The 144,179-nt window shown below is 41.1% G+C and overlaps 5 protein-coding genes across 8 annotated transcripts; 2 read left to right on the top strand and 3 right to left on the bottom strand.

Moving 5' to 3' along the window:
• Positions 1-101,519: 101,519 nt before the first annotated feature.
• On the bottom strand, positions 101,520-110,139 carry ccne1 (cyclin E1). The gene is made up of 12 exons (XM_041036652.1): positions 109,885-110,139; positions 109,261-109,311; positions 108,946-109,033; positions 108,490-108,552; positions 108,060-108,226; positions 107,362-107,497; positions 105,568-105,714; positions 105,273-105,368; positions 104,795-104,929; positions 103,584-103,695; positions 103,287-103,444; positions 101,520-102,634 (listed from the first exon to the last, which is right to left on the bottom strand). Exons 2-12 carry the CDS (start codon positions 109,272-109,274, stop codon positions 102,449-102,451), a joined length of 1,302 nt encoding a protein of 433 aa, XP_040892586.1. The 5' UTR covers positions 109,275-109,311; positions 109,885-110,139; the 3' UTR covers positions 101,520-102,448.
• A 592-nt stretch (positions 110,140-110,731) lies between these two features.
• On the top strand, positions 110,732-115,423 carry zgc:162297 (uncharacterized protein LOC555865 homolog). The gene is made up of 6 exons (XM_041044563.1): positions 110,732-110,841; positions 111,040-111,122; positions 111,212-111,392; positions 111,749-111,899; positions 112,931-113,058; positions 115,119-115,423. Exons 1-6 carry the CDS (start codon positions 110,769-110,771, stop codon positions 115,307-115,309), a joined length of 807 nt encoding a protein of 268 aa, XP_040900497.1. The 5' UTR covers positions 110,732-110,768; the 3' UTR covers positions 115,310-115,423.
• A 121-nt stretch (positions 115,424-115,544) lies between these two features.
• On the bottom strand, positions 115,545-119,364 carry si:ch211-260e23.9. Its single transcript, XM_041044574.1, has 4 exons — positions 119,213-119,364; positions 117,734-117,877; positions 117,493-117,649; positions 115,545-116,499 (listed from the first exon to the last, which is right to left on the bottom strand). The coding sequence occupies exons 2-4, from the start codon at positions 117,855-117,857 to the stop codon at positions 116,271-116,273; spliced, it is 510 nt and encodes a 169-aa protein (XP_040900508.1). The 5' UTR covers positions 117,858-117,877; positions 119,213-119,364; the 3' UTR covers positions 115,545-116,270.
• Positions 119,365-119,449: 85 nt separating this feature from the next.
• LOC121186007 (protein C19orf12 homolog) lies at positions 119,450-124,201 on the top strand. Its single transcript, XM_041044586.1, has 4 exons — positions 119,450-119,585; positions 120,824-120,975; positions 122,381-122,555; positions 123,155-124,201. The coding sequence occupies exons 3-4, from the start codon at positions 122,396-122,398 to the stop codon at positions 123,418-123,420; spliced, it is 426 nt and encodes a 141-aa protein (XP_040900520.1). The 5' UTR covers positions 119,450-119,585; positions 120,824-120,975; positions 122,381-122,395; the 3' UTR covers positions 123,421-124,201.
• A 604-nt stretch (positions 124,202-124,805) lies between these two features.
• LOC121185965 (AP-2 complex subunit alpha-2) lies at positions 124,806-143,035 on the bottom strand. Of its 4 annotated transcripts, XM_041044541.1 has the most exons (24): positions 142,828-143,028; positions 142,127-142,173; positions 140,463-140,531; positions 139,190-139,332; positions 138,794-138,987; positions 137,616-137,745; positions 137,385-137,486; positions 137,169-137,277; positions 135,781-135,931; positions 135,429-135,597; positions 134,775-134,912; positions 134,509-134,691; positions 134,308-134,405; positions 133,725-133,956; positions 132,911-133,075; positions 132,597-132,686; positions 131,879-132,012; positions 131,480-131,562; positions 131,159-131,248; positions 130,743-130,866; positions 130,549-130,665; positions 129,513-129,582; positions 128,356-128,490; positions 124,806-128,265 (listed from the first exon to the last, which is right to left on the bottom strand). In XM_041044541.1, exons 4-24 carry the CDS (start codon positions 139,238-139,240, stop codon positions 128,188-128,190), a joined length of 2,643 nt encoding a protein of 880 aa, XP_040900475.1. In that variant the 5' UTR covers positions 139,241-139,332; positions 140,463-140,531; positions 142,127-142,173; positions 142,828-143,028; the 3' UTR covers positions 124,806-128,187. The 4 variants fall into 4 exon arrangements, with proteins under 4 accessions (XP_040900475.1, XP_040900458.1, XP_040900466.1 ...); XM_041044524.1 differs by lacking the exon at positions 142,127-142,173 and having other exon boundaries at positions 142,828-143,035; XM_041044532.1 differs by lacking the exons at positions 132,597-132,686; positions 142,127-142,173 and having other exon boundaries at positions 142,828-143,035.
• Positions 143,036-144,179: the final 1,144 nt, after the last annotated feature.

Genomic DNA, 144,179 nt, shown 5'->3' with positions numbered 1-144,179 from the left:
AAGTAGAGGCCACGAGACAGACATTACCACATACATTTGAGAAATCTGCACATGATTTTTGATTTCTTTTTTTAACACCATACTTTTGTACAGAAATGTTAAAGTGTGCTGCAATACACAATAAGTCATCCTTACGGCAAGAATCAACCTTATCAAAACTAGGATTGTCAATAAACTCACTGATAGTCCCTTACAAACATGGCTTTGTTTGCCTCAGTGCCAAAATTTCAGTAGATAGGTGTTGACTCCTACTTCAATGCATTTGAAATAATTGCTAATTTACTAGACTGGCCTAAGGACATGTGGCCTATCCCACTTCAGTGCAACCTAGTAGGTAAAGCAAAGGAGGTTGTGTGGTCTCTCTCCTTAGAAGAAAGCTTGCAATATGTTGTGCTTAAAGAGTCAATTGTGCATATGGATGATGTTGTAACAGAGCTCTAAAAAGTCCAATGGTAAAATCTTTGTTGAGTTTGCACAAGAAAAAGGAGTTCTGTTTGACAAATGGCACGTCACCAATGAGGCCAGGGATAGTTTTGAATCACTGTCAGTTAAGTTGAAGATTTTAAGAGTGTTTTACCAGAGAAAATGGTGATAATCTTAAATGAAGAAAAGGTGACTTCACTATTGGAAGCACCTGTCTTGGCTGATGAATTTGCTGTTTATGTTTTCCTTCCTCCCAGACAGGGTTTCAGTATCACACCCCATGAGGGTTCTTTTTGAAAAGGCTAAGGGACCACTGTCACCTCTGCTTGGGGATAATGAATGCTTTTGTTGTCATAAGAAGGGTCACATTATTGCTGATCATCCTTCTCTGGTGTAAACAACAGTCGCCACCTAGCTTACCAAAAAGTATGGGTCTGATTGTAAGCGTCACATTGACAATGACAATGAACCTGACCCCTGTTTCTTTTAAAAGGGCTTTGTTTCACTAACTGGGCATCTAAAAGATCAGCAGCTAGTAAAGGTACTGAGAGATACAGTAGGCTCTCATTCAGTTATTCAAGAAGGCTTTTTACCTTTATCATCAAACTCATCATGTCACTCATGTCCAGTTGTTCAGGGTGTTGGGATGGGTTTTGTACCTGCCCCTGTACAAAATTCATGTTCAGTCAGTGGATTCTTTAAAGTTGCTGTTCGTCCTGCCTTGGCATTAAAGGTCTTGATTTAATTGTGAGTAATGACCTAGCTGGGGGCAAGGTTATACCAGTCCCTGAGGTACTAGACAGCTCTGATTCTAACTCTGAGTCTGACAACACAGCACAAATACTTCTTGACATCCTTCCTGCTTGTGTGGTTACAAGGCATCATTTAAAGAAATACAGTCTTGTCCAAATTTTTTCTGGTAACAGAGCAGTTTCCTGATGCTGTTATGAATAGGACCAAAAGTCAGCCTGAGGTCCAACCTGCTGGAGCTGTGTCATCTCTCTCCAGTCCAGGGGTTGTAAAACTGCCAGACACCTGGAAAGAATTCATCACAGCATAACAAGGTGATATCACCCTTTCAAGATGTCACTCCTCTGTTCTCAGCCAGGGAGAAACTAAGACTAAGGAAGGGGGCCTATGTTTTTCATAATGATCTGTTGATGTGTCACTGGACTAGTGATGTCTCAGATGAGGACTGGAGGGCAACTTAACAGGTTGTGGTGCCTACAGCTTAACATTCTCAGGTGCTGTCCTTAGCTCATGACCACCCATGGACAGGGCACATGGGGGTCACAAAAACCTATGACAGAGTCCTCAAACACTTCTTTTGGTCAGGACTCACATCTGATGCTCAGCATTGTTGTACCTGTCATGTGTGTTAAGTTGCTGCCAAACCAAATGAAGTGAAGTGATTCCCCATGCTCTTCTCTGCCCCATTCAAGTAATGGGCAAGCTGAGTGATTGCTGATTATGTGGGACCAATGCCAAAGACTAAAGCTGGGAACCACTTCCTACTAACAGTTATGTGTGCTTCCACAAGGTTCCCAGAAGCCATCCTGCTATGGAAAATCACAGCTGCAATCATTACCAAGACTCTGGTTCTTTTCAATGTTTGGCCTGCCAAACGTGGTTCAAACTGATCAAGGCACCACCTTCAAGTCTAAGGTGTTTGCCCAGGCACTTAAAACATTAGGCAAAAAGCATGTAACATCTGGTCCCTAAAATCCTGATAGCCATCAGACCATGAAATCCATGTTACGCAACCACTGCCTTAATTCACAGAAGGACTGCTTTGACGGAGTTCCATTTTTTTGTTTGCCACCCACAAAGCTGTACAGGAGTTGTTCGGTTCAGTCGCAGTGACATGGTGTTTGGGCATGATGTTAGGGATCCTTTGAAGGCGCTTAAAGAGCATGTGGTTATACCAAGGAAAAGGTTCGAAAGTATTCTGGTGTATGTTGCTAAGCTCAAAGATCGCCTCAAGATAGCCTGCTCTTTAGCTAGGGATACCCTGACATCTTCCCAGGTGATGATGAAGAAATGCTATTACTAGAAAACAGTTGCCCACATTTCAGCCAGGTGAGGTTTTGATTCTTTGCCTGTACCTAGTTCTACCTTCTCTGATAAATTTTCTAGCCATTACGTGGTAAAGAAGAAACTCAGTGAAGTACATCATCCAAACTCCTGACCAATGGGGAATAAACAAGAATTCAGTCATGAATCCTGGTATGTGTGGTGCTCCTGCTATTTTTCAGAGGCTAATAAATAAAGACTTGGGAGATGTTCCAAACTGCAGAGCATATCTAGATGACATGTATTCAGATGACTGGACCAGTCACATGACTACACTGAGAAAGGTTTACAAACGCCTGCATCCCTAACACTCAATCTTGCCAAATGTCAGTTTGGAAAAGGTACTGTCTTGCTCAGCAGGTTTGTCAAGAACAGGTGTGTCCTGCAGACGCAAAGGTCAAAGCCTTTGCTGCATTTTCCATACCAACTACCAGGACAGAGCTGCACCGTTTCTCTTGAATGACTGGGTACCATTGCCGGTTCTGCAAAAACTTTTCCTCTGTGGCAACCCCACTGACTGCAAAACCCTTTGTTTGGTCCAGCAAGTGCAAACAGTCTTTAAAGAGCTTTAAAGGTATATTGTGTTGCACTCTTGTCCTATCTGCCCCAGATTTGTCCTTGCCTTTTAAGCTCAAAGTTGATGTGTTGTTGGGGCTGTGAATGTTCTTCTGAAAGTGGACAATCAGGGCATCAAACATCCTGTGACTTACTTTTCATGCAAGTTTAACATACATCAGCTTAAGTATTCCACCACTGAGAAGGAAGCTCTGGTGCTGTTATTGGCCCTTCAACATTTTGGTTTGTCTTGGTTCAAGTGTTAAGTCTGCTATGGTCTTCACAGATCATAATCCTTTGTGTTCCTCTCTAGAACGTATAACCACAACCATATTATGCGTTGGTTCCTGACAGTTCTTTGACACTTTCAAATCATCAATAAAAGAGAGTCTGAAAATGTTCTTGCTGATTTTTCGTCATGTTATGTAATTATCGTGAGTTAGTTGTGAGAGGTTGTTTCAAACATTATGTCTGAACTGATATGGCTGGGGTTGTTACATGCCAGGCAGGGGTAAAATGCATGTGTATATTTTCTTCCATCCTGCTTTTCTTTCTCACCCCCTTTTCTGTCTTCTTTCCAGGTTCTAGCAACAGGACTCGTTTCCACCTGTGCAGTCCAATGATGCCAGTGTTCGAGCTGGCCTATCATCGTTCTAGGCCTTAAATAAAAGAAGCACACCTGAGGAGTTCACTCCCTCATTCTCTCTTCTCTTAGCCTGCCTGAGCTGTTGTTCCACTGTTTGAGAGAACTTAAGAATGACTGAAAAAGGTATGTGGTGGGAGGTTGAGGACGATAGGTAAGTTGGGTTAGCCTTAGCATTTTTGCACATACATAGTATTTGTCCAGAGACACTAGGATTATTGTTAGGTGCCACCTTTGTATTTTGGTGAAGTTCTTTTAGATAGGATAAGATAGGTCTTTTGTAAGTAGGGATTAGTCAGGCCTAATTCTATTGATTTCTGTTTGTTTGGCAAAACCACTTTGTCCCGCCCCCCACATTTAGAGAACCTTGTTAGATTTGTAAGTGTTGAAATGAGCTGAAAATAAATCTCCTTCATATTCTTTGGTTGATGTGTTATTGTCTCTGTTTTCCCCTATTTCCTCAAAGGCAACATGACACTGTAAAATCTGCAACTGGTGTTTTTTTGCCTTTTCTCAATAATGCTTCCTTAAATTGGAGATGAGGAGTGAAATGAAGTGTTTTGATAAATCATCTTCAATCTAAAAATTAGAACAGGTGATAATGAAAGTTAAAAACATATTTTCAACTGTAAGATTATTGCTTGAATTTGAAGAAGTAAGTGGCTGAAGTGTACTTTTCCTGGGGAAAGTAATAAAACATTCTCACCTACACATACCACCACACACTCACGAAACTAGTGCTGCTATATCTGTTGGCAGCTTGAGATCTCAGTTAAAGCCCTGGAGGAGGCAGACAGAAAAAATGCTGGAAATACCCAGAGTTTAAAGTGCTAAAGTGAAGACTAAAACACAGATTTATTCAGCAGAAGCCAAAGACCAAGGGAGAGTTTTAACACATTTACACCAGAGAGCCCTCTGAGGAGAGACACACCAGTGGGTGGTTGAGTGAGAGCTTATTTGAGTATGTAGTGTATGTCTTCCTGTGTGTATGCTTGTGTGTGTGCTGTGTATGTGCATGCATACTCCCATCGGTGCGTTCATTTCTCTTATCCGTACACCCACCTTTTTCTTGGTTTCAAGACAATCTCCCAGGATGCCTATTCTACATTAAACAGTGCTTTGAAGACAATTGAGCTGAGACCCAGGCTGATCAAGGCTCCCTTATCCCTCCCAGCACATCTATTATCAAAGCCTTCGTACCATTACCGTCATTATACACTATGTATTATTATTATTATTTTGAAAATGCAGCGCTGAGAGCGGGCGAGAGATGGGGCCCCCGTAAACAAATCTATTATTGGTGATGAATTGCATAATAACACAGGCATAATGCCGTTCTCTCACGAAACTGGTGAAGGTGCTGAACTGGAAAAAGTACCCCGTCTGTAAAATTTGAATAAACAATGGGTGAGAAAGGGGGAGAGACAAAGATGGAGTGGTTATTAGTTAGTGTGTTTTTACTTGAAAGATAAAAACTGTAGTTTGCTCAGCACATACTGGTCCTGTGCTGTCATCTCCCTGTTTAGTGTCAACCATCACTTACATGTTAATGTAGATTTAAAAGGAAGCAGTAGGAATAATACACTTTCAACTCTGGCTTCTTTGATAACATTTGTATATATAAGAGTTTATCTGTTTCCGCTTTGGGGGAAATTGTGGAAGGTAACTACAGTGGCAATAAAAAGTCTGGAAAACTTTGGTGTTACACGGTCATTAAATATGATTTGATCTTCATTTAAGTCACAAGTATTGACAAACACAATGTGCTTCAGGTAATAATACACAAGCAATTATTTTCTTTTGTGTCTGTATTGAACACACCCATTAAACATTCACAGTGCTGGTGGAAAAAGTAAGTGAACCCTTTCATTTGACTGGTCAAACCTCCTTTGGCAGCAACAACCTCAAACGGGAGCTTCCAATAGCTGTAGATCAGATCTGCAACATTCAGGAGGAACTTCGGACCATTCTTCCTCACAGAACTGCTTCAGCTCAGTCAAAGTCTGAGGATGTCAAACAAGACAAATCTGTGAGTCTCTCTTAGTATGTGAGCCTCTAGGCTAATGACATGGCTCTGACTGGGCTTCAGGCATGCATTGATTTCGAAGGGCAGTGGCTTCCTTTGTGGTGTCCTGCCATGCACACCATGCTCCATGCAACCATGATTCATGATTTATTACTCATGAAAAGAAATGTTAACCAGCTCCAATGGTTTCTTTAAGCCTTTAGTTAGTCTGGGCTTCTTTTTAACCTCACTGAGCATTCATCTTATCTGGGTGCCCACTTCTGCAGAGAGTCGCCACAGAACTAAATTGCCACCATTTATAGACAATTTGTTCAAGAGATTACATACAAGATTACTCTCTAATCCTTTTCAGCTTCATGCAGATCTACATTACTTGATCGTCAGGTTTCTGAGATCTTTTCTTTGCAAGGCATGATTCGTATCAGCAGATCCTTCTTATGAATACAAAATTGCTCTGACCTACACTTTCAATCTGGTTTAACTGACTGGACTCCAGGTTTGCTGACTCCCAGCTCCAGTTAGCTTTTGTTGATGTCATTAGCCTAGAGGATCACATACTTTTTCCAATTGACACTGTTTGAATACATAAACGCCAAATGCCTTACTTTTTCTTGCCACTGTAAGTACATTTACTCAAGTACTGTACTTGATTGCACCCATACATATGTAATACATTGTTTAAAATCAAGCCAGTGATTGCTTTTTAGGCTTGTGACCCCTTATATGTAAGCAATATTTGTCTGGGAGTCTCTCCAAAGAGACTTCTTCCTTCAAACTTCTTAGATGGCTTGAATTAAATAATGAGGCCCAAAGAAGACAAATAATCCAATGTTCCACAAAAAGCAAAGATGAGAGAAAAGTTTGGGAAAAAAATCAATTTTTACATTGTTGTTACTTAAGTATATGATTTGAATAATTCCTCCACCACTGCTGGAGGGAATTTGGGTAATTTAGCCATTGCAGTCGGCAAATCCAAACTGTAGTTTTAATGCTGATTTGAATGCTGAATTCTCTTTATTTCCTTCATCTGGTAATGAAGTTTGTTCTTTCTGAAGGTAAGGCTCTTTGTGTGTATTCAGCCGGTGGCTATTGCTGCTCATGCTAAATAACCACAGTCCAAAAGCTTTAATGAACAGAATCATTGTGTTAAAGAAACTGTTGATTCAAAGTAGCAAAGCTAATTTACATGACAATGTTGTAGATATTACAGTGCCAGGCAATATCTGATCCAAAATGTCATACTTAAATATTAATTCCAGTTTATTACAACACTACCACTTTTGTCTTAGTTTCAGAACTTTGGCTTTAGTATATTATAGTGACATTATACTGTACTGTGACAGGGCAAGAAACACAAGCATGAAGACAGTTATACAGGTTTTAAAAAAACAAACGCATTAACGTAACGCAAATTTCTTTTTTCTTTTTTTTCTTTTAACACTCTGGTGACCAGTTTGGGTTCAGGGTAGTGTTTCCAACTGTGTGTGTTTCTTGCCCCCTGTAGACTTCAGTGACACCCCCCCCCCCCCCCCCCACTGATTTCTTGTAGTGCCACCATCACCATTGATGTTCACCTCAGGACGAGGAGTAATAACTTTGCTGATTCCCTGATTTTTTTTTCTTTCTTTTTTCTCATTTCCAGCATGGCTGCAGACTCTTTGCCTTGCTACTGTTCTTGTGTAAGTCCATTACAACTAGTGGTTTGGATTTCAGGCGAATTAAGATTGCAGCAAAAATATACAGCATATTGCGATATATTACAGCTGATATGATGGCACACAGAATAAACCAAATATATTGCACGTCTTTCTCTTTTTTTGTTACCTTCTTCTTATTATCTCTCCTTTCTCTCTTGTGGGTCAAAGAAGAACAAGAAAGTGAACGAATGTGTCCATGTTCCTTTGCATACACTCACACACACACACACACACACACACACACACACACAAACTTGCTAACACTCCCCCTGTGTAGACACTGTTTAACTATGCTAATTTGAATATATTTTTGGGTCAATTGTGCGCTCACCAGAGACGGCTTCCACAGCTACCCTTTGCCGAACAATTTAAATTTTTAATATTCCATTTAATTTATATGGGCCACCACTGAGGCAATCTGACAATGCCAAAAAGCCGTCTTGATTTTTTTCCTTTTTTTTTGTTGTTTGTTTTTTTTTTAAGAAAAAAAAAGACATGCCTTTCATAGAAATTCCATCACCTGGCTTCTGCTCTTCTCTCACCTGACTCCCTGTTCTTATCTATCTTAAAACCATTTCACCATTTCAAGAAATAATCAATAAAAACAATTATGAGATCCAACCCTAGCACCAATGCTCTCTCCTCTTCCTCATCTTTTGTTTTTTTCTCTCTCTTCCCCTCTCTATCTTTTTCTTTCTCCCTGCTTTTATCCTCTTGTCTCTTCTCCCACCACCCTCTCTCCTTGGTGATTCACTGGGTATAATATTTAATTATACTCTATAATTTATGCAGGTTATCAAACTCTGAGCGCATCATTTTATGTACATTGTGTAAATTGCTTTTTTCTCTCTCCCTCCCTGGCTCTCTGTCTCTTTCTGTCTTTTCTTTTCCAGTCTTTTTTTTTTCTCTAGGATGGGAGGAGGGTAAATTCTTTGCAGGCATAGACAGAGATATTGAAGCCTGGGTGCAAATGTGAAATGAATAAACAGGCTGGATCTCTTCTTCAAGGGCCTAAATGAGATCTGCACAAAATAATTTAAACTAGGCCCATTCATCAAGCCCAGCCAGGGAATGTGTGTGGCAGCGGCCTGTGTATGTTGTCCATACTGTATGTGTGCTTGTGTGCATCTGTGTGTGTGTGCATGTGTTCTATGCCCCTGGCAGCGGTGTTGAAGTATCCTTCTGTAGAGAGGCAGAATGACAGAGATTAAGAGTGAAAGACAACTATATAAATACTGAAAATGGAGATTTTATAGGAAAGGTTAGAAACATCTCGGAAGTGATACATTTAATATGTATATTTATATCTTGCGCATAATGATATACCTGCACACAGAGTATTTTTTAATAGAAATATTATCCTACCCTATCCATACTATAATTTGTGCAAGCAAAATACTGTACATATAACTGAGGTTTTCAATGTCACTGTCTAACTTACTGGCCAGTCTGGCGGGTGACCTTTATTGATTTATCCACCTATGACAAATTTTACAGGCATTCAGTGCTAGTGTGGTTATAATTCTGGACCCTGGCAGCATGCCTGCATGCACTGCAGCTGTTACTCTACAGAAGGAGCCTCCTTGATAAGATATGTAGTCTGATTTTCAGTCTTAAAATCCTTTCTTAAATCATTTGCAATCGGTTGCCATAGCACCAATTTATCTTCATTTGTTCACAATGGCACTCCACTACTGTCAGATTTTTCCTTAAACAAGTGTCAGTATCAAACTTGGCAGAATTAGTCAGATCTCTGTATTAATTATGAAGAAAATAATACTTGAGCCAACAAAACTCTTAAATCATGTTATTTACATTGGAAACGATTGCAGTGATCTCATTAGGACTAATACCACAATAAATGTCTTGATAAGATGTTCGTGCAGTGAATGGAACAGAGGTAATCCAAAGTCCTTGGCAAATGTAGCTATTCAAACTACCAGAATAATCAGATGACTGATAAACAGTCAAATATTAATTGAAAACTTTTAAACATTGATGCACAAGTGCTTAAAACAGTATAATTTACTATGGAAACACCAAGAAATGTCTGTAATCAGTGCTTCTGATCTCTGAAAATCACAGTATCATGTGAACTGATGTCACCAAAACATCAGATTTTAGAATTATGACTTTGGAGGGAAGACTCACCATTACACTAAACTAAAGGCCAATTCATGGTTTCCACATTTGGCCATGAAATTCATCCACATGGATGTCTGTGTGGACAGTCTGTGAGCAGTGCAAAATCTGGGACTACAAAGACTTTTTCCACTACAAGGTAAAAATAGAACTGGATGGACACTGAGTGGATGGACTGAATTCTCTGTCCTCGGTCCTTGGAGTTAAGCAGTCACACACGGTTTTATTTTTTGAAAGCGTTCATTATTTCTGTACTAATGTCCTATAATTGTGTCTCTGTTTAAAAAAATGGCAGTGCATAGTGACTCGTAGAGGACGCAAAAATTTCAAAATCTAATAAAATTTAAGACTTGGACTGGGCAGGTGTAAGTCTTGACCTGAAACTTACTTGTGACTTGCAAAACAATGACTTTGTCCCATCTTTTGTGCTCCTCTGCTCCTGTATATGTCCAGGTAATTGAAAGAACTTCAAAACCTGTGTCTGACTGAGAGTCAGGTGTGGTTGGTCTATTTTACACAACTTAAATCAGCTATTTCTCAATATTTCAAGGATATGTTCATTCAGCTTATCAGCTGTTTCAATGTAGCTTTTGAGCTGCTGTTATAGCAGAAGTGGAGACGTTCTACTATATTTAAAGTTTTGAACATTAGGTTTTCCTATCTGACATGCTGTGTGCAAGTATGTGTAAATAAGACAAAGAAGATCCATAATTTTGGTATTGGGTAAACTGGTATCAAAAGAAAATGTACACATTTTAGAAACATGTTAATTGACTGCATATCCTGTGAAAACAACATGGACTGCCTTAATGGTATAGTTCACAACAGATGGATGTTGTGCTAGTGTTGGGGTTGTGTTTAGAGTTTTGAAAGTGTGACTACAGATTGGACAAATTGATGTTAGTGATTCTAAAAAAACTGTAACAGAGCTGTGTGTTGGTAAAGAGAACTTAAGCCAAGGAACACAGCAGCCTTGACATATGAGAAAAGGACTGCTTTCCTTTGCACCCAGTGACAAGGATAGAGAGGGAAATAAATGTTGGTTGCAGACAATTTTAAATTAATATCTTAAGCATGTTAGAGTAGGTCCTGTCCTGTTCAGCTTCAGTGAGACAGGAAAAATGTACAACCTCCTCAGGGAAGTCTGTATTCAGATCAGCAGGACAGGAAAACAGCAGGCCTGCACTTTGTTAGAGACATAGGACAAGTTTGTCACTTATAACATTAAAGATACAGACTTTGAAGTGCTGTGGTTCTGTCAAGGTCTTATCTGATTCATATGTGAAAAGTTTTCGCTTTCTGGACTTTCAGTTTTAAATGTTGATAAAATCCCTGGAAAAGTTTTTGCAGATGTCAGAAACTCATGATAATTATTCCTTAAGGATCCAAAATACTGTGACTCAAGAACACTGACAGTGTTATAAATGTCAGCATCGCTTTTTTTTTGTAGTGCAACACTGGTAGACTGAAATCGAGAAAGGACTGCATCCCAAAAAGTCACCATAAAGCCAATTTAATATAAGTTCAGTTTTGTGGCCAGTGCTTCAGCTTCGCTATGAGTTTTCCTTTTTTCTCTGTCATCTGTGGCAATAGTATTGAGAACAGATCTCATCTCTGAATAGCTTTTTTTCAGTGCTCTCGCTGATACAGCGACTCAGCAACTCCGTCTGGTGCTGGAAAGCGAACCAGAGTTGTGTTTACAAAGATATGAGTGTGGGGCACAATGCATAGCAGGGATTTCCCTTAACTGATGGGCTTGAAGGCCATTATACCGTCTTGACATATTCCCTGCATGGTCACACACCTGGCCATGACAATGGCCTCTAAATAAAATGTATGCTGAACGGTTGCTACAAATCATGAGTGGAGTCAAGAATAATCAGAAGATATCTGGCCTCTTTAATTTCCTCAGGAATAGTATCCTTTACTGTCTGGCCCCTGACTTCAATGTGTTTGTGTCAAACTGATGATGACAGATATGATGTACTCCCTCTGCCTTTTTGTCCACATGCCTGGATGTGCTCTGCCAAGAACAGGTCTTATTCAGCAAACAACTCAACTATTTCAAGGAGCAGTTTTTGCAAACCCAAGGAGCTCATTGTCACTCCTGAAAGCTAAGACCTTCTTTGATAAAATCAAAAAAAAAAAAAAAACTTGATCACAGAAATGACACGTACCAGGGCCTCTCTACTGTGTTGTCTTTCACAATGCATCTGGCGAGTTAGTTCAGTATCTTTTACACCTTTACTCTTCACTCGTTTCACTCGTGATTGACATTACATAAGCAACATTCTACCTCTTATGCTCACTGGTTCTTGCTTCCAGTTGCAATATCCATCAACTAAAGAATTTCTGGAGTTGCCAAATAATTTAATGCAACAATAAATGCCTGTTGAGGGCGAGTACAATATCCATTCCCGCTGAACAGTCTCTCCAATTGGCAGTGTGCAACTTAGGTGTTAGCTAGAGTCTGAGTATGGCCCCCTGATGACTGCATCCCTTTACAAACTAACTGAACAGTTTTGAAAAACAGCTGCCACTCTGCTTAAAAGTAGATCCTGCTCATGCAGAGCATTTTGACTGTCATGCTCTATCAAACCTGAGGCCTAGTGCCAACATAGTAAGTGTAATACAGTGACACCATTTCTAACTGAAATGGAAATGGTCTCATGACCATCTGTCATTCAATCTGTAAAATAATCATGCAGTGTAAACAAAGTGGCAATTCAGACAGATTATCAGGTGACTTTGAGGGTCCCTCTGCTAGTTAGAGCTTCAAGGTAGAATATTAATAGAGTTCACTTACATAAGAGACTTTCCAGAGTCAAGGCCTGAAGACACAACTTAAAAGGGCCCCAAAGCCACAAACTGCATATACAGAGGCCGTACTAGTATTGATGCTCTGTTAAGGAAAGCCCCTAGTTTTAATGCAGATATTCTAAAAGCTCTTCTCAATAGAACATCACAAAATATCAACACAAGGCTCCTGACTGGACCTGATCAGTACCCCATAATAATGCATATTAAAAAAAAACAAAACCGAGTTAAACATTTGAGGCACTGGGGCCTACAGGGGCCCCTTAGCGCCAGAAAAACAGACATAATAGCCTTAGTAAATCTGGACCTTAGTCTTGTTATCAATCATGCTAAACAGCATTAGTAATGTGACTCTTTAGAAATTTGCTTCAATACGAATGACAATTTGTCCAAAAAAATATAGAATAAATCACTGCCAGCAGGGACTGTAGACTATGGAACAGTATAGGTGTGACCAGATCACGCACATGCAGTTTGGTCGTCCATTATGGTTACAGAGACATGACTCTAATTACCATACACAACCTTATCATACTGTAACAGAATAGTGGCAGGGTGAGCCTCCAGCCTAAATAGGTCTATGGGAATACACACACACACACACACAACCATACCCTGCTTCTCTCTTTTTTTTCTCCAGTGTTTTAAATGTCATTGACCTGAGGGCAAAGCACATACCATCTCAAGTACTCATCAGTCTTCTAGTAGGACACACACACACACCAACACAATCAAGTCTCAGTGGGCTTCTTCACTCCCTTGTCTCTTCCCTTCCTCCCTTCCTGCCTTCCCTGTCTTTCTGTAGAAGCGGATTGGTGGACACCTCGTGCAGAGGAGAAGCCATTCAGTTGGTGCTTCCTCTAGATAAAAGGTTAAAGGGATGGCTGACATCAATCAGTCATGACATTCACACATCACACTTTTCTACTTACATCAGTCACCCTTCTTCAATGTCATGATTGGCAGGCTTGGCAGTTTGATGTCAAGTGGACAGTTGGGGTGTTCAGGCCATGCTCAGGACTTTTGGATGTCTTTCTGGATGATGTAGTTATCTGAAAGGAGACAGATGTCACATTATTGGACACATATTTTGACTGACCAGTGATTTCTGGGAAGCTTCCTGCTGAAACACCACTACAATGAGTACTCAGACAGTGTTCCATGATTTACACCAACATCTGCTTTATGTAACACTGGGACTAACCCTAACCTGTACCCTTCAACGTATACTCTAAAGAAAGATAATGCCACTAATGCTAGGTGCTGATGCTAGACTAATTTAACAGTAAAACTACTGAGAAAATATGACCTAACTGTAGCTACAGAACAGATATTGTTATATATGATAAAAGTAGTAAACTATGTATTTCTATGTTTCAGCACTGTTTGAAAGGGTTTCCCTCCCACATGGCTTTAATTTTTTATGCAGTCCTGCTGAGTAATAGACTATAACACATCTGATGCTCCATTAATGACACAGACACATATTAGGCATAATCAATAACAAACTTCATGTTTAGCCTTGTCATTTTATGCACACAGACTTGGAATTGAATTAAAGCAGCTCCTTTAATGGATTCTAAGGCAGCGTGATGGGCATATTTCCTGATCATAAATGATGTTACTATCTGTAATGATGGAGTGAGAGTTTCTCCTCAGATTTCTACCAACAGCTCTAAATATTTCAGTGGTGAACTAAGAGTTTACTAAGAGACAGAGAGTCCCTGTGCCCCCCCACCACCACCATTGACAGTATGCCCAGTCTGAGGCCAGTAACAAGAGGAGAGAGCTCACAGTGTTCACAGGTGACACCAGACAGTTTTCTACAGATACACTGGTCACAGTGCATGTTGTTATACTGACAGTCTTTGGGAGGCCAACAACCTCCTGATCTGAGTATTCAGTCATATGTATGTGTGTAAAGGTGTGTTATATTCAAAGGAATCATGAGCATGTGCATGTGTACTAGAAGTACATGTATTAATGCACATGCATGTGGTATTTTGAGCCATGTCGAGTTGTGGTTAGTATATCTAGTACAATCCACTCACACATAGACACAGGCATAAACACAGTCAGTTTTATCTGTAATAGTGTTTTTATGCTGATTCTGTTTCATCCTCTTTTTGTTTGGATGTTTTAACCTCTTTCTAAAAACCCAACTAGGGAGGGGAGCTGCAAATTAGCTTCAGCCAGAATCCCTATAAACATCACATCTGTTGTACTACTTATCTCTTTGTAACAAGGTTTATCTGTATGAAATAAAATAAAAATAAATACAGCAAGGTGGTTTCACAGCACAAACTAAAATTTCAGCCACGCCAAGTAGATGAAGTAAATAGTTGTAAACACACAAACAAACTAACAAACTCACATGTTCCAAATTGACATATTGTTGTTTGGAAATGTAAGTACACAAGTTATGCTTATACATTTTATGGCATATGTATTCTCTTCAAGTGTCTTTAAACCACTAACCATGGTTTTGTAATGTTTACATGAGAAATCATTAAGCATTAAGCACAGAAATGTAAAATCAGGTGGAAACAGGCCCAAAGCAGCTACAGAAAGGGGTTGAAAGCCATGTCAAGTGCAGAGAGAGAGAGTGGTAGAGAGCAGTGTGTGTGCCCATTTGCAGCTACACAAAGGTGACATGAATAGTAGCAAGTGAAATGTACAGTAGGGCTTTGCAAAGAGGAGGGGAGAGGAGAGGAGAGGAAGCCAGCATGTCGCTGCTCTGTTGGAAATGGTATCATAGCAGGGGTTAAACAGCCACCGTTTACCTTGATTTATAATCCCCTCCCCCCCTCCCCTCTTTTCCTCCTCCTCTCATTCTTCTCCATATTCCCCACACAGAGGGGTGAGGCCTGACTGCTAGGGAGGGGAGAGAGCAAAAAGAGAGAGGATGGGCATCATGCAGCCAAAGAATGGAAATTAATAGACCATGATCAGGTCTTACCAGTTTTAGTGTCTTGGCTGATCAAGCCAACATTTAATGATATTATGATAATCAGTTTTATCATTTATTTTGAGACATGGTGGACTTGCCGATATCCAATATTCAACTATGCATCACATTTGATCCTGTCACTGCATTCAATGTGTAAATGCTGTAAATAAAGTACCATGTACATTACTCCCTATATCTGAGGGAAGTAGTCATGGCTTACATGTATTTTGCATTTCCACTGTTTACCTAGTAAGTCCCTACCATTCCCAAGAACTAGAACAGCAACTGAGTGTCCGGAAATACATTTCATGTATTTCCAACCCATGTTAATGTGAATACTATGTTTACTACAGTTTAGTAAATATTCTTGCACTGGTGGCACTAGATTAAAGTCAGGAGATCAACAAAGTGATCCCCCTCTGGCCACTGTGGATCATTTCAGACAAGACATTCCAATGAAAACCAAAACTTTCATCTTCATTGTAGTGCAGGATGAAATATCAAGGGATCACCAAGGTAGCTAGGATTCCTCTTCTGAGGAGCATTATTGTTTTTGCAAAGATTTTATGGCAATCCATCCAATAGTTATTGAAACATTTCAGTCTGGATCAAACTGGTAGCCTGGATGACCAGCTGACACTGCCCTCCCCTCAGCTGCACTGCAAAAATCAGGACTATTAAGAAAAATACACAAGCATGTTTATCTGAGTTCCTGAAAAGTTGTTTTGATTTTTTTAACCACTGACCATTGAAATAAGGGAGCCGGTGAATGCATGTATGAATGTTCAAAATCACACGCTTGAATGTTTGCATTTGTAAGGATAGAGAAGGCAAAGGGAGATCACAACACACTCCAGTTGCCTGAGTTCTGACTGAGGCTCAACCATAAATTCTGTTAACCATAAAACAGTCCAGCATTCCTCTACTTTTTTTGACACACACATACACACACACACTCGCTCACAGAGACTCACATACATTCAGCCACACACCCTCCCTTCACAGTGGTGGCAGCACTTCACAAAGGAACCATTGAAGGGGCTCCTTCAGTTTAAAAGTTGAAGAGTATGTCTAATTTTGGTCAGAGTTCATTAGACAACACAAAAGTGAGAGCTTGCAGAGAACATGAGGACAGTGGCAGAGGCAAGTGCTTCATGCCAGGACTGATAAGAGCAGACAGAAACTACAAAGGCGCCTCTCCCTCAGAAGAAGGGAAGGATGAACAAGGAAGAGGGGGAGGAGAGAAGCAGGAGAGAGAAAGAAACCAAACAGCAAGCAAAAGTCTTGGCCCAGAATGTTGTATGATTTTAATACATGCATGTCAGTGTTTGTTAATGTGACTCAGAGAGCCTGCAACACACCAATACTCAACTTTAATATTCAGCTGTGAGGGGGGAAAAAAGAGCAGCACAAACATAATGGGAAGCAAATGAAAATGAAATACTTTAAGTATGCCTACTATATTGAGGGTATTAAAGTGTCATCATGTCTAAGTGAAAGCTACATCAGGAACAGGACAGGACTTTATGTCAATTGCAAATCCACACTCACAAGTCAAATTCCATCCCCTCTTTATGAGGAAGAAATGAAGAGCTTATAAAATAAAAAATATTACAGCAACAACAGCAAAAGTAGAAAATTGCTTTCAGTACACGGCCTCAGAATGAGCAACATTGTTGGGGAGAGTGTGTGAAGATGAATGTGGACAGTGATCTGCCCATGAGATCTGTGTTTTTGCTGTAACTGGGATGCACTGCTGCTGCTTTAGTGCAAGGCCCTGAGCTGTAAATGGATATTGGAGATTAGATCTTTCATCTGGAGAGAGCCATGTCATTTTCCTATTTTTCTGTCTTATTGATTCTGTCCGCTCTCAGCTCCACATGAACAAACCCTTTCAAACTGGGAAAGGCCAATCCAGAGCTGTTCATATTCCCTACTTATAGATCTGGCTATATTATAAGAGATGTTACAGCAGATGGGGGATAAGATTTTCTAGATAAATGTGTAGATATGTTGAGTGATAGATGCATTACCATAGCTGGTGTTACATTCTAAAGCACAGCTCATATATTACCATCTATTCTACACTACATGTAGCAAGAGTCTTAAGATGATGTGAATGAATGAACTACTTTCCAAAGCCATCCAGAGGTTACTGTGGTAGCCAGTAGTTGTTAGTCACATATTATGGATGAGGTTAAATAAAGTGTTATTACACTGATCTATGTCTGTCTCTTAAACACACATAAGCAGCTCCATCACTATAGAACTAATGTGTCAGTGTTATTTATCAGTCACACTCACAAATACTGTGAGGTCCATATGTAAGGTGCATGCTGGCTCCATGTTAAAGAATATATAAAGAAGCCTGGCAGACTAAATGACAAAGTATGTTATTTTTCCACTAAATCCACCCAGTACTGTCTGATGTGAAGCCACTATCAGCAGGACAAAAAAACGCAAATGATCAATACAAAACCAATTATTCATCAATCAAAATCAATTAACATTTGGTTAAGGTACAAAAAACAAGACAGGACTGGAACCTGACATGGTCTCTGCTGTTGTAGTCCATCCACCTCAAGGTTGGACATGTTCATTCTGAGAAGCTTCTCTGTTCACCACAGTTGTACAGAGTGGTTATCTGAGTTACTGTAGTCTTTCTGTCAGCTCCAACCAGTCTGACCATTCTCCTCTGACCTCTCTCATCAACAACATGTTTCTGTCCTCAGACCTGCTGTGAAAATCCCAGATCAGCAGTAAACACTCAAACCAGCCTGTGTGACACCAACAATCATTCCACAGTCTAAGTCACAGAGATCACATTTTTATCTTCATTCTGATATTTGATGTGAACATAAACTGTATCTGCATGATTTTATGCATTGTACGGCTGACACATGGTTGGCTGATTAAATAACTGCATGAATAAGTTGGTTTACAGGTGTCCCTAATACAGTACTTAGGGTGTATTTTGATGTAATAAGGGCCCTAGACAAAAAGTGATTACCAAACTTTGGAAAGACCATGAGTGTCTGTACTAAATTGTATGGTAATCCATCCCCTGGCTGTCAAAAAATTCACTCTGAACCACAAATATCACCCAGACTAAGGGTTTGCACCATTCTACCTGTAGATGTAGAGATAATCCAACAGAGAAGTGAAATTTTTGACGTGGTGGTGGCACTACATGGAAAGTCAGAGGATCACCAAAGTTGTTATGATTCATCCTTGGGGCACCATGAATATCTGTAATTAATTTTCTTGCAATCTTTCCCATAGTTGAGATATGTCTCTCTGGACCAAAGTGGTGAGGAACTGACTCACCCACATTCCCATCCCTTGAACCGCACTACTACAAAGGGTTACAAAATACAAAGGGTACTACACACAATACATAAAACTTCTGATTTACCAGTGAGTCTATATCATGTATATTCATAATCTTTAAGCTTTGTGAATTTCCCTTGGGGATGAACAAAGTCTATCTATCTATCTATCTATCTTTAAGTAGTGACTGAAAGAATGAGATTGTTTCCTCTGTAAGGTAGCTGGGCTCACCCATAAAGATAGGGTAAGGAGCCCAGACATTTGGAAAGGGCTTAGAGTAGAGCTGCTTCTCCTCCTGGTCAAATGGATCCATTTGAGATGGTTCAGGAATCTGATAGGGATGCCTTCTGGGCACATCCAAGTGGTAGGAGGCCCTGGGGTAGACCCAGAACACACAAATGGATGGATGGATGGACAGACCTCTATTTATTGCTCATCAGAGATAGAACAAGACAATGTGTCAACAGTGCTTACCTAAAAAAAAAATCTGTCCTCATCTCCATTTTTGAGTATTTGTACAGTTGTAACATGGATCAAGTGGAGTGACAGCTATGCTTCACCCACTTGCATGTCACTCTGCGCTGGACTGGAGCTCCACCAGACTGCAGGTAGAAGGACCAATGCAGCTTTAGGCTAATTCCTTTAGCTAGCGAGGTCCTTCTCATAATGGCTATCCTCAGCATAAGCTTCAGCCACCCACCCTCTGCCCCCACCGTAGACTTACTCTAGCATTTGGAGCTAATGAAAACAAATGGCTTTTCAATGGACAGACAAACCTATTTCAGACATTCATCATCAGCCTCATAGATTTCTAAAATCCCATCAAGCCTGTCCCTAGCCTACATCTCACTTTGTCTCCGGCTTTCTCTCTTTGTCCATCCGTCCCTCTCCCCACTAAATCCCACTTATAGGCTGCAATCACAAACTTTGTAACTTTTCAGCATCATTTATACAAGCCCCATCTGACAGTTATTCACTCACCAAATCACCACTGACAGAAACAAGTGGACAGGACAGTGTTATCTAGAGATGGCAGAATGAATGGAAACTTGCTGCTAATTTCTCTGAGTGGTACATGGCACAGCTCTGAGCTTCAACAAAACCTTTTCACATTTTCCACAGCAAATAAACAAAAATGTGATTAGATAAGATCAGACTTTAATGATCCCTGTGAGGAAATTGGGTTGTTGCAGCAGCCCAGAGAAGAATATACTGTAGATAAGAACAGGACAGATACAGATTATTTGAAGAAAATACAACAAATATTAAGTAATAACAATGCAGGAACATAGTGGCAATAATAGTACAGATAAATATGTGAAGACAAAGCATCTTCAGTGATACAGAGATATAATGCAGGTCATGTGCATAAAAGAAGATCAGATTGTGCATGTCACACAGAGGTGCAGAGTAGTGCTGAGCACAGCAGATTAAGTTTGGATAGAAGCGTTGTTGTTAGTCTGAAATCAGCCCATGAATTGTTTACCCAAAGTACTAATATCTGTCATTACTGAAAGAAAAAAAAAACAGGTGGTGGGATGTAACGTTGAGTCCAGTCAGCATGTTCTCAGAGGCAAAATGTTTCACTAACCTTTGTGGTCAAAGTTGTTCTTTTGCTATTCCATTTCTTTAGATTTATGAATTGCTAAGAAAAGATATTATCTGATAATATTCATGAGCAGTGGCTTCATTTTTGGCAGCTCCAAAATCCCTCAACTCTCTCAGTGAAGCAAAGTGAAACAAAAAAGATAAAAAAAAAAAAAAAAAGACAAAACATAAAAAGATTGGCACCGTAATAAATTTCCAGAACAGTAAAATCCTTCCTCATGCTATAAACCACTAAGCAGTGTTTTGGCATCTGATAAGCCTTCAAACTCTAGATCTATTACTCCAACTGGACTTCCTGGATTGAATTTAATTTTCTCACCAGCACCTGAAACAACACGCCCCCTAAGGGCTGCCCACACAGGCATGACACAAGACCAGCACTGCAATGGCTTTTACACCTTTTAAATATTTTATGTACAGGAACATGCAGACCCAACTTTCTTGTAGAGGGTGTTATATTAACTACCTAAAAGTTAAACTATATAAAAAAAGTAAAATGTAGATTTCTTTTAAAGGGCACTCCACCAGTTTTAAGCATTAGGTTCAGTCAGTTATTGTTATAGGACATTCACAACCATGTGCACTACAACTGAGATCACTAAAACATTGAACCTCTGAACCCATGTGTATATAGTGATACATGTGTCAGCTGAGACCAGTTTGACCTGATGGAAGACATAACCAACATATTTGCACTGTGGGTTTCAAAACAGTCTTCATGGAAGATGTTACTGGCCTTCAAGGAACTGTATGTTAGTTGACACAAAACTGCTCACAGGACTTCTCCAGGTTTGTCATTTCAGAAATAAAAAACAAACAATAGAGGGCAAACATATGTTTGTAGTTAACACATACACAGATACCCCAGCCATAAATAATCTGCACTATTTTACACTGTCTAGTTAGAAATAATAATTGAAGTGGACATACAAAAAATAAAGGAAGAGATGGAATCATCTAATGTTTTCGAACTTAATGCAAATATGTAAGTTTTCTTGATTTCAAGTTAATCCAAATTAGAATGTCTAGTTTTTAATTTCACACCATTTTAAATTTTATTAAAAGTAGTTGTTGTAACTTGGGGTCTTCTGATTTTGAATGAACAGCTGATTGTAAGAAACAAAACTAACAAATTAACAACTTAACAAACTTCCCAGAATTTGAGAATTAAAACTCTCAATGTTTTTGAAGACATGATAAACTCATTGTGTCTTTAATGGATGTGAAAGTAAGTCATGATTGCTCACTTTCCTAATAGTGAAAACAATGTGAACCATAATGAGGGTAAGTGTTGGATCCAGCCCCTTCCCCTGTTCTCTCAGAATTTAACAAAGTCACTGTCTTTGTTCTGACTCTGGTACAAAATGATCTCAACAGCTGCAGCTATAAATTCTTCATGTTCAATGAACTGACCCATTAAACTGGGAAAATGTACAAAGAAAGCAAAACTGAGTGTGTGACTAAACAGTCAATTCAATTTAATATCTTAAATTCATTGAACTTGTTTTCTCAAGTTTGGTTAACTTAACTCAATTAGTTTTATATTTTCAAAACTCAAAATGACAGAACTGTTTAACTAAGTTCAGTTATCTCACATTTTAAGGCAGCAAAGGAACTAATGTTTTTAAGTTGAATGAACTTCAAATAATTTAGAGTGTAAGAAGAAAGTATTTTCTTATGGGAGGAAATGAATAGATTCAGGTCTTATTTTTAAGCATTAGATGATGGTCCATTGGAGGTGACAGTTGCTCACCTCTTTATCTGTCACTACCTCAGTGCCTGGAACCCCCCACTGCTTGGCTGAACGAGTGGCATACAGAGGGACACTCACTGTAACAGCGGGGTTGACTGATGGGCAATGGTGATGTCATCAACGAGTACCAATCTGGATCAGGGTAGTGGATCAGTGCCAGGCTGCGGGTGGCCTTGGCAACCAGATGCCAAGGCAACAATGCCACTCAGCCAATCAATGAGGGGAGACACAATGATGGAACATGGCAGATGCACTCTGGCGGGAGCTGTGGCGTTAACACATTATTTGCAACCATCTTAAATATTGTTTGTCTCATTATTATTCCTATAATGCCTGTGTGTGTTAAAATTCATCTTAGCACATCCATACTGTTAGATATAATCAGTTTGTCATGTTGAGTGTGTTTTAGGAGTTAATTTTTCATGCAATGCCACAAATTCTTTTTGTCGCTTCAACCTGAATTTCTGTCTGTGGTATAATAAGACAATAAGGAACTGTACAGATTGTAATTTGAAAGCAAAGTTTGGAGTGAAAGATCATTAAAGGTGTTTCAACTTTTCTTTTGCAAGTGCGATTGTGGTTAACTAAGGTTGTTTGACTGACTATGTGGACTAACATGCTTTTAGGTTGTTTTCACACCTGTAGTTCTGTTCTTTACATGTTCATGTCTTGTCTCTGATGGTCATGAAGAGCTCATGAAGAAATGAAACAAACTTTAAGCATTAATACTCAACTGCAACTTCACAGTTTTTCTACAGGACATGACAAAATGGAGTTTGTCATCAACTCACACGCTTCTGTTTTAACCTCTTTCCACTTTCTAATGTATCAAGGAAAATCTTTACTTGCTGACACATGCATGTGTTGTGGTTACAACACTATCTTGGATAAATATAAAGAGCACAGCTCCTTTGTAAGAGCGTGTCCTTAATAACTCAGTTCAATTCAGTTTATTCTAACTGATATCAGAAATGGTTGGATCAGCATGTAGACAAATAGACAGGGGGATCAAAGATGGGCAGATACCCAAATGAATGAATATAGATTATCAATCACAGGTCTCTGTTGAGAGACCTGCAGCCAGATATTTTGGGAAATCAGATATGTGCTTACAATGAAAAACTAAACTGATATGAAAGCTTCTACCATCAGTAACACAAATTAAATGACTGACTACTTTCATTACTCTTGTCTCACGTTCCAAACCAACCTACAGTGCTAATCATCTATCTCTGTTAATCACACAATAGCCTATGCATTAGATGTAATTATGTCGCTGCATTTTAATGGCTCACAGTGTATCATTTAAAACACATCTTCACATGAGACTCTGACCACCATCTTGTCTTTAAAACAAGAACACATTTGTTAAGTCAGCCTGGCAAACAAATTAAATGTTTCTCTCCATACAATGTAATGTACACCAGATCTTTGCAGAGGATGGTAACATGATGGTATGAAAATGCACAACAGAAAATATAACATCAAAATAGCAATTTTATACTTAAATTAATCATTTTTCTCTGTATCACACTGGCAATGTGTTCAATTTGCTGTTCCTGTGTTCTCTCTCTCTCTCTCTCTCTCTCACTAGGTAGGAGCCCTCAGTAGCAGAACCAGTAGCGGTGAACAGTTAATAGTGGCGCTGCAATAACAATAAAATGTCATCAATCTGTGGGCGCCTCCTGCCTCTGTCACACCAAGTTTGTACAGAGTAATGACATTAGACCCGGAGTAGCAGACATGCTGCTCTCTTAAAGGCACCGCACCTCCCAAACAAACAAACAAACATCACACCCAGAGAGGAGAAATGCAGGGGATGAAGTAAGGAGGAAAAGTGGAAGAGTGGAAGAAAAGAGAGGGAGAAGGTACAACAAGGCATGAGGAAATAGAGGCAGAGAAATACTAGTTCCTGCAGCAGCCATGTTAAATTTTCGTTACACTCAACTATACCACAAACTGCACATACAGCTCATTTGCAGCTGAGTCTTACTGTTCTGTGTACAACACGTGAACATCAGGTGTCTGATATCAGATACACAGCTGATTCACTTTCATTTTTAAGCTGATGTTTCCTTCTCTAAAACCAAGAAGCTAATAAGCTACAATCTCAAAACAGCAGCCTATCAGCACTGAGATAATCATAAACTAGTTAAATATAGGAAGCATGACTAAGAGTTTATGTGGCTGATGTTCTGACCAACATATATCTAACAGCTTGTTCTTATGTTTTGCCCTAAGCGCTTCTAATTTGACTGCTTCATTGGAAATTTTTGTAATTCTGCTGCCACATTAACACTCCACACATCTACACAGCTGTAAATATGCGTTTATACTGAACACAAAAGCGGCATGATTGTGTACAAGTTCAGGGAAAACAGGCAACTGGATGCAAACAGACAATAACTCACTTTAGGTGGCACTTAGCAAATTATTTGTTAATTTTTCTGTGTGTGTGTGTTCGAGGAATGCATTTAATAATTGCCAATAATTGTGTCATGTACATTTTATGTCTGTATTTGTTTATTTCATTACATGAAAGCATTTATGGTCTTTTTCAATAACTTTCAATATAAAATATTCTTTTTATACAAAACTGTTTCATTTGCATTTATTTCTGAAGATAATCAAAATTATGTACCTAAAATTCAATAGCGCCAATAATTCTGACCAACACAGTGGCCACAGCCATCGTCTTTACAGTCTCCGTGGCTGGTTAAGTGTGGTCAAGCTTATGGAACAGTCACAGTGTGGTTGGGTTAAGGCACAAAATCTACTATTTAGGTTTGGGAAAAGATCATGTTTTGGATTAAATGAAATACTGGAAACCTCTGTTGTCATGGTTACAGTAATAAACAAGCAGTTAAGTTGACCTGAGTGTTTGGATTGAATCAGATGCACTGACTAAGGTCGGTATTGGTACATGACATGTGCTAATACCCAAACCTTACTGGAAACGGCAATATCAGTATCGGTACCAGTTTTTGGAGTCAGTGGCAATGATTGAAATAAAACCCAACTCTGGTCAAACCAGAAATCATTCCACTACATGTTAACCTAAATGGGAAAGTCTGGTATGGGTGTGTATGTGCTTGTGTGTATGTATGTGTGCGTGTGCGTGCTTTTGCATTGGGTGATCTGACTAGCATCCATCTGCATGCCTGCTGCTGACACATCAGCCAAGAGCCTCCATCAGTGACATACACGCATGGGGGATGGGGGGGGGGGTGGGATGGAGGGGGGCAAAAGTGTGAGAGGGAGAGACATAAGTGTGTGTGTGTGTGTGTGTGTGTGTGTGTGTGTGTGTGTGTGTGTGTGTGTGTGTGTGTGTGTGTGTGTGTGTGTGCGCAAGAGAACGAGGGAGGGAGGCTGACAGGAAGAGAGAGAGAGGAGGTACTGGCCAGGCGACATTAACCCTGCGTTGCCTGAGGCCAAGCCGTGCCACTGATCCTGTTTCTAATTCACCCCTGCTGGCAGTGCTAATGCCAGCCACTACCAGTTACCACACAATCTGCTCAGGGGACTGCCCAGCCCTGTTCAGCCCTGCACCCACTTCTTCAGTAATCTGGGCTGAGCTACGCATAATGATTAGAGTCCTGCTCAGCCCTTCTATCTCCTCACACTGAGAGGAGAAATATATAAAATGTTCTTATATCTTAAAATACAACTCTAATTCATATTGTTTATACCTCAAGTCTAATTTTTCTTTTGTACTGTTCTTATCTTCCAGTTTCACAGGGATTCATTTTCTAATGTGATTTAATAAAAACAGTGTTTCTCTTATGTTTTTCTGTACTTTCACTGCATGGATCATTCCACACAGTGTGCTTTCTCAGTGATGGATAAATGTATCTCAGAGATGGTTACAAGGTGAGTGTAGCACCAGTTATATATTTGTTAAATTAAATGGCAACCTTAGAAATGAAATAAAATGTAATCTAAACATTTCACCTAATTGATTCTTGTTTGACAACATGTTGTTTGATTGTGTGTGCTACACTTATTTGTATCATGCTCTGTTTTGTAATTTGCTGTCACCTTGTCTTAATCTGCTCCTATTATCCCTCCTCTCAGCCATCACCAACCTGCCTGTTAGCCACTATTCATGTAAAGTATCTCTTAATTTTCCTCCCTCCCCTGCTGCTTCTCACTTGCTCTGCCTCAGTCTGTCTCTCAGTGCTTCCTGTTTAGTTTAGTTTTTTTCTGTTTAAAAAAAAAAAAAAACACTGATGACCATGAAACCTTTAACGATGATGAGACGGATTTCTGTTGTAAAGGGAAACTAAAATGCTGATATGGTTAAACATTATAAAACCTTTTTATTTCCCTGAAAAAAATCACTTTTTATTTTTGGCGATCAAACCACCCAACACTATGAGCCCCATAAAAATGGGCATGCACAAACCACTGCCCTCTGCCACCTGAGAGCTATGCAGTGTGGACTAGGCATGGACTCTTCTATCTACCCCTGTCTGTTTTTTTTTACCAACTCTTCCACAACCTGCACCTTAGCTGAGCACTGACTTCACCTTAGAGATGATTAATGCTGTGAGATTCTCCACCAACAATCAGCTGCTTCAGGCATCCTACTAGATGGCAAGTAAAACCGATGAATGTCACACCCTGGATCAAAAAAAGGCTAAGAGCTCATTGAGGCAGCACACAATGAGCCCTTAGACATTAAGGCTTCAATCTCTGGATGCCTGGTTTTGTCAAGAGAGGAAGGCAAATCTAAGTAAATAAAGATGAGATGAGAAGACTCACTGGATACATCTTCATCCCCAAATCCTGTTCTGTCCTCTTAGCCACAGCCACGAAGTAGACACTCTGACCTACTGACTTCAACCAAAAGCCCTGCACCACCTCTGCCGTGATGGCTGACCACCCAGTGGTGCCATGACATGCCCATAAAATGCTTACAGAGATGATTCAGCAGGCACATTATTGTGTGATGACCATCCCCCCAACAGCCAAGTGTGAAGCTTGGACAAATGGAGAATATACCTGGTTTCACTAAAAGAAACAGCCCAGGGAGCTTTGATGGTCGGCAGTATGTGCCATGTTCAGATGTTTCCATGTTATAGGCTAGTCCCATTTTAGCCAATCTCATTGTTTGGAAGTTTAAGTCTAGGGTTGAATTCAGGACTGGCTGCTAGCATGGTGAAGATAATCCATTTGTTACTAGCAATATTTCAACAAGACACAAGTTCGAAGTGAACACCATCAGATGCTGAAGAGAGAGAGATTCAGATTTAGTTTTATCTTTGGTCAGGCAGCCAAAATAAACAGTTGTGTATGTCCACTATCTAATACTTCTTTATCAATTTCTCTCTCTCTCACACACACACATGCTCATGAAGATATTTTCATTTTGCAAAAAATGTACTTTATTGAATGTGTATTTACTGACAGCTTTCCTGAAACCACATTTGTATCACGATTTTTTTTTCCTTAATCTGATTTGAAGCAGATGTCTGGCATTTTTTAAATTCTGATAAATGTAAGACAAAATTGCATGTTAGAACTGATATGCAATAGGGAAGAAAAGAAATGAGTGGAATGAATAAAGGTCTGCAGGTAGTGTGCTACTCTGGGCATCTTTCACTATGACATAAAGCTCACCTGAGAGCCTGCAGCCCACCTGTCTATATGTCTCTGTGTCGCACAGGGTGCTGCTGACAGGATTGTCAGAATAAAATGATCCCAGACATTAACAAACAAATCAGTTAGACCAACTGTAGCATTTATCTTGTAAATAAAGCTCATGTCTTAATGAGCCACGTGCAGTAATAAGTCTGCTCTTAGGCCACTCGTGGATAATAGTAAATATTGATTCCACTAATTTCAAAGAAGATACATGCTTGAATTGATTACTGAACATTCTTATGAGCTGAGTTCAGCTGTTACTTACACTTCATTCCTCCTTTAAAAAAGGACCTGATGTCTTAATTCGCCTAAAGCAGTGGCTGCTCTGGCCTATTTAAACCACAGTGGCCAGCTGTTGCTTTAGAGGAGCCAGTTAAATTAACTTTGAACCTAAACAGTTACTTGAGCAATGAAGAGGTTCAGACAAGTCATCTAAAAAATATAGTATGAAGCAGGACAGTGTGTAGATTTACCAACAAAGTTAATAACCTGAAATTCCTAGTATCGTTTGTGATAAAAGTAACCACATAACATTAAATTAGTAAGCTTTTAGACAAAAAATATCAAAAAAATTATATCATAGATGCTGCTTATGTATTTTTATTGCACATGGAAATGTTTACAGTACTATGAAGTTCTTGTAGTACCATAAAGTACTGCAAAGTGTATATAGTTCAAGTACTATGAATTATGAATTATTCTGATACAGGTACAAAACTATGCTGAATACTAAACAAAGTAAAAAATATCTACAGATCTAAAGTTTATGTTCTCATCAAAACTGTGCATGTATGCATATGATACTCTTATCTATATCCATATCCACATAGAAAACACCTGATCTGTGACAGTAATAGGAAAAGAGAGAGTATGGCACAGTGGCCCAATATCACCAAACATGACACGATATTGGTTTAGCAGCAATAGACACATTGCAGTCAACTATCAGCACATGACACTACAGCGTCTCAAAACAATGAAGTATCTGCATCACCAGTTAGTAATTCAACTTCATCTTTTCCGATTATCAGCCAGGTGCTAGTAAACCCAGAATGCATTTCCCAACTGCACTTAACAGCAGGCCAAACAGTTATAATCCAGAGAAGAACCACAATCACAGAATCGTATCCACTGCAGATGGTTTTAGCAGCATCCTCCTCTGGTCAAACATAAGCCCCACGACACTGAAATTCTTATCGCAACTGTTGTTTACAGGAATGCTGACCACGTCTGGCCAGCAAAGGAAATGATCCATTATTCCAGAACCTCTCAGTCATCCACAAAGCCTGGAAATATTATTTTGAACTTTTACTGTTTGCAGAACAAATTGTTTAATTCCCTATTTCTAGCCTCTCAGATTTACTGATGTAAATAAACTTTCAGCAGCATCAGAAAAGTTTCATAATTCATACTGAGTTTTTATTTACCTGTTTTGTATCTATGAAAGAAAGTTTTATTGTTACAACAGACTGGCCTAAACTAATTTACCTTATTTATGGAGAGGATTAAAAAAAACAATACAGTAAAAAAATATAAAATAACAATAAAATAATACAGTGATCCTTGCTCAGTGTAGGGGCCGGTGTAAGATGAGTTTCCACCTTTGTCTTATGCTCAGGGTATAATACAGACTTGACATGCTGTGATGGAATAATGTGCTAAAACCTCAAAGTGAAGCTTCACTCTTTAATTACAGTATGTTGGGAAAAGAGACCAAAACATGCAGAGATTTCAGATTGTGCAGATTTTGTTAAATACACTTAAAACATCTCATTACTGATAAGCCTAATAACCACAACAGATGCATGGCTTTACATTTGTTGAATCAGTTCTTTATACAGGCATGACAATGGATGTATTAAAAGGGTAAGGGAGCCCACCGAGGCTGCATATGTACAGGGCCCAGATTGTTGTACCACACTACTGCCAGTATCCACTCGATATGTCCATGGTGGAAAAAAAGGACTGAGAGCCAGACAGTGCATCTAAACTATGGTCGACTCTCGGGGGAGGATGTGCATCACTGAAACTGACACAAAATCAGTAAGTGATAGCTTTGATTTTCACCATGACTAAGACTGGAGTGTCACAGTTGATTTTAATTTTGTGTGTGACCGGGTTTGTCCATCCAAAGTCGTGTGAGTCACATGACATCAGACAGTGCAGGTGGCTTGGACATCATCATAGTGTACTCATCTTTGCTGCTGCCAGATGTGGCATGAAAAGTTGCTCTGTGTATCACAATATGACATTACTATCTCAACGGGGGGGGTTAGTTACTTTGGCATGGATGGAGCTTTGCTCAACTTTAAACTGTCTCTGATAAATTCAGTAGATGAGGTATTTCTGTTCTTAAGGTCCTGGGTAAAGTCAGTAATTGGCAGTTGGCCGTCAGTGTAAACTACATGTAGTTTACCTTGTTGGAGCTGGGGTGAGAGGGAGAATGGACATCCAGGACTTGGAGAGTGGTGAGAGGGTTGTTAGTCCTCCACGTTCAGGAGAGCAGCTGTGTGTAGTGTCTGGATAATGGGCTGTAGCCACGTACATAACACTCAGATGATCAAGAATGAGTGTGGGAATCTCGTCTGTCATACCGGCCTCTTTCATGCCGTGGAGTTCTGTAGGAGCTGTCACAAGCCAAGTATTGCTCATAGGAAGAGTCTCTCTAGCTGTTTTTGTCTGAGGAATAGCTGGCGTTGCACCTCGAGCTGTAAGTGATCAAATCTTTCTGAAAGCATCTCAAGTGTTCTCTGCACTTGAGCACTAAAGACTGGTCTATTCCTTGGCGTGTTCTAGGCAAACCAAATCTACCGAAATGTCTGACACACTCTCTATATATACTCTCTATATGTCCAGAAGCTTTTCCAAAATTTCATACATTGTTCCTACATCTTGTTTTCGACAGCTTAGATGAAGATATGTCTCAATTCGAATGAAATTTGAAATGTGGACAGATCCTTTTTTTTTTTTTTACATTTTTAGACATTTGTCTAAGGCTGGCAGTTTACTTTCCATATCCGCGAGTGCACAAGAATCCCCTGTTGTGTTCCTAAAAAAGTGCTCAGTGAGTGTATGTTGTCCTTTGGTGCTTTTGTGGTGATAAAATGTCCAACGTAGTCCATTTTTTGTCCAACAGTACACTGACCAAGTCAATAGCTTAGTGTTTAGCTTGTGTCAGGAGCAGGCCATTGTGAGGAGATGTAAAAGTAATGTCATGGCACAGACTGTAAATTCATTAATCCCCAGAAAAATTCTTGGTCCACTTTAAAATCTGCTTCAACAAAAGGGCAACTGAGCACCGACAACATGATACATAACTGTCTTACATGTCTACGGTCACTCCACCAATCTTAACTATTACTAACATCACCTACAAGGTGCACCATGTTCCCTGTCTGAATAAGGAACTGAATTTACAAAATATGTATGTAGTTACAATCAATTAAATTATGCACAATATCGCAAACATTAAGAGAAAAGAAAAATCTACAAAATAAATCGAATCTACCATAGTATTTCTGACCCAATGCTCCTCGCTCTCTCTGCTCCCTCTCATACACCAGGTGCCAAATATCACAAGAGCATTGTGACTCTTTCCATAAATGTCTAGTCATGTCTGAATGAAGCCAAGAGCAACATTAATGTAAATCACGTATGTCTGAATGACACAAGGCCATGTAGGCCAGACAGATAGGGGACACAGGAAATGTTGAGTATTTCATGTTTTTAAACAGAACAAGTTTGCAGAACACAGATAAAACCCATAATTCACCATTATCCTGTTACTTCATGCTGAACTTCAGTGGATGCAGTAGTTGGTAAATGGCCCTTTTACAGGACTCATATTCACAGGTTTCTTCCAAGTTGGCTGGCAGAGTGTACATTATGCAAATGTTCTGTGCATGGTATGCACAAGACTGAAAGGTTAAACCCCATAGATCCCTTTTACAGAACCAGAATTATAACACATAATCAATGTGTCCTCTACTTACTTCCCTGCATTTAGCAGTACTATTGTAATTAGTAATTGCATATGACGCTTTCAAGGGAATCAAAGTATATATTTAAGAGACATGGAGAGTCAAATGGAATTTCCTCAGGCACTGTTAAGGAAATAAGTTAATCCTTTATTTAATCAGACATAGCCCTTTATGGCCCCCCAAAAAATACACTATGATTTATCTTTCAAGGAGCACAGGCAGGGTGATTTAATGACAGCAGAGTATTAAAAGAAAAAGGTGACACTGAATATCTGGAGATACTTTTGTTCTGAAATCGTACTTCAAATCTATTAGATAAGAATTCAAATGTTGTTCACTTGTATTTTCACATCTTTGTTCTTGGTGGCTTAATTAATTTACTGAAGGATCAAAGCAGAATACAAACGACTTTCAGTGATCTTAAACAAGCAGGTTTTCAACAAAAGCCTTCTCAAAACTAAAAGTCAGTGATTTCTTTAACGTGAACATACAGGCCGCAAGTCAAAGTCACTGTTTGTGTGTGTGTGTGTGTGTGTGTGTGTGTGTAGCTAAGAGCTGAGCTAAGCTCAGTGGCAAGGCCCCATGCCTCCCTCTTTTCACCATGTCAAGAAACGCTCACACACTCACACACAAACACATTCCCTCTCTCCATGCATGGGGGGTGGGGGGTATGTTGGTTGCCTTGGAAACACTTCAGTCCAGATAATTATTACTGTAACTGTCTCTGCACACCCCACCTATAACAGAAATGGATCATAAATTAGAATCACTGAGTGGCAGCCTTCTATTTGGGCTGTCTGCTCCCTGCTGCCACCCACTGGGAAGCAGAGGAAATGCAGGACACAGCATTAAGCTGTGTAGCCGCTGTTAATTCGAGTTGTATGGCTTCACTTCTGTGTCTCATTTCACTGCCCTCGCCTGAACTGACACAGAAAAAAAAAAAAAAAAGCCTATACTTTTTTTGTTTTGTTTTCTTTATTTTAGTGAATCATTTTCACTGTGGATGTCAAACCCAGATGACAATAACAATCATTTAAAAACATTAATGGCAGAATGGAAATATGGCATCATGCTGAATCTGTTTAAATATTTACAAAGGCCTATTCCCATGGCCCATTCCTAAGTAATCAAAAAACAATTAAATATTCTTCCCGGTTGAAAGTCGCTGTTTTGTTTGTTTGTTTTTAAAACAAAATAATTCAGTGCCTTATAGAAGGAGTCTGGGATTGAGTAGTAATTGCAAAGTGAGCGCCCTACTTTTTCTCTCCCCCTTTGTGAGAACTGGGAAGGAACAACCAAAAAATGAAAAACAAGGAGAAAAAATGAATAAACAAACAAAAAATAGATTAAAGTAGCATTAAGAATATAAACTAGCAGGCAAAGGAAATAAGATAATTGCCTGACTGTGTATTTATCATGTCCTTTGTTTAGCAATCATATTCCACAAACTGATGATTTTCTGGCCTTCAGTGTGATAGCTATAGCATGCAGTTTTGTGCAGCAGAAGACTTTTACTAGCAGAAGATACTGGCACTTTCTTTAACTCCATTTCTCTGTCTCCCTCTTTGCATTTGAAACTTGAAACTATTCATCACATTCATATCCCCTTAACAGAAACCTGCCTTTACAGTAGCTGCTAAACAGCTGATTTTAATTCCGCTTTTCCCTGTGAAGTGTTTTCTGATAGGAGACGAGTCTGCAACAGAGGTCTTCACCGCACCGCCAATTACTGCTAAGACGCAACCACCTTAAATCAGCTTCCATTTATAAATATAACTTCAACCACAGCGGTCAGATTACTGTAAGACAGCAGGTTTAAAAGCCAAACCTCAACAGAAATTCAGGTTTCATATCTGGTGTCAACTCTGCTCTCCTCCTCTGTTTTAAAATGAGATGCCACAGCGTTTTATTTCCTGCAGCCACTCATAGATGAGCAGCAAAGTTTCAGGCTGTTCAAATGACCTCAGCATTATGATTGTAACTCTGCAGAAAGCTTGGCAATAAAACCTTTTAATCATCAGTTGTTGTTTCTGCTGAAATCCCAGTCCATTTCTTTTCAAAGAACAGACGGTGTCACACACACACACACACACAGACAAACACACACACACATACACACACACACACACACACACTGACACAATCATAGATGCCAAATCTCTTTCAAAATAAAGAAGAAGGAAACATCTTCTATCCTGTTACTGAACAACTTTAAATTACACCATCTCACAACTTCATTTCAAAAGAGAAGACGTGGCTGTTTCAGGAGGGAGGACCTTTGAAAAGTTGATGGCACCTCATGTTAGCAGTTTACGGCCAGGGGTTTTGCTCACTGCACAACGCAAATCACAGGTGGGATTCCTCATTAGGTGCTATTGACAGGCCACATAAAACAGAATCTATTGCTTCTCCAAAAGGCTCAGCAGCCACCATCTAGCGGGGCCTTTTGGTCTTCCCCTTCCTTTCCCTCTTCTCCTCATCCTCGTGTCTCTCTTCTTTTCTCGGCCATGCATATTTCAGATCAGGGATGGATGTCAGAAGGTGCGTGGGAATTATTAATCTCAGGTTCTGTACTTGTGGTGAGCTGTTTAAGCATTCATACTAACAAAGGGCAGCGGAGTCACGCAACCGGGCTGACAAGGCCTGTCTTTCTACCTCCATACCTCCACCTGTCTACTGCCTCTCCTTCTCGTACTGTCTGGAGAAGCCCACACACACACTCACACACTTTTTTTTGTCTGTTTCTCTCTCACTTCTTGCCTCTGTCTCTCTCTCCAGCTGACCTTTGGAGCCGCTTAGGTTCACAAAACACCTCCAAACAGTTCCTCTCTAATGGCCCACTACTCAAACAATCGGTAGAACGACCTGAGGAAGATGATTGATCTCTGACAAGCAGCTCGATGCATTCCTGTGAGTCATTAGATCAGCCTGGATGGAGAGAGAGAGAGAGAGAGAAACAGAGAGATAGAAAGAGAGAGAGAGAGAGACCTATTGGAGAATTGGTACAGCTGTGTGTACAACCAGACCAGGCATTTATCTAATGTCAAAACGTGCAGACAACCTTTAGTCAGAGTTTGATGCTGGAGGAGCTTTGGAATGACAACAACATTCACATCCACACTGGCATGCACAAGCTCAGGCCTCTGCACACCCATACACACTTACTCCCACTGAATTAAAGGCACACACACACACATATATATATATATATATATATATATATATATATATATATATATATGCTAAAATCAAATTAATCTGTAAGAAGAGCAAAGACACAGCACACACTCGCACTCACACACACGCACATTCACACACGCAGTCAGCACTAAAACAATATCACTAGTGCAGCTCAGCGTGGGAAAAGAGAAATGTCTTCTTTAAAGATCCTCTTGTTGTGTTGTCACACTGGGAGATAAGGACGGATTAGGCTGAGAGATGCTCTGAGCTGAGACACGCAAACATGCTGTTGAACATGGCAGTGAAGCTCCAGAAACTCTCTTCCCAACCAATCAACGCACGCACGCACGCACACACACATACACACACACACACATACACATGACAGAGTGTTGTACAGTAATCTCATTTTTAGATATGTGAGCACCAAAAGGTGTGCCATGGGACGACTGATTCTGTAGATGCAGAAGAGAAATACAGAATTGTGTATTTGAGTTTTTCTCAGTGGATTCATCTGTTTACACAGAATCACCTAAAAAGTTCTTAATGGACAGTGTTGAGCAGGGCTGGCACAGGTATGAATTTTCAAACTTTTGGAGCTTTGTAAAGCTCATGTGTGAAAGTCTCCTGTGTTGTCCTTTGAAGCAGATTCAGTAATGTTTGGACAAAAAGGGTCAACAGTGAATAGACTTACGGTATATAATAGACAAGAGATTTTATACTGCTGCACAGCCCTGTCATCTGTATTTGTCTTGAAGAAAATTTTCCAAATATTTTTAGTTATCTGATGATTCAGATATTGTGTTTTGTTTTGTTTGGGTTTTTTGTTTTTTTTTGGAGCTGAACACTGTTGAAGCAGGAACCAGGTTCTCTGTGTTCATATGTGTAAACTGTGATAGATACAACAACTAAAACAACCAGCTGATGTATTACTGTAACAGCTGGAGAAAAAGGTGCAGACAGTTGAAATGCTGAAAACAAGAGTATTTGTTTGTGACCAATGCAGTTTCTGGGTTTTTTTGTTTGTTTTTAAATAGGTCATCTTATGAAAATCTATAGTAAAGGTTATTTATACGTTTTTTATTTGTAGAGTATTGGCTGCAATTAGTCTAAAATTGGTTAAATGTTGTTTGGTTTACTAGTTAACTGGTCTTACCAGGGCTGTGGCACACTGATGTACGATTCCCCACAATCCACCTCTCACCACAAACCAAAAAGACGAAAATTACGTCACTGCTTAGACCTCTTACAATTTAATAATTCAATCAGTTGTTCATTGATACTCTCTAAATTGTATTTCCCCAAATTAAGTTCTATGCATTATCTATTTTGTATGATTCTGTACTTCATAATTTACATTCAGTGTCAAGATTCAAGTTTCAGGCGATGGTCATATAGCTTGTCTGACTTTAAGGAGACATCGGCCTCCCATCACAGTTACGTACTAAATATTTGTCATAACCACGACCACTATGGTGAGGTTACAGAAAAACATAATCATACCACATTAACAAAAAGGCCTCCAACCTGAACGACAAGTGTGTCCTAATGTAACGCCCCCTATGGCAGCAGGACTGGACATTCATCATCATAGTTATAATAATAATAATGAGGTTAAGTTCATGGAACAGTCACTGGTTAGGTTTAGGCACAAAAACTACTCGGTTAGGTTTAAGAAAATATTTTGGTTTGGGTAAGGGTTAGGGTAATAAGTACTTCTAAGGTTAGAAAACCTTTGTCGTCCTGGTAACAATAATAAATACACAGTTAAGATGGTGGAATAGTCACAGTAAAAAGAAACAACGACAAATGAACAACCTACTGCTTTCAAATGAGAAAAACAAACAGAGGTCTTCCAGTTCTGTTGACCATCCCTCCCTAACACGGACTTTGTCAGTCTTTAAACTACATCACTTGACTTTCTCCTTGCCTACAGTCATTATTTCTGCAGCTGCTGTACTGAATGTTTTATTCCTGTTTTAGGATGAATACTTTTATAAATGAGAGATTTCAGTTTTTGATTTTTTATTAATTTTGCAAAAAAAATTCTAAAAAAACATTTTCACTGTTTCCTTACAGTTTGAGTGTACATTGAACTGCAAAAACAAAAAGGCAAATTTATCCATCAAAAATGAAATGAAGGGGTCTGAATACTTTCTGAAGGAACTGCATCGAGTTAGTGCCTGCTGCAGCTCCATGTCATTTCTTTGGCCTGTGCCCAGTTGGGACCAGAGGCTCACCAGTGAGTGCCCCTCTCAGGTCTGGTTCCAGGAGAAGGTCCTGGTCTCCCTGTTCTGGGCGAGGTAGCACAATTCCAAAGTTGCTGTTCCATGTGGGGATTGTGAATTTGCTCTTGGTCTGGCCCCTCCCTGGGACCAATTTGCCTTGGTAGATTGTGCCAGGGGTCATAGCACAGTTCCCATGGTTACAGGGATGCACAAACCCCTCCACCATCGCTAAGATGGCAATGCTCTGAGGGGTCCACACTTAACAGCTAACTCTAAATTTAAAGAGCTGTGAGTAATTCTAAAAAAGTAGAAGACATAAGAAGCAGTCCTCAGATACAAACTGAATGCAAAGGATTCGTTCCAGCTGTTTTGAGTGCTTTGTATTAATTTCAGAAACTGCACAGGTCACTTCATCATGTAGCTGTGCTCTAGGCACCATTGGACAGCAAATACCTTTCACAAAAGAGCAACAACGGAAACCATTTCTCCAAAGAACTGCGTGAGACAGAAAAATACACATGGATATGCAGAAAATGTGCATACCTCTTACTAAGGCCATAACTATTATGAAAAGGGTTATCAAATATGAGGAGAGGAGAATAAGAGATAAAAGTAGGTGAAAGAGTGAATTCAGTAATTCCTTCCATCTTTCCATTAGCAATCTCTAAAGGTTGATCTGTGGGGACAGGGTGTACTGTAGCTGTTGGTCCTTATCGAATCACTTTCTCCTTCATCTTTTCCACAGATGACATCATCATCACAACTCACAACTTTTTTTTAAAATCACATGACCTCAGTGACACAAAAAGAGGGACAGCTGGGTACGCCAAGAATGTACTGAAAATCTGAAATACGTCTGGGTGAGGGATTAGAAGTGGGGTGGAGGACAGGGATAATGACTGCCTCAACTGTCAGATCCATTTTCAAAGACAGTACCATTTCACTTATTTATTTATTTCTCATGGACGCACTTATTCACAACAAAATATTAGCACATACACTCATGGCTGAGCTGCTCACACTTGGGCGCCATCGGAACAAATCATTTAGGTCAGAGGTCAGCCAGTTGAGGCTCGTTTCCTGGTTGCTTGTATTTCACCCTGGGTCTTTGATACGTAGCCCATCAAAACCGCTATGGCTATAGCCCGACTGAACGCTCATCTCAGACAACTTCCTGCAATCATCACTGTCCTCAGGCACTATAATCCATAGCACATGTGGTGGAAAAACATATTAACGACAGTTGCCGGTGGATAAAAACAGCTGGGACAGGGATGAATGAGCAAAGACTAAGATGCTGGATTCGATTAAAATAATTGCAGGAGAGCATGTGGAGGATCCAAATGGACTGCAGAATAGATAGATAGATAGATAGATAGATAGATAGATAGATAGATAGATAGATAGATAGATAGATAGATAGATAGATAGATAGATAGATAGATAGAACAGGAGTTTCAAGGAGAGGGGCCTATGAAGAGCAGAAGGAGAGAGTAACAGACTGAGGGGAAAGAAGGATAAATGAGGGTGAATAGAAAGAGTGAATAATGGAGAGAAGAGGAGAAAAATGAGGTGGAAAAAATAGAGGGGGAGGCCAGATTGAGAGGAGGAGTAGAGGGAGAATGTGGCTGGAAAGTGGAGAAAGAGGTAACAGAGAAAATGCAGAGAGAGAGAGAGAGATAGAGAACTCTTTGCATCCATTATTGTCTCTCTCTGTATCAGATTAGGATGAAATACACACTTCCATGATGGTGTGTGTCTCTTCAGTAAGATCCAGGTGAAATTCATGTTATGTGATGGCACTGCTAACAGCTAAGATGCTAAAAAGCAGGGGATACACTAACACTAGTCATTCACAATAATTCTCTGTGCATTTTCTATCTTTAGTCTTTTATTTTATTTTGTCCATTTAGTTAATATACAGAATTTAGCTTCTAATTTCATTGTATGCTACTTACCTACCTCTTTGTTTTTGTGATTTATGTGAGCTGTTATCTACTGATTCTATCCTAAGACAGGGACTCTCCCTGGCATTTTGTTGTCAGGATGGTACATCGTTTTATTGAAAGAGTTTTACTGAAGAGAGAAAAATGTTGTGTGTGCTAGCCAGTTTGCTCTCAATTTTTAGGAGAAAAGAACTGCAGAAATCTCAGCAAACCGTTGGCAAAATGGCTGCACAGCCTCCATCACTGGCAGGCAGATGTACACAAAAAGGTTGATTTAGTTCAATTAAAATCACTATAGCCTACTGCATCTGGTGTCACATGTTAACAAACTGTTCCAAACACGCTGTTCTTTCCATAGGCCATTTACTGCTACTGTTGATTTTGATAAAACAGTGAGGGAGTGAGTTTGGGAGTTTGGGAACATGACAGTAAAAGCTACCTAACACAGTGAGACTAAAGTTCTTTTGGTTCACTCTCTCTGCTGCCATAGTGTGGTTGCAGGCACAAAAAGCACCTGATTTCAGTAGAAAATCTCTACGTACCCATTGTACATTACCTGTTCAGCACCAATGACACCAGACAGACACAGTTAGTGTGTAGCTGGTGAACCTAGTGGAATATTTAGTGGAACATTTAACACTTAATAGGAATTGGTAGAGACCAAAAGCAGAGCTAAAATTAGAGCTGAATATTGGACTTACATTCATCAGGGGCCAGAGGCACGACTCCAAATGAATGACAATGTGGCACCATAAGTACTGGATGTGTAAATAAGCAGCTGTTTGTTCATCATATCAAGGTAAAAGGTGATGGCATGTCAATGTGTTCACAACTTGCTTCTGCTGCCCCCAAGTGGCCAAAAAATATTGTGATGGTAAAGGTGGGAGTTAGGAGTTATAAACACATTATGTTAATGAAGGTCTTCATAAGTATTTCAAGTACAGAAAGGAGTGTGTGTGTGTGTGTGTGTGTATATATATGTACAAGGGTTTGTGTGTTGAAGGTTACAGGGGCTGAGGGCCACCCCTTTTCACCTCTTAACAACCCCTCACCTTGCACACATTCACGCACAGGCACACACGCACACTCCTCCATAGCTCCCACCAACTCAGCCACCCATCTCCCCTCCATCAACCTCCATCCACCACAACCACAATCCAGTCCTGTGCCAAGGTAGCACAGATGCAAACTCCCCCCTGACCGGTTGGCTGCCAAGGCACCATTTCCAAAGCCTCTCCACCAGCTGGAGACTCTCTGATGGGGCCAACACATCCATTTCCCTGGTAACCGACAAGCCCAGTCACACACACAGGGACGCACTTGCATATAAACATGTATATGCACCCCTGTGAATATGTATATACCACACACACGCTGTGTCCCATCAACGCCTTCCCCCCTCGGTGAAAAACCCTCCTATTCTCCCTCCTTGCCCTGTTTGTTGCTCGGTCTATTATCACGCAGGATGCATTGCAGGGCCACAACACAACATCTAAATATATTAACACCCAGTTACCAGACATATGCAGTGAACAGCCCACTGCTCTCATTAGCTGGACCCAGGATGTCACCTATCCACTGAGATCCACCTCCAAAAGTCAGTAAAAATTCATGGTTGATTGTTTGGTTCATTTGCATTTATTTTTGAAGATAGTCTGATATGTACTTGAAACTCAGAGGGTGCCAATAATTTTGACCAGGACTGCACACACAGTGCATTCAGCCCCCTTCACTTTTTTCACGTTATGTTGCAGCCTTATGCTAAAATCCTTTAAATTAAATGAATCAAACTACACTCAATACACTATACTCATCATCATCATCTGCCACTTATCTGGGTCCAGGCCCAGGTCGCGGGGGCAACTGCCACCCAGTCCACAATGCACACCACCCCAAAAGATTGAGTTTTGTGAGCTAACCAAGTGGCCAATACCATATACTGACAGAGGAAAAAAAAGAATTTTTGCCTATTTATTTAAAATGAAAAACCAAAACCTCACATTGACATAAGAATTCAGATCATTTACTACGACACTTGGAAATTTAGCTCAGGTGCCTCTTATTCCTCTTGATCATCTTTGAGATGTTTCTACACCTGTGGTACATTCAAGTCACTGGACATGACATGGAAAAGCGCACATCTGTCTATACAAAGCATCACAGCTGACAATGTATATCAGCACTGAGCAAAAACCAAGGTTGAAGCTCAGAGACAGGGTTGTGTCGCAGATCCTAGATCTGTACTTCGACACAACCCTGTCGCTAAAAAAAAAAATTGTAACAAATTGTATACAATGAAATGTGCTAACAATCATGTACAGCTCATACTTACCTTGGTTTTACCTGAGATTTCCAGATTATTCAGGTCTAACAAGTATTATAAGAAACATAATACGTAACCTGTAACACATTAATAGGTTCTTCTAATACTTCAGTATTTCTTTGATTGCAAGAGGAGGAGAAACATGTATTTGCTTTGTGTACATTTCTCAACTTGAGGTGGAGCTGTGGTGATGGACTGCTGTTAAACAGTACAATATATTAACAGTTTTTTACAATTGCCCACACACATTTCTCAACACTGAGTCTCTTCGTTGAGAAATTTCATAAACTGTTTTTACACTCAAACCAACCACTGTTCTTTTTTTCTATTTTTGCACAGTAACTCCATACAAAATTCACAAAATAAAGCTAAAGTATTTCCAGTAATGCAACAAAAAACTATATATATATTCATTTTACATACTTGTATAATGGATAGTTACAAATATAGAAATGCTATAATGCTTGTCAACCCTGTCCTGGGAAAGAATCTGTTTGCAGTGTGATCCCTCCCTGACAATCTTCTGCAGATATGTCCGGACATCCAGTGTTCACTGTGTCCAAGAACAACACCTGATCATAAACTTTCCACCTCCATTAAGAGAACAATTCCTCTGTGGGGCTGAGGAATGGAGATTAAGGAGGGAAGGAAAGTGACACCATCCCAGGATCAACTGTGAACCACACACCGTCTGTGACAGGAGGAAAATGATCCCATACAGCTTTCTGGACTCAGCCTCACCTGCCCCCTTTTTTCTCACCTGACACAAGTCGAGGTCATCAGTGTCCCACTTAGGAGTTTCGCAGTTTAGTCCACATTGGCAGCTGCTGTGCCGACTCTGTGAAGAGGTGAAGTCAGTATTGAGAAATATGTTACCAGTTGTAAAACTGTAATCATTATTGTTACCGTCATTTTTGTCATTTTAATGCATTTAATAATGTCTCCAAGAAAATAAACCCAGGTACCAGCATATTAGGTACATCCAGATAAAACTAATACAGCCTAAGACAACCATCCTGCAATAAATCCTATATTTATGAAGGTTAGAATTTGTTTCAACAGTTTTTGATGGCCGTTGAACTGTTAGAGACGTACTGATATAACTAAGATCATTTCGCAGACTGCAGATTGTTCTGTTTTGCATTATAAGGTGTTTCTGTTATTTAGCCTGCCCTCGCTGATCTGTGGGGTAGGCAAACTGATAGAAACACCTGTGGTTACTAGTCTTCCCGGGGGTCCACACAAAAAAAACCACAAAAAAAACAAAGTCACGTGAAATCACACTGATCCCATCTTTAATAATTTCACACAACAAACATCAGAATACATAGAAATATATACGTGTGGAAAAAAGAAAAATATACCCCTATGCTAATAATTTATAATTTTATATATATAATTACATTTTGTCAAAATACCCTGATCCTGAAAAAAGTGCAAAAAAAAAAAGATGGACATGTATTCGACAGCCCTCGCTGCATGTAAATTTTTACTGGAATTTGTTGGGTGCAGGCTGAGTTACATGTGGGGGTGAATTTTGCCCCAAGCAGAATTTTTCCCCATCTTGCCCTGTGTGTAAAATCTAAAAATGAATTCCAAAGTCTAGTCTGAATCTTAACTGACTTAACTTGACTGTAATTGTCAGGCCAGTTTGGGTCTGTGTGTCTGCATTTCCCAAGCAGTCACCATCTCATCCATCCACAGCGTAATCTGGCGGCAAACACAAAACGCAGATGAAGAATAAAGGTGCTTTGTCACTGAGGACAGAGGGAAAGACGGCAAGAGAGAAGCTGAGAGAGTAGAGGAAAGGGGAACAGTGTTTATTGAGAAGAGGGGAGGAGGCTTCTAAATATGTAATCTTCTCAAAGTGTCAAGGTCAGAAAAACAGCACCTGGGCACAGAATAGCATGGCATGGTATGGAATGACAGAGTGAAACACGGCGAAGGACTAGGAGAGGAGGAACGTGGCTGCTGGAAGGGGATCAGTAGCTGAGCTTTAACCTTGGGGCTCTTTGTGCTGGAAAAGGAGAGGGCCCTCTGTCACGTTTACACACAAAGGGCCAAAGGGGGTCTGAGGCTTCCACCCTTCCCCCCTCACCCCTCCTCACATACGACTTCACTCGCCGTCTGAGAGACAAGGAAGGTTCAGCGATGTTCATGTCGACAGAGCCCTGCAAAAGCCTTTTGATGTCCCTCTTTTTCTTTGAGAGGACCGCAGAAAGGCTGGAGGACTTTTGGATGTGGTGCCAAGAACAACAAGCGAGGAGGCAGCTGTGTGCAAGAGGAGGCGGATCGGCCCAGGAATCAAAGATGGCTGGTGAAGAAAGGAAAATAGCGTATCAAAGGAGGGGTCCCATGTAATTGGAGTTTGTCAGTGTCTTTAAATAAATTGACTTGGGCGGCGGCCACCAAAAGAACATACACACAGGCAAAATGTCTGCTGTGAGCAGAAATGTTTGTCAGAAACTTTTCAGGAAGTGTTTTACATTGTTTGCAGCAATTTAAAATGAATGAACTTTGCAGCTAAAACAAAAAAAAAGTGCACCGATTTTTCACAGAACGATCAGTTTGCTAGTCGTTACAGCTGCTGTACTGTGCAATATTTTCATATTAATCAAGTTTACTATGTGGACTGTGAAAGGTGTCGCTCATAATGATGAGTCCACATGAGTGTCACCCAGCCCTGCAGTTTGTAAAGTGTCTTTCAGCTTATTGTTTTGGTTTTAGGGTCCACAGCTTTACTGTTTGGTTCGGCACTGTCATTGCTCTCACCAGCATCACTGATTAAATATTGGACTAATAGGTGAACCCAAACATTTATAAGGCTACATGTCAATGCTACATGTCACAGTTTGTTTCCATAAGTGACCAAAGAAATCAGTTAATGCAGGTTTAAAAGAGAAAAACTGTTTTATAATGACCTCTGACTCTGGACAAGATTTGTCAAGACTGAGAAAATAATCCTGTTGAATCATCGGCCTTTGGTTTGGAGACGACACATTTATAACAATTCTATGACATGAACTACGGAGTGGATTTGAAACAAGTGGGCATTTGAGAGGCAGGTTAAATATGAAAACATGCTATTGGTTGTGTTACAGGAAATGTAGAAATCCCATAGTTTCGGGGGTTTGTTCAAATAAAATGAAAATAATCATTAGCTGCAGCTCCAGTTTTATTTATATGATATCATCCTTTGATCATTATAATTATAATGCACTCATAGTTTGTTTGCTTCTGATGCCATAAAATGTCTTAACAGCAATACTTGAAGCACAGTGTGTAAACCCAGCAGCTCCCCTCCGTCTCTCTCCTGCTCTGCACAGTTAAGTGATCATGAAGTGAACTTTATGCTACAAATACACAGTTTTTCTATGTTCCACACTCCATTACAGCTGGGGGGAAACAGCCTCTTAAGAGATATCCAGACGTTTCCTGAGGCTTTGTTTCCCTAGGGCCTCCCCTCTCTTCGCCCTTAGCAGGAAGAAATCAGCAGCAAAAGCAACAGCATCTCCTTTCCCTGCAGCTACTTCAGCCATACACATGTACTGCTAATGCCTGGAAATTACATTTCCCCATCACTTTAACACCATCACTTCTTAAAAGCATGTCTTTTTCCACCAGTTTAAGGTGAAGTAAAGAGATAAAAAAAAAAGAAAAAGAATAAAGGATAATGCAGAAGAAAGATGTTAAGATGTTTTGTCAAGACATTATTTAAAGGAAGTGGCCTGGAGACAAGAAATGCAATTTAAGGCTCCTGAAAAATGTGGAGGAGGAAATCACAAGAGTGATCGGGTGGTGTTAGGTTTACTGAAGTGATTTAAAGATTATATGTCTAAAAATAGACATATTTACAATAATATAAACATTTACTTGAATAAACATATAAAAGAAACAAATGTGTTAAAATAGAACATTTTCTTTCTCATTTTCTTGACCAGTACTGCCAAGAAACTGGTGAGTAGCTATGGCTCAGTAAATTTATATAGATAATAGTGCAAAAAAAAATCAACATATGTAGACAGAAATTCACAGAAAACACAAAATGGCGGGCGCACTCGGTGCAGTTGCAGGGTGTGCACAGTTCACAGCGGGGGCTCTTTTCACACGTGCTTTACTACAGTTGGCAAACTTTAACTTACTCAGAGTGGTACACAATCCCTCTCTTGACACTGTCAACATGTTTTAAACATTTTATAATTGGGAACACACGTTTCTCTATACTGAATTCACTTCTTCACTCACTTCTTTCTAACGCCATGCAGCTCGGCACCACAGTTTATCTCACATACAAAAAGCACTAATGCAACCAAAACACTGACAACATTTGTCTCCCATCAGTAACATATATCACTCATTACCAGTGGCCTAAAAAACAATAACAGGTTAGGGTTATGGATCACGATTGTCTTTAAAGAATCTATTTTTCTTTCAGAGTTTGTATAGAGTAATTCCTCATGTCCACGCCTGCAGCACATGGGAAAGGATCTCCTTGCAGCCTGATCCCTCCCTGACAGTGTTCTGCAGATATGGCCAGACATCCACGTTTCACTGTGTCCAAGAGGAACATCTGATCATAAACTTTCCACCTCGAAAAAAAAATTCAGTTTCACTGTTGTGTTGGCTCTAAAATGTAAAAAAGAAACAAAACAAAACAGGGAATTATAATCACAAGTGTGTGGTGTTTTTTTTAGCATCTTAGCATGAATTTTTACTTTAATGACGAAGTCCAATTTCCCTTAAGTATGTGGGTGGAGACTGAAGCTCAGTCAAGCTCAATCTCAGGCTAACAGATTAAAACCACTTCACTGATCACTGGTTACCACAATTGCAGCATAAATTAAACAATGAAGAACACAATGTGGAATAAACTGCTTCTTAGCATTTGAACCATTAAATTACGGGTTATGGTTTTGGACAGTTTGGGGTTGTAGTCGACCTTTAAGAAGTGCTGTGTATGAATGTATGATCTTTTTAACCTTAACACAGATCATGGGTTTAATACCTTATCTTTCTCTTCTGTTTATCCAAAGTTTTTTTTTTTTTTTTTTTTTTAGTTTAGTTTTTTAATGGAAAGATAGTGAATCACTGACTGACAGATTGACTGACTGAGAGAACAGTTTAGGTAATGACAAGTCTGCCCTGGGAGAAAGAGAATGAGTGACTGACATGCTAACTGTGTTGTATGATCACACGTCTATCACTTGTCTCTCATTCTGCGTCTATCTGTGTTGTTCTTCTCTCCTCTGTTGCTCTTTCTACACAGAGACAGAGCTGAACATTCTGCAGACAGACCTGTTTGGGGGGAAAAAAAAAATTTCAACGAGTGATTTAAGGAGCTCGCGTTAGCTGCAGTGCCTCAGGATTGGCCGGCCAACTCTGTTCAACATGACTGGCAGACTTTTAGTGGAAAACAGGGTGTTACATCAACCCCAGTGGATCATTCTGCAAAGGAGACACTATTCTTTGATGCTGAAATCTAGTTTTAAAAATTATGAACGAGGGAAATCTTGAGGTGCAGAACCGTCCAAAATGAATGTAAATTCTTGTATGACGAGCTGTTTACAGAGGTCAGAACCAGCAGCTGTGACTCCATGTGTATCTATGAGCCACTCACCAAACCAAATGTTGCATATTAGATAGTTCTGCAAAGATAATTCCATGTTTCCAGATTTTTTGCTTGGAACAACTTTCAACGCCAAGGAATAAGAACAGACTACAGCACCTGTAGACTATAAAGAAAACATTTTATTGGTTTAAGTTCTTTAAAGGCCCTGAAAATATTTTCTCCATCTGCTTTATACTATCAAAAGGAGCTTTTATACAAGACATGAATGCAAGGTTTTCTGTGCTTTTCTAGCTGTTTTCACTCATGGGCTGCATCCCTGAAATCTGAACGTTACCCGGAGGAGCTGCACGCGTGAAAGCAAACGTCTGAATCAGTTGAATCGGACATTAAACTTATTTTACCCTGCCAGCAAGTGATGACGTCTCTACCCTGCCTCCTGCTAACGATATACCCAGGCACCACCCCTCACCTAAACCAGATAGAGTACTTCCAGCAGGTGGGAACAAATCTGACACACACAGCCTCTGCGTGAGAGGGCAACCCCACACACTGATTTTCTGGACATTGTCTGGACTTCATTTGTGAAAATGACTTCTCGCAAATTTGGATAGGGTGGGAACTCACGTATTCCAGTGGACCAATCAGGATTTAGCAAAATCTGGATGAAAATCTGATGACATTTGGTGGGTTGTTGCTGATGTTGCCAGGCCACGGTCAATCAAATGTGATCAAACCACATCCACACAGTCCTGATGAAGAGTTTTTGTTGTTTTATAAATATTTCAATTTATTAAGAAAAAGTGATGGAAGATTATTGCATATAAATATATAAATGGGTATATAGTGTGATATATATTGGTCAGAAGAAATGATTGTGTCATGTGTGGTGACATTTCCAAAACAAAGTGACTTTGGTTTAAACCATCACTGTAAACACTAAAAATCAGGCTGCAGTAGAGACTGTTGTCTCACTGCTACTCTGTGACGAGAGCGAACAAAGTTGCCAAATAGGTTAAATGCCATGTTACAATAGAGAGTTCTTCAGCAGAGATGGCATGTTAAAGGCGTTGAAAGGTTGAAGATGTGGATGTGTGAAAGATGATTCTGAACACGCAATATTCGAGTCAGGAGAGAAAGAGGTGTGGAAAGAGGATACAGATAATTTTTCAGAGGGGGTAGATGAAGGAAGACTTGTTGAAGAGGGGATAAAAAGGGAAAGGATGAAAGTAAGCAGGAGGCAGGGGAGGTGAGGGGACAAGACATCCACCCTACAGCCGCCTGTTATGATCAGCTGTCAAGTACTCACCTCCTCGTCTCCTTTCTGCTGATCTAAACTGCCTTCTATTTTACTTAGCCGTCGTCTGTTTTCCTCACCTTTCTTTGATGTTTAGTCTCACCTCCTCTTCCCTTCCTCTGTTCTCTGCTCTGTTACACTGCCTTCCTTCCTCATGTCTCCTTGTCTGAGATCAGCTCATTCACGTTGTGAATTGCTTCACGAGTAAATCCCTCGAGTTGTAGCGGCGGGTTAATGTTGTTGCTGGTGTGTGGTGGTGTCTCATTAGAAAGACTGTGATTCAGTAAGTAGTTGATGAGTAAAAAGTATATATCAAATCCCGAGCAGTGGGCGTCATTATGCTTTGTGTTTATGGTTTGTGTGTCTGCCACAACAAGAAAAAAGTGATCAATTCTGTTTTCACTCAGATACAAAATACAGAAACTGTCACAATCCCAACATGTTGTGGTGTTAAATTTACTCTCAGTCGTTTCTCCACTCGCTCATCACATAAGTAACTCCTGACTGATTTACAAGTGAGGAGAATTGGGCAACAAAAAAAAATGTTTTAGCACTTTTTGTGCTTACAAAGCCTGATGAAGAATTGAATAGAGAGAGCATACAAAAGTGATAATGAGCCCCCTTTTCAGTGATGAGAAACTGCCCAGATTTCTCGTACAAAGAGACACGACACCAAGGCTGGATGTTTGCGCTGTCTCCTCTGAATGTACTTTCACAGCTTCAAAATCATTCCCACAGAAAAAAAAGTGATTTTCTCCTGTCTCTCTGTGGGTAATTCTTGCTGCTGTGTCCGTTTACCGGCATCCGTCTCCAACTGAATCGTCTTCAGTCGTATCCTGGACGCCTTCATGGAGGATCTCTCAGAATTACAAACACACGCACAAATACAGATGTATGTCTGTTCATGCAACAGTCAGCAGAGTCAGGGTGTCGGTCCGATGCGTTTTCATAAAGAAATCATATTTGAAATGAAATCTGTCGAGAGCTGCTTGTGGTAAACACTGTCATTTCAGGGAGACAGCTAAGCCTTATAAGGCTTTTCCGCCTAAAAGCTCCACTTAAAGCAAATTATCATTTACCTTTCGACGTGTGCCAGATCATTAGGCAAGGACATTAAAACCAGCCACCACAGCACCAGAGGGGGCCCGAGTGAACCGCTGCCCGGTACATAGCTGAATGGGAGTGTGCGTGTGTGTGTGTGTGTGTGTGTGTGTGTGTGTGTGTGCTGGTGGGAGTATGTGAAAGGGTGTGTGGGTGCATGCAGAAGTGCTTGTGTATGAGTATTTTCAAGAAAAGTGTGTGTGCATGCTACTCAGTGACAGCAGCCCTGGGTTTCGCCATGTGCCCAGAATCATTTGACACAAGCAGATGCATCATTAAAACAGTGCCGCACTGCCGCCACACTGGCCAGGCGAGAGACCAGGCAGTCTCTCCTACTCCTGCATATTAGCATTTTTTTTTGCCCCCATTCTATCGAAAAGCTCCCAAATTCTACAAGGATGCAAAAAAATGCAGAAAGGTTAACACATCCAGGGCAGGACTTTTGTTTTCCATGTTCGTATTTTTCCAGTGACTTTCCAGGAGAGCCGTGTGAGTTGCAACAAGCGTGTTTGACTTTGGAGGGGAGTGACTTGACGGTGGGGAATCGCCTGGGCATGTGGAGCGGGGTGTGTGTGTGTGTGAGAGAGAGAGAGAGAGAGAGAGAAAAAAGAAGTGCCTGCCCTCGCCATTGCAATCTAGCCCTTCTCATTAAATCAGCGGAGCAGCTCGTATCTGGGGTCGACACCGACCATATAATGCACGCACACACTCGCACACAAACACATGTGCTCGAGCACACAGAGTGACAGCGAGGCCAATACTGGGCAAACGGCAGGCCTGTGATGTGAAGCCAGAGGATAGATGCATACAGACTTCACCTTCCTCTGCTCTGCTGCTGCTGTTACTGCTGGTGAACACACACCAGATGGCTGCAACGCAACCGCCTTTCTCTTCACCCCTTTCCCACTTTCTTCTTTTTCGCTTCTCTTCTGCTCTCAAACTCATCCTTCCTCCCCTATCCATTCTTCCACTCTCACTCATCTTCTCCCTATATGTTCTGCCAGATACGAGGATCAGCCATCAAGAACTGGACAAAAGAAAGGCAAATGTGTTCAGAATATGAGACTCTGACACATTTAAAACTAATAATTAGGATCATTCAGTTCTGACTTCAGCAGCTACTTTCATTTTTGGACCATGTGTAGAGAGGTTTTCTGGTGAGTGTTGTTAGGTTTAAAAGAAAACAAAATCACTGTTTGTCTGTTGCCTTGTGCATTTTAAAAAGCTGATGACCAGGGCTGTCATTGTTCCTTCAAGCGTACAAAAACTGAACTCAAGAAAAAATAAAAAATAAATAAAACAATCCAGCAGCATTAGTGCAACCTCTAGGTGAGCGACACCATGAGCATCACACACATCAGTTTGTGTGTGTCTGCACACTAACTAAAATACAGACCAATGTCCTGATGTCTTTTCAAATATTCATGTTGAGATGGCTTCTCAACATGAATGTGGCTTCTCTTTTTCCCCACACACTGAAGAAAATCTTGGTAACTTAGATTTTCATAATATGTTGTGTAACGTTTTCACTGACTGCTGCTAATGGATTGATCTAACTTTTTCTTTACCAACACTGATTACAGTAAATCAACTATGAGTGTCTACTTCAACCATTTCACAATGCGCTCCAATCTCTTTTTACCCAATTTAAATCTGTATACCACTCCACAAGGAACTGGAGCATCTGTCCATCTTTATCTTTTGAAGGCCACTAGGAGGCTGAAGCTATGCTCATATTTAGAGTCACCAGTTAACCTAACCTGTATGTCTTTGGACTGTGGGAGGAACAGAAACGCCCCGGTCGACTTCTTGCTGTGAGGTGACAGTGCTAACCACAGCACCACTGTGCCACCTCAGGAACTGGAACAGATATGCTTAATAAGGTCAGTAACTGGCCTCCATACCAATCCAGTGTTTCAGATTGGTGCTCGGCCTAAACAGAAGAACTGTAGTTAGGTTAACTAGGTAGCTGCCAGTGTAATGTGGATCTATGGCTGAGCAGATAAAGACAAGAGCACCAAAGTCAAACTGAAAATTTGATGTACATTATTGCTTTTTACTTTTTTATCCAGTTATTCCTAAAACCTGCAGCGACTCCTGGATTTCTTTCTCTGAACATGAACTTAAATGTGTTTTTGTTACAGTTTCAGTTTTGTTAAAGATTCAGTTCATGAATTCTGGAAATTTTATCTTTGTCTATTTGAAAAAATATTTATGAACTAAAGTGTACGTTGTAATATTGTGTTGATTTGAAGGCATTAGCTTCAACAGCTAACACTTTTCAATTGTACATTTACAAATGTTCTTAATTCCAATAGTACTTAAAATATTTTCTTATTTATTATTACATATTTTTATTATTTTAGTAAAGTGCTGATCTGTACAGATTAACATTAGAAAAAATATGAATTTACTATAAATGCGTGGGGAAAAAAATAAACTAATGCTGTTATATTGAGATGAAGCTAAATTCCAAGTATTTTGGATCTACAAAATAAGAGTCATTAGCAAACTTCTCTTTCAGAAGATAGCACAAGAGATTGAGACAGATTTTTTTTTCTCCAAATTAATGATTTGATGTAGGTTCAAAAATGAAAGGTGACACAAATGTGTTGTCCCACCGAGGAGCTGGATGGTGGTTTGATTGAAAACAAATAAGTGTCTCTCCCAGACACATACAAACCAACTGTTTTAAGAAGAGACACACTAGAGTCAACATTTTGCTGTTCCAGTCTCTGCAATTTCCAGAGGGGAAGAGGATGTTTGGTCTTGGTTCTCATGTCTGCTGTCTAAGGAACTATAAATACACACCTAGACACTTCCAGGTGAAAGGACAGGGCAATGCAAACACGGCTAGCCAGAGAGGCAGAGCATGGGAGAGTGAGGGAGGGGTAAAGCAGCCAAATAAAAATCTATTGAGCTTAACAATGGTGTTATAAAAACGTACAGAGGTAGTGTTTAACAATGTGGTAGGAAGACACGGGGGTAAATACCTCTGGGAATGATGGGGCTTGGCTCAGCATCAAAGCCTGGCAAGCGCACAGCATTGTCTTTAAATTCACACCATTGTCTACTTTAAACACATGCACACACACCTCTATACATATAAAATGATGATGTGGAGGGATATTTTTAGGGCTAAAACCCTTTTTGTTTTGTAATTGTGGATTCTGAGTCAGAAACACCACTATACAGCGGGAGGATATATGCTACTGGAAAGTTGATATGAGACGACTGTATTGGAGAAGGGTATCAAGTTGCAGTGCAGGTTGTCTATGTACTGACATGTTGAAGAATTAGTGGTGAACATTAAGGGAAAAGTTCTACGCCGATCAGCCACAACATTAAAACCAGTTAGTGGTTATAATGTTGTGGCTGGATGGTATATACACACAGCATACTGTATATATTCTCTTTGTTGCTGAAAATGAGGCCGACCACTCTCGTGTCTGTCCGTTAAATTTGAAGCCAGAGCCAGGAGACAGGTTTGCTGTTCTACACCCAGCCAAGAAACAGCCTGGCACATAAACCCCATAAAACCACAACTTGTCATTTTCACACTTCAATTTTTGTAAGGATTAAACAAACGAAATATGACTTGTTAATTAGTGAGGTTTAGAGGTGCAAGGTTTTTTTTGTTTAAGCTAAGCTAACAAGCCCCTGGCTCTGGCTTCATATTTAATGGATAGGAGAGCCATCTTTTCTAACTCTCAGCAACAAAGTAAATATATAGAATTATTCCTTTCCCATAAAAAAAACTATCCTGCTTGTTAGCACTCACCTGAATGTCTCTAATTAACGACTTATATCTCGCTTCTTTAATCCTTACAAAACCTGAAACATAAAAATGACAAGTTGTGGTTTTTATGGTTTTGTATATCAAACTTTTTCTTGGCTGGATGTAAAATAGAAAACAATGTTTTTATACTTCAGGTACAGATTAAACAAATGAGATATAAAGTGCTAAATTGGCGGAACACTGTTTTTAACCTTTGGACAGAGCCAGGCTAGCTGTTTCACCCTGGTTCAAGTGTTAATGCTAAGCTAGACCAACTGTCTCCCGCCGCTTCATTTTTAACACAGACTCACAAAAGGTATCATTCCTCTCATCTATCTCTCTGCATGTAAGTGAATAAGCATATTTCCAATAAGACCAAACTACTCCGTCAAAGGAATCACACTAACGTTTAGCAAAAAGGCTCCACAAAACATGCAGGTAAGCATCTGCAAAATCACATCCAGTTCACACAGTAAGTGGCCACCAAGAACACAGGACCTGCTCCCAAAAGCCAGAATCATAGAGGATTATATTCTAACCTCCACAGCAGCTTCACTTCTGTGATCCTCCAGCTGAATGACCACCATCAGAGCAGATGAGCTTTCCAAATAAATAAAATTGATAAGTACACAAATATCCCCTGCATAAAAAGACATTTGGCAGTAAATAAGACACATGAATATTTTCTCTCAGCCATTTTGCAAACCATACAGAAAATGCTCACAACATATTTACCAAGACTGACGAGGTGTTGCCACGAATCCTTCAATAGTAGCAGCAATAAAGTGCAGATTTACGGCAAATGTTTTCATCGTTTTGCCTCTATCGGTGCCCCTGCTTCAAAATTAATTATTGATTAATCACTTTGCTTTTTAAGCAAAAAATGCAGACTAGCAATCACAAAAAATGATTATGCCCCCAAATCGCATTTATCTCGCCCATTCATTACTATTGTATTGACAAGAACCAAGTTGCTAATCGCCAAAACCAAAGAAATAAGCGCTGTCAGCATTTCCGTTGATCGTGCTAAACCAGATATATACAACAAGATGTAAGTTAATGGATTGATCAGAGCAGGAGGCAGGGATGCCGAGGCTAACCATGCAGAGGAAGGTGCATATGCATAATCATCAGTTTGCTTTAGTCTTAAGTCTACAGCGAAACAGCAGTGAGACATGATGACACAGATACTGTGTGAGTGTGTGTGTGTGTGTGTGTGTGTGTGTGTGTGGGCATGTGCATGTGTGCCTACATATTGAAACTGCAGCTCAATTGCCAGTGCAGGCGGCCAGCAGTAAAAGGTCAAGGCAAAGTTTAGATGGCGTGTACCAAGGGCCTTAAGATATTCATAGCCAGCATTTTAGCCTGGAACATAATGAGATGGAACTGGTAAATATTTGCTGATGGCCTGAAAAATTCCAACCATGCTGGGAACCTATTTTGAATACAAAAGATGTCGGGGGAGGATGATAAGTATGGATGGGTGGGGGTGGGGATTGGGGGTGGGGGGTGGGGAGGGTAGGGTGGGGGGTGGCACTTGATAGCTAATTAGTACATTTGCCCAAATAATTAGAATGAGCGCTCATGGCTGATATCACACAGGAGAGAGGTGTGTGTAGCATTCTGAATGGGGGAATCTGCATTTCATAGGCCGCTGGCTGCTTATAATCCCGCCCCCAGGGGCCTTTAATGGACATATTTATCTATGCTGCATATTGGTTATCTGTGATTAAGATTGGCAGGCTGATGCACCAATGAGTGTGCTCTCCGTAACAAGAGCAATCTCCACCTGAATCTGCTCCCAAATTCCTATAGCTGATAGAAGTGGATCCTCTGGCTGTGGTAAAGGGGTATGGAAAAATAAGATGCACTGAAAAACACAGCTGTGTATGATTCTACACCCACCCCACCTGTCACCAGGCCTGAAAGAGAGAGGTCCACGTGTCTTTTAACAGCGTCTGGAGACACACACATTACGCTGTGCAAATAGATACTCTGTCTCATTATCCTGTCCTTTAAGGAAAAGCTGAACATGGCTGTTTGTGGTACCCCTACTATTATTACCCCTTCACTTATAATTCACATACGGACAGTCGGGAAATGGAGGAAGACGGAGCAGGAAGATGGAAGGAAGGGAAAAGAGGACTGGAGAGAGAGACAAGAAGAAGTTGCCAAGTGCACAGGCAGGAGTTTGTGCTGGTGGTGTAAATGCAGATTTGGGCCTTACAGATTTACAGTATATACACAGATGTTATGAGAAGAACTGGGCCTCACATTATCATAATACAGTGGAATACTTTTACTCTCACCCCATCCTCAGTGAAGTTACAGGTCTGAGGTCAAGGTAGTGATTCCATTTCTGGGTCAAAGACAGAGTAGATGCTCTGCGACACTGAACCAGGATTGTGTAGAGAACAGATTTTATTCTGAATAAACAATGAGGGAGCCATAAAACATGAATCACCACTGTGACACGAGTTTTCAAAGCAAGACAAGTAAACAAACTAAACTCTATAGCAAGAGACCATGGTTGGACTTTGAGACAATAGGCCCCTTGGTGCCTCTCTTTCATACACACTGCAGCAACACAAGGGTTCACCTGCAAAATTTCACCAAAAAACACAGCATGTAAACACTTTTTTTTTTTTACATGTTTCCTCCGTTGTTTGAAAACTGCGCCTGAACTTCAGTCTTTTGTGTTCGCAGGAAAGAGGCTGCCAGATCCACACAGACACTCTTCTCTAAAATTAAACATACTATACATTGCAGTTTTCTGGTTGTTGCTGTTGTGGAACACAGTAACTTCCATGTTTTTAACAGACAAATTAATTGAGCTTTGCACCTTGAACATATATTGATTTACGAGTTGGTGAGTTGGTTTAATTTTAATGTAGGTTAACTGTAGCCACAGTGTAGAAATAATTAGGCAAAAACATAAAAATAATTATCAGATCAGACTGTCTCGTATGAGCAGATAATATTTAAGAACTGGAATGTGGATCAGATCAGGACATCCCTGCTTTTGAATGAGCCCTTTGTCATTCCCCCCAAAAATATTGATAGCACACACTTAATCAGGTCTAGCCCTTACCCTCTGGGCCTGTGCCAAATAGGTCCATTAGGTATTCAGTTCACGTACTCTGATCCAGATCAGGAGAGGAAAAAAAAAAGTGTGATTGGGACATCCCCATAGTTACCTCATACAAAGGCTCTGGCTTAGGGGCCTCCTGACCCCTTGAGCCCCTGCGCCTGCTTAACTCGTTCAGTGATCCAAATACCTGCGTGAGTTGCATGTCCGTCAGTAAATCTTAAAAAGTGCTGCTGCTCCAAACTAAGTCTGATCACTGATTAAAGCTATTCTGGGTGCAAAGGGAGGTCCCACTAAGAAGGTGACTTATTTGGTGTTTCAGTAATTTTGTTTGCCCCTTCTTTACACAGAAAATCTGAGAGCAGGAAGCGAGAAAACGGCAGATGAATGATGTCTTGCATGCCAAATATAAATGGTGGGTCTGTGGAGAAGAACAACAGAGAGAACCAGAGATGTGAGGTGAGAAAGATGAAAGGGAGAGAAAAGTGAGCAAGAGGAGGGTGCATTGAGAGTACTAAGTGGGAGTGCTGTATGAAAGGGTTTTTATTGGGTTACTATAACTTAGACATGGAAAGTTTTTCAAGGTCCTCTGCGAGTCTAGCTTCTGAATTCTTCACCTCTTTGTACAAGTCATCAAGCTCAATTTTTTCTGCTTCTACTCAAGAAAGGAGCGAAAGAGGATGAGGAGGATATGGGGAGTCAACATAACTGAAATAGAATCTGAAATGGAAGCAAGGATACAGATCAAAATGTAATCCTGCTTATAGCTTGGTCAAGTTGAGGAGAGAGACAGATACAGAAGGAGTGGGAGATTATGCGATACTGTAAATACCCTATCTTTACAATTAGTTTCCTACAGGCACGGCACACTCCAAAATCACATTGAACAACTTCTCTAACAGGGTCAAGGAAAAGATGATTTAAGCCTCTACTATATTTACGTGCAGGGCTACAACAGCATGCTGCAATTTGTCTCTGTCTCGCTGTGTTTTAGCAACATCTGGTGCCCAGAGATTTAGGTTAGACAGGTAATTAGTGGCACGTATTTGTCCTAAAGACAGGTGTATTTTCATTTAAGAAACACTCCATCACTTCTCCGGATGGGAGCCTGTTTGTTACACTTCATCTGAAGGATACACACAAGCTCTGCAGCTCTGCACTGGACACACAACGCGCCTGTACGGCTCTTCAATTTTATTTTCATGTAGATGTTTTTTCTACTTTCATTACACAACCCTTGCAGGATTGCAAGGTTTGGCACCAGCTATCCCAAAATGCTTTCCCGCTTAAGTATGAGGCATTAGTCTATGTTAACAACTTCACACGGGATTAAACATCTAATATCAAAGTCTCTTCTAAAAACACATTTTTCTCCATCTCTATATTGTTCTTCTTCTCTTTCTGCATCACAGGAACCCCTTCCTTCTTTTCCCTACATGTTTAGGAATATGAAATAATGTTTCTCATTTTAGTGCATCTAAATATGTTTAATATCTCTCAAATTTGACATACTAAAAATCTACTTTTTGTGTATTTATTTTGTCTCTTTCCTTCTTCACTCATTTCTGCCTCAGCAGTCTGCTCCTCTCTTGTCATCAGCCTATTCTCTTCTTGTTTCTCCACTGTTTAACTTTCTTCTTCCCTCTGCAGATGAAGCTGTATAGTCTTTAAAATGGAGATGTACTTCATCACGGTCACTTGGCTCATGGTTCTAATAAATCAATGGCTGTCCACCATTCCTGCTTCTCTCTGGAAAATAAACTGCCCCTGGATGGATCTCCTCAGCTGCTCCTAATGGAGGTCGCATTCACAGACACACATTTAGCCGCACACCTATGCTGTCCTAACTGAAAGCGGTGCCTTTGCACCTAAGAATAAAGTAGAGGAAGAGTAATTTTAATGATCCACAGGGAGAAAATCACCTCACACGTGATACAATGCACTGACAAACACACAATTACTTTAACATTAACATGGACAAATTGGTGTCTGTTATTAATGGCAATAGAATGGTTAGGTAAAAGGGTATACACTCACCGAGCACTGCATTAGCAACACCTGCACACCTGCTTATTCATATAAACCACATGGCAGCAGTGCAGTGCATCAAATCATCCAAATACAGGTCAGAAGCTTCAATTAATGTTCACATCAAACATCACAGTGAAGAAATATGTGATCTCAGTGATTGTTGGTGTCAGACAGGCTACTCTGAGTGTTTCTGCAACTGCTCTCAGTCTCTAAAGTTTAACTCGGAATGGAGCTAAAAACAAAAACACCCAGATCTGCAGACAGAAGCACCTTGTTGATGAGAGAGGTCAGAGGTCAGACTGGTTGGAGCTGACAGAAAGACTACAGTAACCCAGATAACCACTCTGTACAACTGTGGTGAACAGAGAAGCTTCAACCTTGAGGTGGATGGACTACAACAGCAGAGACCACATCAGGTTCCAGTCCTGTCAGCCAAGAACAGAGATCTGAGGCTGCAGTGGACACAGACGCAACAAAACTGGACAGATGAAGACTGGAAAGACGTAGCCTGGTCTGATGGATCTGGATTTCTGCGGAGGCTGCAGATGGTAGGGGCAGAGTTTGGTGGTGGTGGTGGTGTGATGGTGTGGGGAATATTTTCTTGACTCACTTTGGGCCTTAATACCAGTACATCACCATCATCATTATCCTCCATCTTTTCAGGTGTGATACAACTGTCATGAAGTATACCCTGCATATCAGTATGCAAATACTGATATTCAATGTATGCAAAATGCAAAGATAGATGAAACACGTGTGTGCATGCATTTACTAACATGTATGTTCACATTCTGTTAGGTGAACAGTTTTACACATCTCAAAGATTTATTTTAGCATTTTAACAAGTCCTGAATCCAATAATCACCAGTTATCATTATCAATAACTGATCCTTTCTTTGGTGTACAAATGTTTGCCTGTTCCAGTTTCCCGAAAGCAAAATATGACATCTTCAGATTTTTTTGTTTATCCTCACCAACTGTCTTAAACAAACAATCTCAAAGATATTCAGATTACAATTCTATAATACATATAAAAGCTCATAAGTGAGAAGCTGTAACCAATGTTTTACATTTTTATGTTTAGCATCCACTCTGTGTCCTACCTGCTAAAACCACATTTAGAGTCCTGCTGTCCTATGCATTGTGCAAGAGAAATGCTAAAATGCAATTTAAATGCTTTTATATGGGGGTGAAGCTCAACTCAAACCTTACATTTATAAAGGAGCACAGTGCGTTACAGTAACATATTACCAATTAGAAGATCTTATTTCATAAAATTAATTAGAAAGTTCTCCACATTCCTCACCTACATGCTGATATAGCTCATTATGAGGCATTAAAGGTCATTAGTCATTACAGTAATCCTTATGATATCATATGTGTCAAGTCAGGTTGCTCATATATCCCATATAGTGTACATATATACAGAAGTTGATGACTGAATGCCACTGTCATTACAGATACTTTTTATTTTTCCAGAAGACTCTAGTTAAGTCAAACTGCCAAATGTGTTGTCCTGCACAAACCAATACCTTCTGTAGCCACTTTATCCACAGCAATATATTCCTCCACATTTAATTGTAAGTGGGGGGAAAAGAAAACAATGAGATCAATTGTGATTCAACTCATTCCTCTGAATGGAATTATCTGCACACAAAAAGAAATTCAAAGTGTCTCTGCTGTACGGGCTCAATCAAAATATTCTGATCCTAGTTACAGAAACTGAATATGTATGAACAGTTCAAATATGCTGAATTTATTTTGAATATTTAATGAGATATAAAATATAAGTCTATTTCAGCAACTAATAAAATCAGTCTTGTATGAATGTGCCATAGATTGAAATTGAATGGTGAGAGAGGGCGAGACAAGAGGGAAGAGGGGAGGAGGGCGAGGAGGGAGGAGAGACGAGGGAGAAAAACAAAGGGTGTCAGAGCTTCATCAACATGCTATAACTGAGTGGCACGGCCATATTTTCCAGCATCAAGCTCAGTCAAAATACCAATGTGCAAATCTGAGCACCTCCTCCCCTCCATCTCTCCATCTCTCCATATTCTTCCACCCCCTCCTCCACATCTCCCTCTCTCTGTCTCTCTCCCTCTATCTCTCTGTGTGTCCAATCACACGGCAGTCCTTCTCAATAAAACAAATTAACTGATTAGACATTTTAATCTCAGTTGTCTTTGACCTTGTAGAATATATTACTGATGTCTACATCGCTGAGAGCAGATAATGCGGCAGGCAGCTGCTTTTCTTAAAGACAAAACTGCCCTTTTTAAAGAGGCGCCAGACACACAAGCTAACAGGTTGGGGGCAGAAATTTCCCTCCTCCTCCTCATCACCACCCTCCCTCACCCAATACACTCCCCCCCCCCACCCCAGCGCACACACACACACACAGACACACACACTCTTCTCCCCTCCCTGCAGGCTGCCAGCGGGGAAGGGGTTAAGGCGGAATGCATTAACAAAAGAAAATTATAGCGTAAACAGTTCATAAAATCTCACAGCCCCTGATGTCGGGGCTAGATCATTAAATTTCTGCAACAATTAGACCTTTTCTCACGGCGGCAAATTGGAGCCGTTGCCATGGCAAATCTGAGCCCTTAAGTCATATATCTTTGATTGCGGAAAGGTCAGGCGCAGACAGCCTAATAACTCAGGGAGCTGTTTGACAGATTTCATCCAAGCATGATCACATAACAGAGCCAAACTATGTCGGCAGTTGTTAAAAGCAAGGGAGGGGTCACTGGGAAGGTTGGGGTTATGGAATGTTTCTGCTCGGCTGGGCCCAGTCTGATAATGTTCCTGACTGACTTTAAATCCACTGGAATAAAAAAAAAAAAAAAAGGAAAAAAAAGAAAGAAAAAAAAGCTCATTTCTTTAACTGTGAATCAGTGGGGGATGTTTTTTTTTTTTTTTTCCAAATGACCAGGCCCGGATTAGGTTGTAAGGGAGGGTGATGTTAGGGATGGGTGATTTAATGCCTACATGTGAGAAATGTCTCTTAAAAATAGAATAGAACAGAATAGGAAATAATTTAGCAGAGCAAGAGAAAACAGACAACCGTGATGAGCAGGAGTGACTGACAGTGTTTTGAGACACCAATGATGAACTATGAATTATTTCCCATTCAAACACATATGTTGAGGGAATTGAGATAGATGTGAGCTCCGGGTACGGAGTGGGATCGAGCGGCAGGCTGCAGTAGAAATCCCTCTCATTGACTCGTTTAACGGCCTTGACACACAGAACTTTGAATAACAATCAGCCTCTCCTGACTCTGTTAAGACTACATGTCTGAAATTGCTGGGTTGTTTAGACCCCACCTCCCCACCCCACCCCTCCTCTATCGTTCTGACTCTGTGGGCAGTGCTGGCATTTCAGCTGTCTATCCCACAAGGCCCCAGCTGATGAAGCGAGTGCTAATACCACCCCCTACTGGAGGAAAGGAACAACTGACACATGCTCTGTCCCAGGTAACAAAGACAGAAAGGTACAGTGGGTGGACAAAATAAAATGAACACCTCACAATACAATGAAATCTGTGAAGAAAAAAAAATGCCAATATGCCAAAATAAAACTCTCTTAACTTTAACTCCCTCTAATCAAAACAGAGCATTATAAGCTTGACAAAGAATAAATTTAGTGAGGATCACTGCATTGGACTGTTTTGGTACTGCTGCATTTTGTTCTCCTGTCGTGTATGTGTTGTACAAAACCAGAAACACAAGGCAAGTGAACTTTCAATGGCCACATGAACCCACTACGGAGTCCTGCAGCAAAAATAAATTGTTGGGCCCACAATAACAACCCAATGCTCTTTGCATCATGTATGAGCCCTATCACGTCAAAATCCTAAGTGCAACCTGCAGACTAAGACTAAGCTGGGCAACATTATATTTTACATAGAGACCCAGTTAACAACTGGTGCTGCCTGTACCAGGTTTAACGTGTGTCCGTTTCAACTTCATTTAAGAACTTTCACCATGTAAGAACAATATCAACTTGAAAATTAAAGTTTTAGTTTAAAGAGTTTATCTCCTCAGAGCCCCTTAGAAGACAATGTCTTAGGATGAGGATAATGATGTAAGACTTGTCTTATGGTTCTTTGATTTCATCTGGTTTCAGAGGGTCTGCACACTACAATGAGTAGTGTGCAGGACTCTTTTGTTCTTTCACAGTTTTTTGATCAAGATGGTCCCATAGATGGCCACCTTGGTTTTTCGCTTGAGAGGTAGAGACTACAGTACCCATAATGCAATGTCAGGATAACTCAGTGAACTTGTTGATCACTTGACTCCATGGCATCCCATCTGCTTCATGCATGGTGTCAGGGAGTGAAAAACAACTCAAAACCTACACAATCTCCAGTGAATTCAGTCATATATACCATGGGAAACGCAACACAATATTATGGGAGTTTTGCCAATGAGTGATGAAAAGAAATATGATGCTGTTAAAGGTGCATTTCAGCACTACTGCACAGGAAAATATTATGTAATTTTTGAAAGTGTGCAGTTTAACATGAAAGGTCAACAAGAAGGAGAGAGTGCTGAAGTATTCATTACAGCCGTGCACAAGTTAGCAGAACATTATAGCTTTGGAGAGCTTAAAGATGAACTCATAAGGAGGTTATCAGAACAGCTACGAGTGGACTCAGAATTAACCCCTGCAAAGGCATAAAAAAAAACTAAGACAAAGTGAGAGTGTTAAGAGACAACAGACTCCCACTGCATTACTTCACAGCAGTGAAGGCAGGAGACCCCGAAAACAAACGTGGACACCATTAAGACAAATATCAAAAAAAGGGACTGTCCAGCTACAGACTTTCAATGTTGAAAGTGTCACAACAAGGGGAATAAACTGTAGCCTGTTGCAGTGCTCAAGCAGTACACACTGACACAAGGCTCGTCCGACAGCTACGCTCAGGATCACACATTCTAAGGCAGTGGACTCACAAACCACAAGGCCATGGATGGAAAAAAAGTCATCTGAATGGGGAAGCAATAATTTAAGGATCACATCCATACAGGAAAGTGTCTTCAAACCAGACAGAGATAAGCTGGGAAGACCACTTAAATGACTGTTTGGGCCAGGTTTCAATCTACTGAACGTAAAAGGCTGTGTCCAGAGCAAAATGATGGCAAAAGAGTGCTCTACAGATCAACATGTGTATGTTGTGGCGGGAATGACACAACCACCATTGGGCCTACAAGCAACAGAGGCCACGGGACTGGTCTACAAGGTTTATGGAGTGACGGTGACAGACTGAGACAGACTTCAAGGCAGCATATCCAGCAGTGTTCAAAGGGCTTGGTATAAACTCAAAGAGCCATACCACACAGAGCTGAAAAAGGGGGCTACACCCTACACCATCTCAACACCTCCTTTTAAATCTATCTTGAAGGATAATCCATTCCACTGGATGCAGTACCATGTGGGTTGAAAGACAGAGGTTAAAGCAGGGCAGCACAGCCCAGTGGCTACTTGCTACTAGTGGTGGCTGTGTGACTGCAATTACATCTCTCCAGGGCCATTAGCAGTTACTTGTGAAATTGGTCTTATCTTCTGCTTCCTTCAAGAGGGGTTTGATTGTCTTTGAATGTAAACACGGGTCCAGATTTGGTATCTGGTCTGGGATGCTGGCTGGTCCAACAGGCCCTGTTCAGACCTAGCATTCATGTGCTTCTCAGGTGATTCAATCACAAGTGGACAGCTCTAAATACAGGTGTGAATAAACCAAGATGCACTTCAAAAGCAGAAATAAGAACTGAGCTCACCAAAGACACTCACCCAGCATTCGAACAAAGACAAAAAGAAAGGCAGTAGCAGCAGATGCATCAGCATACAGAATAGGTGCTAATCTCACACAGAAACAGACAAATGGTTCATGGCAACCTGTTACATACATCTCAAGAGGACTGGCGAATACGGAGAAGTGCTAATCAAGAAGACTAACCTTGCACATGCAGGTCCTGCACCTCACACTACTGACAGACCATAAACCCCTGGTCCCACTGTTGAGCACCAAGGTTTGGTTGATCTGACACCCATAGTTCTGGGGGTCTGTCTGAGACTCTTAAGATACAATTATGACAATGTCTGTGTCCCAGATAAAAATGTCCATTGAGTGACACTCTGTCCTCCAACAAGTTACAACTAGGAAAAGGTGCCCAGGTGTTTGTGGTTGCTGTTGCGCCTGCGCTCCCTGCTACAGACGCACGATTGGAGGAAATCAAACAGATGAAATATGCACAACAGAGGTACACTACTGTCTAACAGAATGGCCAGAGAAACATGGACTGAGAACAGATGTTGCACCCTGCTGGCAGGTCAGGATGGAGCTGTATCTTGCAGGAGACCTTCTCACAAGAGGAGAGAGAATCGTTGTACCTCAGGGACAGGGAGAGGGGAGATCATGGATAAACTCCATGAAGGTCATGAAGGGACCTCTAAGTGCTGTGGCAAAACGCAGTAATCAGTATGGTGGCCAGGTATCTCTGACCAGATCAGAGAGACAGTTCGTGCTTATTGTGGAAAATTATTTTAAGTACACTGAGGTAGCAGAGCTCAGGGTGTCTTTGGTTCAGGCTACTATTTAAGCTGTGAAGCAGGGAGAGAGTATCCAACAACAGGCCATAGCTCTCATTCAGAACATTCACACAAGAGAGCAGCTTTGTACACTCTACAAGCAGATCTTGTTACGCACAAGCAAGTGGTGAGGATGAGTGTGTGGCTTGGACTGTCAAGAGTTTAGAAGAAAGACACTGACCAAATCAAAGCACTACAAGCATACAGAGCCACACCATTACAGCACGGGTTCACGCAAGTGCAGTTACTGATGGGGAGAAATCTGTGCACATTGCTACCCCAGCCTTCAAGTACACTGGATCCTAAATGACCGGATTTACAGATTTTGTGCAGGACGGATGATGACGGGAGGCATAAGCAAGCACACTGCAACCTCCACCACTGTTCCTGAACAATCCCTAAGGGTCAGGAACGGAGGAAAGCACACCGGTGCACAGGTGAAGTTAAGGCAGCAGGGATTTTGCAGAATAGGTGGAATCTGCTTTTATATTAACAAATGCTGGTGTACACATGTCAGCGTGTTGAGGAAAAGTGTAGTCGAAACATAGAAACTGTCATCATAAACTGCAAGCCACTGTTTACTCCATGGGAGTTTTCCTTTTTTATTTTGGTCTGTGTTTACATCCCACCTCAGGCCTGTGTTAGTGAGGCATTACAACACCTGGCTGACCAGATAACCTGCATGGAACATAAACATCCAGACTCCCTCCTGATTATTTTAGGGGGACCCATCTCCCACCTCAGCCACGAGCTGCCAAAATACAGACACTATATTAAATGTCCAACCAGAGATAAAAAAAAACAAAAAAAAAACCCAATTTGCTATACCGTAGAATCTAGAACTACAGGCCTGGATGAACTCACTGACACTGTCACATCACTTTTTGTGAGGACGTGTGTGTCTACTAAGACTTTCTCCTCTTCCAACAACAACCAGTCCTGGTTTACAGCTAAACTCAGCCAGCTCCATCAGACCAATGAGGAGAGCTGAAGAAGTGGGGATAGAATCCTGTTCTACCAGACCAGAAACACATTGACCAAGGAGATCAGAGCAGCACAGAGAAGCTACACTGAAAAGCAGAAAAACAGGTTTTCATCTAACGACACTGCAGCAGGCCCAAATGGTGTGTCACCCCCGTCTTCGGTCTGCACAGACCTGCTGGTCCCCATCTTCACTCATAATCATCCTGAGGCCTGTACTACAAAGCAGGACTTTGGGTTAGTGTGGTAACTTCCAGTTTAACCCTGAGTTTCCACGGTTATGATGGTGCTGCACTTCTTACTGGGTTACATTGCCATGGTATCTTATGCTGCACGGCCAACCTGCTCCAGAGCAGGTTAAGTTCAGAGGATCAGAACAAAACCTGTCAACAGCCCAATCAGATCTATTAGATCACTGGAAAAACTGAGTCTTCATTCCTACAGGATCCCAACAGGGACAAAAGAGTTTACAATAAAGTAATGAATAAGAAAGAGCAACAGATATTTTTATAAATAAATTGAATCTCTTTTCTGTTTCCATGTGTCCACTCTGGTTTTAAAACAGCTTCTACCAAAGAGAGGAAGAGATAAGGTGAGCAGACTTTGTGACGATAATTGTTCATTAAAACTAAACCTTCTGATGCCTTTTAGAAAAATGATCCACACACACCCTACACACATCATTATAAATGAACATTTCAGACATTAACTACTTTTCTTCGCTCATCTCTGCTTTGGCTGCAGAAGTATTACTTGTTTTTGTCTATGTCAGTAAGAAATGCTTTTACTTATTTACAGTATACCCTTAGCCTATCAAATTATTTCTAGCGTTTCTTTTCTATTCTAATTATGTGATCAAGCTGTTTCACTTTGTTGAATATCACCTTGGCATGTCACTATAAACAAATTTATCTGCATGGTTCTGACAATGTTGTTCATAATTAACAACTCTGCCTCTGTCACATGAAGGCGTTCGTAGCCAGGTAGATAGATCCAGGGTTAACTGAGCCAGCTGATAACCAGCTTCGTAGTACAGGTTATCCAGGATGACCACTGTCAAGCTCAGTGAAGCCAGATAACGAGAAGATATCCAGGGTACAATGAACTTGCTTCGTAGTACAGGCTGTGGTGCAGGTTGAAAGACTGGTGCTGATGCACCTGAAGGACATTACAGCCCCCTGTTGGACCCCCTGCAGTTTGCCTACCGAGAAAACAGGTCAGTGAATGATGTACTCAACATGGAGCTGCACTACATCCTGCAACATCTTGACCCCCGTGGACAAATGCGAGAATCCTGTTTGTGGACTTGAGCTCGACATTGAACAACATCATCCCAGAAATCCTCCTCACCTAATTCAGCAAGCTAATAGTCATGTTTGTTTTTTTTTTTATCCTCTTTTACTTAACTATATATATGTGTATTTTTCCACCTACTTGCTTGCACATTAATAGCTGTATGTTTGTCATTTTATCCCTCTTCAGCTTTGCACTCCTTGTTTTTGCTGTATGTCCATGTGTTTCTTCCTGAAAGTTATTAGTTCAGTGTAAGTACACTGAGAGCCACTGGAAGCCACTGTCTATGTTCCTTGTATGTGCAAACATACTTAGTCAGTAAAGCTGATTGAGTCTGTTCTCACACACCTTTCTTTAAGACTTCCTGGTGTGTAAGTCATACATGTTCCAAAATTTTGAAAATGAATGACCAATCATTTTACATGACATGCATGGGCTTTCAGGAGCTCGGGCCCATGATAATTCAGCCTTGGAGCCTCTTCTGACTTATCACCAAATCTACAAAAAAAAGTTTTATGACTTTATTACTCTTCGGTGAAATAGATGACATGCAGGTCACCAAAACTATCAGCTTGGAAGAAACTTCTCTAGCTCTTCTAAAACTTTATACACTTATTAAAGACTATTCAAATGAGGTTTATGGCAGTTTAAGTGCAACTCTTTTCCAAAGCCAACTGACACTCTTTGTTAAGTTGTGTAACGACAACCAACAAAATCATAAGTAACAGACTATTACAGAACAGAAAGTTACAGAAAATAGTCAACACCCCTGTTCGGTATGAGAGAGGTGTTGGGGGGACAAGGTTTCCAATGTTATCCAACCATGCAACATGCAGTTCAGACAGAGTATACATCCAGCACAAGCATGAATAAGTCATAAAGTAGGTTAATTACAAATGCAGCAGTTACAGAACAACATTGTGAATGAATCTTCCGAGTCATGTTCCAAATCACTTTGTGAATCTAAGACCAATATTCATCTTTTAGCTCTGTTTTCAGATGCTCTACTATGTCCAGCTCGTCTTCAGGTTGTGTACACTGGGTTTTGTCACTGAAAACTGTTTCTGTTCCCGAAAAAGATGCTATGAGAGTGAACCTAAACAGTAAAGTTGCAGGGCGTACAGGTAAACATTGAGCTGAAACTCACTGTTTAAGCTCTGTTAAGCTGAGGTGAGCTGCAGATTCTAGTGATGAGTCTCACACTTTCACAGTTGTTCACATTGTCATTTGCTACACTGTTATAAAAATATAGATTATAGCCATGATGGTGGGAGATCAGATAATGATTTCCTTCTCAATACATGACTTGACAGATCTTGGCACTCTTTTTTCACTTTGCGACAAAGTTGTCACAAATAAACTCAGTGCTGCTTCTTATTCTGACAGACAAGCAATCATATACACACACACACACACACACACACACATATACATACATACATACATACATGTATATACATATATATACATATACACATACACATACATACACATAAAATCAATTTGGCGTTAGTTTCAAGGGCCGGCTCTTTAAGCATGCTTTAACCATGCTTTTTAGTGCTCACAGTTTCTCAGTCATATAGTGAGCTTCCTGGTGGTATTCTTTATGAGGCTGTAGGAGGGTTTGGCACCAAATTAGTTGAGCTGATTCACACAAGACATTTTAAGGCATCACAACTATAGAGAACACTTCTTGGCTGCTGTCTGAAATATATAATAATTGGCTGAATAGGAGATCTGAAAGATAATTTTCAAAATAGCCTATTCAGCCACAACTGTTTTGAATAGCGATTGTCATAAGTCGTACACCACAAGGAGGTAAATTAGACTGAGAAGGGAGTACCCTTCAGGTGGTGCTCCTGTTTCCGGGGTATCACTCGGTAAAACTACTCAACTTGACTGTTGAACAAAACCAAAATAGCCAGTTAGGGACTTTAAGATTCCCTGTGGAGCTTTTGACCTATAATAGCAGGTCAGAGCTGTTTTGCTATGAGTGGGCCCCCATTTAGTTTATCCAGTGCACGAGCATGGGGATGTACATGTGCGCACAGATGGGGGACAATCCACAATTGTACAAATTATTTCACACTGTTATAATTATAAGTTGCCAGTAACACACTAAGGCGCCGTTCAGGCCTAGCATTAACATGCATCTCAGGTGTTCCGATCACAAGTGGACAGCTCCAAGTACAGGTGCAAATGCACCCAAGATGCACGGAGGATGCATCTGAGATACGATCACTGAGATCAGAGCACATTAGGAGGCAGTCTTTGTCACAATCTGTTAGGACTGTGAACACAAATGCATCCTGGACCACGCTGAGGGACGACCTACATAAATGTCCTCAGTGTAAGCACATGTATTTACTCATTCATAAACAAATACAAGTTGTACAAATCTGATAAGCTGGCGTTGTCCACATCTGAAATGTTTTTTTTATAATAATTATAATAGTAATAATTTCTTTTGCCAACAAAAAAGATGGCCGAATCTACAAAAAACAGATCCAACTTAAAAAATGAGAATTATTATTCCAGTAATTATTTCCTGTATTTACTTCAACAATAATATCTTTTACAGGAGTAACAGATTTTGTGGACCCATAATTATAGCAGCCCTCTTAAATCAGGCATAGTGATGCTGATTCTCTCAAGCAGCAGTCTATGCAGTGATGCTTGAGAGAATCAGCATGAATTCCTTTGAGAATGAGCTAGGTCAAAGCTTGATGCGACATTTTTGCACAGTTACAGAAACCAAAGAGCCAGTCAGAAAATAAAGTTAGGACAATAAAACAAATGTCACATTAGGTGAGAAGTGAAACATGAAGTTGGGGGGCCACTCACAGACTGAGGCAAAAAGTAGAGGCAGGGGAGTGATGGTCTGTGAGGCTAATATTTCCTCTGTCTCTGCTGAACGCTTGTTGTTGGGGGGGAGAAGGGATGAAGGCGTGGGTCACCTGTAATGGCAAGCTCTACACTGTGGCCATTCCACAGTCATTACACCGTTTACAATTACTGCTACCTATCATCACCTCCCCCCCAAACTCCCCAAGAGGCCAGTCTCAACCATTAGCACCACGACTCAAATGAAGTGGATAATTGTGTCTCTCTGTGGCATATCATGAGACAAGAGAGTCAGACAAGAGGAGGAGGAAGAAGGGATAGTGACCAAATGAGAGAAAGAAGAAGAGAGAATTATCGAGACAGAGAGATGTGCAAAATCTAAAAAGGAAAATGTAATCACAATGCCATAGAATTTAGCAACGAATAGCATTACTTACATGGCTCTACTTTGATACAGCTCAAAACTTTTTATGGCAACATCAGCAACAACCTGCCAAATGTCATCAGATTTTGATCCAGATGTTTCTAAATCCTGACTGGTCCCCCGGAATATGTGATTTCCCTTCAACTCCAAATTTGTGACTCCGAACAATTAGGTCAGACAAACTCTCACCTGCTGAAAATACTGTGTTTGGCTTAGGCAAGGAGTGGAGCTCAGGTAGAACGTGCAACAGACAGAATAGAAACGTTATCAACACGCTTGCTGTCAGTTCTTGGGACAATGGCCAGCTCTATTCACACACTCAGTCGGACAGTACTTTGAGCTGGGGATCTGGCAGGGTAAAATCTGTTAAATGTTGCCGGAAGGGCTCCAATAGTCAAAACTACTATTCAGTTTTTTATAATTGCATTTGAAATTTCAAAAATTAAGACCCATCCCTATTCAATGTCTCATTCAACTGATACAGACATTTGGGTTCACGAACAGCTCCTCCGGGTAATTCTGAAAAGTACAGGGTTGCAGTACATGTGTGAAAGTAGCATAATTTTGTATTAAGGTACACCACAATGATAGCTGAAGTAAACATTATTTTCCTATGGAAAGAGCAAAGATACCAAACTTCATGGAAGCACCACCTTGGGCTTTGCACACAGCTTGGATTTCATGCCTCAAATCTTATCAACCTCGTTCTGTTAACCTTGTCCATCTGTGACTCATGTTAGCACAACTCATAGCAGCGATCATGTGTAAAGAGCCTTTGGGCCCCAGTATGTTTCAAACAAAATGCTTTTCGGCTCCAATAATGATTTCTGAAATACCCTCACCCCACCAGATCTTTACAATAACAGAATCAGATGAGCTTCCTCCAATAATTTTGGAACTTGCTTCTGACTATGCCCACATCACATAATTAATCAGCATACAGTTAAATGTGCCCAAAGTTGTGTGAGAATTCCTATGAATGTCCAGTGTTCATATTAAATAATGTTTTGACCAGGCATTGGGCATCAGACTTTTCCATCGTAGATCCGCTGGGCATCATGCCGGTCAACACCTTTCTCTACCCCTCACCTAAAGCACCGTTAAACTGACATGACGTTCCGTTAGGTACTCCTACTCTCAGAGGAGATACTCAGCCATATTTCTACATAACATGCATTTAGGCTTAGCTGCAGTGGTGAGCCCAACTGGCTTGTTAGGCAGTGTCATCTGAATTCCATGGCCTGTTCAGCAGTCCAGTCATCACCCCTAATTATCTAGCAGCATTAGCATTACTAGTGGTTAAAAGTTGCATCAGAAAATTACCCCTGACCTACTTCAACTTGCATTTTTAAATCCTACTATCAGACATGTAAGCAAAAAGGAGTTACTCAGAGTTAGACCCAACCTTATATCTGCATGGCAGATGGTGTCAAACAAGTCACATGACTGGTCCAAGTGGCTGGTCAGTCACCTTAATCCAAAAGCAGCGTCCAGCCAGTGTGTAGCTGGTTCCACTAATCTCACCAATAGCCACTACTTAGCAATCCCTCTGAATGAATTATGGCTGTTGACCTGTCTTACCAAACAAAGGAACATGGTATAAATTTGAGAGTGTAAGAGTGAAGGCAAGTCTAAAGGGTCAACAGATGGGCACTGTCTCCATAACAGGCGTTTTGTTGAGTTGGGCCCACAAAACTGTGAAGGTTTAACACTTGTTTACCTGCACCCACACACGCCATAAGTTAAATTTTACTTTACTCTAATCCACAGCAATTCACAGGAACTTGCTGCAGGGTCTGCCAGGTTTTTCACTGCATGCTATAGGTTCCACTCTCTTATAACCAGTTCAGTTAACAGGGACAAGGCTGATTTGCCAACCAAACCCCTACAGCCAGCCTCCACTGGGCAGACCTTAGGCTTCCATCCATGCTCCTCTGCCTCTGCTGCCAACTCTGTATGTCTATGGTTTTCCCTCTCATTGGCTATTTCTACTGTGTCCTCCCATGGTACGGTAAGCTCCACAAAATACAAGATCCTGACCACAACACGAGATCTGGTCTTAGATAAGTGGTATCTATCTCTTGAGGGAGCTGTTTGCCATTGTTTACTTTTTGCATCCATTAAGTTTGCCTCCAAGCATTTTCTCTCAAGAAACGCTGCTACATAATTCAGCGTTTGGTTACATTTCCAGGTCTATCATCCTTGAGACATGTTTATTTTACACCTTCATAGAATGTACATAAGTGAAGCTATACCTAAACACAAAGGGTCCTCACCTATCCATTTACTTAGACTGTGGGGAGATGTTAACGCATCATAAGTTGCTCCTAAAATGAATCTAATCCTACCTGTTTCCATGTCCCACACTTCCCTTCAGCTAAGTTTCTTCTTTTCTACATTTTCCTGGCCCTGCTTTGCCTAAGAGACTGCTCTTACACATGTAGCATCCTCGTCTTGCCTCTGAATCTCCTCTTGAACCAGTTTCCTGGTTGCTGTTGCTTTGTTCCAAGTAGACTGTGCTGTGCTTCAATCAATCCGCCTGCAAGCTTTACATGAGACAATTTACAGTAAGCGCAACATCAGGATTAATTTGGAGTTGAGTTTCTGCCCACTTTTAGCTCTGTGAAGACAGCACTCAGACTCTTGACTCTTTAGCAGCTAAACACTATATTGTGTTAACTTACTCAGTCATTAGTCGCTAACTCTCTGGTGCTGGGTAGGTAGAGTACAATGAGTTTACTGGAAAAGAGTTTTTCACTGTATCTGCAGGCCATAAAAAAGAAAAAAAAAAAAAGAAAGAAAAATGAGTTGAACAGCGAAGAAATGCTCCACAGAGCGGCAGCATAATGCAGAGATGCCTCAAAATTCTCTGTGGGTCCTTCACAACTAGTGACTCCCTTGACATTACATAGTCACATGATCCATTTTTAATATACAAATTAAAAATGGATCATGTGACTATGTAATGGGAGGTGGGGGGTGGTGGGGGTAGTATAAGGAAGGTCGGCAGTATAAGGAAGGGCGGCTGAGGCTAGACAGACCAGATCAGTGTCAATTTACAGCAATTCTCACTGTCAAAAGTGAGAGGGGAAAAGTGAGAGTACTTCCCATTTTCTTCTCAGATCTTTTACTTTAATTCAATTGGACCTTTCAATACCTTTCTTTGGCCACACAGGAAGCATTTCCCCTATTGCATTATATGGAGTGGGGGAGAGATAAAGACACTGATTCTTTAAAGCGCTTTGGCACAAAAGGAGATAAAAGCAGATAAAAAGAGGAGTGTGTTTTTCATTGTGTTCTGTTCTGTAATGGAGGAGAGAATGAAGTTGCTTTACATTGCTGCCTGTCTGTGTTCAGGAGACAAAACACAAGCTAACACATTTAACCAAACTTAGACCAGGGCTTCTTCTCTTCATGCTCTCAAAGTGACGACACACCAAACCTACACCTTGCAGTTATCAGGCCCTTTCATCTGGATCAACATGTTTTAACCTTTTAATTAAGGATATGCAAAAAATTCTAAATTAAAGTCTTCCGTTCAACTCAGCCTTTAATCGTAGAGCATGTAATAGACATGTTTTGATAATCAAGAATACATCCAAAGTGATCTTTTCAGTGTGCAGATGAGTGAATCCCAAAAAAACGAAGAGGGGAATCATGCCAAGGCAAGAACAACAACTCTAGCCTGCCACACATGAATAATAGGTCAGATGTGATCGAACAGCTCCATCTCCAGCGATGGCAAGCCCGCGTATCTCTTCTTTTCCAGGAATCTCAATCAATAAGCAGTCTCTAATGTCTCTGACTGAGTGAGATGTCTGAATCCATATTTAAATATTAGAGATTCATAAGGATTGCAAGTGTCTTTAACCCCAGTCTTCCAGGATCACCACCCCTGTGCGCTCTCTACACAGGCGTTCCACGCAGCAAAGCACAGAGAGTTTGCCAGATAAAACACCATAAAATGACACATTCCCTTACTGAGTAGCACCACCATGATGGCTCCAGGCGCTACCTTTGTCTCCATCACAGTGATGACTAAAATCAAGCATTGTAACGCGACACCCTTGATTTCATGCAATGTGGTGGATTATGGATATGAATTGAACGCTCAGCTCTTTTTTTGTGTGTTCCAATTTCCAAATTAGGATTTTCTGCCTTCATAATGACACAAAGTATTCTCTTAGTCAAATCAATGGCAGCTATTTATATGAGCGGTAATCCCTCAACCAGCACTGAACTGCCAGAAAAGAGGGATGGCTTTTAAAGTAATGCTGCAAAACAAAAGGAGACACTAAATGAATGCAAATTGGCTTCTCTGTCATTCTGAATGTCCATCTCTGAGAACACGGCTCAGCCGACGACGAAGAGAAAACGAAACAGCTGTTTAAGACAGCTCATTTGGTAAATAACCCATAACACTGTGTTCACTACCAGTTAAGCTTAGAATAAAACGTTCAAATAACCACCCCTCCTGTCCACTAGCAGAGGCAGCAGCTCATTCCTCTCCGTCTTGCATTTTAACAGAACAGGGCATGAATGCCTGACAAGTAGGCTATCATCCAAGAGATCATTAAGCACAAGGGTTGAAGTGCCATCTTCAGTACCATGGCAACAGGGTTGTGAGATGAGATAAAAACAATGCAAGGCAGGAGGCAGGAGGCGGGGCGGGTGCTCAATGATCACCACTGATCGATGGATCTCTCTCTCTCCCTCTCCCTTTAGAGGCCAGGCACAGGAAGGGGAGGCTGGAACGGGGAGGACAGCGAGGGGTGGTGGGGCGGCGGGGGGGAGAGAAAAGCCAAGCAGCTTTAGGGCTTCATAGGTGCTCTAACAGTGGGAACTGCCTCTCTTCAAAGCACAGATCGTTTTCTTCACAAGGGTCTAATTGAACGTGTCAAACAGTGCATTTGCATGAGAATGATTATTTTTACTTTGTAGCAAGGCTGAGCCAGAGGCCTCGCATCTGTACCAAAGAACAGCAGCTCAGCACTCGGCACAGGGCAGAGTAGAGGATGCAGTGTGGCTGGGTTAACGCTCCTGAGTGAAGTCACAGATTCCTTATCAAAACCAGTATGGCTGATTATACTACAGCTGTTTTTAAAAATGGTTCATGACCTCACAAATCTGGCTGTATCAGACAGCTTTTGTGTTGCAAACCAAACACATCAGCCAAACTGTACTGCAGGTTTGTGAAGCATAAGCACTTTTTTTTTGTAAGTGTGTGTATGCATATAATATCTATTTACCTATTCCTACATAAAAGCTGTTTCAAGTATGATAGAGGTGAGCTGTGAGGAGTGAGTGTATTATCTTTTGCAGCTGTCAGCACTGTATGTGGTTTTGTGCCGAAGCTCCACACGGGGTTTCCACTAAATGCCATCAGGTTACAACTGTGGTTGTTTGCTCTTTTTAATTATAGCAGGAATGCTTTTTGAAGCGTGTGATAAGCATTCCACGACTCCCCCCCTCACTCTGGGGTTGCATGCACACACAACAGCACCACTGTGCACCCACAAACATATGCGCAAACATACAAAATGTACACAAACCCAGTTTGGGAAGTTTTCTCTCTCTCAACATGTGCTAATCAATCTGTTGAGAGCAATCTGTCAGGAAATCTTTAGCTTTAAACAACCCAGTGTGAATAGGGATGAGGCCCTTTCCATGGGGCGGGGCACCGCAAGGACTGAGCACTAGCTGTCTTTATGCATCCGGGAGTGTCAATAAGGATTATGAGAGTGAGCTTTTATCTCTTCAAACACAGAGACCAGTCACTCATTTAAATGGATGAACAATTCAGGTCTGCTCAATAAATAAAAAAAGAATATACTTCCATAAATACATTCAAATCCCAACTCCATTCAAATTCCAACACCATATGCTTAATTTAAGATCTAATCTCCCTTTTTCTATTTCCACCAATTCACAGAAGGCAAATCTTTGTACACGTAGTTGTTTAAGACCTCAAAGGATAAACACAGACTACCTATTGTTGATGGCAATGCACCTTTATCCTCAACTTAAGACCCACAGTTCCTTTGAGAGTGCTCCTGGCAGATGCTGTATGCAAAGCAGGTGCACTGAGGGAAACATGCCCAACAAAAGAGACATTATTGCATTTCACAACCTCTCCAAAAGACGAGCGGAATATTAAAGGTGACACAACTGTATTTACACATCATTTCAAGATACCTAAAATAACCCCATTTCTATCTTGCTCTATCAAATAAAAGAAGGCAATAAAATCTGCCAAGAGAAGAACAAATAAAAGCAAATTTTGACATTTTGCTTTTTGACGCCTTCCATTTATAGGTCAGAGGAAACACCAGCCGACCTCTCATTGTTTTTTAAATGCCATTTTGTAAGGCTGGGAAGCAAGAATTAATTAATGCAAGGGTAGCTGCCACTGTCAAGAGGCAGCACATTAAAATCAATGATTAATAAATTCAAAACACACAACAAACTCAGCTGGGAGATGAAAATAGTATTGTGCGCTCCATAGGAAGCAGCCCCAGTGCGGGTCCTCCCACTGAACGAGGCGTCCACTCAGATGGCTAATGGAAACTAGCCGGTGCCAGCTGTGTGCCTGTGAATAAAATCACTTTAATTAAAGGAATTACAATGGAAAAGGAACCGGGGATGTGTGGAGTAGTATCGACAGGAAACGGCCTCTCATGTGTGACACACACATATACTAACACACACACACACACTATGAAATCCCATAAAGACTTAAAAGAACAGAGTGCCTTTGTGCTCGCATTATTAACTGGGTCTAATCCACACATGCTCTATTGTACTATACAGCTCTAAGATTTACTCCAAATATGCCCCCCTGAGTCTACATTATAAGGGAAGATACAGATACTTTAGTAATGTCTGGGAGCGTGAAGCAAATCTCTAAATACAATTTCATAAGGTATTTGTTTGCTTAAGCAAGGACAACAAAATTAATGACAGGCAAATATTAGATCCTGCTGGTTTGCCTGGGGGAAATGGTAATAAGAGCAGTTTTATTTAACCTTTTATCAAGCATTACATGAGAGTGTAGCATTTTGCTAAGTTCTGAGTCTGCCACAGACTCACTTTCAGATGTGGATGCAATTCACAAACGGCTTTTAGGTGATCATTATTGGAAAAGCAAAACATTTGGTGCTGTTAACACCTCAGAAACAAAATCATACAGTCTGTATTTACATCCTGTCGGCACCTTCTGAGTAAGTGAAGTGACAACAAAGTATGAGTCAGTGTTATATACTTTAAATGTTCCTTCACTTTGGTACACAGAATGTGTAATGTAATGTAATATTTTATGGCAGCGTCTGAGTATTTGTGGCTAAACACATTCTTGTGAACACCAGTACTCACAAACCCATCTCCTAGGGATTACATTTATATATTATAAAATTCTTTTCCCACTTGCATTGTGGTGCCAAATGTAATCGCTGCCTGGATTATTTTTCCAGAGGCAACATTTTTTTTTTTGAACGAATGAAGCACTGCATTTATGAACTCTGCAGGAGATGGTCGGGGTGGACGGCAGTGTAGGACTGTGATTCCAGAGCCCGAAGGTTCACATCCAGAGTCTTGTGTGTGGTTAGGTTTAAACAACAAATACTTTGGTTAAGGATTTTGGCTTGGATTTGATGTAAGTGAACATGTTGTGCCTCAGTTCAAGTGGATATTTTGCTGCAATATTGGACATTTTGGTGGGAAAAAAATTGTTGTCAGTGAACATTTTACCAATATTTTCAGTATCAACATTTTTGCAAACTGCTGAACATGTAAATAAACATTTCCTAATTTTCTTAGTAGAAAATGTATTTGCTGTTGTGAATTTTAATTGTACATAAATATCATTTCTAGGAGACAGGGTTGGTACTGAAGTGCAATCATTTATCATAACTTACGCCACAGTATCCTTAATCAGCCTGGAGTTTATGATCAGATTAGATTTATACCCACTGTCATAAAATTTCCATATTAATGAGGGACATTGTGTGACATATGAACAGCTGCTGATGGGGACAAGTGGTCTGAAGAAGGAGAGACTGATTACTAACCAGGAACTTAACCAGGAAGTGAGTAGTCAGTGGTTCAGAGTTTGCTGATACCATATACAATGACATGTGTTGGCTATGTGAGGCTGTACTTGAGCAGGGCAGTGCTTTGAACCAGCAACAATGTTTTTTGCAAATTTTTTAGAAATTAGAAACTGAAATCTCTATTTGATTCTCATTTAATTCAGAACTTTCTAGAAGACCAGCAGCAGTTACAGCTGCAAGTCTTCTTGGGCAAGTCTTGCACACCCAGATTTGAAGTCATAGAACATTTTCAAAACCACCCAGTGGGTCCTCAGTCTTAAAGTGTTTTCTGTCGTAAAAGGTAAAGGTCTTCTTCACATCTGTTTTAATGTGCCAAGCAGCATGGGGCTCATTACTGCCCCCTGAGACCGGAGGCCCTGTACTTGGTACTTGACCGTTGGTGAGAACCACAGTTGAAGAGGTAGATTTTGCTGGAACAATGGGTCCATTAAAACGTCAACAAGTGATAAAGGTGAGATTTATGCTTTATGAGATGAGTTTTACAAACAGTGTTTTTCGGTTTTACAAGAGAAAAAAAGGCTAAAAATGAAGTCTGTCTGAATAACTGCCTCCATCTTCCTTAAAGAGCAGCATACAGCTGCTTCCCAGGACTTTTGTTCTGGGAGATTCTGACATGGTGAATGAGACAATCCCAAACAAGGCTTCAGTGCAGCCAAATAATGTATCATATACTCATTTTTCACCTGCATGTGTGAGCACAATACTAGCACTGTAGAGTCTCATATGTAGTTAACTGCCAGAACAAGCACTCATTTAACATCCGCTAACCATCCACTCTACCCTTACATAAATAAACTTGTAAGTGTACCAAGATCAAAAACGTAGCTTAGACACTGGAGCAGTGATTCTCAGCATCTAAGCAGAGAGCAAACTAATCATGAACTGCAGCGAGGATGGGAAAGCTCCTGTCTTAGCCCCAAGGTGTGTGTAAGTTTGCCACAGCTGAAAGGACAAGCGGCTGCCGATCAGAGTCTCAGAGTTTCAACTAATGCCACTGGCAGCAAACAACAGAATAAGACTGTGAAGCAGACATGGTAAATCACTCCATAAACCCCCTGAAGTGACGTAAACAGGCTAATATGGCAGCAAGTAGCTTTCAAAAACGCAATGATCAGGTTAATGTGGCTTTTGAAAATGCTGTCAGCAGCACTGGCAGCGGTGGCATCAAGCAGCAGCATAGCTTTGGGTGAGCAGTGTGCGCAGGCATGCAGCAAAAGAAGGAGCTGAGCACTGACGGCTTAAGTACACTGTCTTGATTAAAAGGGTGTGTTTGATAGGTGTTGCAGTGAAAGGAGTGTACCATGTGAGCATAGCAGTTTACTTGTGATTTACTGCAGTGAAAAACAGATGAGTACTCAGATAATTCTAAGCATCTCAGTGTTTTTTTTGGTTGATGAAAGTATGTCATTTTTACATGGAGCATCAATCCTAGCAGACTCTACAAGGACTGCTTTTAGAGGAGTTAAAGGGAAAGCTAAAATGCTGAGAGACATGTCTGTCCTGTCTTAGAAAATGTGTCAAGATTATGGGGTTACAAGAGGTTGTACAATAGTGAAGATGTTTATAAAAGGGCAAGTAGATACTTCTGGGGAGTTTAGAAATACGTGCATGTTTTGGCAGTAGGGCTGCTAGTAAAATACTCTCTTGGGATTTTTCTGTTGGAGGTGAACGAGCATCTGAAATTTTTGAAAAATGTGATAATGTGAATTTGAGGAAAACTACGCCCCAAAAAAGCAAATGGAAAAACACCAAATCGGGGCTAAATACATAACACTGGCACAAGAAATGTGGCAAATACAGCCAAAGTTAAGGACATATTGCTTATTTAAGAAAGTTTATAAATGTGAAAAATGCTAATAACATGCCTTAAAGTAAGAGTCAGACTGTACATTACCATAACAGAGAAACTAGAAGAAGCAGAGATGTTGTTGAAGATTAAAGAATCAGAGAAGATTGTGAGTAAAGTAGAAAATAAAATTCATTTAATTCCCTACAGTCTATTATATAATGATGAAACATTGTTTAAAATAAAGTTCATATTCCACATTTGATTAGAAATGAGGATAGAGCTTTAATTCAATACCTCTCTGATCATGTTTTTACTAACATGAACTGAGGTATAAATGTCAACTGTTTAGTTTCAGCTGTGTTTGATTAAATTACTAAGTTTATGCTTGTGACATGTATATATTTATTTCATTTTCATTGTTGGCGATTTCCTAGCTGTTCACATTTAATTGAGGTCAGTATATTGTATTGATAGCTGCTGGTGAGTTTACATAACAGAATGATTGATTTGCTACATTAATGTGTCTGAATAATTCCATGATAATACAATAACGTCAATTATATCCATCCATGATTGTATTATTGCCATAAAGTTAAAAGACAAAACACAACAGATATAATATAATGGACGTTTTATACAGCAGACATAGCAGGAACAGCACAGGTGTTAGTAATAACATTATTAATGACTTTTCCATTTACAGCCAGTTTCAGTCTATGACATTAGTGCAAAGTGGCATTTAAAAGAACAGAATCACATTACTGTAATTAGTTACACATCTGCATTTCCTGCCCTGACAAGCTAAAATACCTGCTATGAAACAGATCCACACACTGGGAAACATACTTTGTGCAGGGGAGCAAATAAATAATATAATTAAAATTAACCAATATTAGCCTTTGTGAAACTTTAGTCCATTTTTGTTAACTTTGTCAGAGAGGTGTTAAGTTAATGGTCTGTTAAAAATATGCATTTCTCTCTAAAGCACATGGATTGTGCCAATTATGCAAAGTGTCCTCTCAGAGGAGAGGCTGCAAAGCTTTGAGGGAATATGTGGTTCAGTAAGGGAGCCTGTATTGAACAAGAACAGCCACAAGAGGGAGGCAGACACATTTAGAAAAGAATGACAGACAGACCAGTGTATAGTGTGCATCAACAGTCCGTCAGCATTTTAACAGACATACCTCTCTCAGTGTGTTGGTACTTAAACCTGTGCCGTTTCATACAGCATGTGCTGCCACCATGTCTCTGATTTCCGTACACCATAAGATAACTTATCCCTCCGAGTTTTTGAAAACAGCAGTTGCAGGCCTTGTTACAGTCAATCTCTCACTCCACTGTTGTGAATCAGCCTAAGTCAATAAAATATTTAAGAGTAAGAGAAGAGAAACTAAGTCAGCTGGTGACATCAAAGTGTCTACTAATATACACTGGAGCAACTTGTTTACATGGGATGGTGGCAAGTCCCTGAGGGAGGTCTGGCCTGGTTCTAACTCTGCTCAGCTAGAGTAAACAACAGCAATGGCAGTGTCAACACACAGAGAAGAAACTAACCACTGGAGACCAAGTCTAGATCTGTGCTGGTGGTTATAACAAGAACCTCTGTGTGGTTGCTAGTCAAGTTTCTGTGGGGTTAGTTACAGCCCACAGTGCTAGTTCTTGTGTGTCAACTGATAAAGACCAAAGAGGTGTTTCATAGAGGTGGCTCAGAAAAGCAGGGATTATTTTTCAAAAGCTGAATTAGTCAAACAAACTGAACCATGAGTAATCTGTTTCATAAAGCCATGCCGTGTCTCCATGTCTGCTGTTGAGGCTAGTGACAGAATAATGTTTATATATTGTGCAAAAAATAAATAAATGAATGAATGATAGTAAACCCCTGTTTGTGATTTCCATATTATGTTTCTGTGATACTCGTGCAAAACACGTGGATCAAAACAGAAAACAACACTTCACAAAACTCTTCACACAATGGAAAAGGTGACTGGATAGAGCCCAAGTCAGTTTAATCAAGACTGGTCAGCCACATTATGTCACGCATCACAGATGTAAATTCTCTCCTGCAAACACAGGTGTTTCTGTGTCTACAGCTTGGATGTATTTGGTATTAAACCACTCTGCACTCTACGCCTCTGCTGCTGTTGTGGTCATACACACAGAGCATACGTCCTTAGTTCAGTCCATAACCTGTAGTAACACCACAAATTTGTTTATGCACTTTACAAAAAAAAATGAGAGAGAGAAAGAGAGAGAAAAGAGGTGCAGCTGAAAAGAAGGGAGGAGGAGGAGGAGGGGCAAAATGTAGCCAGACCCTCCAAAGTTCACTGGCACAGTCCTCCTTTTTTTGTATGTCACTATGAAAGTCATAGGATTCCTACATAAAAATGCCTTAGTCTTTTATTTCACAGGTGATTGCCCAAGAAGTCAGGACATAACAGGAAGCTTTGCAGAAATTATTGTAAAGGCCCTTCAACCTCTCTCATTTGAGAGTATGAAGAACACTGCTCAAAGGTGGAGAAATCTAAGTGGTAATCAGAACAGACATGTGGACATCTAGACTCATAGGCTTATTTAAATGTCTTGAGCAATTTTGTTGAGAACTGATTAATGAAAGCACATTTGCTGAGAATTAAGAAGAGTGGGGCATAACTACCAAAGTTCAGGCTATAGTGACAGTTATGACAGATAATGGTGCCAATATGGCAGCTGAGGTGTGAAAAGCAGGTTGGATGTGCCATCTATCTTTGCACTCACTACAAAAATTTAACTGTGAAAGACTCTTTAAGGCTCTGATCTACTTCACACACAGGAGAAATACAGTGCTACAGAAGTATTGATTCACCACAGCACAAAGGCACCAGAGAGGCTTAAAAAAAGTAGCTCAAATTCCCAGGACACAAACTATTACAAGCAGCTGAAATAAGGTAGAACGGGTTTTCTGCATGGGTTTGAGAGACTGTGTGAGCAGAAGGAAGCTGCCACCACAGTCCTCTGTCTTCCTGGAAAGAGCTCACTATGCTTAAGTGAGGAAGACAGGTCCTTGATCAGTCTGTTCATTGATGCCCTGAGGCCCTTTGAAGAAGGAATAAGAGAGATGGTATCTAAAAAAAAATGTGTCACAAAAGTGATTCCCCTTGTGTAACTACTGCTGAAAGCAACTGCACCTTGTGAAAAGGTAGTATGGTATCTACAGAGCTGCCACTGTATTGCTAACATCATTTCAGAGATACTGAAACCTTTGACGGTCTGGCTGTCAGCACAATCTTGGACACAAGATTGAAAAACCTCACATTCCATGACCAGGCAAATGTTGAACTCATGAAAGAGCGATTCAGCTTCTGAAGCTTCCTCAAGCTCTGCCTCAACAATGGATGTTGTGAATACATCACACTTCCCTTCAGGGGCTGCTTCATCAGCAGTAGGTACAGGGGATGAGTCTGGCTCTGAGGTCAGGTGACCCTGATGTCTTAATTGAAATGCACTTATTCTCAGAAGAGAAAGTCATTTCATTGGACCAAAACTCAGTACTTTTGTAGAAAAATCCCCCTACCTCAGCAAGCTACTTCTGTCTCCTCTGAAAGAAGCTTCTCAAAGGCTGGAGAGTTGATTAACCAGTGAAAAAGCCTAATGAAAGGTAAAAAGAGTCAACATGACTTACTGAATGAACAGAAATCCTCACGGGTGCACCAGCTGGCCATGGATGTATCATGGGATGTTACTCATTTCATTTATACCTTAATATTTTAGACAGATCAATGTCATTTCCTGTTTGCTGTGTATTCCTTAGCAGTGTTGTTGCACAGATTTTTAATTGAATTTGAAAGGGTGGAAGAACAGATTAAAATCATGAGGGGATATTTTAACAAAGGACATTCATAAGACGTCATTCTCAATGTGCTTTCAACATGTCTCTTCAAAGCCTGCAAACACATTAGAACGAAGTATGACTGACGAAACAGACGCTTCTCTTTATGGAGTGAGATCACAGGGAGCCATCATATCAGAATCAGTCACAGAGCTACAGTCTCAAGCAAAAATAAAAACAGTTAAAGCAAAAACACAGACAGTGCCTTAAGAAAGAAAACTGAGCTGAATCCCCTGCAGAACTTAGTCTCTGACACACTCTGGATTGATTAGACACACCTACAGTAAGGTTGGACTGATTGATTCCTGGAGTATCATACAAACGATATGCTTTGTATTGCATATTGATACCAGCATCATCACGACTGATGCAAAGAGAAAAACATGGATGAGCCTCTCTACTCCACTGTCTCTGCAAATAACTGTACACAACACTTCATTCTCCACCATCTGGATGTATTTGGCATTAGATTATCTTTAGTGCATGTTTCTTACACTCTACTTTTCTGTTGCTCTTTGGGCATGCACACATTTTGTTGGGGTTTTCAGAATTCCAAATAACCTGGAACCCTATTGTTTTTCATCTGATTTTTATTACTATGCTTATTGTTATTACATTCACACTCCATAGCATACAAATCCACATACTCTGGGTCAGTTCTGTTACCAACACCTGAAGTCCTGAGGACTAATGTACTTCTGCTTATACATGACACCACCAGGTAATGGGGACATGTGTCCTCTTTCTGAAATATGCCAACACTCATTTAACCCATACCGAATACACACTTCTCACACTTCAGTCTTTCTGCAGCCAGTTACATTCATTCAGTCACAGCAGGCACCACAGAATCACAGGCTTCATGTTATAAAAATGATCCCACTAATTTCCACACATTTAGGTAAAATCTGGGGGGGGGGAAATGCAGAACTGATACCATATCAGTGCTTTTGCTTTCCTAGTCTGCAAGGTTAACTGTTGTTTTAATTTGGCCAACGTATCTTGCAGGCATTATGCTAGGCAGATTACACAAATAGATAGCTGGGTAACCTAACTGATTGTGAGGTTAAATTGCATGAAGAGTCAGTGGTGTCATGCCCCAGCAAACCCACAAAGTAAAAAGTAAAGAAAAAGTCACATTTACAAGCATTTATTTGGCTTAAACAGTTGTGTAATGTATTTTCATCAGCTGTGCATTTCTACTTAAAACTAAATTAAAAACATATTGTGTGCTGGTTGATTTTATTGTGGAGTCTGAATTTTATATATATATAATTTTTTTTTTTTTTTTGCAACCATTCTCAGAGTTGTGAGCGTGAGTATCCAGCCTAGTTTGACATCAGAACAGAGCTGCTGGTAACAAGAGCAGCTTATGGGATCTCACAAAATGTACACAATACCTAAAGCAGAGTAGCATAACAACACACAATCACACTGCACATCAGGATGGAAACAGCAGAACTTACCATTTAAAAAAAATTATGACAAACTGCACTGTTCCACTACAAGGTCAAACAATACACTATAGTGAGGACTAATTTATTAACATAACTTAATAAAATGAGGGCGTCACCATGTAACTATACTCGGTAAAAAAGATTAAAAAGAACATTTAATTTTGTTTTTTTGTTTTTTTTTTGTTTTTTTTTTTTATGTTGAGGAATAATTTAAACCTGGGGTAGGCAAATTTGGAAAAACCGGCAGCTGTAAACTAGGTTTTGAATGTATCTGACTGAAAAAATCCCAGCCTCTCCCTTCAAACCCACTCCTCCAAAACACAGGAACACACACTGCTGAAGGACAAGCCCATGAGAGACAATGCTAGGGAGAGGAGCACAGCTCACTGTCATTTACAGTCAGTTTATAGTCAGCAATTCTAGTAAACAGCATTTCAACTTCAGTCATTTCCAGAATTTCATAAATGTTTCAGTGATTTGTTGTTGTTTAGAAAACTATTCCAGATCATTGTCAGCAGGTCTGAGGTTCAGAACCTGTAAACAAGCAGAGCTGAACCTGGTTTGTGGAACCTGCCATAGGTTTTGCACACAGGTGTGTTACCACTCCATGCGCAGGCTAAAACATCATAAGCCAACTCACCTTGCCCTCTGCTGACATGCATCTGCAACAGCTCCTGGTTAGTTGGGGCAGGGACATCTGACAGAACCTCAGGTTGATGGGGATCATCAGGCCTCATGGTTCTGCTCTGTGGCATCCCATCAGTACCAAACAGCCTTCTCTGCAGGATAGATCTGTGGAGGTCTGCAGTGTAGCTGTAGTCCACCTTCACATTCAGTGGGTACAAGTTCCACTTCCAGGACTTCTTGGTCCACCTGGCATAACAGAGAGGAATTTAACTGCACTGAAATGTTCATATTAAAACAGCAGGGGATGGCAGTCTCATCAATCCATGCTTCAAAGGTGTAGAAGCTGATGAATCTTCCTCATGACAAAAAAAACAAACAAAAAACAAAACAAACAAACAAACAAAACACACCATCAACACATTTGTTAAACATCCAGTTCAAAGTTAATATACTGCTCAGAAAATTTAAAGGAACCCTTTTTAATCAGAGTATCGAGTCAAATAAACTTCCGGGATATTGATCCCGTCAGTTAAGTGGCAGAGGGAGTTGTTAATCAGTTTCAGCTGCTTTGGTGTGAATAAAATTAACAATAGGTGCACTAGAGGGGCAACAATGAGACAACCCCCAAAACAGGAATGGGATTACAGGTGGAAGCCAATGACATTTTTTCCTTCCTCATCTTTTCTAACTGTTTTTTGCTAGCTTTGCATTTGGCCAGGGTCAGTGTCACTACTGGTAGCATGGAGTGATACCTGGACCCTACAGAGGTTGCACAGACAGTCCAACTCCTCCAGGATGGCACATCAATACCTGCCATTGCCAGAAGGTTTGCTGTGTCCCCCAGCACGGTCTCAAGAGCATTGAGGAGATTCCAGGAGACAGCCAGTTACTCTGGGACAGCTGGACAGGGCAGGAGAAGGTCCTTAACCCATCAGCAGGACCGGTATCTGCTCCTTTGTGCAAGTAGGAACAGGATGAGCACTGCCAGAGCCCTACAAAATGACCTCCAGCAGGTCACTAGTGTGAATGTCTCTGACCAAACAATCAGAAACAGACTTGATGGGGGTAGCTTGAGGGCCCAGCCTCCTCTAGTGGGCCCTGTGCTCACTGCCCGGCACCATGGAGCTCGATTGGCATTTGTCATAAAACACCAGAATTGGCAGGTCCACCACTGCTGCCCTGTGCTTTTCACAGATGAGAGCAGGTTCACCCTGAGCACATGTGACAGACGTGAAAGGGAAGATCTGGGAGGAAATACCCCAGGACACCATCCATCATCTCATTAGGAGCATGCCCTGACATTTTCAGGCATGTGGGGGCCGTACAAACTGCTGAGTACCATTTTGAGTTGCTGCAATGAAATTTCAGCAAAATAGACCAGCCTGCTGCATCATTTTCTCACTTTGATTTTCAGGGTGTCTTTGAATTCAGCCCTCTGTAAGTTGATAGTTTTCTTTTCCATCAATGATGTGGTATCCTTTTGTTCCTAACACATTACCCAGTCCATATCAGTTTAGATATTTGGCATGATTTTTTTTCCCCCATTGAGATCTGAGTGTTGCTTTAATTTTTTAACTATAACACAGAATAAAAGAAACACAGTATATGTTAGTTACAGCTAATTTAAATAAGCAGATTTCTAGCCATTTTAACCATTTGTACAAAAAAAAACAAAAACAAAAACAAAACCCACACACAAAGCACACCCCACTATCATATCTACCCACAAAGTAATGATGGGTCAGATGTCAATGAAAATGAATTACATCTCTTTTCTTACCTTTGATCATCTCCCCATTTCACTTCTGCCCTGTGCAGCCAAAGACTTAAAGTTTGCCTCAGCTCCTGAACTGATAGACACAGCATGAACACACAGTGAGTGACAGCATTACATTTCTTACACAGGAGCATGAAGAGCTATAATTAAGCAAAATCACATTCATCCAATGTGAAACAATTGCAACAACTTACATTAAAACCTTATGTGCGTATAGAACCATCAGCAATGTCACAGGAACACTTGGACAAATGAAAACAGAACAAAATATGACCAAGAATTCAGTGTGTTATACTACAAGTTGTATTATGTTGCTAAGAACAAGGAGATCAACACAATCACACAGTCACAGGTTTTTATTTCAGTCGTTTTAATCATAAGAACACAGATTCACTGAATAACAGTAAAACATGGGTAAATGCTCTCATATAAAAAGGGACAGTGCATTTCAAACATAACATTTCTTTCAGTGGATGACATGGTCAAGGTATTATTACTCACAGCAGACATGTATTTCACATATGTTTTTGTAAAATTCACTGCTCAAAAAAAATTAAAGGAAAACTTTGAAAACACATCAGATGTCAAAGGGGGGGGGGGGGGGGGGGGGGGGGCCAGAAGTCTATGGAAAAGAAAATTATCAACCTACAGAGGGCTGAATTCAAAGACACCCTGAAAATGTGAGTGAGAAAAAGTGAGAAAATGATGCAGCAATGAGACGACGGATGGTGTCCTGGGGTATTTCCTCCCAGATCTGGACCAGAGCATCACTGAGCTTCTGGACAGTCTGAGGTGCAACCTGGCAGCGCTGGATGGACCAAAACATTATGTCCCAGATGTGTTCTATTGGATTTAGGTCAGGCGAGCGTGGGGGCCAGTCAATGGCATCAATTCCTTCATCCTCCAGGAGCTGCCTGCATGCTCTCACCACATGAGGCCGAGCACTGTTGTGCACCAGGAGGAACCCACGACCCACTAAACCAGTGCAGGGTCTGACAATGGGTCCAAGGATTTCATCCCAATACCTAATGGCAGTCAGGGTGCCGTTGTCCAGCCTATGGAGGTCTGTGCGTCCCTCCATGGACATGCCTCCCCAGACCATCACTGACCCACCACCAAACTGGTCATGCTGAACGATGTTACAGGCAGCTTAACGTACTCCACGGCTTCTCCAGACCTATTCACGTCTGTCACATGTGCTCAGGGTGAACCTGCTCTCATCTGTGAAAACTGACACCAGTGGCGGACCTGCCAACTCTGGTGTTCTATGGCAAATACCAATCAAACTCCACAGTACTGGGCAGTGAGCACAGGGCCCACTAGACGCCGGGCACTCAAGCTACCCTCATCAAGTCTGTTTCTGATTGTTTGGTCAGAGACATTCACACGAGTGACCTGCTGGAGGTCATTTTGTAGGGCTCTGGCAGCACTCATCCTGTTCCTACTTGCACAAAGGAGCAGATGCCGGTCCTGCTGATGGGTTAAGGACCTTCTCCTGCCCTGTCCAGCTGTCCCAGAGTAACTGGCTGTCTCCTGGAATCTCCTCAATGCTCTTGAGACCATGCTGGGAGACACAGCAAACCTTCTGGCAATGGCAGGTATTGATGTGCCATCCTGGAGGAGTTGGACTGTCTGTGCAACCTCTGTAGGGTCCAGGTATCACTCCATGCTACCAGTAGTGACACTGACCCTGGCCAAATGCAAAGCTAGCAAAAAACAATCAGAAAAGATGAGGAAGGAAAAAATGTCAGTGGCCTTTCATGCACACCAAAGCAGCTGAAACTGATTAACTCCCTCTGCTACTTAACTAACCAGATCAATATCCCAGGATGTTATTCAGCCTGTTCACCATCTGTGCTGCCTGAAACGTTTTACAAATGTTAGTGATTACACATAATCTTTAGGATATATACCTTCTCAAAAAGCTCTGACATTCACACTTCACAATTTACTGTTGACAAGGAATCATCTGAGAGTAATACAATTTTTGATTTTGGTCACAAGAACATATCAGTACTATTAAGTTTAATTTGCTGGACTGACAAAGTCAAACTCTGGTATAAACTGTGAAACAACAATAATGAGAAATCTTTTTTACAAAAAAAGTAAAACAGTAAATATACTGAAGGAGTAGAGGAGTACAGGTCCTCTTGATTCCAAACATGGATGTTGTGGTTGTACAACATTGGCTACACCACAAAAAGTGAAAAACAAACAAGTTTGTAAATAAAAATGTGAAAACATGTAGCTGGCTTTTCTGAATTTTGATTTATTAAGTAGCCTCCATGTTACTAAACTTATGTTTGCTCAGTTACTTTTACAATGATAAAACAGAGGATCAGTGAAGAGTAAGTTTGTTCCTTTTTATTTCAAAACAGGTGAAATCATTTCTTCCTTGGTGGAACTAAACACATAAAATGAATGAAAAATGAAAAAGGAAAGCATGGCTGTTCAACCACCATCTTGAAACGTGCTTTAAGATGGTGGCACATGAAAACATGTGCCACCATCTTAAATCTTAACATGTGCCACCATCTTAACAAAGCAGTGAGTCTTTCAGCTGCAGACAGAGTGGAGAGGAACCTGGCTAAGTTCACTGGTTTCTGGACTTGTATAGAGGCAGGATGGAAGTGTGCACTAACTTTAATAAATGAGAGTAAACTTACAATCTTTAAGGCAGAGAAGGGAGATGACTGGAATCCAAAAAGTGAGGAACAGAAATTCACACACTAGGAGAAAAACAAGGAATGCTACTAGAAACAAAACTGATAAGTCAAAAATCCACAGGAACCTGAGGAAAAAAGACTATCAAGGATTGCAAGGAACTCAGAGACTTAAATACACTGGAGAGAGGAAGACAATAGGACACAGGTGAAACTAATTAGGGCGGGGCAAGCAATCACACGGGTGGGGAAAAAAACAGGAAGTAAAACCTTAAGGAATATACAAGGAATGTAATTTCAAAGTAAAACAGGAAACAGAGTCAGGAGGGAAAACAAAGAAACCAAAACAGATGAGTCCACAAAGAGTCACTGAAGGAACAGATCATGACAGGCTGCAGACAATATGGCTGACCTCTGTAAGAGGCACCTCCACAGTCAACAGGACATACCTCAGCAGCAAAAGTTGGTCTTCTTCTTGTCTTTGTTTTATGCAAAAGACAACAAGGATTTAAAAAATGTATATATATACAAATTTTATCCATTAGATAATGTTTTAAATTAAGTTTGCAATTAGTACAGATTTGAAAAGTTTAAACCACTGTAAACAATTCATTAAACAATGTGACCACACTAGCCCAGTGCTTATAGGTGATGTGTGTATAAGCTGCTTTTAGGACAGATATTAATTAACAGATCTGAAGAAGCTGAAGTTTGTGATCTGATGGATTCAGCATGAATATTATTACTTGCATTCAAACACATACAGACTCCCTCCCTCTGTGTGTGTCTCTTTTTCTCTTAGGTATTACACTGATGTGACAATGACCTTCATCACACAGACGGAAACTCTCAGCTCAGGACGTGATACAGCATTTCTTCATCATACACAGAGAGCTCACCCAATAACATCGGTAAGCAGGCCGCTGACTCACGGAAAACTGATCCCAAAATGTTCTGTGCATTCAGTTCAAATTTTGGATAAAATGAGAACTGACACCAGATCAGTGCTTATACCTTCCCTGTTTGTAAGGTTAGTTATTTTTCATTCTGGACACTTTACCTTGCAGGTGAGAAGCTAATGTGATTATAGAAATGGATAACTTTGACTGTGGTGTTAATGTGCTGCCTAATTGTGGTTAAGTGCTTTATTTTACAGTTTGGTATGTGGGGCTCTCGCCCAAGGAGACTCACAAAGGAAATTTAAAGCACAGCAATACATTTATTTGGTGTGAACAGTTATGTAATGTATCTTCATGATAATCAGCTTTGGATATCTTCTCAAAACAAAATACAGTCTCTACTTTTAATTTAACCTCAAGTTGAAAACAGACTTGTAGGTTAGCATGTATTTGTTGGAATGAGACATCTTGTGTTTTTAGTAGAAAACTTTAGTGGTCGGCATGTTTTTGAATTTTGTTTTGAGATATTTCAACCAGTTTTATGTGATACACTTCAGCACCAGTGGTTGGGGTGATAGCCTTACTCTGTGTCACGTCTAGCCCTTGATTCAGGTTACGTCTTCTTGTTCCTTTTTGTTGTCATCCTGTTTTTGTGTTCCTGTTATACTTTTTTAGCTCTAACCCTCTGTCTCTTTTCAAATTTACTTCCTGCCCTCCTGTGTTTCCCGCCTGTTTGATTACCTGCCCCGCCCTAATGTGTGGCACTCTGGATGGACAAAAGACCAGAGACAACTAATCAATGCCAACTCACCTTTTTTGGCAAAGTGTGCTGGCTAAGCTTTTCTCTGCAGTGCATTAACAGTCATTGAACAAGCAGATACAGAATGAGGTGTGGAAATTTGCTGGTTAGACAATCCCCAATGTCAGTGACAAGCCATGTCAGAAAATTTCAATAATTACTGAAGACATCCAGACTGTACCATCTGTGCAGAACATGCAGAGTTTTGAAGGGGTCTGAATGTGAATCTGAGGGTGAGCCTGTTTGATCATGGCTCAGGTCGTGTCCTGATTTGATTCTGTGATCATTACGTCAGCTTAATGTACTGTAATTCTGTGTACAGTGGGTGAAGACTGATCTTCTGATTATGCCTCAGTTTGCAGCTTGTCAGGACGCTTTACTGATGGGTCATTAAGTAAAAGCATTAAGATGCACTTCCCTGGAAGCAACGAAACTTCAGATTCAGAGGGTCTTAAACACTGGTAAACAGACATTAGCACTTCTAATGTTGCAATGAATAATATAATAAATAAGTAAAATCAAAATCTAATGTCTTGTCATCAGTAATACACACACACACATCCAATCATATGCACAGCCCTAATTGTAATTGTCATCATCTCTGCTGCAGCCCAATCATACAGACATTCATATTGTATTATATTCACTAAGCACTGTGTAAAGAACACCATATTAATCCTGGGTACTTCCTCCCTTTGCTCTCACTGATTTCACAGGATGCTGGAAACCTTCCTCTGAGCTTCTGCTCCATGTTCACATGATTCATCACATCATTCAAGCTGCCAATCTCCTGTTCTACCACATCCCAAAGGAGTTCTACTGGATTCAGGTCTGGAGACTGAGGAGGACTCTGAAGTTCACTGAACTCACTGTCATGTTCATGAAAGCAGTTTGACTTTAGCTTTGTGACATGGAGCATTATCCTGCTGGAAGTAGCCATTAGAAGATGGTGAACTGTGGCCATAAAGGGAAGAACATGGTCAGCAACAATACTCAGACACACTGTGACATTCAGACCATGACTGATTGGTATTAAGGCCCAAAGTGAACCAAGAAAACATCTCCCACACCATCACCACCACCACCACCAGACTGGACTGTTGACAAGGCAGGTTGTGTCCATTTTTCCAGTCTTCATGTGTCCAGTTTTGGTGAGTCTGTGTCCACTGCAGCCTCAGATCTCTGTTCTTGGCTGTCAGGACTGGAACTTGACATGGTCTCTGCTGTTGTAGTCCATCTTCCTCATGGTTGAAGCTTCTCTGTTCACCACAGTTGTACAGAGTGGTTATCTGAGTTAGTGTAGTCTTTGTCAGCTCCAACCAGTCTGACCATTCTCCTCTGACCTCTCTCCATAGATCCAAGACAATGAGTTAGAGTGTCACTGTCTGTCTGTCATTTGAGGCACATGGGGGAAAGAGCATTTATGAAATGACGTCTGTGGCTGGGAGATATATGCATTCTGTGTATAATCCTGAAAACTGCATTGCTGTGGTACGATTGCAGACTAAAATTGATTTAGCATGTCTCCAGGTATCTTCCCACTCCTCATCATCAGTTGTAACAGATAGCTCCCTCTCCCATGTGGCCCTAAGCTCCTGTAAAGTAACAGGGGGGCCTCATTGAATAGACTGAGGTATTTTTCCAGCTTTTTGAAATAAGAGTTTCTCAGCAGGACATCTTTCAGGGCTGTCAATTAACTCTGTGCTGTGCAACATATAATTCCTTATCTGCAAATAACAAAAGAAAAGAAGTCCTGCCTGGGGACTCCATATTTCTCAATTAAATGTTCAAACACCATTACCACACTATCAGAAAAGAAGTCCTTCAGTCTACTAATGTCACTGTTACTATACTGTCTGAAACACACATCAGACCCACCCTCGAGTCCACACACACTAATCACCAGGTGTATTAAGGACAACAGGGTTGTCACAACTCAACACATTATTTACGACCAAGTCAGAAATACACCTCATAGGAGAACACAGCTGAAATGTTCTGATATTGGTAAGTGTAGACCTCCCACAGAACCTGGTAGCTGCAAGGCAGCCATATTCAGCTGTTTACTCCATGTAAAGGAACATCATCATCAAAACAGGAATCATTTGAACATGATACAATAATGGAGGTAACATGACCATCTCTACCAGGGAAACGCATCCCAGCCAAGAGATGGGCAAAGAATTCCATTGCTCCAAATTCTGTCTCACCTTCTCCAACAGCAGAACAAAGTTATTTGTACACTGTTTCCCATAAAGTTGGAATAAAGTACAAAATTATTCCAACTTTATGGACAGTGCACATTTGCTTAAAGGTGCTTAGGTATAAACATACGTAGGTACACAAACCATGCCAGTGACCATGTAAAGTGAAAAGAAGGCAAAGCAGCAGGTATCAAGTTAAGGCTCTCTAGTGGCATGGCTTCAGGCTTGGTCAAACTAAATTTGGATCCAGAAAACCTGCTAATAAATCAATACAGTCAAAGAAAGAAAGATGGCTTTGACATAAATATGTAAAGTCAACTGCTTCTGCACATAGGCTTATCTTATGATGCACACTATCAAGTTGCAAACCCTTATAAAAGGCTTCATCCTTATGGCCTCTGCTAACTGTTCAGTGGAAAAACCAAACAAGAGGGGCTGTCTCGCCTCGTTCCTCTATACACTGGGAAACTGTCTGATCTAAGCACATTAGTCAAAATAGCTACCTGGGGATTGTCATACAGGACCTTTACCCATCTAATGAAACTGTCACCAAGACCAAAGGTGCTTAACAAATAAAATTATAGGCCTATTCTACCATTCTAAGGCTTCTTGAGCATCTAAAGAGAGCACTAGACCATCAGCATATCTTTGCATCATCTCTCTCTCTCTCTCACCAGGTGAAATTACCAATAAAAGAATTTATTTTAAAAACAATTATTCAACAGAGGGATGATAATCTAATGATCTGTACTATACTTTTCACAGTGAATAACACTTCAGACTGAACACCTAAACACAGCAGAAAAATATGCAATAATTCTAAAATAAATTAGTTCATCCAGAACAGTGGGGTGGTAACAAAGCTGCTGTAGTTTCACCAGATTCCCCTGTTAATCAACCATCAAGAATAAATAAGTACAAAAGCTAAAAATGTAATACGATGGTAGCAGCATCACTGTGCAGAGCAGGAAGTGGTGAGGCTAGGTTAGAATATCTAGACTGGCAGCACCGGGGAGCCTCAGCCTCACCCCTGCTCTGGAACTGCTCCACTGGAAACTCCCACATCTCCACTGTTCACTTTGATGAACCACATCTGTCACCAACAGGAGAGATCAGGACAGAGACAGCAGGTGATCATCATGGCAGCACAGGTACCAACAAAACAATTATAGTTCACCTGTAGCCCTTACAGCTGCCAGTTTATCGCACACGTTTTGGTGAAACCAGTTCAGTCATGACGAATTACTGGAGACGTTATAGTCTCAGGCCTGGCTGACTGTGCTTTAGTGATGACTTTATGAACATTGTTTATTAAGGACAGGGGGAGGTATTCAGAGGTGACGTCAACATGGGTTTGACGAGTGGTAAAGTGATGAGACCGAAGCATTATGTTTAATTTAAATTATAATTCTAAGAAACAGCAATAATAAGGTTTTCCAGAGGAGTTTGATGAAGTCATGTACAGATCTTTTTATTTAAAGCATTTTGCAGTTCAAATGGGGTTAGAGATAAATCTAGAAAATCCATTTGGTCTTTAGTCAGCTTGGGGATGTCTACATTTGTGTTTACATTTATTATTTTTCTTTTTAATACATCTTCCCATAGCAGTAGTGTGTAGGCATCTGGAGAATCATTTACCTCCATGAAGGATGCACTCACTGATGATAAAGGAATCAAAGTCAGGATTAAGGAGGATTATTTCTATCTTTATTGGAGAGCATGGTCTTTCAGTTTGAGAGCATAATTTCTTGATTTCACGTTCAGATTTTATAACCCTGCTCTCATGCTCGGATTTGTTCTGCTTCCTCTCAGAGCTGAACATCTGTACTCGGATGTACTGTTGCGTAGATGTCGTGTGCTACAGCTCAGGTCCTCCTCCCTTCATTCAGGCTGCTTCTGTGCAGTCGTCAAACATCTGCTTTCAGATTTCTGCTTCTTCTCACTCTCAGATTTTTGTGCAGTGTCAGAAATTCCCCAAACAAAAGAATATCAGGTACCAAAGAAGTCACTTTGCTGCCATGTTCACTTCTTAGAACAGGTCATACAGGCGGTTACACTTCCTTTAATTAGCTTGTTTTGTTTTTTTTTATCAAACAACAGCTAATAGGTACAGCAGTTGCCCATATTTATTGCAATAAGAGCTATATATACTAGCATTGTACCTACTGCACAGTGCTCCCCACCCCCTTTGTAACATTATGGATGATTGGGACTTGACAAAGTCAAGGTCCTCAAGCAAGCTTTTTTATTTTAATGGTGGTGTTCCTGCCTTCACATTAAACTCATAAAGTCATTTTTTCAGCATCATTGGTCAACAGTCCATACCTGGCATTCTACTGTTTGGGGGAGTTTCGACAGAGAGCTATCGCACAAAAATCTGAGAGCGAGAGCAGAAATCTGCGAGCAGACGCTTCACAAGCTCACAGGAGAGCACAGCCTGAATACGCAAGGAGAAGGGCTTAAGCTGGCGCACAGGGAATCTGTGCAAGCAACAATAACTGAGTGCAGGAGTAAAGATTTGAGCGGGAGCAGAGCAAATCCACGGGCATACAGAATCAACTTCAATGCAAGACAAAGGACTTAAACTGGAGCACAGGACATCTGTGCAAGCACCTGGATATCTGAGTGCAGGGACACAGTTTGGAGCAACAGCAGAGAAAATCTGCACATAAGCAGAGACTATTTGAGCGTACAGGGCGGAGTTTGAGGGAAAGCATTACAAAATCTGAACGTGAAATCATGAAATCACGCTCTCAAACTCGATGCTCTTGAATAAAGATAGGAACAAACCTCCATACAGGATCTCGAAGGACAGATTAAACACCATCATGTGATTGGTCTAAGTATAAATATTCATTAGTATATAGATGGCTATTGCCAAGACCATATTCACTCATGTGCTGCTGGAGTGTAATTGTGGAATAACAGGTTCTTGTCTTACCTGTCGTGCTTCTCCTGTTTAGTGGTGGGTCAGTAACCACATCAGAGTCAGCTCCAGTTATAATAATGATGTTGGCTAATTCTGAGGAAGAGGTGAAAAGGTTATGACAAAGAAAGGGTTGATTTCACTGGGGCCATAGATATTAGCATGGGTTAGATCATCACTATTCATGATGATAATGAATCTTCCCTCAGGATCTAAGATGGCTGCCATATGAGTGAAAGACCCCCCCCCCCCCCCCCCCCCCTGAATTAAATAGAAACCCCTCTTTATCTACTGTTATATTCTATATTGGTAGAAATGTTTTGGTGAATTGTGTGCAGCCTATTTTTTTGAGCATCTGTGGCTGAAGCCAGCAGACGTCTGCTTTCAGGTTTTTCAAGGTGACTAAAGATCATGTTTGTTTGTTTTCTCCTTACAACCATTCCTGCAAATATTCCACCTAATACACAGAGATGGGTTGTGTTTGCTTAAGCTTAGTAGTGAAAATTACAGCTGTAGAGATGTGCGTGTTTCTGTGTGTGTGTGTGTGTGTGTGTGTGTTCATGTGTGAGGGGATATCAGTGAAAGTGTGTAGATGAGTTCAGATTTTTCATAAAGCGCTTTCTCCTCGTTACCAGATGATCTGCCTCATATACAGTATATACACAGAGAACAGCACAGAGCCAGGATCACACAAACAGGTTGCTAACAAACACAATTTCAACAACAACAACAGAGAAAAGCACACCAAAGAAAAACACAGTTAACATTACAATAATTGGTAGAGTTTGCTGTGTTTATTTGTTGCTGTCTTGTTGTTGTGTTTTGTGAAATGTTGTATTTTCTGTTTTGTTTTCAAATTTGCTCAAAATTGTTGTGTTTTCTTGATTTAGTGAAAGCTTTTGAGTGTAACCCTGAGTTGAGGGAAACTCTGGGTTTCCAGTTAAAGAATCCGATCATGAACTCTGGGTCAGTTATTATGGTAACATACACTGTGAATCCAAGCTGGGGCCTGTACCACAGGGTGAGATTAGATTAGAGTTCATCCTTGAGGCACAGTTGAAACTTGTGCAAAGTTTGAAGACAGTCCCTCAAACGGTTCTTACAATATCGCATTACCATGCAAAACATAAATATGGTTATAGTGACCTTGCCCTTTGACCTCCACACTCCTTTCAGATCTGCCTTAAGTCACAGTCAACATTTGTGCAGTTTGACAGAGAGACCTCAAAGCATTATCGAGATATTGCACGTAGAAGAATCCGGGACGGACAGAAGGACGGATGGACAACCTGAAAACATAATGAAAATCTGTATGAAGCTTTAGACATTTATAACTACAGAGGCCCTGAAAGGATTTTTCAGTGTTTGTTGTTGTAATACTCGTTTCAGCCACAAGAGGCTGAAGTGCATCACTGGCCCAGTACAAATCAGACTGAAAACATTTCTTGTTTTCCTCCAAGTGATTTATAATTTCTCTGTACTCTCCAAACACAAAGGTCAAACACTGAAATAATACTGGAGTTCTCCTCTAACAGAATCCTGTTATATGTACTGACTTATTTAACTTATTATTTTCAGTTCTTTCTTTCTTTTTATTTAAAACCTCTCAGCCAGAAGGCCTCGAGGGCAAAGCTACACTCACACTGGGAACACCCAGCTGAAACTAATGCAGTCTAATACAGTGGCCCTGCAGTAAATCCTCCTCCTTATGTTCAGTTTGTGTTGAAACTGTTGTTAAAGAGATGTTGATTCAACTTCATCCTTCTGAAGGCTGAAGTTTGTGCTGCTGTTGAACTGTATGACATAATACACAGAGATGTCGGTGATTGAAACACCTGCCCTGATAACACAATCCACTTCTACAGCAGCACAAACGGCAGCCTCCAAAATGACCATAAAGTTGAATCAACACGTCTCTAAAACCGTTTCAACACAAACTGAACATTACAACCTTCATGAAGGAGGATTTATAGCAGGAATGTTGTATTAGGCTGCATTAGTTTTAGTCAGGTGAAGCTAATAAAGTGCCAGCTCAGTGCATGTCTTATGTTTGAGCTACATTTTCATCTTGAGCTGCTGCCACCTGTATTTCATCCCTGTCAGGTTACGGCTGAATAAATATGTTTAATGATTTAACAGATAGTAGGATTCCAGCACCTTATCATCCATTAAGGAAATTTAAGTCGGGTAAATGATAAATAAGTGGACTAATAAAATGTAATGGTGTTTAGTTTCATTTCATTTTTTTTCTCCACTTCAATTCAGGTTCTTTCACTGCTGCTGCTGCTGGGTTTTAAAGATAAATGCACATTGTGCTCATTGGTACAAATAACATGTCTAACTCCACGGGATTAAAGCAGAGGCTCTGCTCTTTATTGACCCATTGCCACTGTGAATTGCAGAATTGTAGCTCGAGTGATGATGGATCTTTTCATTCACTTCTCAGTGAAGTCACACACGGTTGAATGGACTAACACCGATCAGTTTTCCATCCAAGGGGCCAATTCTGATTTTGTTATGGCTGCTTTTTGGACCAGGCCCCTGTTCTGCTGTTGTTTTCTAACTTGTTTGTGTGTTTTCTAAACTGTTGCGTTGCTGTGTTTTGTGGAATGCTATTGTTTTTTCTGTTTTGTCATTTCATGTTTTGCACCTCAGGACGTTGGAATTTCTAAGGTCCAGATACAGTGACTGAAGGCTGTAACATCTTCCTGTCAGTGGTCAGAGATGCTCTGTCAGAGAATGGCAGATTGACACTCAGACTCAATTCAGACTTAAGTCACTTGAGATATGATCTGGACAGCTGTGACACAAGTTTTGACAGATAATGAAAACCTGTTGTAGCTGGGTTAGAACAGCTACACCTTAAATACTGAAATATTCAGCCAGCGTATATGAAAGGACTTTACTTCTGTCTCATCTGTACATGCCACACATGTTGTTTGTCCAGAGGGAGGAATCCTGTTGTTCTTCCTGAAGTTAAAGAGGTTTTTTTTGTGAGGAGTTTGTCCTTGTCTGCTTTGACATTCTAAAGACAGACTGAAATCTTTTATCAACTTATTACATAAAAAAAATAAAACAAAATAAAGTCAGGTCTGAAATACCTGTAGAGCTGAGACCTAATCTTAACCTAAGCTTTCTTCACGGCTCTAAGAGTAAGAGCAGATTCATATCAACAACAAAACACATTAGACTGTGCAAAAAAAAATCAAATAAAAAATCAATGTCACACTGTGTGAGACTGGTCTAATAAAATCTCAGTCTCCATCTGTACACTATTCATTTTAGCATTAGGGCGTCAAAAGTATGACACTCCACCTTACACTTAAGACTGGAGTGGCATACATGTCACGTGGCTTCAGCTTCAGTGTGTTATGTGTTATTTCATGTTACATTCTGATTGGCTGGTTTGGAGATGTGTTGCAGCAGCTGCCAAACTGAGAGAACTGAAATCTGCTGAACTGAATTTTGCTGCAGGCTGTCTCTGCTCTGAATTCAGCCACCGGTGGGTGAGCCTCAGTGCAATCACCACATCTCTCACAGCCCACAGTGTAAAGGGGCTCCTACATGGACTCGCTTTGAATAACTGGAGACTTGACAGCTCTGCTGTGTCATTACAACACACACTGACTGCACACACACGCTCTGCATTCACAGTCTGAACTGAGAGAGAACATGATCTTGAAATCTTTTTGCTTTTAATATCTCATCTGCTGTTGTCTCTGTACTACGCGTGTTGCATGCATGGTGTTTTTGCATGCTTCTCTTTCTCGGTGAGCGTAAAATGCTTTAAAAGAGACAGTATCACACTGACATCTAGTGGAACAAAGCCTGTGTGCATCTGATTTCTTAAGGAGTAAAGAAGAACACCATACATGGAGGGAGTCACACTCGGTTTAACACTAATGTCATTAAAACCTTAGGATGGTTCTACATACTACAATTTCAGAAGAGCTTGTTCCTGAAAAGCCACAACACAAACAACTGTTCAGTAAAGTCAGACTTCAGAAAGTATCTTTGATGAAAAATATGTAGCAGCATTTTATTTTAAAAAGTCAAATAGAAATCTTACATTTTGGTGGTGGGCAAACAAACTGCAGGTTGGGATAAAAAAAAAAAAAAAAAAAGTTAAATACATTCAATAGTTTAGCTTCTGAAGCCTGGCTTTTTCACTTGTCCATTTCTGTAGCCGAGCTACTGGTCCCCAAGTAAAACATGGCCATGTTTTGTCCAATAAAATGACAAGAGTAGAACCAAAAACAAGAGCAACACCCTATTTCATATCATTAAAAGAAAGAAAAAAAAAAGAAAAAGAAAATCCACAAACACACACACACACACTCACTCACACACTCTCTCTCTCTCTCCCCTAAATCATGCAAAGCCCACTTTATAGCAGCACATAGAGCCAAAAGTGGCCCTAGGAATAGTTTTTTGGGCAAATGAGGCCACTACCAGAATGTAAAAAAAACAAAACACCAATCACTATTCACACGCTCACGATCAAATACAGACTCCATAAAAGTCAATTTGGCCTCTGCATAGAAAATAAAGATGGCAACCACTAAATGTAGGTGTGACTGGTAATTAATGCGGGCATGAGGGTACAATTAAAAAACAAAAATCTCCTCGTGGGCCATCCCATCCCTACTGGCCCTTTGCTTTGTGTTTTCATCCTGACTGGAGGGTTAAATAGACTCCTGTGGGGATAGGGGCCACCCCAACCATTCGTTCACTGATTGTCAGTGGTTCCCGAATTTATCCAAAGTCAGCGTGGGCCCCCGCCTCCTACAGAGACATTTAAAAGCATGTGGATCCAAGTAATCAGGGTGACTTTGAAATGAGAAAATGCCATTTCCGTCAGTGTTTCCCCTCCAAAAATCCACCGTACATGTGTACTGATACTGCAGAGGTGTCACTGTTCAGAGCCAACACACTGGAGTCGCTTCTTTCTTACAGCTATAATATAAAACTCTAATTAGGATTTGCTCTGGTCTTATCAGTTTCAGTGGTTGCTTCTCTAATTTGGAGGCTGCAGCTGTGGTGATTCAGTTTGCATCCTCGGCCTCATTTTCAGCCTTGCGGCATCCACTCGGACCATCTCGTCTGTTTTCTCACTGCTCAGAGGTGGAGTCAGGACGCCTGAGGGGACAGTGCAGTTGCTGTGACACTCCAGGTCCATGTCCTGGTAAGAGTAGGCCTTGTCCTGTACACAGCAGAAAGACAGATTGTAACCATGCTGTCTCCAGAAAGCAGGGAGAGGGGCTCTGTCTGTGCTTTCCTAAAGGAGTGTGAGACATGCTCAGCAGCAGTGTTTTGTTACACAGCTGAAAACAAAGGTTCATTGTGCAAATCTACCAGAAAACTAAGAAAATGTAAAACTTCCCATGTACAGATACTGATGACAGGTTCTAGTCACTGCTTAAACTTGTGAACATGAACATATTTCCATATTTGTGGTGCTGAATTTTCACTCCAGGAAGAGTAGATATGAGTTTGAAACCTTTTCGGTAGCTTATTAAATATTTCTTGTAAAACATATTTAAAGTTGAGTATTCTTACATCTTGTTTCAAAGGAATCTTAAAATTTTCTTCTTGTAACCTTTGCTATTATTCCAAAAAATGATGCAGTATTATACAGTGGTTTCAGAAAGTGTTCAGACCCCTTCACCGTTTGTACACTTTGTGGTGCAGATTTAATTGTAAATGGATAAAACTGCCATTTTTGCCCATCAATCTATACTCAATCTGCCCGGCACACACACAGTGCCTGAGGTTAGCAGACGATGGAGCAGCAGCAGTAGTGCTGTAGCTGTGACCATCTTAAAACAGAAAAATCTGTGCTGTCTTTCACTTACCAGCCATGTGAGATACGGGGCATGGGACTGGATGTTGTGCATGTCATCTGCAGGGATCCCTGCGAATGTTTTCATAGGTAACCCACCAACCTCCCGCAGCGCCATGGCAAATGGCACCATCCACCTCACACACTCCTCTACCTCCACCTTCTTCAGAGCTGCATGGACAAAAGGATGAATGACATGACAAGTCAGGCTACCACAGCAAAAAAAGAGAAAAACAACATAAAAAAAAACAATGAGAAAAGCAGTATGTTTAAATGAAAACAGTAAATATTAAATTAAGTTTATTTTTACCTGAAACGTTTTCCACCAGCTCCAGAGAAGAGAAGTGAAACAGGGCTGAAGCAGCAAGGATGCCATTGGAAAACTCAAGGCAACGCACATCTAGCGTACACAGGTCCAACAACTAGAAAGACCAGAGAAAAACAACTGTAATTAAACATCAAAGTACACCTCAGAGGTACTGAGGAAAAAACAGAGCACAGCAGGTAGGAGGGGTTCACAAGTGAATATACATTCACCGAGCACTTTATTAGGAACACCATACTAATACTGGGTAGAACAGGCGACTTTAGCTTTGTGACATGGAGCATTATCCTGCTGGAAGCAGCCATTAGAAGATGGTGAACTGTGGCCATAAAGGGATGAACATGGTCAGCAACAATACTCAGACACACTGTGACATTCAGACCATGACTGATTGGTATTAAGGCCCAAAGTGAACCAAGAAAACCTTCCCCACACCATCACACCACCACCGCCACCAGCCTGGACTGTTGACACGAGGCAGGTTGGGTCCATGGATTCATGCTGTTGATGCTTCTGACTCTACCATCTGCAGCCTCAGCAGAAATCCAGATCCATCAGACCAGACTGCGTTTTTCCAGTCTTCATTTGTCCAGTTTTTTGTGAGTCTGTGTCCACTTCAGCCTCAGATCTCTGTTCTTGGCTGACAGGACTGGAACCTGACGTGGTCTCTGCTGTTGTAGTCCATCCACCTCAAGGTTGAAGCTTCTCTGTTCACCACAGTTTTACAGAGTGGAGTTACTGTAGCTTTTCTGTCAGCTCCAACCAGTCTGACCATCCACACTGTTGTGTGTGAAAATCTCAGGATATCAGCAGTTTCAGAAACACTCAGATCAGCCTGTCTGACGCCAACAGTCACTCCACAGTCGAAGTCACTGAGATCACATATTCTCTTCATTCTGGTGTTTGATGTGAACATTAGCTGAAGCTCCTGACCTGTATCTGCAGTGCAGAACATGACTGGATAACTGCATGAATAAGCAGGTGTGAAGGTGTTCCTAATACAGTGCTCGGTAAGTGAACAGTACATGTGAGAGAAACACTTTGTCACGTGACAGCTACTAACATGACTGAAATGTCTGTCAAAATAAACAGGCGCTTACTTGAAGCTTCATATTTCTGTATGGTTCTGTATTTTAAAAAAAATCTGATGGCTGTAAAACAATTTATTAGTAAAGAAGAAAAAGGACACAACGTACCTCTGCTATGTGTGTGAAGGTAGCCTGGGGGTATCTGGGGATGAGCAAGTCCTCTGAATCTTTCAGGTAGGCCACCTGCATGTAAACATTGAGCCAGGAGATGGGAGTCTGTGGGCTCAGGCTCCACTTCAGCTCCTGTGTTAGATAAAGAGAAGTAAAACATCAGCAACTACAATAAAACAGCTTATTTTTCCAGGATTTTTCCAGCATGGAGACTACAGAGAAACTACCTTACAAACAGACATGTTTTTCTAAAATCATTTGATAAAATATAAGGAAGAGAACAAGCTGTCCACCACTGGTGACAGATGACAGGTAACTAAGTGCCAACCATTACTGGATCCATGCTATTTACATACTACGTTCTAACAACACTCCATCAGTAAGCTGAGACAGGGTGTGTGACACTAGGACTAATGCAGATCAGCTCATACTGATGTGTCATGGGTCAGTGATAAACCCTGAGTGTGTGCTTTACCTTCATGATAATGATTTCCATACTGAGAATCTCATCTTCAGTGCAGGCCTCGTCTGTAACGTAGGCAAACTGGTGGACCTTGGGAGGATACATCTCCTGAGAGCAGCAAAAATACAGAAGCATTATAACAACCAGTCATTTCTAACATGTTGCAAAAATGTTGCAGGAGAAAGGAGCAATGCGACTAAAGTGACGTGCCTAAAGCAAAGCCACAAAAAAGAAACACAAGGACGAACTTCAGATTACTGATTCTGATCATCCCACTTCACATCCTGTACAGTTGAACCCTTCTTACCTCTACTTTGGCAGCAATAAAGAGACAGGTGATGCCTATGAGCTGCAGTGTTGTTTTGAAGACGTTTCTCTGTGTGGCCATGAAGCGATCAAAGTAGTCCTGAGCGAGGTGATATGTCTCCCTGTGCAGTTTGTACACCTCACTCACCTAAAAACATGCACAGACAGAACATTGCTGCGTTGATATGGCCTCCCATCAATTCACTCATAGGTTTACTTATGTGAGTGACATTAAGTTCATAATTATGACAGAACAACATCTATTCATGAGGTGAAGCCTGTCTCATGGCAATGCTTTGCTGCTAGAAACTGGAACAAAGGCATTTATATCGTTACTGATTGTTGTTCATGTTTTATACTCTTACTTAAAAAAATGAAATGACAGTGAATGAGGTTTGGTCTGTCAGCGTACTTTCACAAAACCATTCAACACTCAGAGCTGTGAATTTGTGGCTTCATAGACGTTAGCTGTGTATGCTGTCTTGCCATCAACTGTTAAACATGTCACCAACGGCTGTAAATGATGTTTTTTCATTGTTAACCTAAATTCACGTATCTTTATTTCCTGGTTCCGACTGCTTTAAGCCTGTTTGGCTCTCTGTGTGTGTCACTGATACACACAGAGCTTGTTTTGTCATTTTTGGGGTTGTTAAGTGGATCTGTCGTTTGATCTATAGATTGTTGATACTCTGTCGGTTCAGCACCAACAAACAATTCGGTTTCTTGCTGGGTTGAACTTGGAGCTGCTCTGTTGTGCTTTCAGTTGTTTGTTAAGGGCTCATCCCAGAAACTGCATCATCCCTGATATGCTTTGTGGTTGTCAGATTCCTTCATTACCTTTAGACTGTGTGCCATGTTTGTGTGTTTCCATAGCAACCTACAACATGAGACTTTGTTGTTTCCATGGATGTCAGCTGTTTTATTTGCATCTAATTGAAAACCCCAAACCCTCCTGGCATCTGGACCTCAGTTAAAAAAAAAAAACTGGTGATTTTTCGAGGTTATTTGATGTTTTCCTACACTCTAAATGCTGTGCACAGTATGTGTGTTCCTACAATGATATGGAACTAATGCAATTCCAGATCTAGTTTCCTGTAAGCTTAAATTGGCCTCAAGTCTAATATATCCAACCTATTACATTACTGAGACAAAAAGAACTATCTTAGTGGTTAAATTTAAACGGTGCTGTATTGACACAGACCTCAGATCTCATATCAGTCTGAGGAGGGCCCCAATTACTTCCCAGCAGCCCTTATCACCATTATTCATAGCAAATGTATGCTTTGATATGAAGAGGAGCCAAAATCAAAAAGGCTAAAGCTGATAGAGTCTTTACTGAATGTGATTAGGCCAAATCAGACTGGTTGATCTTGTTCGGAGACAGGAGAACTCACCCTCTGTACAATTAAGTATTTTTTCCACTGCCACACACAGGATGATGAGGATTCATTTAATGATAATTACCCACATAACACACATTTGCAGTTACATTTTCTGAAAAAACAGATGATCTAAGCAGAACCTGGTTACCTCAAAAGCAGTAAGACAGAGCCTAGTGTTGCCCATGCCCTACGGCGCAGTTTCCTCAAGCAACCTTACATTACCCTAAGAGCTGTTCAGTAGTCATGAAACTTAATGTGATGCTCTTTAAGTTAATTTTTTACTCTTACGTTGTCAACAGCTGCTGTTAACAGATACCATGATTTAATCATAATGTGAAAGTCAGTGGATGATTATATGGATCATTTCCAAGTGTGAAGTGTGTTAAAACTGGTCACTCAGACATGCTACAGACCTCCATGAGCCAGTCCAGGAGAATAGCTCTCATCTTGGGCTGCAGATGAGGATGCTTCTCCATCACATGGACGTCCCTGGTGTAGGTTTTATCCTTTTCCAACATGTTGCTCCAAACCACATCCTTACTGGCCCAGCTGATTTACAAAACAGAGATGGACACCATGTAAGAAGTCAAAAGACTTGACTCTTTACTGCCCTTTTGTTGTGTAACGTGCAACGCTGAATGTCTTGCATCTGAAGTGTGGTTTTCCTTAGATACATAAACCCAATCAACAAAAAAATACTGAGTAAACACTTTTCAGTCTTGTTCCTACGCAGCTTGAGAGGTAGTGATTTAAAGGTGAAAGAGAGAAAAAACTAAGAAAAAGCAAAGAAGACATAAGCTAAACCTGTTGCTTTAATACATATAGATAGGTGACAAATTAAAAGGAAAACCAAGTATCTTTCTAAGGTGTTGTTCCAATACAAGCACTGGAAACAGCTTTATTGCTCCATGTCTTGCATTCTCCAAGTCTCCAGAAATCTTCTGGAGAGATGACAGCATTCTTCCTTCAGATAGTCCCTCATTTTAGTTTTAATGGTGAAGGAGCAGACAGTTGTCTGTCTTTCAATGTCTCACCTATCGCTATATACTTGCAAGAGAGAGCCCAGCTGGCAGGATAGGGAGATAATTAACCACACAACAGCAGTACTCACCACAGCGCAGGGAGTGGGGCGCAGTGCACAGGGGTTACAAATATGTTGTGAAAGTTGTAGTGGGGGAAGCCTGCATTTATCAGGGCAAGTGGTTGGTCCTCTTCCTGATCAGGTGTGGGGATCCACCTGTGTGGACTTTTGTAACCAGCACCAGGACTCCAGGCCAGCTTCACAGGGAAGAGGGAGGGATGACAAGGAACATGAGAGAGTAGGGTCACAATAAAGAAATGTACTGTGGTAAGGTTGGCACTCCTGTTAACTACAGATCAATGCATATGTACATGAGGAATGAACAACCAAGCTTATAACACAGCAGTGTTCCATCTGAGACAATACAGAGCAAGTGGCAAGAGGGAAACATAAACACCAACAGAACTGAGACATGGGTCAAGGCATATGTTTTAATGAGTGAAAAGATAACCAAGCCTACCTCGGTGTCACGCTGCTTCTTTCTCGTCATCTCTGCTACCTCCTCATCCAGATCTTGTAAATACTGAGAATCAAAGAAGGATTTAAAAAAAAAAATTTGCTATGTGATTGAGTTCACTGCACAGGGGTAGACTAATCAGACCCTTTTCCACTTGTTTTTCCACAGCACAGAAAGGCAGAAACTGAAGCCTGTCCTGAAGGGGTTACAGTTTGTAAGCACCAATAAAAACCAATAATAAATGCAACTTTAGTCCTGGGCAACACAACAGCAGCTGCATCGTTCGGTAATACTTCAGTGAAGCAGAGGACACTGTTACCTGTCACCAATGAAGATTGTGTAACACTAGTTTTAGGTCTGAGTAATGAATCAGGCCTACATTTGCAGCCACCCAGCTACAGCTTAAAATGGAGTATATGTCAGTTATAGGCTGGTCCACAAGCCTACCAGGCTACTTACAATGGCAACATCTGCCTTCCTCTTTCTCGGTCGTACTGTGTTTTCTTTGGGCGCCTCGGGAGCTACAGACTTTGGTTCTGTGTCTTCCCTGTAACATTCATAAAACAAAAAAAAACACATAGCTGTAAGTCCCCAGAGTCAACATAAAAGATTGTAACAAGCGTGGATAAACATGCTAACATGCTCAAAATAAGGTCTCACAGCAGCCAGCTAACTAGCCAAACGGCTAAAGCTCCATCAACCCAACTTTCTGTCGTCGCACACTTTGATTGACGCGCCTGATACAGACACGGATTAAACAAATTAGAGACTTACCGTTGTCCTCGCATTATACTCTGAGGCGGTGCTGTCAGTTTCTGAGTAAACCTGTTAACGAGACATGTTTTTTTTGTTTTATTCTGGGGGTTAAAGAAAAATAACATGCATATAGCGATAGTCCCAACCCCCACTCTGAAACCCTCCTGCTGACAAAGCCCAACTCAGCCGGGCGCGGGGAAATGGACACGGTACGCCGTATTAAAAGTCGCCAAAAAGTACCACACACTGCGAGAGTGCTCATGAAATTAGTCGATGGCTAACTACAGACATTATATTATCTGCTCAGCATCGTTATTTTGTATATTTTTCAGGGAAACTTGGTACATTTCCCCTGCTAACTTTGACCAGCTGGCTTGCCACATAATGGCCGAACGACCCCGGCACAGCTGGGGCGCCTAATTTTTATCAATTCACCATTTAACAGTAGCAACAACAACACTGGACCCGCATTTAACACATGCGACATTAAAGTCTGAGCGTCCATACAAACCTTTAATTCACTGTCCTCAGTCTAACTTGTTGCGGTTTAGCTAACTCTGTGTAGCTAGTAAAGTTGCAGCAGCTGAAACTAGCTTAACGTTACTAACTCAGCAAAGACAAAGTTTGGTTTCATCCACTCACCCCAAGACTCTGCCCTTGAAGTTCACTCGTATCCACGTCTAAAAAAGAAATACGAATATTGTGTAACTTCACTGCCTGTTGTTCAGACTCGGAGGTGCTCTTTGTGTGTGTGTGTATCCAGGCCGGGCTAGTTCCTCTGAGCTGGCGCCTTGTAGGGAGGAGTAGATTTAACTTGGCGCTAAACCTCTTACCTCAGTGCAGCCTTTTAGTCTAATCTGAACTCCATTCACCACAGTTTCACACTTGTAGCGGATACAGAGCACGTATATTAATATTTTCTGTCAATATTGCTAAAGAGTGCTAAACAGATGGGAAAATAAAGTTTATAATTTAGCCGACAAACTGGAGGCGTGTGGTGACAGCTGAAGGGGCGGCGCTTCCAAAGAGGAAGTACCCAGGCACCGCGTGGCTAGTCTGTCAGATGTAAACAAAACCGTAGTTCCGTAGATTTAGCCTCAAATAAAACACAACACGAGCAGAGTTGAGTCAGATAATTGAGTCTTTGCGTTGTGTGAAGTCCACATATTCTTGTCAGTCGCTGTCACTGGCTGTTATCGGGGGGGAAATGAATTATGCTAACCTAACCTGCTTCTGCCGGAGCGCCTGTTTCCAGCACAGGGCTGTCATTCCTGCCTGCCCGCCCCCCGCCAAAAAAAAAGCCCTCTAAATGAGTGTTTAATCCAGGCTGTGGGGCAATGTTAGATACTGCTTTTCTGCACTATCGGTTTAGGTACATCTGGAGGACGGTTCAATGTTTATAAAAATGGATTTAACATAATTGACCTTTGACCAGTCACGTGATCCCCATGTTTAAAAAAATAAAAAAAAAGACAAAAAAACAAGGTTTGTCCTCTGCTCCCTGGTTGCTCTAAAGAAACGGGAATATGAAGTTTTTGGACCTTTTTGGGCGCTTAAAATCCGTGGTTATTGGAATGATTCATGTCAAAGCCTTACCAGGTAATGCACCTACCTGAGCCCTCCAATATTTAAATCAAAAACTACAGTACTTACTACTGTACCTCTCATTTGTACTTAGGTTCTCGAAAATAATAATACTTACTTAGGTACTTGAATAAATGTACTTGGTTACATTGCACCACTGCAAATTTGGGAGCTATAATTAGTGATATACTGTAAGTTTCTTGTCTGTCTCAGGCACCCCCCTGGGCTCTATGAAAATGTCCCAAATCACTGAAGAAGCATGCAGGGAGGCATCAGTCTACCGTGATGCAGGGATTGTAAGTTATTGCACATTGTGTGCATTCCTTACATTACTGAAGTCTTATCAGGTGAGCTCCTAACAATTTCTCGTGAACCCCTCTTTTAGGATGGTGTGATCATTGAGAACATGCATGACATCCCTTACTCGTTCTCTGTGGGCCCTGAGGTGTGCGCCTGTATGACTGCGGTATGCACTGCTGTGAGAGACATCTGCCCACTCCTGCCGATCGGAGTGCAAATACTGTCTTCTGCTAACCAGCAGGCGCTGGCCGTAGCCCTGGCTTCAGGTTCAGACTTTCCATCAATTCATTTACTGTTATGCTGTATATGAGGCTGTAATCATCAGCAGCCAGAGCTTTCAGAACAGAACAGAGGTCTTCAGTCACATGTTTTCGTGGCCAAAGTGTAAACAGATTTTCCTACCAAACACTACAACTGCTGATTTCACTGTCTGGTCACCTTCTGTGACTTAAGGTGTGGTTATCAGTGAAATAAGCTGCTGAGTGTTAGGTCTTCAGTGGGAAACCTCATATTCTCTGAGCAAAGGTCAGATTCTTGTGTGTCAGACTGAGCCAAAACTTGCCTGTATTTGATACAGTGGCTACAAGTTAGTTAACCAAAGTATTATACTGTATGGTGACAGGTCTGGATTTCATCAGGGCTGAGGGTTTTGTCTTTTCTCACGTGGCTGACGAGGGCCTCCTGAATGCCTGTGCCGGAGACTTACTGAGGTATCGCAAACAGATTGGAGCTGAGCATGTGCAGATCTTCACTGACATCAAAAAGAAGCACAGGTGAGATCAACATCTGTACGGTTTGATTAGAGAGTAGAGGCACTGATATGCAGAAAATATTTGAAAGCATATGTGACACTATCTCTGCATACAGCTGTAGTTGTTCACTTGGAACAAGCTTTTCTCTGATTATCATATGACATAATTACCAATGGCAGGACTAACTGCTGATCCAGTCCCTTACTGCTGCTAAATGAAGATCAGCTGAAGGTGAAATTGTGGACCAAAGTCAAAGATTAAAGTAAAACTCCTTCATTTATGTGATTTGCTGGGGAGGCCCAACGGCAGAAACAGTCCCTGTTTCACCTCAATTTGTGTCTGTCTCTACACTATCTGCTCTCCAATAAAGGTAAAAATGTCCAAAAATTCTCTGGAGAAATTTAAAGACTGAGAGTAGCCAGGCAGCATCTTTGATGGCTGCTGTAACACCTCCTATGACATATTTGCACTGTACACATTATCTAAAGCAATGTGTATAATTCAGAGTTGGGTAGTTTTAGCCTCTTATTTGTAACTGTTGCTTTCTTACATAAAATATTCTAAAATGAAGCTGGCATTTATTTTGTTAGCAGCTGCTTTCAGCCATCCTCATGGTCTGCACTTGTCAGTGTGATAGGAAACACCTCTCATTTTACAGTATAGTACAGCTGAACTTTATCCCTGCGACAGTTTGATTTTCTTTTTCTTTTCATCTCAGTCAGCCATTAGTTTACCTCTGTTTATGTATCTATATATTACAAATATAAAAGACTTAATTTGTCAATAGCTGATGGGAATACGAAGGAATTCACACATATACAATGAATTTAGTACAAATTAAAGACATATAGGCTTGTGCAGGACAACATATTACTCATTCAAATGTAAGCATTTATTGAAAAAGAACGAACAATGCGCCTGACGTGCTCTCGATAAAATCCATCTTTGACTGGTTATTCCTTCTCTGAGCATACATAAGTCTCAGTTTTATCAACTAGTTTTACTTAGTCTGTATCCTTGTGTATGTGTATTGTGTGTGTGTGATTTCCCAGCTCCCATGCCCTGACATCAGATGTGAGCATTGAAGAGACAGCTCGTGCTGCGGAGTTCTTCCTCTCAGATGGACTCATCATCACAGGAGCAGCCACAGGTGCAGAGGCTGACCTGAGGGAGCTCAGAGGTACTGTCACCCAAAACTCCACTCTTCACACAACCAGGAGCCTTATGGTGCTCTGAACATTTACAGCACTGTGTGAGTGATAGCTGTTTTCAACACTGATTTGACTGATCAAATTAATTACTCATCGTTAATCTATTAAAAAAAAAAAAAAGAAACTCCCCAGATTTGAGAAGCACTTCTGCCTTATGTACTATGTAATTAATTTTAAGTCACTGCACCATCTGCCCAGCAGAGGGCGTCCTCACTTGTCGTGACTGTTGATACCTTATGAGAGTTCCTGACAGCAGTGCTCAGTGTCCTCTGTTGGTCAGGACAGGGTACATTCAGACCAGGGATCGGCAGTCACCCAATATGGCACCCGTCTGAAGCACTGTGCCTCAGTTTAGGAATGCTGGATATGCAGTCTCACTCTGTCTCCGTCTCTGTCTCTCTCTCACACACACCATATACAGTAAAGTGTCAATGGACAGCTGGACAGCTCTGAACTCAGCTGGGTGGGAATCAGTGTGGAAATTAAGTTTCGATACAGAAAAGCCGCAGCACCTGACCAAGAAATTTCTGCCATCGCTTACTGACGATGATCAGCTACCTCACAAGCACTGAACAGTGCACACATTACTTCATACTCCCTCCATATCCAGTGTAGATCTGAAGAAACTGACTCATTTCCAGGGGATTGTGCTGGACAGATATTCTCATTACTCCAGTACACACACACACACAGAAGCACAGACAGTAAGAGAAACATTCATGAGTGTACCACTGAAGTATCTTCATCAGTTACAGGATTAATGATGATTGGGTGTAAGGCAAATCCAGTATTACACTGAGTCGGATATTCTGGTCTAAGTAAAGCTCTGAGGAACCTTTCTTGTGCTGTGTACTTTCATTTTGTGTTATTATCTCCACTACATGTCCTGTGCTGGACTATAAGTACATTTAGTCAAGCACTGTGCTTAAGGTATATTGACTTAACTTAGCTTAACAGTTTGACATGTCACAGCATGAACAGCACACCTGACTCAGCAGTTCCCCTCAGCCGTACGGAGCGTTTTAGCCTTTTTCAGCTCATTGTTTTGGTTTACAGCCCACAACGTAACTTTTTTTGGTTAAGCCTGGCTGTGCTCTGCACTCATTACCATACTGCTTGTGTATTACATGAGCTGCTTGTATGTTGTATTTGTAACAATGATCAAACAACATAACACTCCAGTACCTGCACTTTTAATTCTTAACTTCATTTACCTGGTAATGTGAGTTAACATTTGAATGACGGATTGTTACTGGTAATGGAATATTTTTACATTATGGTGATCCACCATAATTTGAATGCCTCCTCCATCACTGGCTTCATCTGTGGCCAAAGAGGCTGTGACAAAAGGCACCCAGGTCTGTATCTGCCAAGGGTCAGTGGGTCTAAAATCGGGACCATGTCCCTCGCATAGCAACACCAGGGCTGTTATTTTAAGAAGTTTCCAATACGACATACAAGACTGTAAACACTGTGAGCTGAACAGGCACACAGCCTTGGTTTCATATAAACAAGTGTGCTAACAGGCATGAGAACAAACACACACACACACACTTTACCCCATCTCTTTCCTACACGCGTGCACTCTCTCTCTCTTGTCAACACAAACATGCAGCCGCTGGTCAGAGCTCACATGCCAGTATGTAGGTTGGCCTCTGCTGTGTCCAAAGATCACTGGGTGCATCACAGCCTCTCACCGTTACAGCAGACACAGTGGGAGACATTAGCAGCAGCATTCAAAAACAGGTCCAGATTTTGAAAATAGCATCCAGCATTGACATAATCACACATCTCAGATCCAGTTCAGCACTTCAGATTGTGACTCTGTGTTGTGTAGATTGCATTAGATTATGTTTAAAATGCATCCCTGCTCATGTTTTGGTGAGAGGTGAGTAGGAAACAAAGTTTCCATATGCAACATTAGTTATAATATATTATTTCATTTGTTCAAATGTGTCATTGTGATTTTTGTCACCATTAATCGTGTGTATTTTTAAGAAGCTGTTAAGCTGTTTCTTTGTTTTTGCAGAGGTTTCCCAGGCTGTGAGAATCCCAGTGTTGATTGGTTCTGGAGTGACCTATGACAATGTGGGACGCTACCTTGATGCAAATGGAATGATCATCGGTTCTCATTTCAAGGAGGGGGGCCACTGGGCCAACGCGGTCGACCCGGAGAAAGTGAAGAGGTTCATGGGAAAGATACGCGACCTTCGAAAATGAAAAGGGTCTTTTTCCAGGTTTTGAATGATTTTCTGCATGGTCTCAATAAAGGTCTTAAAAAGTCAGATTTAATTTGGAGAACACTGCAGAGACACACCTCTGTACCCTTACTGTTTGTACTGCCACATTAAACACATACAGCCACCACCTTAAGAAAAACAAGATTTATTTGAATTTTTTTTTTGTATATTTTATAAATACACACAAATAGAAAAACATATTCAACTGTATTTACACTCGTGAGTCAAAAATGAACAATGTGTGTAACATGAAAAAAAGTGTGTACCTGCCAAAAAGTATAAAATGGTACAATCAGTACAAAACCTGAACAGTGGTTTTGTAATTATTCCATAAGCAGACTCACACTCAAAAAAAGACACACAGAGTAATCAATTAATGTAATCACATGATATGAATACTGTACAGGTGAACACAGTACGAAATTAGCTTTTAATACACTTGTCACAAGAACGTCTAAAGCTGAGGCACAGAACATAATACATATTGAATGCAACCGAGGAGTAATCAATCCAAATGTGTCATAACACAACTGCATCATAATTAAGAGAAAAATATTCAACAGGTTTGAATTTTTCATATGTGAAAACAGTGTCACGCACTGTAACAGTAACAACGCCTTTAGAAAAACACCACACACCTAATCAATCTACACAAGTCAAACAAGTCAAATGTTCTCACTAAAAATATATAACGCTGTGTTTGTCTCTATGCTTTCCAATGTGAGGGACTGACTCATTCATGATATCAGAAGACTGAGGTTCATTGTTCTCAGCGCTTTCACATGTGAAGGTTGCAGTGCAGGTTGCCTACATTAAAATCAGAATAAAAATGTGTTGCAGTGAAATCAGTATTTCAAATATAGGCACCACACTGCACAACCTGCTGCAATGGAGGCAACTTGACACACGCAACCCCCAACAAGCAGTTACATTACTCCTGTTCAGTAGTTGTAGAGGCGCTGGCAGGGCTGCTTGAAGTGGCCATAGCGCTTCTCTGTCGGGGAGAATCGCAGCTTAGCCAGATTCTGCCTGTGGAGGAAGCTGCGGCTCAGCTTCTTCCGGTCAGCCTGGATCCGGGCCCTCTGGGCAGCCAGCAGCTGGATGTTGCAGGGCAGGGGGATTCCCCAGGCAGCCAGACGCCAAGAAATGTGCTGCGTCACTGCCACTGACCTGGACAGACATACGGGACGTTTTACACTGTTGCAATTTGGTTTTTGCAGTCAAAATAGCTGTTTCCTTTGTGCTAGCTACACATTTAACAAGCCAGACAGAGTGATACCGATGTTCTCTTAACCCTCTGTCAGAGTGAGCAATGAGCATATTTCCCAAAATGAAGAAGAGAAGTCCTAAAAGTGCAATGGATGAAATACGACAGCTATGAGCTTCCATGTCAAATGATCAGTTTCTATGATAGTTGAGCGATCAGGTGATCAGAGTGTGTAGAACCTAACGGAGCACTGACAGAGATCAGAAAGCAGAACAAAGGGAACCTCGCTGGTCTGTCCTTGACCTCATCAATGCATATGGCTCTATTCCACATAAGCTAATTGCAGTGTAGAGATGCCACATAGCAGAGAAGCTGACAGAGAGACTTCTCTGGCCCCTCTTGGCATATGAATTCCCAAAACAACAATTTAAAGAAATTTCAAAGGACACCTAATGAGACAGCTCAGCCTTCCCCAGAGTTTCAGCAGAATAAAGAAGACAAAGCTACAGCTGCCATTCTGAGGTCTAACTGAAGCCAATCACGTAACCAGGAGATCTGCACTAGAATAAAGTGGTCAGCAACTTCAGCAGTAAAGGAGGCAGAGTCAAGGCTGCACCACAAGGACACAGTGGAAGCAGCAGCAGTAGAATAGCAGGTAGCTGTCTGTGTGACACAGGTGCACTGGAGTAGAGCCAGCCCATACTGAAGGGAACCTCGCCCAGACATAAATCAGACATATAGTTCTGAGAGAGAACACGTCTAAGTCAGCACACTTGGACAAAGGGTTTATGGCATATAAGCTGTGTGAGCTGTCACTTGTCTTAGAGAAAAGTGGCATAAAGGTGAAATAGCTCACCAGTGAGTGGTGTAAACTGGTCAGTAGTTATTTATTTCAGGATCAAGATCTAAGACAAATGTGTGTGTGTGTGAGCTGGACTCTCTAAATGAAAAGTAACCTGGAAGTGTCCTCTTCATCTTCGTCAAAGCCTAGCTCCTCTTCCTCCTCCTCTGCTCCACCCATCCTGCACTTCATCTGGTAGACAGACATGCTGGGGTGCTCAATCAGCAGGTTCTCAAGGGGATCCACCTCAGGGGCTGAAAGCGGTCCGCTCTCTGCATAAGGAACATCCCAGTTCAAACAGATCAGTTTTAATCCCAGTATAAGCTTCACTGAGCCGAGAACCTTTGAAATCTCACCTGGGAAATTGACAATGACCCATCCTCCTTCCTCAAACTCCATCAGCTCCTCATAAGTGTCGTTCGCTGCCACAAAATCCTCACCAGCGTTCCCAAGCAGATGAGAAAGGACCCTTCCGATCATCTTTACACCTCTACTGCAATCTGTAAATCGACAACCACAAGCAGGTGAATTGCCAGAATGCACCAAAGACACGGTAAATGAGTTTGGAAGGTTCTGTGTCAGCTGATGATGTCTAATGAATCCATACTGAAATGTGGAAGTGGGTACTGAGCTGATCTGAGTAGCCTCTTCCACCTGAACCAACTCCTTGATAATGTCTGTAGCAAGTAAACAGTGTGGCTCCCCCTTGAGGCTGTTCCAATAAACACCCCAAAGACCTGTCTGCGATGGACACCTAAGGCTTGCTCTGCATCAACAACTGCTTCCATTGCGCCAGCTCAGAAACCTGAACAGCCTGGAGTTGTTACGTTGCCGTAATGTGGGGTCATGGGGTCAATTTAGAGCTGAAACGACTGAGAGAACACGATGATGCAAGGGGCTTTGATTACACCACTGGAAATGATATGATACAGTCTGTGATTCTGGTTCAGATTTCTTCCATGAAAACAGGAAGTAACTTTTATTTGTGAGAGCAGACTGCAGCTGACTGACCTTTTGTCTCAAACTGAATACCCTGTATCCTTTCTATAAACACTGTGTTTGTTGGTGGACCTTAGTACATTTGGTTCCCATGACATTCTTGGGCAAAGATATCTTAATATTACTTATTACTATTGTTTGCAACGTTTTGCTGTCTTAGTAAGACTGAGACTAGAACTTACTGTCAAAACAAGTGAAAGTTGTCAGAGTAGTGATCATAAGACCCCGACCTCATCCTGTTTATCCAGCGCAGAATGTTAAGGTTCAGTGTAGGTACATTTTTTATCCTCGGTTATAACCCAAAGTTTATTATAGCCATAACATACCACGACATATTACATGTATTAGTACATTTCTGCTGTTGGTGTTAAAGATAACAATAGATCTACAAATCAAGCAGTCCAGCTGCTTCCTGGCTGTTTATCAGAGCCTGCCTGGACTCTAATGTCACCAGACCCCTCCCTGTAAACAAAGACAGCTTGCAGGACACTGTGGTCCTGCAGTCTACATTAGACAGTCAACCTATTACCCAGATTAGTACAACAAACCCATGACATAACCTCAGCAGGCCTATTATCACCCAGTATTCACAGAGCAAAAACAGCTGACTGTGCTCAGAGAGAAATCACAGTGAGTTTTTCCAAGTGGATCAAGTGTCCTGCTATAACACACGTGACAATACAGACGATGTCCTGTCCAAATAACAAGCAAGCAAAGGCTGCAAAGACATTACACAGCCAAGGTGACTGTAGTTAGGGAACAAAGGACAGACGGAATTCACGGCTGATTAAGGTCAGTACTATTCAGACCTACACAAAGGTTCACATTAATCTTACCTGACCGAACCAAAGTGTGTTTTTTCCGGTTTTGTGGCCGTTGGACAGAAACGATCCGGCGCCGCTGCTGTTCTTCACAGATTGTTTTGATCTCAAAGTTGTTTGTCTGCGAGAGCCCTCCCTGAGTCCTGAGACGTCACCGCCACGCCCCGCCCAGTGATGGGCGGAGTCAGTGTGCGTCTGTCACTGCGTCACACGCATAAACAGTATAAAAAACATTAGCCACACCCCCCCAAGTCCTCCTCAGCGCGGAGGAGGGCGACAAACGCTGTGGAACCGCAGAGTGGAACCGTAACGGAGCTTACAAGCAATGTGATATTCAAAAATGTGTTTCCGCCGAGGACTAACGTTTTCAAAGCCTCCGATCGTAGCGGTAAAATTTGACAGTAATGTATTTAACAGGTCAACTGTCTCAGTCAGTCAGTAAAACTTTTGTAAAACTTTACAGTTTGTTTTTGTTTTCTTTTTTTATTTTTCTGACCAAACACATCCCGAAAGAAGTTGGATTTATCAAATATAAAGTGTGGGAAACTGTCCCAAAGCCGATGAGATGTTTCAGCTGTCAGCAGTTGTGGGCACACAGCTGAGATGTGCAGTGAGTGATGGTGAATATGGAAAGTGTGGCTCAGGTATTAAACCGAAATGCTGTGACTGTGGAGGTGAACACTGAGGACAGAGGCTGCAGCACAGAATTTAAGAGGAAAAGAGAAAGTCTTGTTCTGAGGCAGTTCACCTGGCTGTGCTGGAGGAACTGACTGACAAGCGGAGGAGTTAAGGAGCAAGTGGTGACAGGTCCTACATTCTCAGCTATGATAAGTAACATGTTTGAAAGTATACCATCAGGCATGGGAAGGTCTCTGTTTGCTGGGGATGGGGCTTCGTGGAGGAGGGGAGGGAACGTGGAACATATAGCTCATAAGAAACTACAAGAAGGGATAAATCAAGTGGGGTTTAAATTCTCTGTAGCAAAAAAATAAAGTTATTGTCTTCACAAGTAAGAAAGTCAGGTAGGGAATAAATCTTAAGTTGTATGGAAGGAAGAGTACAAAGCACAAGTCTTGGATGAGGAGGTTAGGACACAGCAGGAGAAATGAATATTGTCCAACTGTGTTTGTTGCCTGTGAGACCAGATTGGATGCTGCAAAGTGTTTGTGATGATATGGAGCTTCTGAATATTAGACACAGAAATCAAACAGCAGATCTGGTTCAGTAATGTTACAGTTACAGGGACAGGATTTACAGTGACTACATCCAGCTTTTTACAGACGGATCAAAGGATCAGGCTATCAGAGGCAGCAGAGGTGATCCTCTGTCACCACACTGGGCTCAGTAAGAGAATAGCAGATTATTAAAGAGTGTGTGCTGTTGAGAAATCACCAAGACCCAAAACACGAGCTACTGTTTACTAACTGAAGGTCGGCCAGTCAGGGGAAAAACATAACGTTCATGTGGGTACCAGTATACTCAGGAATTCTGGGAAATGGACGAGTGGAGGCCAGAGTTAAAGATCTGATTTCATGTGGAGAGAAAATGGATATTAAGCAATGAAACAGGACTAACTCCTGAACTGAAACAGGAACAAACGATGTATTGTTGCATTAATGCCTCTAGAGGGAGACAGTGCCACACGTTAAAGGATTCCTGCTGCCTTAAACCCCGAAGAAGACAGAGGAGGAAGTGGGAGGACTGTCAACAGCATCCAAAGATCGTTTTAATGTACAGAGTAACAACTAAATCTCTGTACGCTCCGGACAGGACTGAAGGTAGGACATATACGTCTCCTATCAACTTCGTAATAATCAGATATTTGTGGAGGACAGCTGTCTCCTGTCTCAGCGTAAAGACGAAGAAACGAGTCCGAGATTCCTGAAGTCATGTTTTAAAACAGAATCGAAACTTGGAGCTGTGTTTTAAGTTGAATCCAATTAATTAGTCGATTAAACCGACTGTTTTCAGTGTCAGGAAGTTAGGCTGTTTAAAACACGGCTACAGTGTCAGGATCCTCAGAGTGGACTCAGGTGCACAGCCAGTCACAGTGTTGTCTCCGCGGTGTCCTGTGTACACGGACGAGGCTGGAGACCTCATCATCAGACCACCAGCTTTAGGGGACAGTCCATTGGAGACTGTCTAACCAGTCTCCATTCAGAAACCGGGTCATTAAAGCGAAAGCAATAATACAGGGCGTTAGAGCATGCATGAAGCCTGGGCATTACAGAAATTAGGAAAAGAAAATCCAGATGTGTTGAATCAGGTTTAAAAAAAGTGGAGCAGTGTATTTCAGTTATTTCATTCTTCCTTTTTTCTTTTTGTGTTGTTCGGGCCATGTTGAACTTACTAGTAAAACTGAAAGCATTGTTTTCTGACAGCACAGACTGCAGCCTCCAAAACGATTATAGGGTTCAGTCAACACTTCTCTAAACAGTTTCGTAGTACCTTCATGCAGGAGGATTTATTACAGGACTGTTGTATTAGACTGCATCAGTTTCAGCTGATGTTCCTAATACCTCACATGGTGACTGACTAGTTAGAGAAAACAGGTTTGTCAGAGAGCACGTAACTGACAGAAGACAATGCTTTCACTTTTATTTGTAAACTCAACATGGCCATAAAAATGAAATACACTGTGCTGATGTTTTTTTTTTTTCTGATGTGGAAATACAATACTCAGCAGTGCACAGTAGTAAAGGCACCATAGGATACAAAAAGAAAAAAACATTAGAAATTATTGCAAGTTTTACACAAGTATCTAAAAAAAAGTTTTAAAAAGTAGTTTAAAAAAGAAGTTTGACTGCAGGTTGTACTGAAAGGGCCTGTTCTGTGTGGTCCTGGTGCACAGGTCCATAAACAGATATGTCAGTTTAACCTTATTCTGTTTCATTTTGATCATGGTCAACACTCCTCTGTCACTGTCTGAGGAAATCTGCATCATCCTCATTCTCACTGTGAGATAATAGGAGAGTCCATAAAGTTACAAGTTAAAGAGAAGCCATTTGTACTGCAGACAAATGGGATTTAACTGATTTCTCCTTTTATTAGTGGTTAGATTAAGTTTGATAGTTTGGTAGATGCTGTGTGAATACTCAGCTCAGGAAATGAATTCTGTGCTGCAGCCACAACGTGTCCTCCCTCCTAAGTCTGACCTGACTGTCCACTTTCCCGTCTCGCCAGTGCCTCGACGCAGGGATGGCTCCTCGTGTGGATGATGTCATGCGTCTGTGCTGTGAAGTATCGACTCATGATCAGATCAAGGTCGCAGTGAAAAACAGCACCAAAGGAGCAGTGGTGGCAGGAGGAACTGCCTTCCTAGGCGGCCTCCTGGGTGGACCTCCAGGAATCGCTGTTGGTAAGAGTTAATGCTCAGACAAAAACCAGCTCCTGAGAAAGACATCAGCTGCTGGATGCTGCACTGTGTTCATCAGCTAGTCGTTAACTCTGTCTGTTGATCAGAGCTGTTACTCTGAAAACAGCTGAGTGCAGCTGCTGGAAGTTCTGGATAAGAGTGACCAAAATATTACACAAGTAAATACAAGTTTACAGGATGTAAAAACAAAACAATGAGCCGAAAGATCTTCTATAGCTTTGTAGAGTGGAGATGTTAATATGGAAATACACATTATAGCAGCTTCAGCGTCTGAAAAGTAAAATCATGTCATGAAGCTAAAAGGAAGCACCAAAGCCCCAGCTGGGTGTAGGTGAAGAGGAACAGCCAGAAGCAGGTGCTGAGCCCTCGCCATCTTCGGCCTGACAGGTAGAACAGCGTCTGCTGGCTGTCAGCTGGATACCTGTTTTAAAGATAATTGTATAAAAACCATTTCAAATGTCCCTAAGCAGTAAACAGTAGTTTGATGCAGGTTTTACTTCATACTAATACACACGTACATTTGATTTATACTGAACCTGTAGCTGACCCTTTATCCACCCCCATCTCTGTGTGTCCACCAGGTGGAGCAGTAGGCGGTCTCTTGGGCAGCTGGCTGACCAGCGGTCAGTTCAAGCCTCTGCCTGAGATCCTGATGGAGCTGCCGCCTCAGCAGCAACAGAAGCTCTATAGTGATGTTGTGGCCATCTTAGGAAGCCTGGACTGGACAGACGCAGCCCAGCTCATAGCCCTCGTGATGGGCAATGCCACTCTCCAGCAGCAGGTTGTTGCTGCGTTGCTTAACTACGTCACAAAGGAGCTCAGAGCGGAGGTGCGTTATAAAGACTGAGCTATGGTTCCAAATGGACTTTTCAGGATTTGAGTTCAGGTCTGCCAAACACAACCAGAGTCCTCTACAACGTCTCCCACAGTATCACTGTGGGAGTTTCTGTGAAACTGAGCTCTGTATTTATTTCTGTAGTAAATTTTCCTCTGTAAGTGCATCGTGTGTGAACCTGAGACACAATCAGATCAATGACAGACGGATCAACGTCAGATTTCCTCTCTGCTTTTTTAAACTGGTGGTATTGTGTCATCTATTCAGGATTACATATATTATATAATGTCCTCATTATCATTACTATGTATCAGGGTGTTTTTAATGTTTTAGAGTTTAATGTTAGATGTTTAGATTATTATCCATCACACAGTACCATCAGGGAGGTGTCTGACCAGTCGCACACTCATTCTGCATCATGACACTCACCTTAAATACACAGCCAGAGTCTAAAGGCACTGGTGACAAACAGGGACTGGGACTACATGAGGAGATCCACAGAAGAGCTGTGGCTAATTCTCCAAAGGTGCTGGAACAACCTCCCTGCTGACTACAGTGTGTATGCACACTTACACAAACTGCTGCTGTTTTTGCAGGCTGGAGGTGGTCACATCAAATACTCATTAGGTTTAGGTTTTTCTCTGTTTGCTGAACTTTGTATGAAGTCAACTGATGAAACTATTTATGGCCTTATTTTGAAAAGAATCCTGACTTTACTCCTAGTGCCTGAAACCTTTGCACAGCGCCGTGCCTCTGCTTCTGAATTTCAAATGAAATAAACTTTTCAAGCTGTCGTGCTACTGACTATTTGCTTATTTACAGTTCTCGAGGTGTAAGAGCACATTTTGAAAAATACACACACAAGCAAGGTATACAGCAACAACGTAACTTCTCACAACTTCAGCACGATGTGGCAAATTATAAGTTTTAAATAACAATAATCTAAGCTCAAAAGCCCACTGCTAATCTGAACTAGTTATCATTTCACCAATGACTATTTTCATTCAACAACTACAAATGAATCTAGTATTTTAACAGAGACAAGGTCAGATCTTGATGGTGCATGTAACTGTGAAACCCCATTAAATCACTGTCAGGCGGTAAAAGAAGGTGGTACTCAGTTCTAGTTATCAAGCCCAGGAGAGGATATTCAGTTCATGCTTGAAGACACTTGCAAGTGCTGAAAGAAGTTGAAGTGTCAGCACTGAATAAAGCTGAAGTGTCCATTTAAGTGCTGAGTGAAGCTGAAGTATCAGCTGAAGTGAAAGGTGGTGAGCTGATGATGGAGATGAAATGTAGTGTAGGTGATAAATTGCTGCTGCTGTTTAAAGTCAAGTGGAAAATCCTGAAGGAAATTCGAGCCAGTTCATGTGAATAAACTCAGAGAAGATGTCGGCTGAAGTGTAAAATAATGCAGCGCTTAAACTTTATTAGTATGTTCAGCAGTGGATTTTCACAACATCTTGTTTTAGATTTGCAGCCAGACAGAGGAAAGAAGTCATGTGACTATGTTTGATGGCAACTACTGTGGTGGTGGGGGTGGGGGGAGCGGGGTGTCTCCGCTTCTCAATTTGTTGGGTGAGGGAGGAGTTAAAGTGACCCTGATGGGAATTGAATATTGGTGCTAAACATTGATCATTAAAATAAATAAAACATAAAAATAAACACTTATCTCTTTGCGTTGCTGTGGTTTAAACATTTAAATGTCCGCTGTCCCTCTCTGTGCTGTGGTAGCTTTTCTGAAACACAGGTGATAAATAGCAGAAATAGAAACAGGCCGGTGCAGCCACCTGACACAGAATCAAAACACACACGCCCGTCTTAAGGCTTCGCCCACCACACGACTCAAAGCGAGCCAGCAAGCAGTGAGGTCTATTTTAGAGAGCCCTGCAGTCAACTGTATACAAGCTGTTTGTTTTTATTTGTAAAAACAACTTTTTGGATGTGGATATTGGTAGAACATTACATTTAAATAGCAACAACATATCCAGCCTTTTCAAATGCAGCATAATCCTGTGTCTGGCACAGACGACCTAACACAAGTTAGAAGGCACATAAATGAACAGCTCTGAGGTTAAAATGGAAACTGATAGTAAGCACTGGGTGCAATGGATACAGTACCAAGGTCACAAACCCAGATACCTACAGTAGAGTTTAGCATGAACACTGCTTTACATTAGAGTCCACTGAGCCCACAGTAATATGACTCTGTGGGGTCAAGCCTTTAGTCTGAACCATCAAAATCAGCTATGTGACACCTTAAGTGAAGGTGAGTGAGAAAAGTTATTACTACCTCACTCAGGTCCATGGTTATGAATGGACTGGATTTGGACCCTGGTGTAAAGCTGTGGTCCAGCTGAGCCCACGTCTGAGTTCTCTGTGACAAAGAGGTCAGCACAGACGACGTGAGACTGAAAATATAACTTCAAACATGCATGAACTCGTTTTTCTGCAGCAGAAATAAGATGTAAGAACAAAATGCACACACCTGCTGAAAAAGAGCAAGTTTCTAAGCAAAACAGAAGCTTAATCACAGGTCCAGCACGTCCTGAGCAACATTAGCATTTATTTGGAGTGTTTCTGGAAACCAAGCTAATCAAAGTCAAACATTCACTCTCCTCTTTGCTCTGTTCAGGCCTTCACCAAGGGAAGGGGAAATATGTGGCTACAAGGCTGCATCATGTGACCACCACCACCACATTGTCTTTCATTTGGTGGTAGGCAGGTCGAGTGCAGTGGGTTTATCAGAGCTGTTTTTGCTACCTACAGCTGTCAGTGGCATCTCAAAATAACTACTGAGGGCAGACACAGGTGTAACACCAAAATAAATTGAAAGATGCTTTTCAAAACACAAATTAAGAGGAACTGTAGGGTTGGGTTCTAATTCTCTGTGGCTTCGACCCTCTGAGCTACACCTTCCACGTTACACAAGCACTTGACTTTTCAATGGTACTGTATCCAAAACAGACTCGAAACAACATCAGTGCTTTTGTCAAGTGATCATTTGCAGCTGTAGCAAATATGAAATATTGCCCCTTAAAACACATAAATACACAGTGTTTCAAATCTTGCCTCCACATTCACCCCATTTGTGCTGAACAGCAGAGAACACACAGTGTCGCTGGGCTGGTTGGTCTCACCGGGAACACAGCTGGGATTTCCTGACACAGGTAAACGCAAAAAAAAACCAGGTCCACCTGTCTTAAACTGATGTGAAACCTTAAATCCTACAAGACACAAGTGAATAAATATTATGGGCCCATAGCCATCGTTAAAACGCGGCAATAATTTGGTAAAATTGCACATGACAGTAAAGCTGTTCAGGTCCAGATTGGGGCACCCTGTGCATGTCCTGATCAAAGCCTTTAAAACTAAAGATTGTTAAAGTATAGTTTGACATTTTGGTACATAACCTTACTCACTGTCCTGCTGAGAGATAGACAAGAGGATCATCATCACTCTCTGTCCGTTAAACATGAAGCTACAAGCAGAAAATGGTTAGATTAGCATTAAAGACTGGAAACAGGGTGAGCAGCTGGTCCAACTCAGTCCAAAGGTAAAAACATCCACCTAACTGAACCTCTAAAGCTCATTACATAACACGTTCTTAACATCAGGTTTGTTCAGCACGTACAAAAACAGCAGTGGAAAAAGAAGAAGTTGTCATTTCTGATTTCTATTGGTAGGAAGCTTTTTTTTCACCTTTGGACAGAGCCAGTGTTTTATACTAAGCATCAAATATGACATCACGTATTATGATAAAAGTACATTTATAAAACAGAAAATAGACCATATGTTACTGAAATACAGAAATATCAGCAGCTTGGCAGTGCTCTGTGAATACATGTATTTAGGCAAAAATAGTGTGTCTGGCAGTGCTTTACACTTGAACAATATCACTGACAGGCTCCTAACTAAAGTTCAAAGGCACAAATGTGAAGCAGATACTCTGGAAACAAAATCAGACAATGGACTCCATCACTGTCAGAAACTGATTTCCATTTGCTACCTAGTGTTCTATACCGACTCTCTGCCATTTATTTGAGTGTCTACGTGTAAAATTAATGCACAGTGTAGCTCAAAAAGTTCCCACAAAAGGGAACCAAAATGATAGCATCCAAAGCATCTCTTATCAGCTAAAAATACCACAATGCAAAGGTTGGTTTTTCTTCTTGAGATGAAAGATGTGTAAAAGTGGTGAAATGAGTAAGAACTGACGCTTAAGTCAACATTCTCTTGTCTAAATCTGGTCTACGTCTAATTTTTTTTTTGTTTTGTTTTTTTAAACAAAAGTGCAAGTGGGCGAGAAGTTGAAGAAAGCTTTCCAGTCCTGTGCAACATCTGTCTGAAACACTACAAGAATAAATGTCTCATAGAAACGCCATCAGAACAACGGAATCAACTGCTAAACTCCCAATCCTTCTCGGGTAACTCAGTCTCACTCACGCCTCTTCGCCACCTCTTCAAAACGTCTGAATAAGAAAGGCAGTACCTACGCAACGAACACACGCAACCTCTAATCTGTTCAAAAACTTTGGTGCTGCAGAGCCTCCAGTACCGCTCACAGCACGTCGGCTAAGGTGCTCACAGTGTGAGGAAACACACATCGAGTACAATCTAGGTTTAAACCAGTGACATATTAGTAAAGCCATATGTGAAAAATATATTTCACTTCATTTACATGTAGAGTAAGTAAAAAAAAAAAAATGTACACAGTACAATACATAGATTCCAATCTAAGGAGAGTAAAGGTGTAAAAATGCTGGTGCTGAGCCGAGTCTAAAACTGCTCAGAGAGGAGATCACACAGTCTCTGAGACACTGAGTCCTTGCTGGTCCGGAGGGTGAGACGGTACATCTGCACAGGAAATAAACACACAGTAACACAGGCCATATGATGGTTCAATACAGAATGAGTCTGTGTGTGGGTGTGTGCGCGTGTCTTTACCTGTGCTTGTGTGTTGGGCTCCAGTCTGAGGAGGCAGCCCACCTGACTGTTCTTACTATGAATGACTCCAGCTCCAACAAAATTTTCTGGATTGGGATCCACACTGTCCAGCAGAGCTACACCAAAACCTAAGATCTACAACAGAAACAATAATAATGAAAAAAGGCTGATTATCATGGGAAAAAAAATCAGGCTGTCACCACTTCATTACTCTGACACACTAGTTCACAACAGCAATTTCAACTACTGAAACTGGTTCATAAGACGTGTTGTTCGACCAGTCAGAAATCAAAAGTGTTTACACCTGATCAGAACGACAACACTCAAAAGCAGAGTGAAAAGCCAGCTGTCATTCAAAGGGCAGAGACGTGATACTTAAATATGGGGATAAAAGTTACTGTTGCATTGCAGCAAAACTTGTGACAGGTTCAGCTGTGCGTTGGCCCCCCCACTGCATCATCCCACTGGCTCCATTCACATTAATGACAGGGCTGTGTCTTTTCACATGGAGCTTAAGTCGGTCTGAGCATGGTCTCAGTGGACCCTGAGTCCAGACTGTTTTGTCAAATTCTACATCCTGGCTGATCTCCTGTCATCTACTACAAGGACGGTCTCAAACCACTCATGTTGATGCAGACAGTTAATTAAATCAGACTATCTGCATTCATTCTGAAGTCACTTTTTCCTCTTAGGGGGACATGGGAAATCCTCAAACAGTCCTCTGACTTTAAAAACTAATGTAGTTTAGAAAAAAAAAAAAAAGGCATAGCCATTTTTCAGAAGAGCTGCTATAAATTCACTCATTTTGGACCAAAACATTCTGGAAGATCCTGCTGAGAATGTTTGGCAGAACAAATCTTTTTGATGAGAAACACAAAAAAAATAACATAAACAATCCCATTTCCCCATAATTGCCTAAATGTATCACTAATAAAATGAGAAGGGTAAAAAAAAAAAAAAAGTGGAACAATAACCACCAAAGTCAGCTCTACAAATCATCCATGAAGACTTTCTCTGTCATGTGAAAGTCGTATAATCTTTCAGTGGTTAAACAGGTCACACACACGTTCAAACAGAGGTCTGGACTTTCACACAGAAAGCTGGTGCATGTCTACTGCTCAACACTTTCCCTCAAAGAACTGAGTATTTTTTTTTACCTTGGCCTTGGTAACATCTGTGTCCATTGGGTGTTTGGCTTTGAAGATTTTCTGAACCTCTTGCTGAGGACTGAGGATACAGGGAAGCAAGAGAAGATAATCATTCATCTCCAGGAGGGCAACAGGGAAACAGAACAGGAACATGCCACTTTAGAACACCATCCACAGTATACATGACCTATATGAACCTCATTCTGTTAACTTATTGTTGACACTGGCATTAACATAGGATCTAACTGCCAAGAACAGTCCACGGCATATTACTATGCTTCATTTAGCCACACACAGAAGAGGGACAGGGTTTGAAAGTGTCTCACTGAATGTGAAACACAACCAAATCAGTTTATGAAATCCAATGCATATCCATAATTCCACTAATGGAGACGTGCCACATCCATGGCCTTGTTCAACTACGAAACTCACAGGAAGTGTTACAGAGTTACAGAGCTGTGTTTCTGTTCCTTTACTCATGAACTTTGGTTGAGTACAGGCGACAGCTTTCAGGCAGTCTTTATTATAAATTATCTACAGCTGATTTAATGCCAGTGAAGACACTCAAATATAAAAAGCCTTCCACCTGAATGCGTTGCACAACACAACAGAATCTAGAGGAGAGACACTGATTAATCTACTGATCAATTCTTTTTTCTATTAACTAATTGATCCTTAATTGGTCCATAAAATGTCAAAAAATAAAGTGAACATATCCAAATTGCTTGTTTGGTCTAATGCAAAGATACTTTGTTTAATCTCATATAAGACTTAGATAAATATTCACATTTTAGAAGCTGGCAGCAGTGAATCTTTTTTATGCATGTCACATTAACTCTGAGCTTCTGATAGGAACAGCACTTGCTGGCCTACTGTTTAACAACAGTAACTCAATATTATGTTTTTATTAAAAAATATATACAGTGACATTCAAACCAATCAAACTGACCAGCATTTCAAATAGATCAAAAGAGACAAATGCAGACATGTTAGCTCCTGCTGACAGGCTGACAGCCGTGCACTGATAACGTAAAGTGAGCCTTACGCTCCGAGCTGTTTCCAGCGTTGGAAGAAGTCTTGGGACGTCATCTCTGTGGGCTGAAAAAACTTGTTCAGCATCACAGGGAGTTTCACTGCAATGTTCTGAAGAGTTCCACCGTACCTGTTCACAGACACGATCAGACATTAGCAATTATTCAACAAAATATCCCAATAACAGGAACGGATTCAGACACCAACCTGAACTGGACGTTGAGAACTGGTGCATCTGTGAAATCGGACACACACTCAATGTTGAGGATCTGTTGGACCTGAGCCCCACCTTCAATTATGGGGTCCACTGACTTAGCGTGGACATTCAGCTGTGGAGACAATGGTCAAGGAGTCTACAAACACCTAATAGACTCAGTCCGTTTCACACCCATTCACAAGGCCTGTGTTGTTGTGTTGGAAGCCTAGTTAATTTCTTTTTCTTGATGATTTGAGTGGTATGCAGAGACAGAAGTCCTGCAGAACTGAAGGGAAAAATACTGGACTGTGAAGTATCAACGTACTTGTTGACTTAGTTGTGTTACGTAACCTCTAGTGCTCCCTGTTGGCTGGAACGGGACAATCAAGTCTGTCACAAAAAGCTACCAAGGCAGAAGAAAGGATATGAGTCTTGAGTGTGTCCTGACTGGTCACTGATGTGCTGAAGCTGAGGAACTGGGTAGAGGTCTTGTTGCCGTAGAACACATATATGCGACCTGGGGGACAAGAGAACGCAAACCATGTTTGAGTTCCCCCTGTTAAACTAATCACATCAGACCAGCATCCACTACATTTAAAATGATATATAATTACTAATCCCATTTTCAGTCTGATTCCTTTCACGATTATTTCATATCCTTCAAACTGATGAGGTCTGATGAGATTTCCCCGTAAAAGATGCACAACTCAAACCTAATGGAGACAAACAGTGTGATAAAGCTGCTCACCCAGGTTCTGCCTGTACTCAGACTTCAGTCCAATCTGTAAAAGCTGGTTCTCAAAGATAACACCGTTGTTCTTACAAACAAACCTGGAATTTACAAGCACACAATTACAAATTTACAAAATGGAATTTTTGTTTAATATAAAATATTTTAACAAGTTTTCACTTTTTCAACCCATTTTCCTGGTTTGTAACAAACTGTTACACTAACAGGATATTTTCCCAATGTTTGAGCTTCTTAGTTAGCAGACATTCAAAGCACAAGCACAATGTCTTGTGTGTCAAACAACTTTATGAGAGTGTGATACTAAATCCCCAGAGTGCCCTTTTAATGTTTTTGCAAACGGCTGTAACCTTTATTTCTCTGCTAGTTTCATCAACCACGCTCACAGTGTGGGCCCACCTGGGGAAATTTTCCTCGGACACATCTGTGGACGCAACGGTAGAGCTCTCTGAAAAGACATCAACCAGCAGACTGGCTCCTGATGGAGGGGTTGAGTTTAGATTGAGCAGGTCTGTGAAGGAGTGAGTGGAACCCTGGGAGAGGAACATCAGCAAACATCATCTTTAACATACAGTGTCTACATCCAGCACACCAAAATCTGAACCTCAGTGTGTGTGTGTGTTTGTATATTTTTTCATATATAAATACTTCAATACAAAATAATGAAATATGAGGCCACAGTGTCGGGCTAAATACACAGTTAATCCCAGAGGAATCTCCTCACTTTCTGTGTAAGGAAACAAACCATAATGAAACCACAGAAATCTGAGGTGTCTGTCTCTTTAAAACATTCAGAATCTGTGATTTCATGTTTAATTTCACAACCTGCTGAGTCATCAGCAGCTCCAGCACATTCAAATGTTCCATTCATCACACATTGTGGAGACGAGAAGATCTACGTGGTGTTAGCTGATTGTCAAAACTCAGAGCACTGAGTAGGCCTGTGACTTCAGCCCTCTGTATGTTACTCTGTGATTCTAATGACACAGGCTGATGCACAGAGTCAGTGAGTGAGGTGAAGAGTGTGGCCTGTTAGACTGTTGGTGATATAACAAACTATTCTTAGAGCCTGTAATAAAAGAATTATGTAATTCACTACACTATGCTGTCAATATACCATGGTTCCAGCAGAGAGCATGATGGGGCTAGAGGAGGCAGGGCGAGGTCTGTTGGTAGGGAGAAGGTCTGCCAACAGTGGAAGAGAAGACTGATGACGAGAGGAAAGGAGGAGAAGAATGATAGGGGGGTGAAAAAAGGGGAGGGAGGAGAAAGGACAAGTGAAAGTGAAGATCAAGGAAATACTGGAAATGAAAGGAAATAAAGGCAAAGGTCATAAGGCTGTTAACAGAAAATTCTGCTGTGACATTTCTTCACTTACTCTAATTAAAGGTTTTTTAACCAACCTCAAACTGTCCACTGCCGTGGACTTACCTTATTTGTGGCTTCAGTCTTCTCGTGGTGCTCAGTGTTGCCATTGACGTTTCGCCGTGCATCGTTGATGTCGGGCAGATTGCCTGGGCCCTTCTTCCTCTTCAGCTTGGCCAGGATTGAAGACTCTCTCTCTGGGAATGGAGGCATTTCTTCTAATACTGTAGCCTACGGAGGGACAGAGAGAGTGAGACAATAATGTAAGGCCTTCGGCCTGGGCAACACAGACAGCAGCTGGACCACTCTACAATAAGGAACGCTGATTTTGGTCTTAGCTATGGGACACCACAGGAGTAGCAACTATGATACAAAGAGTTTTTCCTCAACTCACACTTGTGACAACATGGAAGCTTAAAAAAGGTGGTGATGCTCAGTGGCACGCAGCTTATGCACGCTGAAAAGGCTCCAAACTAACTGGTACGTTTTGAACATGTGTTGTCCAACCACATCTGAGGACAGGTAAACACAGGATGAATCAACTCTGACTGCAGCAAAGTCATCTTATCTGACAACTGATTTATTTACTAGATGACAGCACTAACAATTATGTTATTAAATATATGACCTTTGCTTTGTGATATGGCACATCTGCTGTTTCTCCCTGACAGTTAAAATTTTATAAAAAAAAAAATGTAGTTACTTTTCAGACGATACAGCAGATTTACTGTATGTAGGAGGTTACAGTAAAAGGGGCAAGTGAGTTTATATGGGTATATGTTGGGGGGGCAGTCAGAGGACATAAAAATATTTTTATCCCCAAACAGGGGACAGAGAGGTGTTTTCAGTATTCTGTCCACTCTCTGGATAATTCACCAACCAGAATGTCAGTGCTGGCGATGCAGCTGAGCCTCAAGTACTCGACAGCTCTCTGCTGAAGCTCTACGTCGGCGTTGCGGAGCTGGCTGTCTGACCGCAGGACATCTTGGATTGTGGCCTTCACCTCTGGAAACAAGTTGATGAACTTGATGTAGGCAGACAGTAACAGTGCCCGCGTTGGAACAGAGCAGAGATGGAACTTGGAGTGAAGGAGGTTGAACTGGACCAGTGGGCTGAAGGAGAATACACAGAAGACGACAAAACAATAACCACGAAACCTGCTAACACCAGGTCAGCTTTAAACTTGTCACAAATACCATGTCAAGTTTTAAGATCAAGAGTTGACATGGTGTCGGCAGCATTTCTTTACAGGTTTGGTTCACCCAGATTTGCAGATTGTTCTGGTGCCATTAAAACTACTTTGTATGGATGAAGCAGTCCTGGTGAAAACACTGACAGACTCTGAAGGTCTGAGAGTAACAGATACCTTTCTAGAGGAAACGCTGCTGAATTCGGCAAAAATTCAGGCAAAAATGATATGATTTTCAGAACAGTGGGCTGCACTGTGTGGATGCTGTTTCTACCTGGAGCGTGAGTCGCCAGCAATCAGGTTACCAAACTCTCCCAGGATGTAACCCCCCACCTTAACCAGGTTCTCATGGCAGGCAGGAGCCTGTAGGGCCTACACGTGTTCAGAGAGTGAGATGGTATTGGGTTAGAAACAATTCTTTTCTTTTTTTTTTCTTTTTTTTAAAATCTGTGATGGCATAAATCTCCATGCCCACCTCAAAGACAGTCTTGGCGGCATAGCCTTGGACATCATCTCGGTTTATGACAATCTGGATGACACGATACCACACCTCCTCGCTGACATAGTCACCGGCGATGCGGATGAGGTTGAGGATGGTATCCACGTACCAGGTGTAGTCCACAGCATATTTTTCTGCCAGGATAGCCACCTTGAGCACCTGAGGAAGAGAAGCAACCGTCTGAGGGCGAGAGCAGCACACAGAGGAACTAAACGGTGGACAGGCCTGAACTGATGACCCACTATCTCCTCTCTGATCGAGTAGTCGGCGGTCTCCAGGTAGCTCAGCATCTCGGCCACAATCTGCTTGGCATTGCTGCGGTCACACATGGCGTAGAGCAGATCCACAGCCCGCTGACGAACACTCACATCTCGCTCTGTCTGTACAGAAAACAAACATGAACAGTGGATATAAAATAAAAAGATATCTGCACCAGACAGAAAGACAGATGGATAGATCTATTGCACCGGCACATATTTTATAAACTGGCTCACATGAGCATAAATGAAAAATATTTACTAATCATGTAAACTGTATCATTAATCAAACACCATCTGCATGTGGATGCAGTGACATTTTTCTTTCCAGTGAACGGAACACATCTTCATGATAGTTTAATTCTAAATATAATTCTTCATATAGCACCAATTCCACTCAGGGAGTCCCCACATCCCCACTCAATAACTTCCAGTTATTATATAACTATTAATGACCACTGAAAGAGAGCATAACAATTCCAGTGGCACATTTCAAACTCCATAGCTAACAACTCATCAGAAAAACCACAGAACACAAAGAGCAACCACCATGTTCAAGAGTTCATCCGAGCTGCACACATTATTTTCACAATAACCTGCAAATACTTCTCAAAAGCACACCACTGAAGAGGGACTCACCTTTAGAGCATTGATCACAGTTTCTATATGCGTCTTTACCGCCTCGTGAGAAAACTCCGAGCTGGCCAGTGTGCACATACTCTCCAAAGCCAAATAACGAAGGTTGGTTTCCCTGTGCTGCAGAAACTGGCCTAACTGGTTGCAGGCTCGTACCAACAGGGTGGGCTCACTGAGAGACAAGACACAAAAAATCTAGCTGTAGTGTTCAAAAACCCACAAGTGTCACACAAAGCAAGGACTGTGAACTACTGACAGCCAGGTTTGCCCTGTGGCCTCCATGTGAAGTTTTAAGATGACGCATAATTCAGTCAGATCTTATTGTTCTGTTCTTGTCACTGTGAATATGAAATACCTGTCATGGTGGATGATGAGGGAGATGGCTTCAAACAGAACAGCATTCTTCGCGTTGGAGTGCTGGACCTTCTTGGACTTGGGCGGCTCCTGGGCTTTATTGAGGATGGTCTCCAGACACTCGGTGAGTCGGCTTCGCAAAGCTGCGTCCTCTGCAACGACACAGACTTTGGCCTTAACACCCCTCTAAGCCTTTACTTTAATTATTGTCAACCTCATTGTTTCCACAAACCCTCAGTGTAATATTATTTAAGTTAACAATGAATCAAAGCACTCTTTGTAATATAACTACAAGGACAGACACCACAGTCTTCAAAGGGAGGCCCACATTCGGACAAATGTGCTTATTTACTTTCTCTCTGAGAGTGAGATGAGAAAATCATTATCAACCACATGTCTGTGTGTTACATACAAACTGGAGACCGTTTTGATTCAGAATGATGTGTGGCAAACAGTAAATAGAGAAAATACCCAGTTATCACCATGGGTCACAGGTATGTTCTAACAAACTGTGATGAAGAGTTAAAGAGGAGACCTAGGGGTATGTCTCATAGATTTCCATCCATGTACACACACCAACTGGAACTATGGCAACATGTCAACAGCTTCAAGTGCAACACACACCTCTGCTCACACATCTGATGCTGGTAGCACACATGCTCCAAGCTGTGTCAAATCTATGGTAGCTGTGATATGCAGATCCAGAAAGTACATGTGATCAAAAGGCTGCTTTTCTGGAACGAGACTCTGAATTCCTGCTCTGCTATTATTGAAGTTGGAATTATGCTTCTCCAAAAATTCACGTAAACGTTTCTGCAGACCTACACAGAGAAGGGTGTTATAGGTAATGGTAAAACAGGGGCAGAGGCTAGCAGAGTACATGAGTACATCACACCTCCCAAATTTCAACTATGCATTGTGTGGACCTGTGCAACACAAGTTGATTGGCTGCCACGAGCCAGTTTTGAAATGGAGATGAAAACAAATGTTAACATACTACACACATGAATAAAAGAAACAGCCACAAGAACATGCACAGGGGTCGCTCGGATATGTGCAACCTGAAGAAGCATTATTCTCTGGCTGTCAATCTATGGACTTCTCACTATGTACTGTAGCTGACTACTGCTGTGATATTGGCAAGCTGTGGTTCCACAAGGCCTAAGGGTGATGCTAGAGAAAGGGTAATAATGGGATTACCAAAATCAGTAGTTGTACCCATAGCAGATGTGATGAAAACGTGTTCATTAGTTACCTTGTGGAGAAAGCTGATAATTTGACCTGGCAGTAGAAGAAAGGGCAGAACCAGAAATGACAACAAGTGGAACAATCAAATCAGAAATGATCATCAGGGGACCATGAATATCCCAGGACTGTACTGTGCCATACCAGGTGGAGGGTAGCACTGCAGAAGGCGCAGCAATTTGACAGACAGCCATGGTGCAGCTACAAAGTAGTATGTGTAGTCCTGTAGGTCGATGGATGCAGACGTCACGATCTGGACAAGAAAGAACAAGATAACACATTGATAGACGTCTAAGTCAGATTTAGCCTTTGACCTCAGTGAGATGACGACATCATGTGAAGTTACAGAAAGACACACACCCTGCTGAGCCTGGCCACAGCCAGTGAGATGGATGTTTTGAAGTCGTCAGGACTCTTCTGGGCCAGAGTGGTAATAAGGCTGGTGGCTGCTGTTACCACTCCCTGAAAACAGACCAACACACCGTTACACAACAACATACAGACACACTGACACAATGTTTCATACAGTGTGTACTACATACCAAAAGAATCACGGTGTAGTGTGGTACTGTGACAGAGGTACAGTCTTACCAGGTGCTGATCATTAAGCAGATGGACCACTCGAGCTGTCCATTCACCCATAGGCACCAGGTCAGGAGACATCCTGTTGAGTCGTAGCAGACATAGTGCTGCACTCTGCTTCACACTGTCCATGGTGTCCCTGATGCAAGAGCAAAACAACTTGATTCATCATGTTCCACTGCTTACACAACATACAATTCAAATGGTCACTGTCACAATTTTACACTTACAAGTTATAATCCTCAAGATTTTAGTCCCGGTTGATTTGGTGAGGTTACTAATGGCAGTAGTAAGTACGCTGTAACAGCACAGGCCCCAGAGTTTCAAGCTAAATCGTGAGTATTGACCGCTGGGGCTGGATACTATGTCAGAAACAGGTGTATCTTTATACAGCACAGCCTAAAATATCTGTGGAATGAAAGAACTCAATGCTTTATGCTGTTTGGATGAAAAATGTATCATGTCCATCATGGCACAAGAAACCACAGTCTTACTATGTGCATTGCCTCAGTAGGTTTCCATACAACAGCACGGTACAGTAAACAGGAACTACATGAACAGCCTGGCACCTGCAGCGTTTCACCTAACAGCTCACTGTGGCTGTTTTCCATTACTCCCTTGAAAAAAATGAAAGAGTAACTGTATCTGGTCTAATAATCTGGCTTGCCCTGCCAACTACTGGTCACAATAAGCTTTTTCAACACCCTTGACAGCAGTGATGTAATGTGCTACTGTATAAGTAGTACAGACCACACCTGACCACAGAACAGCTATAAGTAAACACGGAGGAGTGCTGAAAGATGTGCATGCATTGTTTCCTGTGAATCCCTTGTGCATTGAGGACTATCTGAATCCTGGACAGGAACGGAAGACTGCACCACTAACAATGAAAACTACTATATGAGAGGCAAGAAAAAACGATGACCACAAACACAAACATGGTCTGACAAAATGACAATCTTAAGGATTACAGCTTGTAAATGAAGTCAGTTCGAGTACTGAGCTGATTTGAATACCACAGTGTGTAACTGCTTTTGCTATGAAATGCAAGGATTCATACAAGCAATTTTTTTATTTAGTCACATCAAAGGTAACTAAGAGCTACTGGTGTCCAACTCAACATTAACTACTTGATTTGAGACTTAGAGCCAGTTAAAATCTCCATGCACTAATGTTAATGTACAAACCCTGCCACCAAGATGTTGGGAATTTCAGAAGCAAAAGCCTCAGCCATCTCTCTGCTGCCCACGTTAGCAATGCAGTGCAGAGCCAGGTTCATGAAGGTCGGATTGCGGCTGGCCAGGTCGTTCTTAATGGCATTGTTGATTAGACGGATCAGGTCACTGTTAGAGTTCACCAGCACTGAGATGAACAGGTAGCCCTGAAAGGAGACGTGGGGAAAAATGTTTTTTTTTTAAGGGCAATTCTACCATATAAAGCAAAAACAATATATGTCAAGTTACTGCACCATTATTAGAGTTATTAGACCTACTCTGAGGGAATTTCACACAAATATATTTGCATGATAAATTATCCACAAGCTCTCAACTTTACACACTGGACGAACGTGAGAATAAACTTACAATCTGCTTCTCCGTGTACTTATTGGAGCTGAGGAGGTTGACAGCCTCCATGTGTCCGAAGTCGATGTCATGGCCCAGAAGAAAGATGAAGAGCAGCTTGCAGACATACTTTTTTTTACTGTAGCCATCTAGAGCCTTGTCTCCTATCCACACAAGTGCAAATATACACATACACATCCACATATACACACACACACACAAAGATGGATTTGAATGTCTACTTGAACTTTGAAATGCAGGGATTCCAATGGTCTGTCATTAATCAAAAATCAAATAATCAAACAAACCACATAGTCAAATAAACCACAGGTGGAATGAACAAAGTATTGTTCAAGATATTCAGAGTTGGTATTTCAGGCCAATATTGATATGAGGTTTGTCACGTGCTTGTGGTTCATGCTTTGTCTTTCATTCATAGATATTTACACTGTTTTTAAATACTCAGAATTATTATTGACATTTTCCCTTTAAATACACTCCACCAAGGAATATAAGGATTATATTATTTATGGTCTGCACCCTGTTGGAGAGGCAAAATTTAGGGGGGCATAAAATTGGAAAACTGATCTGACAAATTCTGCAGTGACTGGCCACTGTTAATTCTTGTGATCGCAAGTAAGACAAATCCTGGGAAGACTCAGGCTCATGCCTGTGTTTTGGTCAGCCTTTTATATCCCTAGTTTTCTAGTTTTCAGTTTTGTCCAGAGAAATGCTACCATAGTAGCCATAAAGACTGTTCCTCTTTATAATTTTATCATTTTAGCTTTGCAAATGTTGAGCAGATGCATTATCACAAGCTGTCCTGCCCCGTAATGGGGGGCAGGACAACACATAGGGAATATACTCAAAAGAACACAGGCCAGAACGCTGGGCAGTATGGGGAGATGAGGCAGCTTCATTCTGGAGCAAACTAATTTTAGGCAGCATGGAACAGGTGGCAGGAGAAACAACACCAACAGGAAACACACTGACAGTGAGGTGTGTGAACGTTTAACAGTGCAGACATAGCAACAGCCATTTAAAAGCTGAAGAAACTGAAAAGGTGCAAAGTCAAGAGTCACAACAGTCACAACATGAGTTAGCGAAACAGCAGGAGCAAACAGCAACAAGAAAACTTGGAAGGCAAAGGTTTTTATTCCAATCAAAAAAACAAACCCGGTGCTATGAATTAGTCTTTGGATGGAATGAAAACCTTGAACCATGGCCCTCCATGGCATAAGCTTCCCTACAACTCCCTGAAGTTCAGCCTAATTTGTCAGAATTGTTCACCTACCTTTAAATTTGGATCGGATGTTGGCCAGTTCTTTGTTTATCCTCTTAATCTCTGCCTCTTTACTTTTACCTGCAGACAGATAAAGATGTTTTGCATGTCATGTAGTGCTGTTATCAGCCATAACTTTGATTAAACCATCCTCCTTCCTTGTGGGCATGATTTTGCGCCTTTTTCACAACCTGAGTGGAACAAACTACACTTCCCTTGTTCATCATAATAAAAAAATACTCACTTTGTGCAACCTTATGGCTCTTTTATGTGTTTTTATATAGGATAGTGAGCTATTGAGCGAGCTTCATGGTACCATATGTTGCCAAATTCTGAGCCTACATCTGCATGTTCCAACAGAAATACTGATTTCATCAGACCAAGCTATGTTTCTCCAGCCCTCAGTGGCCTCAGATTCCTCTTCTTAACTGACAGGAGTGAAACCCGGTGAGGACTTCTGCTGCTGTGGCCCATCTACTTCATCGTAGTGTTGTTCAGCAATGCTCTTCTGTATAGCACATTCGTGTGAGCTGAACCATCCTGGCTTTTCTCCTTTCACCACTCTCATAGCGAATAGTTATTTGTTCTTTTGCAATTTAAAGATTTGTGTGTGAAAATCTTACAGTGTCAGCAGTTCAGTAGGTCTAAACAACAACTGAACCTCCTGACCACGTCTGCATGCTTTTATGCATTGACGCCATGATTGGCTTATTATATCTCTGCATTGCTTAGCAGGTGTTCAGCTGTACCAAATAAAGTGGGCACAGAATGCATATCACACACTGAAATACACAGATGTCATAACTACCTACCACTTGAACCAAAGCACAATGCACTCACTATGCAATGAGACCTGTATGACAATATGTTATTATTATTACAAGAGGATCTCCAAGAGGAAACTGATGACACTGAGCAGATCCAGAGAGAGATCTGTCCTTTACTTTTCATCTATCATAGCGAGCTTACATGCAACAACCTATCAAGTGATGGTAAAGTGATAGCGTCCACTGGTGACTATATACTGTAGCCATTTCACAGGAATTTCATTGCTACGGAAACAGTTTGGGCCCCAAGTGTACTTGCTGATAGCTGCTGATAGCATACATACACTGAAACAGCAAAACATCTGCACCAAACTGTGAAACTACCAACAGGACCTGGGACTAGGGGACTGACAAGACAAGCAGATCAGTGTGAGCTTTATGTGTGGTTGTGATAAGACATTCCCAACAAATACAATGCCTGAGCAAAGCTGACATAGATATGTCATTCATATTCATCAATGACATTTCCCGACACCTCAAATCAAAGAAGAAAGAAAAGTAATTTTAATAATTTTAACCAGACTGAGTCATCTCTATCTATTGTGTTATCTCAAGTGCTGATGATTGTTAATTTTGCCCTTAAGAAACTCTCAGTTATCAAGAAAATAGGTTTTCTCATAATTGTGAGAGAGATTTTTAAAATTTTTGTAATTACATTAAAGTCTTGTCCCAATTACTATTATTACAACAAATTATTAAGCCATAATTGTGGGATGTCCAAGTCATTGAATGTGATAATATGATTTTTGTTAGTACAAAGTCAAATTTTCAGAACAATTGTTAATTGCTTAGTAACCCTGGTCCGGATTATGTCTGTACCTTTATCAGACCATAGTTACATGTACATACCAAAGTGAGGCAGAGGGAAAAGCAAAGGGGAGAATGGAGGTTCCGACCTGCAGAAATACACTTGAATGAACAGTGACTGTGATATTTATGTCTGTGACCATAACGAGGTATATAATTATGTCTAATTCTTCTTAAGCTGACAGTCAGCACCCTGTGAAAGTCTCCGGCTGGATGCTTGAAATCCCCGGTAACGTTAAAACTGTAGTTGGGCGGTTGTTAAGACCACTTCAGACCGTAAACACTGAGCACGTCCCTTTGACATTACCTGAAATATTCCTTACAAAGTCTAGTGACACCGGCAGTTGTAACGTTTTGTTACAACTTGTGAATGGTGTTTGTGAGAATCTGCTATATTTCTGTCAGGAAACTAACTGAAAACTGTGAGGCACAAACCTGAAAAATTTCAGTTTGGTGTTGTCGCCAGTTAGCGGTGCGGTCCACGCCCTTCGACATGACGTTAGCAACTGGAAGCTAACTGGCAGCTAACTAACGCTAGTGTAGGCTAGCCAGCTGAGTGACTGTTTCAACCCACTTCGACACGTTGTTAAAGTTGATAAAATTATGGGTAGCGTTAAAAGGGACATTGGACTAATTTCTGAGCGTTCTCGAAACCACCTGCCAGGTCGCTAATCAACGTTACATCTGCTAACTAGTTATTAGCCAAACCAAGAACTGTCTATGAATGTGATAAACAAACTTACAGTTCCTGATGTCAGAGATGAACACGGCCAGGCCACGCATCCCATCCCCTTTAGAGACTGCAGGCATTTTGTTCACTCCCTGTTAAAGTTCCTCTGTTTTTTAAAGTAGCCTAACTATCTACAGTAACTTTGTTTCAGGGTTGTTTTGCTAAGCAGCTAGGGATCCCCGATAAATGACGAAGACAGGAACGAGACGCGCTGCGGCTGCGTTCAGTTCTTTCCCAGTTACACCTACTACCCGGCAGGGCCGCGTTCCATACCTGTGGAGTCACCGACCAAGCTGAGGCTGTGTTTCCCTCAGGTGGATCAGTCCAGTAAAAGACGGGGTTGTGTTGCAGACATAAAAGCAGCTGTCACAACAATTATGTTGTTGCTGGATGCTCCAAAGCCGAAATGTGATCAACAATCACTAAAACTCAGTGCCTGTAAAGACAGTTGGTGACTATAAGGTAATAAAGTGTTGACCAGCACACCCTCCCACCAACAGTAAACATCAATATCAATGTAACAAAAACACATTAGGATTAAACCGGTTATATTTCTTTCCCTAATTATAGATACAACAACAAAAACTTTGACATAAGCCACATGGTAGGTAAATTATTATCCTCTTACTTTACCATCTCAACTTAGAATTGCATTTAATGCTATTGATACAGACCCTGTAATTTATAATAAAAGTATTATCATCTTTATCAAAGAGACTACATCCTTCAGTATCTCTGATTCAGTTTGTACGTGTTATACTGAATAGGGGAATCATTTCGAGGCAGTTCGAGGCAGCTCTGCCGCACAATGCATCCATCCCTTATCTGTGGAAATTTGATCCCTATTCAACCACAAAATATGTAACATTGCTGGCTTTACCAGTCAGTGAAACTGATGGCCTTATGTCACTCACGTGTCTATAACAAAAATGTTCCTAAGTGCATTTCTAAACAGTACTTTATGAATCAAATGGACTTACTAACACATATTTTAACCTGCTTTAACTTAACAGAGTGTATTTCATCCATGCAACATTCACACTGGTTAAAAGAGATGCATTTCATGGTAGGTGCAAAATTTGGGCTGCCAAATACTGCTCCATTTTTTTCTATTGAGATCAAGTGATCAAATAAGGTAATGAACTTGTAATTTGGGAAGCTTGGTTAAAACAATAGGGGAAGCATTACTCAGCAGTTACACTGAATGAATGAACGTGAAGGACAGATTACAGGAGCTTCAGTCACAAAGACTGTTCAGCTGGATACTGTTTCAAGCGGAACTGTGGCTCATAAATGGTGCAGGTACAAAAAACACATTTCACTGTATATTGTAATATGTATAATTGTGCATGTGACAAATAAAGC

This window comes from Toxotes jaculatrix, chromosome 1 (genome assembly GCF_017976425.1).
Source record: "Toxotes jaculatrix isolate fToxJac2 chromosome 1, fToxJac2.pri, whole genome shotgun sequence".
NCBI lineage: Eukaryota > Metazoa > Chordata > Actinopteri > Toxotidae > Toxotes > Toxotes jaculatrix.
This window is presented reverse-complemented; position numbering and strand designations above follow the sequence as displayed.

Bases quoted from the DNA above. Each gene is read 5' to 3' on its own strand.
- si:ch211-260e23.9 (XM_041044574.1), bottom strand. From the start codon at position 117,857: ATGATCGGAAGGGTCCTTTCTCATCTGCTTGGGAACGCTGGTGAGGAT. The intron at 117,650-117,733 runs GTGAGATTTCAA...TTCCTTATGCAG, and splicing joins GGTCATTGTCAATTTCCCAG to AGAGCGGACCGCTTTCAGCC. The intron at 116,500-117,492 runs GTTACTTTTCAT...ATGTCTGTCCAG, and splicing joins GATGAAGAGGACACTTCCAG to GTCAGTGGCAGTGACGCAGC.
- LOC121185965 (XM_041044524.1), bottom strand. From the start codon at position 142,894: ATGCCTGCAGTCTCTAAAGGGGATGGGATGCGTGGCCTGGCCGTGTTC. The intron at 133,957-134,307 runs GTAGAAACAGCA...ATTCTCCTTCAG, and splicing joins GCTGGCGACTCACGCTCCAG to CCCACTGGTCCAGTTCAACC. The intron at 132,013-132,596 runs GTATATTGACAG...TTCCTCTCCCAG, and splicing joins TGCTCTCTGCTGGAACCATG to GGTTCCACTCACTCCTTCAC.
- zgc:162297 (XM_041044563.1), top strand. From the start codon at position 110,769: ATGAAGTTTTTGGACCTTTTTGGGCGCTTAAAATCCGTGGTTATTGGA. The intron at 111,123-111,211 runs GTAAGTTATTGC...CCCCTCTTTTAG, and splicing joins TCTACCGTGATGCAGGGATT to GATGGTGTGATCATTGAGAA. The intron at 113,059-115,118 runs GTACTGTCACCC...TTGTTTTTGCAG, and splicing joins TGACCTGAGGGAGCTCAGAG to AGGTTTCCCAGGCTGTGAGA.
- LOC121186007 (XM_041044586.1), top strand. From the start codon at position 122,396: ATGGCTCCTCGTGTGGATGATGTCATGCGTCTGTGCTGTGAAGTATCG. The intron at 122,556-123,154 runs GTAAGAGTTAAT...TGTGTCCACCAG, and splicing joins ACCTCCAGGAATCGCTGTTG to GTGGAGCAGTAGGCGGTCTC.
- ccne1 (XM_041036652.1), bottom strand. The intron at 108,227-108,489 runs GTAGGCTTGGTT...TTCCCTGTGAAG, and splicing joins AGAAGCAGCGTGACACCGAG to CTGGCCTGGAGTCCTGGTGC. The intron at 104,930-105,272 runs GTAAAGCACACA...TATCTAACACAG, and splicing joins TGGAAATCATTATCATGAAG to GAGCTGAAGTGGAGCCTGAG.